The sequence below is a fragment of the Lotus japonicus genome, chromosome 1 (assembly GCF_012489685.1).
Source record: "Lotus japonicus ecotype B-129 chromosome 1, LjGifu_v1.2".
NCBI lineage: Eukaryota > Viridiplantae > Streptophyta > Magnoliopsida > Fabales > Fabaceae > Lotus > Lotus japonicus.
In genome coordinates this window covers 104,838,546-104,979,558 of record NC_080041.1, presented here as the reverse complement: position 1 = coordinate 104,979,558, position 141,013 = coordinate 104,838,546, and the positions used below count along the sequence as shown (strand labels likewise).

Genomic DNA, 141,013 nt, shown 5'->3' with positions numbered 1-141,013 from the left:
TGCCATCGACTTGCAATCGCATCCCTCCGATTTGCTGCCTTGAACTGATTGGGAAGGTTGTAGATGGAGGTTTCAAATTATTTTCTTCCTTTGCTTGCATAATATGTTATGGTTTTTTTCAATTTCATTTTACTTTACCTTTAACTTTCATTCACTCATGTTTGGCTTCAAGGTCAATTTCGTTCATCACTTGCCATGCTAATTTCAAATTCTTTTCTTCAGGTTTTTTTTTATAGATATTCCACCAAAAGAGATTCTTTGGAAGCCATGGATGGTGAGTCCATTTTATATTCTATATGGAATTTTGCAATATTTTGATTTGTTTTTTATGTTTTCTGATTCTCCTTTGTATGTGATTCTACAGGAAATATTTTATTCTATTTTAGAGTATAAATCAATTAGGATTTAGGTTGTTTATTTTTATCTTAAATTAATTAATACTCTAAAAAAAATCCGAATTTTTATCGTATTTTTATTAAATATTTTTTAAAGATTTTGTTTTGTTTTTATTGTCAATTTGTTAGATAGCCTCTCTTATGTTGTGCTATTTTATCTTGAAACCTGAATTTTAAAAGATTTTCCCTAATTATCTAAGATTTAAATAAATTATATTTTGAAAGAAGATTTACTACTACTCCTTACTAAATTTATAATGATGGCTTCGACTCCCCTCTTTGTCACGTTCCATGACTCAATTGGAGAGCTGACCGGAAAAAGTGGTGAGCATTCTCCCTTTTCCTCTTCAAATTCCTTCTTTGCATAGTTTTGTTTATGTCTAATCTTATTTTGACTCGGGTTATAGGTGATGGTTCCGCCAATCTACCTACACGTGTTGCTCCAAAATCAGTTTCTTGATATAATATTGTAGGTTGAAATGATTTTCTTGATCTAAGATATATTATGATTTGTTTTCTCAGACTATGCTAAGGAATGAAGAATGCAGGAGATTTCAAAAAAAAATTAGAGAAGAATTGTTGAAGTACATTAAAGGCTTGAGATAGAGTTTGGGAAGGAAAAGCATGTGGCTTAATGCTTTTAATTTCTGAGGTAAGAGAATGAATCCTTTTAGTTAAAAGTTCTTTATGTCTAGCATTTGATTCATAAGATTAATGTATTGGTTTGAAGCTACTTATGTGTCTGTTTTTAATTTTATTCTTTATGTGTTTTGGTTGGTTCAATTAGGCTAATTTGAATCAAATGCCTTAAAGAAACCAAGGCACTACTTGAAATAAGGTATGAGAAGCTAGAAGAAGGAAATGAGTTGTAGGCAGGAGAATAGAGAGACAGAGAGAGAGGAGGGTGATTGCACACAAAGAATGCTAATGAAGTATTTATAAAAGGTATAGCAACATTCAACTCTTGAATTAGCTTTTGTGGTTGAGTAGGTATCCCAATTTCTAATATAATATCAGAGTCTATCATATACCTATTTGTTGCGGAGACCTCTCATATATTTGGGTCACTCGTTGATGTTCATTCCACGCTCCAAATGCTAAGTACTTGACGTGAGAGGATGTGTTAGAAGTCTCACATTAACTAGAGATATTGTCAAACAAATATTTATAAAGGGTAGAAAAACCCTCAACTCTTAAGCTAAGTTTTGTGGTGAGTATAAGGTAGTGTTTGGGCCAGCTTTTTTAGAGCTTAAAAGTTACTTATAAGTCAAAGTTAAAAATAAGAGCTTTAAAATTAAAGCTAAAGTTGTTTGGTAGTTTACATATTTTTCCATTGTAATTGTAACTTTTAAGCTAAAAATTGTTTGATAAATCATCTATATTTTCTCATATACTGGTCTTAACATTTTATCAAATGGTTGGTATGCACTACATTTTCCATCTGAGTGGCCTTCTTTATACACCAAACCATCAAGCTTACATAAGAAACAAAAAGCAAACCCAGATTATCAGAGACCCTGAACGGTTATCTTAATACACCCCTAAGGATTCCTTCCCTAAATCATTAAAATTGACAACCCAACTCACTAAAAACATACTTCTAATTGTTACTGTCTGCATCTTTCCAAGCATAAACAATAATTGGTTCCCAATTGCTACCCTTTGGGATTACCTGGCACACTCTCCCAATAGAAAAAGGCTCGTGTCCAATTTGGATCTAATTTGCCATCAGCAAATACAGGATTTATTATTCTGCAGAGCAATGGCACGCCAAGGATCGACCAAACAGGGAAGGGAACAAGAACGAGATGGAAATTTTTAGAGGAAAGTTTGTGAGTGAAGAGGGAAAATAAGTTCCTTTTAAGTAAAAAGCTCCTCTCATTAACTTATTCTAATAATAACTTTTCTTTATTTTACACTATAAAAAATAAGCTCCTTAAAATTTAAGATCTTTTTTAAAATTGTGTTTGGCCCAACTTTAACTTATAAGTTACTTAAAAGTAAAAAAAAAAACTGGGCCAAACACTACCTAAGCCTCCCAATTTATGATAATGAAAATATATAACTCAAAGTAAAATACACAGCTATTCTTTCAAAAATAAAAAGTAATACACACATTATTTTAAAAACCGGTTGAATCGGGAACAATTTTTTTTATTGTGGAATCGGGAACAATTAAATGGTGTATTCATTTGCCAAAAAAAAAAGAATAGATTTTAAAACCAATAAGAACCGATCGAATCAGGTCAAATCGGTGAAAACGGGGTAAATTTAGTGATATTGAATGAGTCATGTTTCAAAAAAAATCTAAAATTAATAGTAGATATAATCTTACATTTTCTTTTTGTCATGAGATATCTTACTTACACTCAAATTTATGGATACTTTAAAGTGACTTGGCGCACAGGGGCGGAGGCAGGAATTTTAGAAGGGGGTGACTGGGATCTAAAGAAATAAAATTTGTAAGAAAATTTCAATTGTTATCAAATAAAGAATACGTAAAAAAATTAGGTATTTTGGTGATAAAAAAAATAATTTGAGTGTAAGTGATAGAAGTATTATATATGAGCATAATCAATATAAGATTAGTTTGAGTGCAAGAGATACTAACCAATGAAAGTTGGAGAGGTTGTTCTACGGTTGATTGAGTTTGTTGTCCGACTACAATGATATTTGGAATATTAATATCTATTGAAGTTGGTGAAACAAATGAAGGTTGTGCTTCTTTCATTGTCTCTCTCTTTTCTCTTAAAGAAAGAGTTAATAGTTTCCTTCCCCTTCGTTTTTCAAGCTAATAAAATAAAATAAACAATTAATTTCAAAATCTATATCATTAACACTAACAATTTCATGAAAAAACATCAAAAATAACATAATAAGAAGGAAGCAGCAGCGCAACAACAATAAAAACTCATTTGTTCAAGACTAAATATTAAAAGAGACTTTTTACAAACATTTGATATGCATAATTTTTATCACTTTTTTTTTCCAAGCAAAACACAAGCACCACAAATTTAATTTCATATAATCAAAACAATTAAAAAATAAAAAAGATAATTAAATCAATAAATTCGAGTTTGAATTCATAAAAAGCCATACATAAGAAAAATGAAGAGGAAGAGAGAAAACAAAAAGGTTCTAAATGGTGTATCAATTAAACAAATCCCTTCTCTTTGTCTTATTTGAGTTGTTTCTTCAATTAAACAAATCTAATTAGGCAATTTCTTTTTTTTTTTTCTACTCTTTGTCTTGTTTTTTCATTTTTTTTTTCTTTGCTTTTCTTCTTAATGATTTCACGGCTTCACTAATGTAATCTGTTATTTTTTTAAATTGTATAGGGTGAGTGGGTGGGTCCCATCACATGACAAGTGTTTATTAAAAAAAAAGGAAAAAAAAAAGAGGTGGTACGTGTAAAAAGAAGGTTTAAAAGTTGTTTTTTTATAAGAAGTGCCAAACATGACCTGGTCTTAAAATTTGGGGATTTGGCCATCAAATTGAATACATGTATATCTGACAGTGAATATTCAATTAGATCTGTGTTTCTCCTTTGCTCTTCTACTTGATTTGGCGATTTCTCTTTTTCTCCTTTGCTCTTCGATTTCGATGAATGTCTCTGTTTTGCTTCTACTTGTTTCGTTTTTTCCTTTGCTCCTCTGTTTTCTGGGTTGGCACGGTGGCAATTTGCTCCTCTTCTGCGCTGTAGCTGTAGAGAAATTCAGCTTCAAATTTTTTTTCTTTGATAAATTTCAAAAATTCAGGGGTGACTAAGCAGGGGGAAGTCACCCCTGTGCCTCCGCCACTGTTGGCCCACTTGGAAGGCCTAAGTACACTTTGTGGTTTTGATTTATTGTTTTGGATTGAACTCTGGTCAATTTCCCCCCTTCAAAATATGCTACTCCCTCAATTTGGATTTAATGTTTTGGATAACTCCCTCAATTTCCCCCCCTAAGAACTTTGGTCTTTTTTTCTTGGTCAAGAACTTTGGTCTTGTTGGAAACATGTAAGCTGTAGGATTTTGGGCTAGGTCCTGCATATCATTATTAGTGTTGGCCCAACTCATAATGGCCCAAACATAGGGCTCGAATACAATTCAGGCTTATATATCTTGTTTATTAACGACCAAAAAACAATCTTGTCTGTTATTCGTTGACCAAAAACAATTAATGTATGTTATTCGGATTGACGTATTAAATTAAGTTCATTCATTCAATTTGACCAAATAAAAAAAAGTTCATTCATTCAACCAAAATGATTAAGAACATCTACGTTGATGTACTCTTCCATATCTCACAAATAATAAGATTGTGTAGTGTTCATTAAAAAAATAAATGTCCAAATGGGAACATAGAATCAATAATGGTATCACACTTATTTTTTATACACTTCATTTCCACTTATTTTTATTTCTATCTTTCTCCTCTTATCATCTATCACATTTTATACTTTTCCTCTCTTACTTTTTTCTTTTCTTCCTATCTCTCTTATCCTTCACCTCTTTCCACCTCACGTTTGAGGTGTGAACAAACAATTATTCACATAGAATCCTATACTTCACAATGATGCTTCCCTCATACACAAGGCTACTTGTGAGTAATATTTGTGTGGGGAATTTGAAACGGATTCGTCGGGTGGTCAAGGGCTTGTGCTAGATGGTAGCGATGCAGATAAAGGAGAGACAGAAGATAGGTTCATCGGTTTGAAACAGAGGTTGGTGTCTGTCATACCGGATGGTAAGTTGGGTGGTATACATCAGAGTTCAGGATGACAGTGCTCAACTCTTTTCATTTTTTGGAATTGTGGAGGCTATTGGCTATCACTAGATTCATAAGCTATTTGCTCCTTTTGGGAGACTTCTTAACATCTTTGTTCAACACAATCAGAAGATCAGGAGGCGTTTCAAGTTTGGGTTCGTTCATTTTCTTTCTCAGAATTAAGGTTATTTTTCTATTAGGGTGCTTGATGGGTTGAGACTAGGTGGGTTGATTTTATTAGTAGCGGTGGCTAGGTTCCCCAGGGACGTGGCCAAAAGTCATATTTTTCGAGATTCTTGCGTTAATGGTTCTTCTCTGAAGATGGGCGAGTTCTCACAAGATAGGGTTGTGTGGTGGTTAGTCCTGCTCCCCTCCATGGTTCATGGCGGGATGTTGTAAGTGGAAGCCGACAGATCAATGTTTTTGGCTCTTGCAAAAGGAGTGGGCGGTTGATAGTTCTGCTCCGGTTTTCAACTGGGGTCCTGAGATCTCTACCACGGAGCTCTTTTCCCTAAAATCGCTTTTCAGGATCTTGGTTTTGTAGTGGAGAAGGTCGCCCTAGTTTCTGAGGTCTCTATTGGCTTGGGTACTCCTTTAAGATACTTCATGTCGTCTTTGGACAACAATTTGGGTGGAAATCTTAAGGAAGGAGTTATCACTTCTCTTCTTGTGAGTGTTGTTGTGGAGGTTTTGTGAGTAGCTAATCGTTCCATAACTCCTCTCTTGGCTCATTCATTGAGTCTTATAGGAGGAAGTAGCTCGGAGTTGGTGCTTTTGGGTGTTTATAAGTTGGCTGAGCCTCGAAGGAGAGGACGACCTAAGAATGTGATCACCAAAAGAGGTAAGAAGAAGAAGAAGAAGTTATTCGTTGAGGTTTTGTCATTGCGAAGCGGGGAATGTTATGACTAACCTTTCTATATCTTTAGACATGTCAGATCATTCGTCCCTAGTAGCAGATTTTGCTTGCTGGTATTTTACTATAGCAAAGAATGTGTGGCTACTTGTGAAAGTCGTGGGCCTTGAATATCCTAGCGGTGAGTTAGAAGCTATTTGCGGGATAGAGGGAGAACTTAAGAAGATGTTCTCTTCTTAGGGTCCTTGTGGTTTTGATCTGGGTGTTTGTTTCCTAGCTTGTTGGAGCTCTCTTTTTGTGCAGCTTTATAGGTTTTTTTTTTTTGAATCATGTGGGTGAGGTTCTTTTTTTGGGCTTTTGTTTTATGTCTTTTGAAGGTTTTCTGACCATCTTTTTTATTGGGCTTACCTCCCCTTCTTTTTCCTAAGGGCCTCTCAGATTTTTTTGACAAAATAATTATTGTACTTTAAAAATATATATTTGACATTTATTTATTTTAAAATAATGGATTTATGTATAATTAATTACATGCTTAATAATAGAGTTATATGCAATTTATATCTAATATTTTATAGAGTCATTAACTATTTTCATGTATCTTTTCTCAGTTTATTATTAATCAATATCAATATCAATATCATCAATCAATATCAATCAATCAATATCAATATCAATATCAATATCAATATATATTAAAAAAGAAGAACTTTCATAGTGACGTGTCAGCACCAGATTAATTGTTAGTGACGTGTCAGCACCAGATTAATTCTCATAAAAATTATTCCACGTGTCAATTTGTTAGAGGGTATAATTTTCAATTTGTTAGAGGGTAAAATTTTAGATTTGATTAGGATTTATGTTGTTTATTTCTTGATTTTATCTTAATTTATTTTTGATTTATTTTTAGAGTATTAATTAATTTTTATGGTATCTTTATTGAATTTTCGGATTTTTAATTAATTCAGAATTTTATGAGTTTTTATTGTGATTTACTAGATTTTGATAGTTTTTATCTATATTTATTTAGTACCTTTTAAAATTTTAGATTTGATTAGGATTTAGGTTGTTTATTTCATGATTTTTATCTTAATTTATCTTATTATTTATTTTTAGAGTATTAATTAAATTTTATGGTATTTTTATTGAATTTTCGGTTTTTTAATTAATTCAGGATTTTATGAGTTTTTATTGTGATTTTCTAGATTTTGGTAGTTTTTATATATCTTTAATTAGTACCTTCTTAAATTTTAGAATTGATTAGGAATAAATTGTATATGTAAATAATTTTATATTAAAATTAACTAAAAAAAGTCAATATATTATAAAAACTCAAGCAAAATAATACCTCATTCTTGTGAGTTCATCCACCTCCCTTGTGTCACATCCATGAGCACAGCCAGAGAAGGCCAACATGTCCATCTCATATCGAGGATGAAGAACAAGGAAAGGTCCCCTTTCCCTCAAAATCCTCACTTTCTTTCTACCGAGTTCCTCTATTTGTGGAGTAAACCACAAAGCTTCAAAATTTTCTTTACATCTCAGCTTTTGAATCTCAAGAGGTAGTCCATTCTTCGCGAGGCGAGCATCAGTTCTATTCAGGTGCATGACCTTGTGTTTAAGTAATAGAAGAAGGATCTGTGATAAACAAGAATGTGAATTAGTTGATGTTACTCAAGAAAAACAAAAAATAAATAAGTGAAAGATATATATCATGTTAACCGAATAAAGACCTGTTTTTCATAGTATATATGTAATATCAGACCAGCTAATTGGTGGCAAGTAGGATAGTCCTAATTCAACTCTTCTCTTGAGCCTAGGTGGTACTTGCTTCAAAATTCTAACCTCATATCTCAAGGAGGCAATGAATTTATCTACATAAAAAATCCTTGGAACTCACTGCCACATCAAGGAAACAGAAATGAGGATACTTCAATCAAGAAATTACGATGATAATCATAAAAGGAGATGTCACCTGAACTATAATTATCATACAGAAATAGTAATGTGCAAACCTTGGATCGGCCCATAAAGATGTCTATTCATAGGAGCGTCAATGTCGGCCACCTCACATTCCTTTCTGGCCCGAGAGTCCACTCTTTCCAACCCTGCAAAATCACGCATCATCCACAAGTTCAAAATATTCTTAAATATCTTAAGAATTTTGACTACCATATATGTTAAGAATGATTAACCAAAAAAATTCAAATCAGGAATTACATATATTACTTACTTACTAATATTAATTACATATATTACTTTTTATTAAAAATAATAATTTTTTATCATTATTCTCTAACCATATCATTATTCTCTATCCATGCATTACTTTTATATTTTTTTAAGGCCCGAAAAAATTAGAATCAAATTGGAGATTTTTATATTTATTACCATTTGACCAGAAAAATAGATTTATTACTCTTAAGAATAAACAAATATTTATTACCGTATACTGCACCAAAGTTATTAGAACCTTTAATTTCTCTATTGTACTTACAGAATTATTTTCTAGATCCTGAGTATTTTTAATTTTTTTATACATTTAATTATGATGATTTTTTAACTAAAAATAATATATATATATATATATATATATATATTTTATATTAATCTCCATGTAACAGATTGCCTAAGATGGGCTTCTTTTGTGACAACGTATTATCATTGTCATATATATAGAACTATGATTCATTATCACTTATATTATTTTTCATCTACACTTTATTTTTTTCTTTTTCAATCAATTCACTCATTAATTTTTTACGTTTCTTATTTTTTTCATATCAATCGATATCAATATATCAACATCAATATCATCCTCAATATCAATCAATATATATTAGAAAAGAACAAGGGTTATGATAGCAAATTGGTGACGTATTAACTCCTAATGCATTTTATTCCACGTGTCAAGACAAGGTTAATTAGTTAATATACTAGAATGGATCTGTCCTATTTGTGTGCCAGATATATGTTTGTTTCTCAAGGTGTAAAGGGCTTGATGAAAACAACTATTCCGTTCTACTTTTGCTTAGGTCCATTTTTGTATTCATATTTAGTTAATATACTAGAATGGTAGTCCTATTTGTGTGCAAGATATATTTTTGTTTCTCAAGGAGTAAAGGGTTTGATGCTAACAAACTCTTGATTTCATTGTTTTTTCTTTTGACAATTGGTTTCATTGTTATTATTGGGTATATTATTAGATAAATCATGATTTATATTTCTAATTCTGTCATGCAAATTTTAATTAAAAATGTCGTGAGACAATTAACAATGGAATGGATGTTTATCGAGTATTATTTGCAATGGGTTCATTAAACTTCTGTTATGTGAATGTAAATTTTGATTAGATCTTTATAAGTTTACATGTTCTTTTATAAAGTTGTAAGCAACAAGATTTTCTATTTATTTAAGAATACCATCGAATCCTGTGGAAAAACTTTGCCCTAATTATCTAAGATTTACCTAGATTACTCTTTACTAAAATTTCCAGACTTTTATTGCAGAGACAATCTTGGCTAATTTGAATATTTTAAATTAGAGAAACTTTTAACATTAAAATTTTAAAAGATTATCCCTAATTATCTTAGATTTACCTAGATTACTCCTTACTAAATTGACCTGACTTTTATTGCAGAGACAATCTTGACAAATTTAAAAATTTTAAATCTGAGAAACTTTTAACATTAAAATTTTAAAAGATTATCCCTAATTATCTAAGATTTACCGAGATTACTCCTTACTAAATTGACCTAACTTTTATTGCAGAGCCAGAGATAATCTTGGCTAATTTGATATTTTTAAATCGTTTTCATCATCTCTTCAAATTAAGTAAAGTCTCAAGCCTAATTTACTGCATATTTACAAGAATCCCCTTATTTCTTATTTTATTCTTTCTCATGATCTACAATATAAAAATAAAAGATGTTGTGCTCAATCTAGGATTTTCCAGATCTAAGATTAGTCAACCAACCTCTCAAATAGTCTCGTTGGTTCCCAGTTATTTACAAGTCCATCAAATCACAATAAAAACTCATAAAATCTGGAATTAATTAAAAATCCGAAAATTCAATAAAAATACAATAAAAATTAATTAATACTCTAAAAATAAATCAAAAATAAATTAAGATAAAATCAAGAAATAAAAAACCTAAATCTTAATGAAATCTAAAATTTAAAAATGTATTTTTTTCTTAAGGAGAAATAAGGTAAGGAAAAATCAGGGCACATGTGGCAAGTGGGGCCAAGGAGAAAGAGCTTACATGTAAAATATTACGTGAGAATTAATCTGGGAGCGACACGTCACTAACTTGGCCTGTGAGAGCGACACGTCATGCGTGAGCTCAGATTTCTGAAGAGATGTGGATTTTTTGTCTTTGTTTTTTTTCGCTACAACAACACAGTTTGCACTATTACATTCTCTATTTCCCTTACTCTATTTACTTTCTTAGTACTATGACATTTTTAACATATATGGTTGATTTGATGTCGCAGGTTCCTTATCTGAATATTCTCAGATCAAATATTAATCGGGGGGTTTCTTTCAGCTTCTGAGTTCATGACACATGCTGAATAATAAAATCTTCAGAGAACGTGCTCAACCTAGTGTTTTTTTACCCGTGCGATGCACGGGGAATACATATGTCGTATTTTATATGTAAATTAATAAGTTGATTTTTAAAAATATTATAAACAAAGATGAAATATAAGAGTCTAAAATGCGATGTAAACGATTGATTAACTAATAAAAAGATTGGTTAACGAAATCTCAAATTCTACAAAACATATAAGGGGACAGATTTATCGTATTTGATACATCAATCAATACGTTTTTTTTTTATACGTGAGTCAATACGTTGATTATTTTAAATATATTAAACAACGGATGAAATTGAAGAGTATGATACGCTGAGCATAGTGGCATAAAAGTCTTAAATTGAATCACTTGTTTGAAATTCGTGCCGTAGAATAACTAATAAACAAAGATAAAATAGAAGTTTCTGAAATGCGAAGCAAACGACTGATTAACTAATAAGAAGATTGGTTAGCGAAACCTCAAATTCACCAAAACATAAAAGGGGACGGTTTTATGGTGTCTAATAAACAGTAGCTGAGTTACTCTGCAGTGACCGCGATCATGAGCGTCAATTTCCGCTCACACATTCTCAAAAACTTCTTTGTAAACAAAATTAAAAGGAAAATTAGCTTGTACAGTGAACAAATAAAAGTGAATACATTATTTAATGAGAATAAAATAAAGGTAAATCTCCAATGGTAACAATGTTAATGTGAACCTTCTCCTCTATCATGACTTCTTGAATTGTAGAACATAATCCAAAGATTTTCAAGTCAAAAAATTACAGCAAGAAACTAATTCAAAAGGGAAAAGAGATCAGCATGAAAGTACGCCCCTTGGGAGCCATTTTTTACAGAGATAGGTAAAGCCTAAACATGTAAATGAAGACTTGACAATCTGAAGATATTAAGAGGTGTGGATCATTCATCCATATATCAATATGTAGAAAAGAAAAAAAAAAAGACTAAACAAATAGAGGCTCTTAGAGTTTCATTTATAAGCCAACCGGAACTTGATGCCACTACTGCTCTAATACCAATGCCAACAATATAAAGCTGACTGCTAATCATAAATAAATAAGAGTAAGAATGGTAACAGCTTGAAATGAAAACCAAAACATAAATTTCATTAAAACCCAACAGGGAACAAATCAAGGAAAAAATATTACTTCTCATACAAACTTTTAAGTCAAGGAAAAAATCATAATCATGATAGATTAAACATTTAATTAAACGCACTTGTCTTAACCAAAGTGCGAAAATATTACTTCCCGTACAAACTTTTAAGTTTATTTCCCTGTAATTGAACATAAATAAACAAAAACTGTTCACAAATTAAAATATTTTATAATTCTCATACTACATTTTTTCACTACCAAATGAGTGTTGCCCTCTTTACCATTAACAATCTTATAATTCCAAACAAATGAAACCATGAGATCCCAAAACTGTTCTGACATGGATAAATATATATCAGCCACCTTCAAATTCCCCACATTGCAAAAAGATTGAGATAAGATCATACATGTACAGATCACAATATAAAAAAGAGAATGAGCAGCTTCCCAACTAAATCAACCATTGTAAGTTCTCGTTATTAAAACATATATTACATGTTTAAAGATGAAGAATCCCACAATATCCATGGTCTTTGCAAGCCAGCAAATAAGTTTGAGAACTCATATCCTCTAATTCACCTGCAGTTACTTGCTTATCCACTATGGTCTTTGCAAGCCAGCAAATAATTTTGAGAACTCCTTCTATCCTCTAATTCATCTGCAGTTCCTTGCTTATTCTGTAGATGAATCATCCTCAGTTCAAATCAAGTATGACACTCTTTATCCAGCACACTTTCACAAAACCAAAAAAAAAGTCATTATAATATCTGGACAGGTCACATGTAATCAAAGAAGAAATTTTATAGATACCATGTAAGAGAGCAACTTGGAATTTTTACCCACAAAAAGTTATACAATATACACTAAAATCATTACCCCAACAGAAGCTAATCATCCTTGCATTTGCTTCTCCAACCTAGAGTACTTATCAACTATACATTCTTGCAAGACATTCAACTTTCTACTTTTTAGCTGTATATAATTTCATTTATATTATTGCTCAATATAGGCTGCAAAAGATAAGCTGCCATATGTAGCTAGAAAGGGCAATTTCTTACGTATGCAAAAATAGCCATGTAAAGAGGAGCTGTGCAGATAGAAGAAGCAAAAACAAAAGGATTTTTGTTAATTTGAATTTTTATAATGGGACTGTTTAAACAAAATTTCTTGGAAATAAGCAGCTAGAATATGAAGGGGTGCATTTTAACCGGTGCATCTGTTTGGAAATTGGAAGTAAAATGTTGTAACTGTCACATGGGGTGGAAAGAAAGTAGTGGGAATGTAAAGATTCAAAAATACCCTATCTTTTCTTTTTTACCATAAACACAATCTAGAGTTCTAATCAAATCCATTAGAATCAGCAAATCACTTTATCTAAGCTTCTACACCTCAAACTTCTTATAATATTAGTTTATAAGTGTTGTGCAGTTACTTCTATTCAGGTTGATACATATCAGTGGTATTCTTCCTCACTCCTCAGGAACACAACATCAAGATTGTAAAAAGAGAGTATATACCTTACTTGTAACACTGCCTTATAATATATGAAACCAAAATCTTCCTTAAATCTTCTATTACTATGGTCTCCATCATACATCTCCCATGGAAAAGCCCTGAAATAAAGATAACTAAAGAAATCAGAAGATTTAGCTAATAGCTACAATAAGCTTGCACTGATGATGCTTTGAGCAGGCATGCCAAACCTAGAAATGGTTAAAATATACTAAGAAAGTTCTCATTCCCAATTTCCAATGGAGATAAAAAGTGAGACACCATAGAAAGATGATAATCAAGTTGCATATATAAGAATATACTGGACATAATAAGTGTTATCAACATTGAAAGAAAAAAGAACAAATAACTATAGACAACCAAATCTTGGCCAAAAGACATGAATATAACTCCCATAATTCTAGTTCTATTAGGTAGTTCAAAAAAAATTCAATATAAACCCAAAGACACAGTAACCAACCCTATGAATGAGAAAAAGTTGTTTGAGATGATTAGATATGCACTATTCACATACTGTATTAATCTCATGTTTCTAATAAATCTCAATGTATACTGCATAATTTTATCACCTTTTTCCTTTTATGATTTTTTTCCTTTGCTGAGTGTTTCTCCTTTGCAACAGTAGCAGCATCATTCCCTTCCTGTTTATTCTTCAGTTACAGCCTACAGAATCAAAGGAAAGTAGAAAGTAGTCCCATTCTTAACATAGTTCGCCGGATCAAACACCTCCAATACAAATTTTTCTCCCCTTCCAGCACAAAATAATTGATTAAAGATTAATAAGACACTAAACTCAGATTATGCGGCTCTAATCTTAATTTTCACATGAATAATCAGAACTTCTACCTTGGTCTATTGTTTTGTTGCCATCATCCACCTTCTTCTCTTAATCTAATCCTTATTATTCAGCATGTGTCATGAACTCAGAAGTGGAAAGAAACCCCCCGATTAATATTTGATATGAGAATATTCAGATAAGGAACCTGCGACATCAAATCAACCATATATGTTAAAAATGTCATAGTACTAAGAAAGTAAATAGAGTAAGGGAAATAGAGAGTGTAATAGTGCAAACTGTGTTGTTGTAGCGAAAAAAAACAAAGACAAAAAATCCACATCTCTTCAGAAATCTGAGCTCACTTCATGAAACGATTGTAAGCATATGGGAGACGGTGCTTCTTCTCAGGTGCTGCAAAAAGAAAAATCAATTTACAAATAAGGACACACATGAATGTTGTTGGGAACTGAGAAAGAAAATCATTTGTAGAGGGTGTTCTGAGTAATGTGAACTGTAACTTAGTTTTGACTTTTGATACGATTGCAAGCATGGACTTTTATACTGAAACTGAATATTAAAATTAAAGCAAATATTTTAAAAAGGAACAGAGCTGCCACTCACAATTTTCAAGGAGGTTCTGAGTTCCCAAGCACGGGCAGAGGTTGAATCAACTCCTCCCATGTCAGGGCATTGGACCCCTTCTGCCAGTGTTCTCGGGATTCTCTATTGGTCTCATTCCTCTTGAACTTGAACCTGGTCCAGCAAAACTTATTTACCCTAGGGGAGCGGGTAGCTCGGGGCTTGGTTGGCACCTAATAGCCATTAAATCTATGATCTAGCCTCTTCTGCAACACCATAATGCTGGAACCATGTCAAAATAAGGATTGATCAAACGCTTAACATCAGCAACCCAATATCCATAGTCCAAAAAACTTGAATACTTGCTTGACCCCACCAGTCTCAATTTGAAAGCCTGAAAATAAATGCACATAAATTAAGAATCACTCTATTAAATTAAGTTGTGAATGATAAAACATGTTGTCTGATAGACAATAAACTCCAATAACCACTCTTTCAAACCAATTGAGCCCGAGAAGACAGAATATTTCTGAAGAAAGATTAAATGCATCTTTTTCATTTGCAAGAAACAATATTTCAACAGTTTACATTTTGTTATGCAACAAAACTCAACCCATATGTTAATGGTTGTGGTTAGAATAAGATAGTTTCAAACCTTCACATAGTTACTTGTGTCAAAAGTGAACCGATGATAGATTCCAGCAGGTCCCGCACATCTAAGTAGCCACTTCATCCAAATGCGAATCCATCGATCACCTTTGTCCCGCACATCTAAGTAGCCACTTCCTTCCAAATGACTATTGATTTAAATGCTGTAATCCAAAACCCAATTATCTAAGCATAAAATTAATTTCAAAAGAGAAAGCCATAAATCAAGCTCAAAATCTAATATCCGGTAAAAATTCCCAATGAACAGAGATGAATTTTTGTTCTTTTACACAGTTAACAAACGCAGGAACATTAAAAAAACAGAAAAAAGAGGAAGTGAATACCTGAGATGTCGCTGTTGCGCCATGCAGAGGATTGAGGCCGTCCATCAAAAGATGATGCACCTTCATTCAGTTGTAGATCTGTGAATTAGAATGTTGTTATATTGTGTTTAATTAATTCTGCAGCATAATGGTATTGCCCATTTAAACTGGCTCAAATATCCTCCATTAACAATTCTCACACTTTCAATTTTCACCATTTTCCCTTCAACCAAATTATGCCTTCCTTCATTGAATCATCAAATCGAATAATTAAAACAAAATCAAATGCATTCAAACACTTCTCATAATAGTGTGATAAATAACTTCAAATCAAATTGATACATATTCCAATACTTTCCAAATAATCTCAGTTATAAATCAAACTTATTTTTTAAAATTAGTGAAAATATGACAACATCCTTTTGCTCAATCTTTCGGACAGTGTCAATAGTAGTTCATGTCAAGGAACATCATGGCATCTTATAAAACTTTCAATCTACAAAATTGTCACCCCTGGTCTTCTGTTCAGGATATGTATGCACAAAGACTTGAATCTCTGGTCTAGTACTAATCAACTAACCTTTAAACTTAATATTCATTCATCTAAAATACTGAGCTTCCTTTTCTTGGACAACCTATCAGCATTTTGAAATCCATTATCTTCACTAAATTGTGCAGCTGTTCGAGCCCGCAGTTCATCCAAACTCTCACCTTCTTTTGCTCTCTCTATCACCTGAAAACAACAACGACAGTTAGTTCTCAGATATTTGTTATCTTCAGAGGCCTTCTTAACACTGAATAAGGCGAAGCTGGAACAGTATAAGGGAGTCACTAAATCCTAAATAAATGGGAACCAACGAGACTATTTGAGAGGTTGGTTGACTAATCTTAAACCCATTCTAACAAGTCCTGTGTATGGTTGCACATTTGCATGATTAATTAATAGATAGAAATAGATCCCTCCCAATTGTAAAAAAAAAAAATTGGCCATTTTAAATTGAGTAAATTACGCTACACTGCCTTAAGGTTTTAATTTCCTATATGACGCAAAACTTCAAACTTACTCAAATATTAACTCCCCCATTTTTTACTACAAAATATTGTTAAAAAATTTGTTATCTACTTGAGAAAAATTGGGTGGAATCTAATGTAATATTTAAGTAAGTTTGGAGTTTAGTGTCATATAATGAAACATCAATGTAGTGGAGTGTAATTTAGTCTTTTAAATTTTATTCTAACCATTGATTTTTAATTATATTAACCCTTATTAGAGGATCAATTTCCTCAATAGACCATCATTATCTTGAGTTTTCCATGATGTATACGGAATTTAATTATTTAAAAATGAAATAATTGTGACTTAGCTACATATCACGAATTTAATTGTATGGTGCAAGAGAGTTGCCATATGCGTGACGTACCCAGCAGCAATCTCTTGTTTTATAGTGTAATTTTTTTAAAAAAAAATGCAACTGAATATTTTAATTACAAATATCAGGGCTTACATCCAATATATCAGTCTTTAGAAAAGCAATCAAACTTGAAGAAGCATCCTCTACCCAGATGATGCTAATGGAACTAAAAGTCAACTTTGAAACGAAATCAATTTTCTTGTTAGTAGATCTCTTAACAAAAGTTCAAAAAAAAAAGATCTCCTAACAAAAGACAAAGTAAATAAATCAAAAGAAGACGCTAAAGTATGAAAGCCATATAACTCTGAATTGAAATAAGAAACTTTAGACTTAGACTTATGTCAAGCATTGAAGACGACCAATATGTCTCCGAAACCACACGGTGAAAGCCAAGATCCAAACATAGAGCCCAACATAAATATAACGTCTCTGCCAAGAGATGAGACACTGGACCATTACCAACAACCAAAGAAAGACCTTCAGAATCCCGCGCCACCAAAGCCAAACCCAACTTCACCCGATTAGACGAACAAGAACAAGCTGAATAAAGTGGAGGGTTCTTCAAGGGCCCTGGCCGACATGAGTCTCAAAAGTTAAAGAAAGATAAGGATCTTGATGCTATTGATCTATTACAAGACGAAAACACTTCAAGAAGTCCCACTTTCTTTATTCAAAAAGACTTTTCGCAAATCGCTCATCATCATAATTCGATTATCATAATAATCCAATTCTCTGACACGGCATGGAGGTTGATCAAGGGATACCGGAAAACGATAAACAAAAAGTAGCGCTTCTTCCCTCTTTCTCTCACTTTGCACCCGAGTCAATCTCTAACACACTTTCTATATCCACATTCGCCCGACCAGCTGGGGGGCGACATGCTTATCTATTGTGAAAACAGAGTCTTTATAGGCAACATATATCAAAGTTCAATTTTACGACGTCCAACGAGGGCGACACCCACCTAACATCTGCGGCCACCCTCCAAGCAGTAGAAGAAGCCCGTGACCACAAAGAAAGGGAGAATAAGAGCTGGTTTTGACACTACAAAAGCCAGACCCAAACAACATACCTACTCTTGAAGACAACCCTACTTTGGTGTTCCCAAATGGTAGAAAACCCAACAAACACCGCCTAAATGCCCCCATCATTAGCAACCCTCTCAAACAATTGCTGCATAAAATAAGCAATTGAGGAACAATGACAATCAATAGTCCACAAAGCAAAAGTTGAGAAGCAAACCAGAATTGTTGCACATGTGGACAAAACAAAAACACATGGACGTCCATCTCAGGCTCTGACATGCACAATGGGCATAACAAATCAACCTCCATTCCTCGTTAACCAAGATTTCAACGAAAATGGACCACCGCCTTGCAAAGCTTCCAAGCAACTCCTTCACCAGCAGAGTCGACTTTATAACTTTTCACAAACGAGAGTACGAGACCAAAAACCAACAGGGATAGAAGAGTCCGCCGAGGTGGAATTCGCGGGAATAAAGAGGTTGTTCACCAGAAAAACATAGTCAGTTCTGACGCTATATTGGGCATCATTATATGAAACCCAGAAAACCTCATCCTCATCCCACATATGAAAAATAGAAATAATTATGAGTATGGAAAATGTACTGTGAACATCCATCTAAGGTTTCTTGGACGTGATTAGTGGTCAAAATAGGATAAAATAGTTTAATTAAGACGAAATAAGATAAAATCATGATATACTCTTATCGTAAAAAATGGCTCATAGATTAATACCAAGAATTTGTGGCAATTTAACTACAAAAACTACATAGATTAAAAAAGTGTCGAATACAATTGTGAAGGTTTGAAACTGCCACAAATTAGACGTATATTTTACTTAATCGTAATTTGTGATCATTTCAAACTGCCACAATTATATATATTTGATTTTTTCTTTACATATACACAATTTTGGCGGTTAAAAGTTGTCGGCAAACTTATATGCTTTCAGAGTGTCAGGATACATGGATTTCGATATCATGACTATATGAATATATACACCTATGTCACAAAATAATATTTTTACACAAAAATCTCCTCATTTATTTATCTTTTCAAAATTTTAATGCAACATTAATTTTATCTTATCTTTACTAATTAACTCATAGAAGAGATAAATTAAACATATAAAACACGAAATAAGAAATCAAAAATAATTTTAATTAAAATATTGATTATATTTCTTAACTTTTCAAAAATAGTGATGGCATTATTTGACAAGTAGTTTAATTTATTAATTATTAATTATTAATATTAAATTTATTTCTCTATAATGAAGAATATATTAAAGAGAGTGTTACACTTTTTTTGTTCCTTCGGAAAACAAAGAGAGTGTTACACTGTTACTACTTAAAAATTTATAAAAAAAACAATCAAAATCCTTAAATAACAACTACTATATTACAATTTTTCGTAAAAAAAAAAACTATTCTCTCCGTTAATTTTTAGACCCATTATTAGATTTCATAAAAAATTATTAGTCTTTTTCATATATGCCCTTGTATTATTAAACCTTTCTAATTCTAAAGTTTGAATTATCACCAGTAATTGAGTCTCTTCAACACTTTCAATACATTAATTAAGGTAAATATTCTTTAAAAAAATGGGGTTGTCTAAATGACCCATGAGAAAGTTTGGGTTAAATAATCCATCATTAAATTACATTGAAGATAAGTGAGTTGAAAATAAATAAATAAATAAAATATAAAAATTCAAACTCGCTTATCTCCAATGTGATTGGATGATGAGTTATTTAACCCAAACTTTATCATGAGTTATTTAGACAACTCATTTAAGGATAAGGGTAAATGTGGAAGATTGAATAAATTTTTATAAAACCAGTACACCAATTCACCTTAATTATATGTTTTCTTAAGCGTAATTAGGTACAGAAGAAATATATTACTACAATTTTCGAATTTTAAAAAATACGATTTGACACTAACAGAAATAAAATCAAATGAATATGCAATTAATATATCCTTATCTCATTTCCAAGAAGGTGAAGTCAGAAGGCCTTATCTCTTTTGAATTAAATCATCAATGCCATCTCATTAATTATTACAACATTTGTAAAAATAAAATCAGTAGGAGTAATAAATTAGACAATTATTACACGATGACAATCGTATAAAAAAAATTAAACATACAATTAATTACGCTTCACCATTTTATCATATTCATAACTAAGCTAAAATTAATAAAACAATATAGATATTAAATTTTTGAAATATAAACAAATGTTTGTGTAAAACATTTATTGTTATTATTGGTGGTTGAAATATCATAACATAAAGTGCTTATGAAAAAAAAAATTGTTGAAAAAGACGTATCCGTTTTATTTAACATAATCTCTGAACCTGAATGACATTAATCTAGCAGCCTATTGTGTAGATACTTTGGAAAACCAAAATATCAGAACTCAAATTTGAAACGGTTTGATTCAATATTTTCCTAACCATATGCGTAATGCGTGGTCCTTCTTTTCTGGTCTTAATGCTCACCATTAATTTCACACCCTGCCAACTAACCCTTCAATTCATTCATTTACTCGTTGCCTTCCCCACTTCTCTCTCTTTCTCTCTCTCTCTCTAAAACATATACAAAGATATTGTCATCATATATAATACTACTACATATATAGACCCCTTTATTATTCAATCCCAACATTGATTTTGTTTATTCCTCAGTGGAGTGAAGGGTGTTCAGCAGCAGAGGAAGACCACAAGGTTTGGTTCTGTTCTCTTCCCTTCCTCATCCTATTCCATTTTCAATTTTCAGTAGAATTTTTTTTCGATCCTTAATCAATTCTCTCAAGCACTTCTAAAAGTTTTCAGATTTCATTGTTTTTTGAGCAGAATCAGCAAAGAAAGGGAAGATGGGTCTTGGAAGGCTTGTAGTGACACTGAAAACCAAGATAAAGTCTTTGAAACTGAAGAAACCTTACAATAAGGTGGAGAAGAGTGAGAGCATGAGAGTGGAGATTAGGAGCAGGAAGGCCAGAAAGCTTATTGAAGAGACCCTCAAAATTGCTGATTCACCCAGGTCCAAAACTTACAACTTCTGATTCTGATGCTACTTTTTGTTCAGTGCAGTTAAATTGTAAAAACACTTCAATATATTGTTATGTTATGTTCTTAATTTGTATGTACTTCAAAGTTCAATGAGATAATTAGGTTTATATGTTAACTATAAACGAAAAAAAAACCTAAGAATAAAGTTAGATAATCAAGTATATTGTTTTGCCTTAAGAATTCAAATGAACATGACGATACAAAGTGCGACGGCTCTTTTATATAAATATAATTAGGGCCTCTTACGTGATAATTAATGTGGGGGGGGGGGGGGATGGGAGATTTGTGATTGTATTTATGTAGAGGTGCAGATCTCACAATTACAATTATACGAAGGAGGGAGAATCAGCGAAACCTACAAGTGGGGCGACGGAGAAAAAACCTAGTAATGCGGTCACGAAGGATGAATCTAGACATTCTCCCTAGCAGGCGGCAAACTCAGATCAGCGTACACATAGTCAGCTCAATAGCTGGTGGCGAGATGTTCGCAGCCTAGCTAGTCAGGCAAATAATCTCTAACGGTTATTTGCTTTTCTTCAAGTCTTTTTATCAAGCACATTCATATTTGGATTAACTTTTCTTTTTTTTCGAAACAATTCTCATTCATAAAATTTATTCATGGGACTTTCTCTTAAAAATTGTTTTTTTGACTTTAAATTAAACTTGATTTCACAAAGCATTGTAAACATATTGCGAGTCTACAAATGACATTTGAAACAACTTATTTTTTTTAAGAATCAGTTCCAAAACACAAAAACTACTCACAAAGCTTTTTCCTCCTTGATTCTGATAGTAGAATCAATTATACTGACAGTTATTGTGTATTTGTAGAATTCTTGAAATTTGATCTTATTTGAGAATTGTGTGAACTGTGCAGCATGCAAAGACTTTGCATAACAAGTCAAGTCTGAATTGTTTTATGCTTAGATAAAAATGGAAGGGGAAATAAAAACAACATAGCAATTAAATTTGTTGTAGATTTTCATTCAGCCCCTATCGTTTTCAAATTTATTGTGTACTATTTAACACCAGGTCCGTTTTTTAGTGGACCGTCTAAAAGAAGAGTGCAGGGAAATGATGTCACATTAACTTTATTTTCCCTATTGGTTCAAGTTACTGAATAGAAGAAGAGTTTTATTTTCATTTTGACATTAAAATGGAGCTTAATTGGCAAAATATTCAAGCTAATACAGGAGTGAAAACAAATAAAAACATCAACAGATCAAACAGAGTTTGGATGAGTAGTACAATACTTAGCCAAACAAGAGTTTTATTTCGTACTTAAGAAAATGAATAAATGTGACATATATTTGAAACTATGTTGACTTCTCAAATTTAATGGCCAAGAACTGGCTATCAGACTATGTTAAAAGCCTCTCATTAAATTGGTAGAGGATAGAGACGAGATTTAAAATGAGAAAAGAATATCCTGTACATAAAGTATTAGATGCTTTTGCAGGTTTCTTAGTCATAAAAAACTTTTGACGTATTTTTTTATTATAAGAAGAAAATAAAAACTTTTGACGTATGATGAAGTATCAAAAAAATAAGAATTTAGTGTATAAAAATACAAGGCAGCAGAATAAAACTGGGGAGGTGCAGTTGTTTTGTCATAGAGCAATCGTATCTAGCACCAGCCACCAGGCCACCACTTCATCCTCAGAGAATGAAAATGATAAAGTTACTTAACAGCTTGCAAATAAAATTTGAAAAACCTTCAAACTTTAACATTTATACCATATTAAAGTCATTTGATCGATATTCAAAGATTTCTAATCTAGTAGATATTGTGCGAGTACCGCACCTCCGACACCGTGTTGCTATACCGTTAGGATTGCATTAGGATATCTAACACTAATAGTTCAAATATCTTACTCAAGCCAAACTGCATAGCTACACGACATAGGAGGTGCTTCTCACGTACATTATCTTTCAGTTAAAAAAGCCTTAAAAAATGAATAAATTACTAAATTGGTATAAATGATAAATTTGAAGGTCTTTCAAAATTTAATTTGCAACTTATTAAGTTATTTCCATCATTTAATAAATATCTTATTAATGGAAAGACACTTTAAATTTATGATTCTTTCATAACACAAATTATAATATGTAACTAAGATGAATATGGATTGCAAATTGTCATAAATGACATAATAAAATTGAAGATTAAAGTTCTTCCCACGACATCGCATATCACACCTAAAAATCAAAAAGAGTCACTTTCGTTCAATCAAATAATATAATACATGTATTTACGATATTTCTATCAATTAATTACATAGAATTATTCATGCTCACAAATATTAACTTCATACTTTTACAATTATACATCTTCACAATATATAATAAACATTGATTAATAATCTCAATGATATGCAACTGGTCAAAATCACATGTTTTCTTTCGGATTTGCAATTACCGATTTTTGAACAATTAGTGATTTTTTATTTTCGATAAAAAACACATGATGAGTTTAACTAAAAATTTTTTGAAACTGAGTTTAACTAAGAATTTAAGTTAATGTTAATTTTTTTCTTTCTTAAAGTATCACGTAGCCGACAACCATCAAACTATTCTTTTCAAGACTCAATGATTACATTGATTATTAATTTGATAAAGGAAGGAATAATTAACGTAAAGCTTAAATACTTAAATACTAATATATAGTGTAGTGGGTATCCACTCAATGACAGAATACGGTTGGAAGTTTATGATGTGGAAATTGGCTGCATGTGAATCATGGGGAGCTGTTTCTGATTTGGCAATTCCTTGCCCATGAACATGAACTCCACAAGTTGCACAAAGACACTTTAGAGGGGAAAATATATTGGCACCACTGTTTCCTCCAAACACAAAATCCAAATACCAAATTAATACCAACGTGGGATTTGTTTACAACACACATTTTCTGCTCCAGCTTAGTTTACCACAAATTTTACTAACAACTACTTTATATAAAAACAAGTCTGATGCTATAAACCTTCCATTATGCGTGAATTCTATGAAAGGGTTCTACTTTATAAATTTAATGTGAACAATTTTACCTTACATTATTACAAAAGGTTTATTCCACAATTCGAACATGTGATTATAAAATCATATAGCAATAACATTATCATTCCGTTGATACTCGTCTATAACAACTACTTTATACAAAAAGCAAATAGTACTGGGATAGAATCTAAGATTCATCAGAAACTTTTGTAACCATAGCCCACAACAGAGTACTTTTGAGGGAAAATCAAAATGCCAAAGTGGATCTAGATTGTGCCCTCTCTTTGAGTTTATTTTCCTCTTGGGCAAAGAGTTAGAAACAGACACCTGAAGCAAAACAATCAGCAAAGAGACAGAGAAAAAGTAACACCAAACCAAGAATCAGCAGAAAACAAACATACAACGTGTTTGGTTTCATGCATAGTGGATTGCTCTATAATCACTTATGGTAAGAAACTATAAGTTTAAACTTTTGAGTAAACGTATCTTGAATTCTAGTTAAATCATGAAACTAAAAATACATACAAAATGGGACCAAGGAAAGGATACTCATAGCTTTGTGAATGTCCCCTTGGTAAAGTGGGTGCCATGGGACCCAAACAACATGTTCTTAGTTGGAATTTGTATCATGATACAACATCTCATATGAAACAACACTGATGTAATGTGAGTCAAATGGATACCACCACAGGAATTCACAGTGCTTCCAAATTCAATTCATTGGGGTGACATACTACACACCTTGATGAGCGGTCAGATTCAAACTATTGACAAAAATATATGACAAACAAAAGCAGATACATGAATTATGAGATTCAAACAGTGAAAATCTTGTTACACCTATTTCTTGTACCTTTCCTAACTGTCCTGAACTCTAAGAAAGAAAGATTTTACTTTAATAAAGATGTTAAATTATATATTGATAGCAAAGAGTATTATATTATGTGCTTAGTAGCATTGGTCCATAGTCTATGACTATCCTGAATCTTTGCCTTTGCCTCAGAATCAGACTTGTGTTGAGGTAAAATATCATAAAGATATTTGACCGATTTGAAAGTTGCAAAACAGCAACAGGAACATTCTCATTTGTCTTAGCTCTCCCAACTGAGTTTTCCCCATACCACAACTATTTTAATTTCTTTGATATTGTCTATCCACCCTCACTCTTTGGATTGCAAAAAATGCACTTTATTATAGGTCAATATAGTAGAAAAGCCCATTTTTGTTGTTGTTAAACCACAAGGCACATGAAACATCACCAAGGCAATCATATTTAAGCGGGATGTGACTTTTATAAGTAGTAAAACTCTCTCTACCAAGTGTTTAATGCAACAACATTTGACTCAAACCCATAAAAACTAGAAGAATTTCGTATCAGTTGATCTACAAAGCATCTTTCAATAACAACAACATAAATTATAAAAGGCATAATTTAACAGAGATGTTAAAAATTGGGTTAAAAACTGGGATTTTTTTTATTAAATTCCACCCAGACCCAAGAGGGAGATGACAATAGAAGAGATTAAAGTGAGTGATATGATAGTAATGCGATAAAAAAAAGCTATGTGTGAGTATGAAAACCCAGAAATTATGCTATTCAATGAAAGTAGTGGATCGATAATCTGTTCCAGATCTCATCAAAAGCAGTTGATGTGAGGATGCATTTCTCAATTAAACATTTTTTTCCTTCTCTAGTCCACCATGCAAATTACATAAGAGGAAAAAGGGAGAGGGGTTCATGAGATGGACTCTCAGGCAGCACTAGACAAAAGCTATAACAATTCAGATTGAATGAGATGCACACTTTGAATGGCGTAGAATACACTTTTGATCATCTCCTAACAGGGTTTCCACCTCGAGCAGCATCGAATCCACCACCACCACCACTGTGAGAAGGTGGTGTAGAGGACCCATAAGGCATGTTGTTAACCGGCGGAGCATGTCCGGGTGGCCCTGCAACACCTCTGGACTGTAAATCATACCCAGCTGCTCTTGATGGATCATAAGCAGGTCCTCTCTGCAAATCATAACCCTGACCTATCTGTGGATCATAGCCCTGACCTCTCTGTGGATCATAGCCCTGACCTCTCTGTGGATCATAGCCAGTTCTTTGAGCATCATAAATTGGTCCTCTCTGTGAATCATAAGCAGGTCCTCTATAGGCATCGTAACCAGTCATCCTCTGTGGGTCATAAGCACCACTCCTCTGGGCATCATATGTAGGTCCTGTGGGTGCAACATAACCGGGTCCTCTGGGAGCATCATAACCAGCCCCTGCAGAAGCTTGACCAGGCTGAGCTCCAGCAGAAGTAGCAATATTAGTGTTGCCACCGCTACTTGCAGGAGGGAGGGGAGCACGTCCCTGTTGAATAAAATGAATGATGGAGCATTAATATTCATAGTCCACATGGAAGATAAAGCATGCAGCCCTTCTAATGACCAACCTTTAGATATCAGCCAAAAATAGGGAGTACATACAACTATACAAGAATATAATTGCCAAACAGCAGATCTATTATGTACATCTATATAACCTCCTAATAATTCCAATTTTCTCTGTACATACAAGAAATAGTTCTCGATATTGTTATAATGCAAACCACAGCAGACATAACTAGTGAGCTTATAAGATTTCAGACAGAAAAATACAAGAGAAAGAAACTTCTAATTATAATCATGGTATTATGAAGACACAAAAGACTAACCAATCACTCATAGTTTTACACTAATACAAGACAGCAAATTCTAATCAAATATGAAACCTAGTCACAATAGTTATTAAACGCATAATCCTACTTAAATAAGGTAACAAACCACAGAATTTAAAGAAATATGGAAAAAAATCTCAAGAGGTATTATGAGATATTCCAAAACCAATCCCTCTACTAAGTTTTTAATCCTGATACAAATACAGTTTTTAGAAAAAACGAAAAATAATCAAACAATATAATCTGAAAATGGCAAGGCTAGGATGATTCTTCAGGACTACGATGGGCCTAGATATTTGAGAAAGGGAGTGTTGCCGCAAGACAGTTGGAAGGGTCATAGGAGTCATGGGTCACCAGATTAGTAAGGCCAAAGGCTCAATATACCAAACAGGAGCTGTGAAAACTGAATAAGATGTCGTCACCAGAGAGAGAGAGTAAGGGCTCCAAAACTACCACAGCAAGTGATAAAGGGCATTCCTCAAGTTCTGCTAAGTGCCAAACAAGTACAGATTGGAAGAGATAGGGAGAGTGGGAACCTGGGCAAAGCAAGAACAAGCCAAGACCGTAGAAACAGAAACAGTGACTGAAAAGGTGTGTTTGCAAATAGACACGTCCAACATAGGCCAAACAGAGGGAAGACATGCAGATTCAAGGAGAGGACAACCAAGAGACTAGGGCACTGCCAATGGGCCATCAAAGAACCACCGCACATGCCTCTGGAAGGGGAGCATGGAGATGTACTGGACTGTAATCACATGCATAGATGTGTGGAATGCCAAATGGAGCTGAAATGAAACTTAGCCAGAAAACTCGCCAGTGTTGGGAAAGTGTCGGCGGCGACAGGTGTTGGAATGCGCTGGAAAGAGTATTTGGTGCTAGCAGCTGCGATTGAAGGGATTCATAGCAGATACTTTTAGTGGTGAGGACTCACCAGAGATGTCACAGCAGCATACAAAAAAAAAGGTCACTAACAAAGGTAACTTGAGATATTGACATCATAATAGTAGATCCCGAAACTTCAGGGAACTCGAGTAGTAGAGCAACGACAGGGCAGGTCATGGAGGTTAATACCATTAACCCTAATTTATACTAATGCAAGACTCCTGATCAAATATGGGAACAAATCATGATAATAACTAAACTCCTAATCCTAAATAAATAAATCTCGAAAAAGAAAGGGACACCAATTCTTTGAGATATTATAACATATTCTAACAACAACAGGTATGATAATTTTATAGACTTAAATATTATTTATCAAGGCAATCAATACTAGTGTTTCATGTCAAATCGGTACTATCATAATAGAGATTTTTGAAGATTAATGAGTAACTACCATACAGAAATAGATCCCTGTCTACCATGTTACAGAGATCAGATAAAAGTCTGACAGGTATTCTCCAGATTATAGGGAGACAAACAAACTACTGTAAGGGATTCAGTTATCAAGACAAAATTCATCAGGTCAGAGTTATCATAATCCCAGTAACACTAACATCATCTGCTTCATAGAAGAGGCAGACACTTCCTGATTACAATATGTAATCATTGTTTATATCTGCTATATTTAAGAGTAACTATTTAATAGAAATGAATATATAAGCAGGTCTAAACATGCAGCAGAAAGTTTGGAGATCAAATTTATCAAAAGATTCAGAAATTAATAGTATTAGACAATGGACTAGAATGTAGCACTCCCGCAAGAACTTTAAACCAGGAACACATGGGGGTGTCACACACCTGCGCAACAGCATAACCATCTTCATATGCATTTTGTCCCACAGGAAGACCAGAAGCCTCATTCTCATTAGTTCCAGAGGTGCCACCATATGGCCCACCTGAATTTTTTCATACCATGATCAAAGCGTGAAAAATTGAAGACTAAGGGCTCTATTACTCTAACATAGAAAACAGGTTACAAAAGGAGATACATACTACTTCTTTGATCAACATTAGCCTTGTTTGTAAGCTCTGCCCGAAGTTTCTCGACTTCCCTACTCATAGAAACATAGTTCTTCTCCATCCCCTGAAGTGACTCAAGGTGATCACTGTATAATTTTTTTTCATATTCAAAAGTGGCCCTGCATGACCAGAACAGAATATCAGGGGCACATAACATGGCAGTCTGACACTAAGCTAGAAAAGCTGTAAAGACAGAAAGAGCATAGTGCAGATATCAATGGGTCGGGCTTATGGTTTTGCTTGGGTGAATTAAGGGTGAAAATAGGTGAATTGAAATTTGAAAGCATATTGAATCTGAGGTAAGGATCAATGGGAAGTCATGGATGGGCTTGAAGGGTTACATTGGACATGGGGAATGGAAAATTCCCCTTATAACAAAGCACAGGCTCTAGCTGCCAGACTTGTTTTTGACTTTGATGACTACAGCTTGTTAAATGTCAACCGCCCTAACTTAACCAAGCCTGCCTAAAAAGGAAAGTGTAGGTAGGTGCTTATTTCTATGACCTAGTCCCGTGTCCTGCCTAGAAAATTGATAGGCAACTCCAGGGGGTTTGCCAATGAAGAGACTACCATGAATTAGAATAAAGAAGGCAATGAAATAGCCACGGAATTAAAACTATCAGAGGGCATCTTCCAAAAACTTGTTACAAAAAGTGATGAGCATTGGCCCAATTCATAATAGAGAGATTCCACCTGTGGAAGTCATGCAAGTAGATTCTGCACCCGTGACATTAGGACTTCCGGCTAAACAGTTTCTAAGATAAAATCAAGCTAAAGAAATCTACCATGTTAAAGTGGAATTTTACTGGTGTATCCAAAGGAATAGATTATGTGAAAATCAATATGCTTTGACGGAAAGAAAATGAATCGAAGAGAAAAGATGGACAGTACAATACGGTGAGCCTGGGGTTGGGGAGAATTTTGGGTTACTAGTTAAGCTAGATAAAACAGAATAAAAATGTGCAGCACAGTGCACAAGGCTCCATCATTATAGGAACAACAGTCACACAAACAAGAGAGTAAAAAAATAAAATTACGAATCAAGCCAAGGTTTCATTGCAATACGCGACGTAGATGGTTGCCATAGAATAATCTGGACATTGAAAACTAAAAAAATCACTACAACCATTAATTTAAACCGTTTATAACTTAATTTCTAGAATGAATTGAGGATAAATCTTGATCCTATAAGATCTGACCAATGTAGAGGCACCCCCACCCACACATAAAAGCTAAGGTATAAAAGGGAGAGCCTCTACTTTGAATGAGAATTACATGTATAGTGTCCAGATGATAAGTGATCCGTACACAAAAATCAAACTAGTCAGGTTGGAAAGACCATTCCACTCCTAACTCCTTAGTCCTAAAAGCCAGATTAATAAGGGGCCTGCACCAATATTACATTCACACTCCTGCATCCCAAATTCTCAGTCCCAACTACTACTAAGCACTATGTAAGCAGTCTAATCTATATCAAAGGAAAACTGGACTATGATAACACTTAAGTAACATAAACGAAACCCTAGACGAATATGCAACAACATTTTCAGAAACCAAGTTATAAATACCCAAGTTTCCATCCATTCTAGGCCCAGTGGCCCACTGCATCGAATGAGTCTCCCAGCTAAGCAAGAGGCCAGTAGTAGAAGTAGTAAAAACCATGTTAGAGGGTGGACACACTTAAAGAATAAAAATAATAAAATTATCTCTCAGCATAAATAATGGAGCTCAATAGAATTTTGGGGGGCAAAGCAATACATGAGGTACCACCCCCTGAAAGTAGCCATTTCTCTTTTCTCCCAGTCCAAACCAAATAAAGCGCCTCATGAGTTTATAACTAAGATCCCATAGAAATTCTAGCCTGTAAAAGTGGTCACAACAGGATGATAAAATAAGGGCAGCATTTATAATTTTTCGTTATCTGTGATGTGAAAGAACCTGTGTAGTTCAATAGTTCCTGATATCATTACCTGTCTTCCAAATCAGTTTACAGATATTCATCCAATCCAATAATCCCACTTTCTCCATTCTCTAATCTTCTAAGGAGCAAATTCTTGACAATATTTCACAGTATATAAATTCCACGCAAGTGATTTCCATGTTCACTTCTTTTCTTCACTACTCAATAATAGAAATCAAAGCCACACAGATGAAAATAAAGTAGGGATGTTGAATAATAGTGTATTAGTAAGAAACCGAAAAGGATTGCAGAAGGCAATGGTCCCCCTACTGTCCCTCACTACCCAGAGCCTATAGCTCAACAAGATGAAATTATCTGCCCCGGTTTATAGCTGAAAACTGATACCACCAGAAAAGTGGTTTTCCTCCCCCCACTCTACCCTAAATTCCTAATAACCGTTCAGCATAACTAACTTGTCACAACAACAAACCATTCTAAACTCCCCCCCCCCCCATTTTTTGTGTTTTTTTCTTAACAGACTTAGATTTTCCCCAATAGTGTACCTTTCTTAACATCACTAGGTCAAACAATCAACAAGGCTGTGAAGAAGAATGCATCTCAGCTTTACCTTTTTGTTCACTTCTCCAGATATACATTATCAAGTTATATCCCTCAATAAACAATGATGAACGTTATGGAATACACTCAACTAGTACTACTAGACTTCTCAGTTGCCACATCTCCATGAAATCTTGCACTCTGCCCCAAACTATGGAATCCTCTAAAACAAGCCAACAAAAATTTATCTCAAATTTAATGGGTAGACTCGTGTCACACAAAGATGGCATATCAAATTATCTATCCCAGATACTGCAAGAAAGGAAGAAATGTGTTTTCAGAACAATGACATTTAACCATAGTTAGCTGAACTGCGTTACATAAACAGATATGCAGTTCATATGCACATCATCACATTTTACATTATTATCACAAAATTTCCTTTAAGGTGAATCCGGTATGCAGTACATGCCAACACAGTATAGGGTATTCTGAACACTGTATGCGGGGTCACTAAGAGGATTTGGTAACTATGCATTACAGGTATAGCCTGTAGGTATGTAGTTCGTAACTTTCAAAATTAAAATCATAAGATTTTACTTGAGGTATATCTAGTACACAGTACGAGTTTAGTATGGGAAATTTGATAACTATGCAGCTACGGTTTTAAATCGAAGTCAGTAGGTCTTGGAAGCTTCTACAACTTCATCATGACTGTCACACTTATCACATCTGTCTGTGCTTTTCTGTAATTTCAAAGATGGCAACATAACCGCTACTACAACAACAATTTAAAACCTTGAATCTAACCCACTAAACCAAACCTAGATAGTTCTGTCATGCTGACATAAAACAGCAAATTTGCATTTAACACACCAACAAAACCTAAAATAATTGAAACACTCCCTAACACACTCTTATAATTATAATCCTATTTATTGAAATTCACCTAATTGGGAATGGAAACTAATCAAATTCACCAAATTAAAAGTGGGTCACTATAATTTGGTGAACCTCACTCAGATAGTGCTCGAGAGTGTATTGCCGGTTTAATCTCATGCAAAAGATTACCTGCAATGCTGATACTCCTGTCTGAGACCTTCAAGCTCTGAGAGGAGAGCAGGAATCTGCTGCACATCAGCATGAACCCTTTGAATCTCCTGCCTCAAATGATGCGCCTTCGCGATAAGCTCCTCCCTCGACACCATCAAACTCTGCACCTCCCTGCGCGCCTGCTGCAGCTCCATCTTCACCGGCTCGGCCGCCTGCAAGTCCGCCTCCATCTTCACAATCTTATCCTGCACAGCTCGCATCTGCTGCTCCCTCTCCGCCTTCATCCCCGCGGTGTGCGCGTGCAGCATCTGCAGCTCGTGCTGCGCAGCCGCAACATCCTGCCGCAGCGCACCGTGCGTGGCGGCAAGCCTCTGGTTCTCGGTGGCGAGGCGCTGCATCTCAACATGCTGCGATGCGAGCTTCTGCTCGAGAACCTGCGGCGGCGGAAGGAGGTCGAAGGGGCCGCCGGATAGAGGGTGGATCCCGGCGGGTCCCATCATGGAGTCCGGATGGAGGCCCTGAGGAAGCCGACGGCGCAAGTGCGGTGGTGGTGGCATGCGGCCTTTGCTCCCCATCTGAAAATGGCGGGGAAATCGCGAAATTAGGGCAGAAAATTGTGAGAATTGAGAATTGCGAAATTGATGTGATGAATGAAGAAAGAGTGGTTACCGTAGGAGATTGTGAAGTTGAATACAGTGAGGATTGAAGAGGAAATCGAAACCCTAATTGACGAAAGATGAAGGAAAGTAGGAAACAGACGCAGTCTTCTCTGCAGTGTTGCGTTGTGTTCAGCTGCAGTGCTTTCTTCTACTTGGATCAACCCAATATTTTGAGACTAAAATTGGCAAGTTCCACAATCAAAATATATTAAAAATAATATCTTATTTATATTGCATTTCTTTTGAGAGTGCTAATTCACCTAGAGTGCTAATTCACAAAATGAAATCAGAAAATGAAAACAGAAAATGTTTTCTCAGACCAAACAGGTCCTTTTATTATTTCATAATGAAAATACTAAACCCAAAAAGAAGTATTAGCATTTTATTCGTATAGATGGAAACGTTTATTTAGAATTTCACTAACTTCAGCCTGTGAGGAACAATTGAATTTATCTTGTTTTACTTTTGATATTTTTTTGGGGGCATTTCAGCCTCTATGACAGTGCTTTTAAGACATTTTTATTCATTTCAAACCTGAAGTACATGAATGAGAAAAAGATAAACTAGTGACACAGCATCAGAGATTTTGGGTTCTGCCTACTGTGAGCTAGTTTTAAAACTGGCTCACCGTGGTACAATTTTTTTATCACCGTTAGATGTAAAAAAATTAATATTAACGGTTCAGATTTTTTAAAAATAAAAAAATTCATTTAGTTAATATATATCAATTTTCTAAAACGCCCTTCTTACATATTAATTTCCTAAAACTCTGAATTCCATCATCATTCGTTTTTTTTTTAAAGAAAAAATGTCTTGGAGATGAAAGGCAAGAGAAGACGAAATCATCAAGATCTGAAATCATCAAGGAGAAGATTCTACTTTTAAAGAACCCAGGGTCAAACCATTTCAATTTCATCATCTTTGTTTCAGAGAGAGAGAGAGAGCCCACAAAGTTGGGTTTTGATCGAACAATCATCATCAAATCGAAGATATCGGAGGGTGGAGAATCGATGGATCTCGAGTTGGTTGGGCGACACGCGATGTTCTTCGACGACGACGCCATGGCAACGTTCGTCCACTCGCCGGAAGCTCTGGTTAACTGGAACTCCCTCTCCATCGATCGCTACGATGTTCGTCACCTTCTCTCTGGTCCCCTCCCTCCCTGCCTCAAGCGTCGCCCTCCTCCTCCCGAACCTGACCTCGATTCTGAACACTATCTCGACCTCCCTTCATTCTCCCCTGACCACCACCAACAACAATAACCATAAGGTAACCTAATTAATTATACCGTATACAACATTTTCTTCCATCTGAATAAGAAGGAGTGGGTCGCGCCTCTCTTCCTTTCCTCCCACGGCAGTTTCTTCGCCTCCTACAACAACTTCTCTTCCAGCGGAGCTTCCAGTTCAGGTGGTTCTTTTTTATGGCAAGGTGCAGGTCCCGGTGAGAGAGGGGAAGAGAGATCTGAGTTTTTCTTCTTCAACCTCTCTCTTCTTCAACGATGAACCCAGAAAAAAAGATTTTCATTTTTTTTTTTCGAGCAGGGAAGATGGGGGCATTTGTGTCTTTTAACCTAATAATGAATTTGGACCATTGGGCCAGTTTTGAAACTAACCCACCTTAAGCACAGCCGAGATTTTGATTGAACAATGAACCAAACACATGAATTAGAAACTTGGGATAAGCAAAGGAAAACGAATTCATAAAAGCAGCTCATGAACATTATTTTATTTGAATTTTAGACTCAAGGGCTCGATATGAAGTTGTTTAAATGACATATGATAAAGTTTGGGTTAAATAACTCATCATCCAATCACATTGGAGATAAGTGAGTTGGAAATAAATTAATAAATAAAATATAAAAATTTCAACTCACTTATCTCTAATGTGATTGGATGATGGATTATTTAATCCAAACTTTCTCATGAGTTATTTAGACAACCACATATCAAGCCCCACAATAAACACCAACAACCACCAACTTTACCGAAGCACCACCACCAATAACCCATACGTCACCATAAAAATCTCCAACCTTCCCCATAAATGAAGTAGACAAAAAAATTAACTCTTCTCGTGTTTGAGTTAGCACGAACAATACAAAGCCAAGTTGTTGTTGGCCGGTCTAGTCGGAGAAGGAAATGAAAAATAGAGATGATGAATGCCAAGTCGAATAAAGGGATAATTTAATACGGTGAACCTTTATAAAACTGTACAAAACTATAATATTACAAAACTATCATGTTTACATAGTGGTTCACGGTGAACCTTTATTTTAGACGGACCACCTTTATACTATGTTTGTTTGGGTTTATTTTAATTGAAAAGTGAAGAGTTTGATGAATTTTAAAAAGTTTTCCGTTCGTTTTGAATGGTCAAGAAAAGATAAGAAACTGGAAAATTGGATGTGGGACCCATGTTGCAGTTTTTCACGCTTAGTTTGCAAGGAAATTGAGAATACGTGATGTATAATTTTGACCTTCTGCGTAATTTCTTTTAGAACAGTCAAATAAAATTGATCAAGAAGTAAGATAGGCCCTGACTTTAAAATATTTTACAAAGACCAAAGAAAAACATGCGTATATAATTTTCCAACCTCCTATGTAATTTTCTCTAATACTCTCTAGAAGCAGTATCACTATTTTATTAGTTTAAAAAAATCACAATTTTTTTAGGAAGCAAAAAAAAAAAATTCACTAGTTTATTAGATTAGAAAAACATAAGACAGTTTTATTTATAATGCTTTACTTCAGTTTTTAATTATTTTAATTTTTTTAGAAACTATGTTAAATGTACATATATCTCTTAATAACAAAATATCAAAATAAAATAAGTAAACATATTAATGAGATATATTTTCTAAAAAATAATCATTAATATTTAAAATATGCCTTTTTTGTGAATGAGAAATAACTAAAAATATGCCTTTAATAATATTCAATACTTGGAAGAAAAATTTGACATAATATTTTCCAAAATTATAAATGATAAAAAAAATCAAATAAGAAATGTTTATTCAAGAATAAAAAGTTTAATTATTGATATTAAAATACATTTTTTTGAAAATAAAATCTTTTAAAAAAATAAAATATTCAACTAAAGGTAATTCAGTCTGACTTTCATTATAATTCTTATCATTATTTCCCTCTTAATTCAAAAATCTCTTAAAAAAAATTTGGTTACAACCTTTCTCTCTCTGGTTCACGCTCCCGTTTCATTTGCTAGGGTTGTCGCCGTGCCCCTCCCTTCGGCGCGACGGTAACCCCTCCCTTTACTTCCTTTTGTTTTTCTTCTTCTCCATGGCTGAATAACTGAGCTTCCTCTCTCCCTTATCCCGACGTCGCCTCTCCTCTCAGTTCAGTGCCTCTGTCTTTGCCCCGCCGCCACCGCCTCGCCTTGCTTTCATGGTCGTCGCCGGTGAGTTGTATGGTAGATCTGTGCTTGCCTGTTGGGCCAGATCTGCCCAGATCCTTGCCTTCCTATCTCAGTTCGGCAACCCCTTCGTTGATGGGTTTCGGTATTCTTGCGGCGTTGTGTGGTGGCGTCGGGCCCTGCTCGATTTGGAGATCTAGAGCCGTCTCTTTGGAGCTCACTTTGCCTCCGCCGGAACCTCGCCGTTCCTCGGCCTTGGATCTGTGATTGCCTGTTGAGGCCAGTTCTGGGTTTGTTCCGACGGCGTCTCCCTTTCCTGTTCGGCTTCTCCTCGTCCTCGTGTGTTCACGCCCTTCCAGTTCCCGTCGACGATGCCTCACTGTCTCTTCGGTGACCCACCTCGTTCCTGACATATATGAGGTTGTTGGTTTGCGCCCTTGTGGGTTTTCAGATCTGTTTCGGTGCTTTTGGCGCGCCGCCATGGGGTTTCCTCGTGGTTTTTGGCCTGCGGGTTACGGATGTGCTCAGTCTCCATCAGCGTCGGTGACAGAAGTGGTGTTCGAGGGGATGTGGGTGATTGTTTTGTGGCTGGTTGGCTTGAAGAGTGTGGCTTTCTTTGTGCAGTGATGGTTGTTTGCGTTTTTTCTTGCTTGAAGATGTCTTGGACTTTTGCTATATTGGTATGTCGATCAGCCTGCCTTTCGTGACATTTTGTTATGGAATGAGCTCTGGCTGTGTTTATGTTTTATTCCAAGTGATTTTTAGGCGCGACTTTGGACCTTGACTTGAGACTTGGTGGCGTGGGTGTTGGTTGATTGTTTTGCTTCTAGTTCGTTTGTTTGATTGTTTAGGATGAATCTCGTTGTTGTAGGTGTCGAGCAGCTTCATTTGACTTGTTGCTGTTTTTCGACTTTATTGGGTATTTTCTAGTGGGGTTTATTCTATGACTTTAGGGGTTTAAAGCACCTTTGCGTGCTTGCTAGCTTTAGCTAGTTAGGTTATTTTACTCATGTTGAGAGGGGTTGTTTTTCAACATTTTATATATATATATATATTATTCTCTTTTCCAAAAAAAAAGGGGAAAACAAAAAAAAATCTTAAAATTATTTCCTTCCACACATTTTTTTACTTTACACCCAAAGAGATCATTCGTTTCAGCCGTTTGATTAAGAAGAAAATGAACGAATCTGATTTAAAGTTGAAAATCACGTCTTAAATAGGAAACAGAAAAAAAACTCCCAACACCAAAAATGTTCTTCCCCCTTTTCATCTTCGCCGCGCCGGAAAGCGCTTCCTCCGCTCTCTTCCCCCGCACGATGGCACCGCCTCAGCCTCCCCTATCCGCAACAGGCTCGTGCCGTCGACCTCCGACGAGGTTCGTACACTCTGGATCGGTGATTTGCAGTGCTCGATGGACCAGAACTGTCTCTACCAATGTTTTGTTCTTACCGGCGAGGTATCACTCTGCTAACTTCTTCTTCTTCTTCTTCTTCTGCTTCCTATGATTTCAATTACCTTCAATATTGATGCATTATTGATTTCATAAGTTAGATTTGAACTTGACATTATATGGTATGGTTTGATTAAAGAAATTTGTGTGATTGAAACCCTAAACAAACATATAACAGACGCAATTTTTCATTTCATTCAAAATATTTCCTTCTATTCCAATAGACACGATTTTTCACTCTGAAATCACATATAGGTCCTCCTAAGATTGCAATGTTATAATTGTGCCCACAAATTTTCAACACTCGTTCCCAGTTCCCGCTCCACTGCATCCGGATAAGGACAAAATTCTCCACTTTCTCACTCACCCTGTGACTGTGCTGTTGCTGCTATAAAGCCACCACCAGCATTCATTTCTTCAAACCAAGCCATTCGTTTCACCATTCTTCTCTTGCTTTTGCCCTTGCTCTTCTCTTGTTCTCTCATTAACCATGTCTGCTCTTCCGCCTGTCAACTCCGCCGCCAACAACTCTGCTGGGGGGATTCCAGTTGTGGTCGATCATCAGGAAAAGGGAAAAACATGCCACCAAGTAATGAATTTTTTAAACTTCTTCAGTGAATTGACCCCCCTTTTTGTTAGGTTTTTCACATTTGTTGTTATGATTGAATGCTGTTGATAAAAATGAAAGCTTTCTTCTATTTACTCGATCTTGTAGAGTTTTATGAATGGCTTATTTTTCATATCTGGATTGTGGCTAATGCTGTTAAAAACCAAAATCCTGAAGTGGGTATCTAAAGGGAAGGTCGGAATTCTGTGAAAAATTAAAACTTTTGCAGATAGATGAACCAATTGTATTAAATTCAGGTCTGTGACGGCGATTGTGGTTGTTACATACAGATCTGAAAGTCTCAGATTGCGATCGCAACTGTAGTTGTGATCTTTTGCAATATTAATATCACGACCGCAACTGCAATTTAAAACCTTGGATGGAGTTTTAGGGTTATGGTGTTTGTGGATGGATCTCTGAATTAGATTGTTTTGTATAGTTTGTGTGTTTCTTTGCTCTTAATTTTCAAGTTCATTTTGATGATACTGTTTTGTTGTTTTTTTTCTAGTGCCGGCAAAAAATCAAGGGTGTCGCTGCTTTGTGCAAGAATCTGAAGAAGGGCAAGCCTTGTAAAATCGGATTGTGCCATTCATGCCTTTTAAACAGGTTAGACTCATGGATGTGATCATGTGAACAAGAAATAATAGATGTGTCGTGTTGTAATGATCTTAACCATGTGCGTGTGTCTTCTAATTGTATATCATTTCTTACTTGTGATTTGAAAGTTGTGTTTTATGTATTCTATTACAGTTGTGTTAAGTTTTATAATTTTCAAAATAAGTTGTTTGCCGTGTTTCACATTCGTGGTTTTCTTTCCAATATCATATTAATTTTCAGAATTATTCTATTTTGTTGAGGGTACAAAAGTAGAGAGATGCATATTTGGATGTGCTGAGGATTTTATTTTGTTGAATTAGATATGGGGAGGATGCACAACAGGTCAATAGGTTGGATGGGTGGAGTTGCCCAAAGTGCCGGGGCAAATGCAACTGTAGCCTTTGCATGTAAGTTGTGCCTGAGTTTTCAGTTTAGCATAGAGGCTTTTATTTTGCTCCATTTGTGTGTTTATTTTGAAAGGAGAGTTATTTTGTAGGCAAAATAAAGGTAAGGAGCCTACCGGTAGATTAACGAGGGAAGCCAGGACTGCTGGATTTAGGTCAGTGATGGAATATCTGGATGCTAAGGAAGCAGCGGAGTTGAACACGAACGCAAATGATGTTGCTGCTGTTTTGCCTCCAGAGGAGGTGTGTTAATTTTCTCTCCATTTAACTTCTTATCTATCAAATGGTTGTCAGAAGTTTACCTTCATGCGCTAGCTAATTAAGCTTCTCTTCATGTGTGCAATCTGAATAGATCATAACAAGAGAAAAAATGTTTTGATAACTTGAATTAACTAATCGATGATTGTTTTATGTTTTTATTTATTCTCAGATCGTGATGGAATTGCTGGAAGCTAGGGAAGCAGCGGAGTTGAACACGAATGCAAATGATGTTGCTGCTGTTTTGCCTCCAGAGAAGGTGTGTTAATTTTCTCTCCATTTAACTTCTTATCTATCGAGTGGTTATCGGAAGTTTACCTTCATGTGCTGGCTAATTAAGCTTCTCTTTATGTGTGCAATCTAAATCAATGATAACTAGAGAAAAATGTTTTGTTAACTTGAATCAAGTAATCGATGATTGTTTTATGTTTTATATTTATTCACAGATTGATGGTCTTGAGGCGGCCTTGGGTGCAAATGATTTCCCCCCCATTCCTCATCAAAATGAGGAAACAAAATGCGAAAGAGATGATAAGAATGTGTGGGATGATTTTGATTTTTCTGAAGCCGTGTCTCAAGATGAGATTTTCGCAGATTTAGAAAGGAACCAGGACACTGATTATCATATGAAAGGTGGTCCTGAGGTTTGGGGTTTAAATGATTATGTGAATCCTTCAATTCTTATTTCCGATAATTGTCATGGTACAGATGTTAAGGATGAAATATCTGAAGAAGTTCTCCTTCCGCCGGGCACTGAGTTAACGGAGGTATTGGGCATTGAGTTCCCACATGAGGATGTTGGGAATGTTGTGCAGTTCTTGGACTTCTGCAGGGTTTTTGGGAAGGTATGCATTCATGTTGATCTTCTATTAAATCCTTGCTTGATTAATTGCAATTTACTGCTACATGCAGTGGTTGGCCCATTGAATATTCACAATTGTCAAATTCATTTAGTGCAATAGGAAGTCAGACTACAAAACTGGGATAACTTGTTGCTTTTATTGATGTCATGTAACTTAAAAAGTCAATTTATCTTGTACTTGATCATTTTATTGAATGTTTGATTGTTGGGTGGATATGAATTATGATTTAGTTCTATCCAGGACAACTAAATTCTATAGTTATGATGGTGGTATTGTTGCATAAATAATCCTCGTTTTATACTTAGTGGGGCTGCATCCATTCTTTTTTGTTATATCAAGTGTTCCGACTTTTCTTCCCTGTGAAATCAGGGTCTTAACATGAAGGAAGGGGAAGCAAAGACTATTTTGCGAGAACTAGTTCGCAAACAAAACTTGCGCAGTGGAGAGAACACCCTAGCTGTTGAGTTCCAAACTAGACTTTTGACCCTGCTCCGCACCGCTGCAGGACATAAGTGAGATTATCCAATTTGCCTTTTTTATTCTTTTTTCATTTTTTTGGTGTGTTTTTTTCTTTGATTAAAGCTTGTTATCTGCATCACTTTGGTGTAGGTCTCCATCCTTAGCTACAGCAGATGGGAACTTTTCATGGTTGAAAGCTCTAGGGGATTTAGCTTTACAATCTCCTCTTCTGCTCAAGGATTTCCCCGTAGAAATGCTCAATAAAGGTCTCTCTGGGTATTGTAACTTGAGTTTGTCTGACAAGCTTAGACTCCTGACTTTCATCTGTGATGAAGTTCTTAACTCAGAGTAAGTATTTCAAACTCAGATAGAAAATGCTTTTTCTGTTTTTTTCTTCTTCTTATCTCTATTCAGCTTTTTCTTTTTTATTTCCTGCTGCTAGTTTTCATCTTGTTTAAAGTGGTTGAAACTTGCTTAATATGTTCAGGAAAGTGAGGAGTTACATTGAAAAGGAAAATTCAAAAATTGAGAAGCAGAGGAAAGAAGCCAAAGCTGAATTTGCGGCTGCGAAGGAAAAGGTAATTACAAGAAACAAGGTGGTCTGTTCTTTGCATCTGGGTTCGTTTGACTGTCATATTGTGTTCATAAAAGTGTTTTTATGTGTCACTTACAGGTGAAAAGCTTGAAACAGAAGCTGCAGGAAGAGACAGCAAAAAGAATTCATTCCAGTGGGGATCCTGGGTCATCGACAGAGCAAGATGCTGCTGTCCTGAAGTTGTTAACAACTGAAGTTGCTCAAGCTCACAGTGAAATGCTTGAGGCTAAGGAAAATATTCCTAAAAGTATGTTTTTGATGTTTATGGGTTGTTTATATGCTCCAACTTTTATTCAGTTTCATTCCTGATGTTAATATCTGCTGCACATGGCACAAACATGAGCTGGTATCTCATAATCTTCCTCGTAGACTCCAGTAATTATTTGCATGACATACTATTAATCTTCAATGCTATTAATACTTCAGATCTTTTCTCACATGATAGCATGCATTCTCTTGCTCAAAATGTTGTTAGTAAGTTGTTCAATTTCTGTTGATTTAAATTTCCTATTTTTCAAAAAAGAAAAGTGAGATTTAATTTGGTAAATTGACACACACTTAATTGGGGTAAAATAGAAAATGTGTGTATTTATGATTACTTTATGTCGTGTAAGAGTTTAATATTTCTTCTAATGTAACGGTTTGCACTTAACATTGTTCTCTTTTATAATATTGTAGGGAAAATTTCTAATGCTACGAGGATTGAGCCTCACTTTGTGGATGGTAGAAAGGTCTTTTGGAAATTGAAATGTTTTGAAGGTGAAGATACTCTTTTGCTACAAGGTAATTCTCAAAACGAATTAGACTGATTTTTTAAAATGATGCTACTATGGCTCTAGCAAGTTTTCTAAATCATGGCACAACATGCAGACATCAAAGTACAAGAAGGGGATGGTACTGCAACTGATGAAAGGTGGTTTTTTTACGGTCCTGAGAAGAAGAATGACATTGATAAGTACATTGCTTCAAGGTGAGCTTTTCTCTTTGGTTCTTGATATTGGAGTTTGAATTCTGTATAATTTGTGGAGGAACATGACATGATGATAAGTAGTTACCAAAGCGTGTTTGAAGTCTTAGTATCTGTTATTGAGAGAATGATCTCATCAGTTATATACTAAACATATCTAAAACTTTTGTTAATATTCAAGTGGAATGAAATATAAATTTTACGATAATTGAAGAGCTTTAATAGCTATTTATTAGAAAATTCGTGAAGGAAACTGCTTAGTTTCCCTTTTAGATGCGCAACCCAATTGCATATATTGCTATATATACTTTAAAACATAATCCAACAGCAATAAGTTTAAAGAGGGCCATTTAATTCAGCCATGCACATGTATGTGAGTGCAACATTTTTTTTGGGTTAAATTGGTGGTACAAGCACTTTGGTTGGGGAGGAAGGGAATAATAGGTTGCTTTGTGGAACAGGGAGTGTTTTTCAATATTACAATATTACACATACTATCAAACTTTAAATTAAAGACTCCAGGGATGTTTAATTTTCTTAAAAAAATATAAAGGTACATAACTTTAAACTCTTGAGTTCTTGACTGGCGTAGTACTTGAATTTTTTTTCATTAAACTTCTTATCTGCGAATACAGTAGTTTTGTTAGTGACATTGTAATGATATATCCTTTATGTCTGTTTATGCTCATCAAGCGCAACTGATTTAATGGATTTCTTTCTTACCTTGGTTGCAGGATAAAGAGAAATAAAGGTCGCTAGGCTCCTTACAAACTTTCGAATGGAAGCAGTGAAGCTGATATGGAGAATGATTATTAGGGAATAAAGCTGAGCTGGTTTGTAATAAGGAGTTGTAACTGAAAGTTAGCTAGCCCAGTTAGTTTCTTACTTGTCATCAGTGACATATGCTGTACCAGCTCAATTGTATATAAACTCCTCTTAGACATGCCAATTGAAAAGAATCACATTGATTTCTTGCAACCTCATTGCTTCATGTTTTTTCTTTTCTGATTTCAATTTCTTAAATGGTATCAAAGCCCCAACCAGGGTTGTGCCATCTTGTTTCCAAATTAGATCATGGGAACGGTAAATGCAAATCAATGGTTTAAGATCCAATCATTCTTTTGCACGGTAGGTGGTCTGGAATGCAAATCTGTCTTGAAACCCTTACTGCGTTCATACAAGTGAAAATCCTTCCAATGAATAGGTTAGTCCAGGTTTGTCCAGCGGAAACTGTCACCCTATGTTGGGTTCGTTGATGGTAGCTTGCCACAACCCATGGACAACTACAACCCAACCTTTGAGGTGTTGGAACAATATAATAACTTGGTCCATTCTGGATTTTTTAATTCTGCATATCCTACGGTTGCCCAAAGCATTGTGTATGGTGAGAATGCTCTCAAGTTAAAAGTTAAATTTGAAGAGGTGTGTTGTGTTGTCTCTACTAAACTCTACTTAGGCAAAGTTCATTGCCAATTGCCATTATTGAAGCATACAAGGAGTTTCTTTGGGTGAAAAATTATTGCAGGACCTTGGTGTCTTGATAAAAATTCAACTTTTCATTCTTGGTCCATATTCATTAATATGAGGTATCATTGGATATGAGATGCATTGATTGTTAGGTTAGGAATTGGCCAAGGTTCAAACATATGGTAATGATATTTTTATGATGACTAAGGCATTACTGAGATTCAAGTTTGAAACTTGTGAGATTGTCAATTTGCCGATCATCTCCACATAGTTGTGAGAGAAAATTTGTTGGGATTTTGCCTCCATTCTTACGTGGATAAATGCCAACTATATGCAAATCCACTTGTCTCACTTATTCTCAAGTGGAGAGATGGGTCAGATTAGAGGAATTGAGAGTCTACTTTGGCAAGAAAGGCAAGCAATAAAAAGGTGAGAGTAAAGAGAAGGGAAACAATTTTCGCACAAACTCAGTGCAGTTGTACGAGCTTTGTCACCACTCCTTTGTTAACCATTGATTGGATTGAAATTTGGGCACCAAGTTCGCAACATCTGATTCTTCAACCTGAACGATTGGATTGGTGAGAAGATGTTTGAGATGGAAGGAATTGGGCTATATCAGCAACAATAATTTCTCATTTTTCTGATATTCTTAGTTTTCTATTTCTAGCTTGTTGCTTTAGCTTATTCCTTTTAAATAGCTCACTCATACTTAGCTAAATGATTTTACTTGTTAAGTATATGATCATATGAATTATCTCTTTCGAAAAAAAGTACATGAATTACCTTGTAAATCTTAAATAATGTTGTTTATTCTATATTGATCGAAAATTTTAAATGGTGAAAGTTACTTTGGTTAACTAAATTAGGTAATGTGTATGAGTACAAGTATATATGTACAAAGTATGAGAACATACATTTAAGTCGCTACCCATGCAAGTACAAGGACGAGTGCGAATAATTTTTAAAAATCCAAATATAAGAGTGAGTACTATAGTACTTTACCTAAATCTTACTTGTAGTACCCTACTCAAACCCTACCCATCGGTCATTGCCCTCCCTCGAACTCGAGTCAACCCTCTCCTGAAACAAAAGTTGACTCATTGCTTCTGCTCTTTAGTTTTGGCCTTAGGCCCAATTTTAGTTTTTGACGAAGTGTTTGGCCCAGCTTTTTTATGATTTAAAAGCTCCTTAAAATAAAAAAGTTGAAAATAAGAGCTAAAATAAAAAGTAAAAAGCTGTTTGTCAAACTGTTTTTGGATTTCAATCAATTTTTAACTAATATGTGATTCCCATCTGTTATTCAACCAAGATCATGGATTAAGGAACTTGAACATGAGAAACAAATGAAAGAAAGGGGCATACTCAGGGGAGTGAGAACCAGAGTCCTGGTGTTTGGTATTGGTGTTGGTGGGTTGGGTGTGTGCTTGATCACCACTTGTATTGCTATTCTCTTTTGTCTTCTCTTCAATTCAAATATCAATATCTCTAAATCTGTTAAATTGGGGCTTTTTTTCTTTGTGTTGTTCGCAGATCCAGTGGCTTGAACGTGGATCAAATAGATCTTGATGTGGCAATATTTTTTTTGATATAGTTGATGTGGTGATAATGAAAAGACCGAATGCAGCATACTTTGATGTTTCTCATGATGATGATGATGATGAAGAATTGATGATGATGAATTGATGATGCGAGAAGAGACGAGATCAGCACGAGATTGCCCCAAAAAATAAGTAACTTATTAGAAAATAGTAACTCACATTAACCTTTAATTTTAGAGCTTTTATTAAAATTTTCTTCATAAAAAATAAGTAACTTTTAATTTAAGATCTTTTTTAAAAACTCATTTGGCCCAACTTTTACTTTTAAGGAGCTTTTAAGCTATAAAAAAGCTGGGCCAAACACTACCTAAATAAGTTTTGGACAAACTTCCAAATGCGAATAAGAAATCTATTTTGTGGAGCTTGACAAGCTAAAGAATTTGCCATTGTGTTATGATCATAGGAATATGCTTAAACATAAACTCTAGTATGCGCTCATCATCATCATCTCCTTTATCTTGAGTATAACATTCATCAACTAGTGGCTATTAGTGTCACTGTTATTATGGAGGACATCCGTAGCATTCTTGCAGTTAGAGAGCACAAACAACTTTCACATGTCATGACCTGTAATGTAATAAGTGTCAGACCCTCAACAAAAGAATGGATTAAGGTGATAGAGTGTTATCAGGAGACGCTAGGTTTCGCTTCGGAATTGGAAAAAAAAACTGCCTCTTCAAAGACTTGGCTTAATGAATAGAAAGTACATCTCTCCACCGCGAACGGCTTCGCATGAAAGGGATCCCCTTACCAAAGCAGCTAGAGAAACTGGACAGACATCGTGCCGTAAGATCATGGATGACTCCACCAACACTCACGTTATCTTGACCTTGTATCGAACTTCCACTAACATATTTTCATCCATTTCCTTCATTAAACTACCGCTCGATGTTTCCCCAAGTGCCACCATTTTCAAATATTTATTTGAGAAAGACTTAAAACATTTTTTATTTTCTTTATACTTATAATTGTTAATAATTTATAATTATTAATTATAATTGGTTAAAATGGAACCAATATGGATTATTCAATCCAAATTATTAAATTATGATGGTTGCATCATAGTGGTTATTTGGTTTTTATCACATTAAAATAAGTATTTTAAATGACAAACTTAATGAATCCAAACTCTGTTAGCCTTTTGTTTCACTCAACAGTGAATGGAAGCGTGTTTGGTAATCTTGGAGTTGCAGGATTCGGGGGTTACTTGAAGGATTATGTGGACAAGTGGCTCATTGGGTTCTTTGGTCACTTTGGCATATTGGATTATCTTCATATGGAGCTCATGGGTATTGAGAAGGGTCTTTTCCTTGCTTGGAGTAATGGTTATAGGCATGTGATTTGCCAAACTGATTCGTTGGATGCTTTTGATGAAGGAAACACATTGATTACATTTGGGATTGAGATTTTCCGAATGTGCAAGGATATAAGTGGGCGGGATACAGTATCTATACCTACGCTGACCTATGAGCTTACCCCCTGCAGCTATAAAATCAAGTATGATGATACCCCTATTTGTCTTTAAGTATGAATGGGGCATGATACCCCTTAGGGCTCATAAACACTTATTTATAAGTTAATTTGATAAGGTTATTGAAATATGCTAAAAGTATGTTATAGGTATGTATCAACGTTTATTCATAAGCGAATTTGGGAAACTTATCAAAATAAGCTCAAAACAGCTTATATCTCATAAGCTATTTACATATACTCTCAAACACTTGAATAAGTGTTTATGCTATAAAATAAATTAAAATAAGCTCATCCCAATGGGCCTAAAGCTAAGATTTATGAACAAATGAATGGGTGAACTAATTATACATGTACTTTTCCCTAACATATCGGTACAAGCATGGGAGCTTCTTGGTACCTTTGTCATATCATGTCCACCTATTAAGTACATGAATCTCCTACACATCTCAGGTCACCTACAGGTCCGCCAATTAGATGGGTGTGATGGCTGCATGAAAGGTTGTTTCTCACCCATTTGTGCTGCTTTTATGCACAATCTGCCGAAAGCCCAAGCAGAACCAGTCAAATCCTTGTGATCAAGGATTCAAATGAGCATGAGTTACACCAAATTATCAGTTTTGCACTTCATCAGCAGAGCTACAAGTTGTCTTCCATCTCATCAGGCACATGCAATTTCTCAATGGCAGCCTGTCACAATTGAATGGAAGAAGTTTAAATTGCATAAATAAGGCAACAATAACCAGAAGTTCCAACATTTTCAAGAGTAGCCAGCCCCAACAGTTAATGAAAAACTAAACTTTCACAAACCAATCAGAAAACACAAAAATAAGAAAAAATATGACTTGTAAAATAAACATTGTTGTCCAGTTTAGGCAAATTGATCCAATCACCTTAATGGCAGCAGCATCTGTTGCAGATGGTTTCAAATCCAAAGAAATACCATAATGAAGCATTGCTTTCTCATGCATGTTACGCCTTTTATAGATCCTTCCCATCAAAGCATATACACTGCATTCACGGGGAGCATACTCTTTAAGCTCCTCCAGGACTTCCAAAGCCTCGTCCAATCTTTCCAAGCTCATGAGTATATTGGCCTTCTGATACATTGGAAGAGGATTTTTCTTATCTGCCAAGATAGCCTTCTCCATTACCACCAGCGCTTCCTCGCTTCTCTGTCAAGTCATAAAAGCATATCATAATTTCAGAATTCGGGATACGAAAAAACAAAAGACACATGTAGTTCTTAGTTGTAACTTGTAGTACTATAATCAGTGCAGCACGAGATAAACCTTCAAAGCATGCAAAGCAGTTCCAAGGTATGACATTATAACGGATGAGCGAGGATTGATTTGGAAAGCCATCCGAAAATGATGTTCAGAGAACTCAAACTTCTCTTGGCGAAGATATATCATTCCAAGTCCATACCAGGCATTGTAGTGCCTTGCATCAACCCTGAGTGCACTCTGGTAGCATTTGATACCATTCTCATAATCTTCTAGCGCAACATACCTGTTAAACAGCAATGAATTAGAAGACCTTAAAAAGTTGCAAAATCCGCACGCACAAATGTATCGTAAACAAAATGACCATGTTCATACTCATGTCCACAAAGTGTGTGCGCATATGCGAATCTGGGATTTAGTTGAACAGCTCGTTGAAAATTCTTCAGTGCAGTTTCATGATCTTTCTGCAGGCTGTAACAGTTACCCATGGCACACCTGCAAGGGCATTCAACAAAAAATGATACACCAGCATAAATGATGAAAATTATAAATAGAACACCCAAGTGGAGCACTGCAGCAGAAACTGACAGAAGCTAAAAAACACTTTCAACCTTCAAGCTCTACTATGCCAAAATTACATTCATGTGATCCTCAAGTAGCAGGAAATGATGTGATGATAAGTATATTTCATGAAAAGGCTTTGAAAACAGATCGCTCAGATAAGAAAACAATGAACCCAAATGGGCCATGGAAGCTTGTATTAGGCAGAATATACCTACTGACATATCATATTTCATATATGCCTGGAATATGGTATCAGCATGAAAACTTGCATTTATTAACTCAAGCACAGCATAGTTTTTACCCAGCGCATGCATTCAGAGATTTAGCATTGGTCATTCCAGAAATGTGAAGGATAATAGCCAGTAGAGATTATTTTAAGGAAGAAAGTTTCAAGTAAAAAAACATACAATTCTTTATACTGAATAAAAAAATACGAAGTTCCGCAAAAGCATACCAAGATTGAGGAGCTAAGCGATCAGTTGATATTAGCTCCTGAGCCAGGTAGCTCAACTTCATATCCTCCTTTAGAAGCTACACCAAAGATAAATCAGTCATTTAGTGAAGCAGTAAGCATGCAGGAACATATATCAATATTTTAATCATGAAGTGAAAGCAAGAAAGTACAGAAATTATTTTGGAGTCTTTTTAGGAGTGTTTTTCAAATTTCATCATACTTAATGATTTGTTTCCACATTAATTTAATTAGGAATTTAGGATTAACATTATTAGTATAAACAGGGATCTGTGCACTGTATTTTGTAACATATCATTACACAACATATATCACTATTCTATAATATTCAAAGTTAGTTCTCACAGTTACTCTTTCTCTACCCTAAGTCCCTGTAAGTTCAACAATTTAGAGAAATATTTTTTATCATTGCCTATCCAATATTAAATACATTGCAGAAACTGATAAAATGTAATATAGACTCACATAAAGGACTGTTGAGTATACGTCCATTCCTTCCAAACTATATGGCATAATCTGACGAGCAAGACCAAAGGCTCGATCAGCCTCTAAATAATCTACTAATTCAAAATGCAATCTTCCAACCTGCTCAAATCATCAATGTATCATGACAAATAGTTAGGGATATGCACCAATCAGAATCTCAAACATCTTAACCATTCAAGAAAAACGTTGGAATATAACATCTTAAGCCTGAATATAGTATATTGCTAAATCAATACAAACCAATAATTCCTATGTACGAAAAAATAGAGGATGCAGGACAAGGAACCAAAATTACCAGGGAAAGAACCCAGCCAGTATTGTAATGCTTATGTGGAAGTTTCAGATAGGTATCCAGTGCATCCTGTTCCACCAATAAACAGATGTTAAAAGAAAGTGTGATCTAGGACAGGTATTTTTGTCATTTTAGTTTTCTCTTTTCACATCCATAATTAAAATTCAATAGACGAATATAAGTTTTTTCTCCAGAAGGAAAAGATAATACCTGGCACCTATACAAGCAGGCAAGTCTAAAACCTTCACCAAAAACTCTTAGAAGGGTCAGTATTTCTGAAGCACCAGTGATGACTTTTGAACCACTAATTACTTGTCCACCAACTTGAAAATTCACGGCTTCCTGATCATTAGATTTCACTTCCATGGAAGTAGAGGAACTAGAACTTGTCGATGTGACATTCAAACGTGAATCATCTAGAACATCATTACGAATCCCTAAGATAAAAAAAAATGAGGAATCATTAGTCAATAGCTGTTCAGAAATATTTTGTATCATTATGTTAGGAGTCTGTATTATAATAGTAGAGCTTACACTATTTGTACAAGAGCAGTTCTTCATTTAGATAATGAGAAAAAAACAATATAGGTGAGTATCTTGTAAGTTGTAAGAGATATAAAATTGTCTAGATTCTAATTTTAAGGCTTCCTGCACCTTTGTCCATGATTAATAAATATGCTTCTCTTAATCTTTTTTTTAAGGAAATAATAGCATAGAAGATATTTGTCAAAACAAGTATAAAATCATCAGCTCAAATGTATTTTTGCACATGATCAACTTAACTACCAAAGCACCAAATCAAGAGTCAAGACAATAGTCTTCATGAAGGATAAGTGGATAACATTCCCAAAAGACAAGATTACAGTAAAATAGTCTTCATGAAGGATAAGTGGATAACATTCCCAAAAGACAAGATTACAGTAAAATAGCACTATATATGAAGATTCATCACCTTCATCAACGTTTTCATTAGCCCATGACTGTCCCTTACGAACTGTCATGGTACGAAAAGCCATAGAGCTAAGCTTTGACCCTCCAAGATACTTAGAAGAGTTGCTAGTTCCATTTCCAGATACAACAGTTGCATTAGCATTTGGATTAGCACTTGCATCATTAGAGAGTCTTGGACTACGTCGAGGACCAGAATCAGAAAATAACCTACCAGAAATCTGAAACAATAAAAGTAGAAGGAACAGTGAAAACGAGAAACAATTAACATGTAATCTATAAAACTAATGCATCCAACCTTGTGTACATAAATATGCACAATTTTTTTCATAATGGAAATTACATGTAGAAGTCTACCTTATAATCATTCACGATTGAAATCACTTAATCGCACGATTATGCGATTGATGGTGCCTTGGGCGATTAAAATTACATCTGTAATAGTTTTCTGGTTTAATCGTAAGATTAATCACATAATCGCACCAGAAAGTGTTTCTTTGGTTTATTTATGCTATTTTGTATGCATATATATATGAATTTACACACCCAGACACACACACACACACACACACATATATATATAGGAAATTTGCTAAATCTTACGATTATGCGTTTACGATTAAGACCCCCATCCCGATTGAAGTAATAATACCAATTTTGACTACTATATATGCTTATAATGCATACAGTACAATTCCAACAACTATAAAAAAGTACAAAGAAACCAGAATGCATATAGCCTATAGAGAGATGAGATGTTAAGGAGATATAGCAAAGAAAGTAATTATAATATGTATGTTTGGTTTTTATCATTTCACACGTAGAGAAAAAAAAAAGCTTTCTGGCCAAAATCTATATATCTTGAACATTTTGATCATAAGGTTTTTTTCTGAAAGCAAAATAAACAAATCCAAACACACTACAATCACATAAACTAAGAACTTGGAAAAAAGAAATGAAAAGATAAATTAGGATGCCCTTTAATAAAATATGACTAGATGAAATAATCATGAAATCAACTCATGTCCCTGGTTAAAGCCCAGTTTTCTTATGATAAAAGTCACTTCATACTCAATACTTGGAGTGAAGACTGTCAGTTTACATGTTAACAACAATATGAATAAATGGGTACCAACACTGTCAAAAATAAGTATCCATTAGTTCCATGGTATGTAAGATTAAGACATTTTATCAAATCAGTCTATAAACCAACCAAGTCTTGTCCAACTAGTTGAGGTATTATACTATTATATTTTATGAAGCCTTTGAGCATTTTAAAAAGATAATTTTCAGATCAGTGTCTACAGACAGAAAATGCAAGAGAGGGTGGTGAGTCAATTTTATGATGTAAAGGAAATAGAAAACAGGAGACTTATTACAGCTATAACCCAACCTTTCGTAACTTTCCTTCATCAACAAACTTTCTTCGGGGGGCTTGAATAGTAGAGTTTACTGTTGATTTAGGAGAACTCTCTGCACCAACAGTGCTCAGATTTGAGCCATTTAGCTGCACATTCCTACACAAAGGGGGCGGAGCAACACCTGACAACTGGAAAAGAGGTGAAGAAAATAATATCAACCATTTGAGAAGAAAAATGGGCATCAAGCAAATGCCTAATAGACCAAGAAGCCTACATTAATACTATGGAATTCTAGGACATGTTTTACAAATATTTCTGAATTTAGTGACTATGACTTCATAAGTAGTTTAACTTATCCTTAATTTTTTTATAAACATTAATATATACACACAGAATATGAAGCTTGATGCAATTACCTGCGTTACCATTGGAGATGGGGTGTTATAAAATGAAATGTTAGACGGACCACTATTAATAGGTTGACCAGAAGTTCCTCCTAATATAGATGCTCCATGATGATTTAGAGGAATATCCTTTAGGCCTTGCATGAGTTTCAGTTGCCTTGGATTCACATCTTCTGATGCACTGTGTCTAGTGTCAACCAAATTACAATCCTCAGTAGATGAATGCAGCTTTGGAGTAGTTGAGCAATTTAGGTATTGCTTTTGTATACAAAGAGCAGCTGCTTCACCAAAAACTGCAGTAGCTTCTTCAGCAGCGCCTAAATATTCAGAAAATTAAACAGTGATGTCGATGAAAATAACATTGAAATATGAAACACGTTACTTTACGACATAAAAAACAGTCCCTAAATCTCAAAACTAGGTTTCTCCAATCAATTCATCAAATATGCCCAATGAGCATCAAGAATCAGGTAATATCATCTTACAGACCTAATATGCACAACTCCTCATATGCTGCCCACATTAGAGGATCCACCAATAGTGCCTGCTTAAAATGATGTATGGCACTTCTCCTTCTGTCAGTATATCTGAAAAAGAGAATATAACAGAAGATGAATTCATCAAATTTTGTGAGCTTAAATTCAATCCAGTAGTGGATTTTGAGTAAAAGTCAATCAATGTACACTTTGAAAATATTCATAAGCACGCACGCCTGTGTACGCACATATATACATGCATATCTACCATGTTGATCTTTCATGCCAAACTTTAAAAAACTTTAACACCAATAGTAATGTAGTTAAATAGTTAATATTTTTCGTATTTTTTAATACATGTACGATATATTACATTAATCTAAATATATATATATGAATAGAGTACAAAACTATTTCTGATTTATGAAACGTTCTTTGGGTGTGATCTACACGATGAGAATATTCAATCAAATGTTGGACTTTGTTGGAAAGTCCTCCAATGAAAGTTGCTCAATTGTATATCTCGTAGAGAAAAGTTAGATTATTAACAATCAACTTTGTCATAGAAAAATGAAAAAAACTTGAATATTAGCAATACAACAGACATATTAGCTTAGCTAAAATAGATGGTAATGCAACTGGTTGCAAAATTAAAGTTTCAAAGGTTTAAATCAAAACCTACTTAAAAAGTGTCATCAAAGCATGGCTTATGAATGGATAGCTAAGTATTCGTGGAACTTTGGTTAAAAACATAATTGTTTCATTATAACTATTTTCTTGTTAGAACACATTAATACTACTAGTTTATGTTTCTCTGGATCATCATATATAACTAACATTCCTTCTAGCTTCTTGAGACTTGAAATTTTTGTATATGCCACAAAAAGGTAAGAATGGGAGCATACATTTTAAATAATGTCTGCTTTAATCTTAAATGGTATGTGGGCATATAATCTGATTTTGCAAGGATCAGATCATTTCCTTTCACACGATATTAAAAGCAGATTTAAGAAATACTGATTGACAATTGAGGGTAAGACTGATAGCGATAAGCAACCTGTAAATGAGCCCTAATAGATGATGACCAGCTGCACCATTTGGGACCTGCATATTAAGAAAAGCAACAAAAAAAAGTAGTTATTCAACTACTTGTGGTAAATGCACTCAGAAAATATAAAAAAGACGACTTCAAGCAAAGCAGCAGGTAGAACCAACGTCATAAATGAAAAGTGAATTTAACAATAGCTAATTTGACTAAGAGTACAGCAGAAGCCAATCAGTTTATGAGACAAACTGTGCTAAGGCCGTCTGGAGTGGAGACTTATAAATTTTATAAATTACATTCCCAATTATGCTTTGTACCTCTGCACTAGGCTCATTGACAGGACATAATGCTGCTTCAGCTTCACTAAGAAGATCCATCTGAAAACATGATATTGCAAACAAGTACCGGGATTGAGCCATTTGTGTTCCTTCAAGCAATAAAGACAAAATGAATAACAAGAGATATACAATGCTATAAGCAATGCTATGAGATAATGAGAAACAAAGGGGGATAAAATTATATATTGAAAGGAAATTCAGGAACAGGACAGGAATGATGATATTTAAAACTAACAGAACTAGGAAAGTAACTTCAAAACTGGATGGTGCGTAAACATTAAAAGAAATTTACCCTTTAAAATATGGTACGCAGAATGCGCTTGATTACTCTGCAAGTAACAGCTAGCCAACAATTGGAGATTTGTCTGTATAGTACACATGAAAAATAATTATGAAATGATACCATGAACGGAATAAGGATATTTTTCAGCAAGTGACGTCAAATACACAGTCAAAGAAAGAACTACTCATGAACAATAAGTCCTAATTGACAAAGTTTTAGGATAAAACATATTGGTTAGGCAAGTCTCGCAGACTGACACCACAATAGGCATATTTCGGCACAAAAAATAAGAATACAAATCAATTAAAAAATGTTGGCCCTACATCTACAACACATTCGATTAACAAAGTCAAAACTTTATCCTGATATGTATAAATATAATACATTACAAGAGCCAAGACTAAATTTCATATAGCCATTTTCAATCAAATTGATGTTACTTCTTCCGATTAAAAAAATTGAGCGCAACAAAACACCCTCTATGCTAAAAAATTTGCAGAAACAGCTTCATAAGAGGGCAGTCATAACCATCAGAATCATGCCAAAATTTCTACAAAGTAGCTCCAAAGACCCAACAAAGCTTCAAAATTCAAATTACTAATACCCAACAACATTCAGTCCTTCCACAAAACTAACAAAGACCCAACAAAACTTAAAAAATTCAAATTACCAATACAAACCCAATTTAATCACACTAGAGTACTGTGAAGAAGAAGAAACAAAAAAGAAAAATTTGAAGAACCCATATAGACAACGAAGCAAAAAGAGCAAATTGAATCCAAATCTAGAAAATTCAACTACTACTACAAGAGAAACTACAAAGTGGCATAGAATCAAACAGCTGGGTGACACTCATCGATCTCGATGCGGTAAGAAAAGACGAAGTTTTGGAGGGAATTTCGCAATTCAATTTTCTGGGTATTTTTCATATGAACCAAACGGTAACGAAAAGGGATAAAAGAAGAAGAAAAAAGGGAATTGAAAAGGGGGACCTCACCTCAGTGGGGAACTCAGCGCAGAGACGGTGGCAGAGGAAGATGGCGTTGTTGTGCATGAAATGGCGGAGACTCTTGTGCACGCAATCTGTGAGAATCGCTTCCATAGCTGATGGATGATGATGATACTGGTGCTGCTGCTACTGCTTCTTCTTCGTTTCCAATTCGATTCAGAGAGAGAGAGAGGTTTTGTGTTTTGTGAATTTTTTGTTTTGAAATCAGAAAATCAAATGTAATGGGTGTGGCACGTGACTTGTCTCTTATTTCAAATTAGGTCACGTGATGGGGTGTTGATTATTGGATCTCTAGCATCTCAAAATCAAAATGTTCCGTTGGTACTTGCCATATATATAAACAATCAAAATGTGAGTTAAAAAGAGAAAAAATATTGGTTTATTTTTGTCAAGAACTCTCTAGGTAGGTAGTAGTCGTGAGGCTGATTTTTCGCCCTGCAATCAATGAACTAAGTGATGTGAGGTTGGGTAAGAAGTTTTTTCTATTCACAAGAGCTGAGAATCGAACCTTCAAGCACTTGCTTAGCTAATGTTTGTTTATAGTTTTTTAAATTGTTTTCTATTTAAAAAATTGAAAAAGGTTATATATAATTTTTAAAAACATGTTTTTTTTTCTATTTTTAATTTTCAAATTATAATTTTTTTAACCTTGTACTCATTTCATGCACCTAGTTCTTTTGTTTTTTTTCTTTCGAAACATTTTTTAAAAATTGTTTTCAATTCAGAAAACTAAACAAAAATCAAACAAGCTAACTTTTTTTCTTCATTAGTTTTTTTTATAGGCAAATGTTAGTTGTTAGTAAATTTGTACAAATTATCTGTCCACAGGGTTCGAACCCTGAACCTACACCTGCAGTTACTCATAGCTAACTTTTTTCTTCATTAGTTAAGAGATTAAGCAATTTAAATCTTTTATTGTATTTTTCATAATTTTAATTTTCTATTCCACGATTAATCAAATTTTTTGGTTACATAAAGGAAAATAAAGAACAACTACGCTATAGCATCCTGCACTAGCACGACAATTAAACCAGCGGGAGGTTGTAGCCAGAAACGCTTGGGGGAAGCATCCCGAGCACCTATCGTGCCAAAAAATCCGCTGCATAATTCTTTTCGCGAGGTATTAAGCGAAGAGTCACCCTCCAATCTCAACTAAGCACACTTCTAACGCGGCGAATAACATCACGAGCCCAGTAATGGTCAACATTAGTATTAGACCATTTGATCCAAAAGTTTATTTTATAGAATTTTCACCTTTTTCATTTTGGAGTTCAACAATTTTGGTCCCTACTTCATTTTTCATAACTTTGATCCCCTAATTTAGTGATTTTTTATTGGTCTCTTTTTTTATTCACAATTTTAGTATTCAAGTATAATATGAACTTCAAATATTTGACATTTTTTTAGGTGATCACTTTACTTATAAGGTAGCTAACTATACTTTTGTATGTACTTATTAGAATTAGAACGACAATTGTATCGTTAAATTAATATTGTGACAAACTGACAATAATCAAAAGTGTAATTGAGCCAAAGAAAAAGTAAAATAAGTGCTTCCTAAGTGGATTAGTTTTTGCTTTTTAACTGGATGTCTGTAAAAGCAAATATTTAAACTCTGAGGAACTTTTTGTCAGACAGAACTATCCTGATCATCATATATAAGCATATGTTTTGCAGTCTCCTCTATTTATCTTGTGCATGTTTTCTCCCTTCCAGGTAACCTTGTTAACTTATTGCAATGAAACCTGATTCACAATATAAAGGAAGAAAGCAGCACAGATAAATTTATTTAAGCTGAGTTTCCACTATTATTTTCAGAAAAGACTTCTTATTCAACATAAGTACAAAAGCTCAAGATTTGATTTGTTTTTTGTACCCCTAAAATCACTTGTTTTCACAGTAAGAGATTAAAAAGTTAACTTAGAAAACTCACAAAAACATAAACTGCATCACACTCCTCACTTCTAAATCAAGCAGTTCCTGCATCTAGGTCAAGGAATTTCTTTATAATTCCCATCATTTCTCCTCCAGGGAAACGCCCCAGACATCCCCTCGCAGCTGCAATTTCATTCAACTCAAAAACTGAATCACCACTATAAGATTGAGACTCTCTTCTCTCTTCGGTTTCCAAATCATGTGTCAAGTCTTCAACAGACTTAACACTTGGAATAGGAAATGGGTCTAGAGAAGTTTTGGAAACAATGGATTCACCAATTGCACCGACAAAGTCTTTCAACCGACATATCGCGAATGGAACTGGTTCAAAGCTGTGATCTCCATATTCAACTGGAGTAGAGTGGTCTCCTGTGACACAGAGTGAATACTGAAATTTTCCACTTGATTCGGCTTCCCAGAGAAGCCTTGCCAACTGCCCTATAGCAGTATCTACAGCTTCTAATGCTTTGACTTTGAGAATGCTCGCCTTGTCGTGGCCTGCATCATCGATTGCCTGCAGTACCATAGAAGGAGAAACAAAAGAGCAGCATCAGCATTCTAAGTAAAATGGCAATGATTTAATATTTTATAAGGGCGCTTGATGTAGTCAAGTGTCTTGGAATGCTGATTTTTTTGCTTGGACAAAACTTAGATACAGTTCTATACATGTTTTTACAGTTATTCAATTACCACGTGACACTTGGGTTGGAAATGGGAAGTTGAGGGAAGTTATCACATCAACAAAAATAGTACCTATAATACTGTAGGCAAGTTTTTCCTTTTTTTTTCCATTCTATTCTGGACCATGTAGCAGCACTACTAAACATAAGGTATTTTTTTGCAATTGCAAACATGCATGATATCCCTCACATCAAGCTGGAGACTCAATTACAATTTAACACCTTATAATTTCTGGGGTGAGGAAACAAAAATGATACAAAATTCTCCATCTGTGAAATGAGGTTCTAAAACAACCGAGAGAAATGCAGAAAAAGTAAAATCCAATATAACAAACCAAAACTTAAAAAAATTGACCTTTATATGAAGAAATCCAAAGTCATAGCCATCTGACCGGCCTGCTTTATGCTCATCCTCTCCAGGCACAAAAACTCTAGGGCAAGACTGCAAAGGAGCTGAGAGTGCCTTGGCTATTGCTGATGCCTTTGAAGTTAGTAAGGTTCGATAGTCTCCAGTTGCTCCATGAGCTTCTAGAATATCAATACCAAGTGATAAGCCGAGACCGGCAATTATTTTTGTTGGAGCTACCATGCATGGCAACAAACCATGTTTATTTTCAAATGGTGTAACCTGCAATATACAATTTAAATGCGATAAATGCATGAAACTAGTACATGGACACACACTAGCATTTAAAACACATTGCATTTCATTATACAAAATTTTATAGGCTTAGATAGAGGATATAACATTTAATTTTCTATTCGAATATTTACAAACATCATAGAATTTTAAAAAGCGCTGAAGTTATAGAAAGACCACTTCCGTAGCTAAACTTAAAATCTGATAGTCCCCACCTTTTGAAAGGAAATAATATTGAAATAAACAACATACCACCATGAACATGGAAATTAATAGTGTTATTTTATTTCTTATTTTTTAGATAATTGTTACATATTTGATACACTTCCTTCAAGTAGCAAAATATGTAAATGGATTAAGAAGTACCAAAGTTTGGTTTTCTTAAGCATCACTTCAATGTTTGAAAGATTAATGTGTTAACTATGATATGAACCAAAGGAACATACCTCAATTCTGATGCCACAACCTCTTAAAAGGACAATATTTGCTATGTTTTTCCCCTCTGCAACACGTTTAGCATTCACTGGATGAGAAACCAGAATTTTTGTTATTTCCTTGGATAACTCATTAATGATGGCAGCAGTGTTCTTAGCTTCAGGAGAATCATCTAAAGCTTCCGCTTTCAAAAGTAAGCGGTTGTCTTTTAATGGATCTGTTCCTGATATATTTCCACTCAACTTTGGTCCTTTAACAACCACTCCACATCTATGTTCTGTTGCATACCTATGAAAAGAGTTGCCAAAACGTATAAAGAACTGTTAATTTTACCATCCATAAATCTTGAGTTCCTGAACATTTAACATCTAGAAATCAACTTACTTGAGGGCAGAATTTAAAAATTTTGGAATGAAGAAATCTTTAAAGCAGATAAAATAGACCCCAACCATCCAAGATCCTCCAAAACTTACAATATGACTAACCCCCACCCCCCAAACTCTCTACCGAGCACAATGTTCTCAAACTATCTTTCCACAAAACAGGAGACTAAAAACACTAAAACTCAATATTACAAAGTAGTCAACTACATTAACTACATTATAGCAACCTAGGTATCTTCACCTGACTCTTACTTCATAATCAGGGAAAGATGGAAGCTTCATTCCATCCAGGGCAGCACAAAGTATGGGACCTTCTTCTTCAAAGTGTCTGTCAGCTCTCCTACTCGTGACAACTCCAGATTTCTCATCAAGAGTTGCGAAATTTGACTGTATGAGAACATTTTATCAGGTAATTAGCATGAACAATTCAGAAAGCACACTTTATGTACAGATTCTTAGACTTTCATCTATCCTAAGAATTTATAGGAGTGCACCATTATATTGCAAAAAAATAGATTACAGAGAATATAGATCAAGCGTGAATTGAATGAAGGAGTGGGAAAATAGTAATTAAATCAAAATAAATGTGCCAAAAGTGATAATCTTTAAGTACAAAATTCTGTGAGGTGATCAACAGAGAGAGATAAACATCTACAGGCAGAAATGTCAGTCAAATATGTGATCCTTTATCTTTTACTTGTTTTCCCCACAAACAGAGAGAAGTCAACATATACTAAATTGTGTATAATTAAATCCTAAAATTGAACATGGAATCCTTCAGAGCTTACAAATAATGTCACATTCTTTAATCATCAAGTCCAGGAATGAAAGGAAAGAAGACAAAACATTGACAGGATTTTCAACAGTTACTATTCTATGCTGCTAACCATGAAATATATGCTATACACATTTCTGAATTATACCAACAATTGAAGAAAATATCTAGGGTGGTTTAATCTAAAATTTGAATCGAACTAACAATCGAAGCAAACCACGACTAAACGATCTAAGAAATGGATAATTTATGTAGCATGTAAAGCCAAATTGCCCCCATCCATAATTATGCTAAACAAATGAATATAGATTTATGCACCAACCTTGAAAGCAATATCACCAGGTGACATGGCCAATCCAGCCCCCATGGATTCAAAAGCTCCTCTACCGCGATAATAAACTCTAGGATCATAACCCAACAAGGAAAGATGAGCAGTGTCACTTCCACAAGCTAAACCAACCTCAACAGGGTCCATTAGTCCATTAACTCCAGCAGATGCTATGGCATCCAAATTGGGGAGTTTTGCTGCCTGAAGAGGAGTCTTGTATCCAAGCCTCGGCAGTGACACATCACCTATCCCATCAATCAGCACAAATGCCACTCTTTTCTTTGGCACCTGTGGACTACTCATTCTGCTTTTTTTTCTTCTTCTTTTTTTCCTTTCCTATTCTCAGCAAGTTCAATCTGTTGATGCCTTCATAAATAGCACAAGTAGAATAATACCAAAACCCTGCCACCATAAAAAGCATATATAAATATACACAAAGATGTGTTATTATCTTTGATCAAATTGAGTTCACAACTTAGAAAAACACAACAAATAATATTAATTCAACACCCATGATTTTTTTAATACCCAGATAAACCCCACCCACAAAATTGAAACTTTGTTTCAGTTTTGGGTTCAGCATTGAATTTGGAAACATGGGTGTAGTCCAATTTGTTTGAAATCATGTGATGTGCAGTTGCATCGATGTAAACAACATGCAGAGAAATGAAAATGCAATTTTGTGAATTTGCAAGAATGAATAGAAGAAATGAAACCTTGACGATTGATTTGGAGAGAAGAGAGTGGCGATGACAGACACAAAGACGAAGATGATGGAGGAACAATTGAATTAACACAACTCACTCACAAGTTTCTTTTGCCTTTATTCCTTATTCCTTGGTGAGGGGAATTGAGTTTGGTGCCCCACCCCTTAGGCTTTGCACCCCACTTTATTAAATACGGAATTTAAAGTTCCGTATCAATACGGAAAATAAAATTTCGTATCTGTTTTAGTATATAATGAGTGGTTGAAAATGTGACACGCATGCTTAAATACAGTACGGAATTTTAAGTTCCGTATTCAATAGGGAGAATACGGAATTTTAAATTCCGTATTTGATAAAGTGGGGTGTCAAGCCCCATAGGTGGGGTGCCAAACCCAACTCCCCGTGGTGAGTCAGGAGAAGGATATTTTTTGGAAAGGTAAAAAATATTTATGGGTATTATTGTCATTGCCACAAAAATAATAATGTACCACCACTTCGTCCTCCATAAGCACCTAAATTTTTTCTCTTTCATCAAAAATACATGGTTTACAATTAAATTAGTTTATGAGTTTGAGTTTGTAAACGAGTTTGATTTTCGTTCATACGAGGAGAATTGATGTTTAGTTTTGGCCGTCACGTCATTTTTTCCTCGGAGGGACTAAAATTAAACTCACTTATAAACTCAGAGAAAAAATATAGTAATATAAATTAGGATTTCATTTATGGCGGCTTCTAGGTGAATTTATCAACTGACCAAAATAGCAAATATAGTATTGAAAAAGAAAATTGAGAATATCAAAAGCATAATTTTACCATTGCGGTAGTTAGTTGAGTTCATTAAACATTTAGCTTATGGTTTAATCATGTATTGCGGGATACATTAAGGAAAAAAGCATAATCCTCAAACAAAATATAGAGAGAAAGGAGAGATTCGTTACGCAAGTGCGATAATGAGCGCTAGTGCCAATGTGAAAGGCAGAGCGAGTGAGGGAGCCGAAGAAGAGAGAAGAAAAGAACTTTTTGAGAGTTGAACATGAAAGAAGATGAACTTGAAGAATGTGAGTTTTTTGTTTTTTGTTTTTTAAAGTTTTTTTGTTTTCTATAGGTGGTGGATACCTGTGATAGAAAAGTGTTTTCATTTGTTAATTAAAGGTAATATTTGGCTAAAAATTGTTACATTGCATACATTAGATAACATTTTAATAAATAGAGATTAATTTCTATGCAGTGACAGTGTAAAAAGTTTTACACAGTTATTCAATCACATTCTTCAATTTCATATTTTAAATATTATTAAATTCAAAATTAATTATGAGTTAGCAAAATAAAGGGTTGTGATTGATTAATTGCGTAAAATTTAGGTAGTGTTTGGTACCAGAACGGAACAGGACTGAACAGAACGTAACAAGACATAAATGTTATGTGCAATGTGTTTGCTAAACATAGCACATAAGAACAGGACTAAAGTTAATTACTAATATATCCTATATATCCTATATTGTTTTCAAAAACACACAAAATTAATTTTAGGGTTCATTGAAATTATCAATTCGAACTGAATAAACACCAAAGCCAAAACTAAACTAGATGAAATTAAAATGAAAGATTGCATTTGTAGCAATCATTTAGAAATTAAAATGAAAGATCGCTATAGTCTTTTTCGCAAACAAAGAAACAACCATGTATACTAGGGAAGAAACCAATTATATTTGCAGAAAGAAAAACAGAAAGTGAATCGATGGTATGCGCACAATCACAGAGAAGACTTGTGCACAGTGAGATGAGAGAGAGAGAGAGAGAGAGAGAGGGTGGTGGAGAGAGAGAGAGAGACGGAGTGTGAGGTCTGTGAGAGGGGTAGGGAATTGGGGTAGGGAACGTGAGACTAGCAGAGACAGATCACAGAGAGAAGATGATGGCAGCATTACACCATTTTACTTCTCCCACTTCCCGGATAGCATGGAGGTCTTGGATTTGTGGCCAGTTTTCCAGAAACATGGGAGGGTTTGGGATGTTTTCATCTCCTCCAAAAGGGACCAAGCAGGCAGGAGGTTCGGGTTTGTGCGGTTTTTGGACGTCAAGGACTCACGTAAACTAGAACAAGATCTGGATAACATCATGATTGGCAAGATGAAACTTCACGCCAATCTGCCAAGGTTCTCTAAACCTAAGAGGAGGATGGCTTTGCCTCATGGCCAAAACCCTGAGAGGGTGCAGGAGCCTAGGGCACCTGCCCAATGGCGAGTGCGTCAGGCGAGTCAATCGTATGCACAAGCGGTTAGTCAGAAGGGACGCGTGGAGTCAGTGCCGGCATCTGGTTCGGGTCCCCAACCAATGACTGTCAAGTCACAAAGTCTGCCCCTGCAAGCTGTGGAGGAATGGCGCGGCCCAGAAGTTCTGGATGGTGAGGAATGGATGTCCAGGAGCTTGGTGGGGGTGATCAAGGATCGTGATATGGCTACAAAACTTCGTGGTGAAGCGTTCCTTCTCCGGGGGTTTGAGACGGTGAAGGTAAGATTTCTAGGGGATGATCTAGCGCTCCTCACGGGGCCTGAAGGTGTTGATCTTTCGCAACTGTTACACGAATCTCGTGACTGGCTCGCGGAAGTCTTTGTTACCACTTACCCTTGGAGTCCACTGGTAGCACCTGATCATAGGGTTACGTGGGTGCGCTGCTTTGGTGTCCCGATCAATATGTGGACGAAGCTTTGCTTACAGGAGCTAGTAGCACCATTGGGAGAACTCATTGCTGTAGACCCCCAAACTGAGTCCTTTACATATCTAGAGTTTGCAAAGGTCCAAATTCGTACCAAGGAACCTGGGGTGTTGTCCCTTTGTAGGAAGATAAAGGTTCGTGATGCGGTGTTTTCTGTGAACATCATTGAAGATATGGGGAGCCTGGGGTTGGGAACCTGTGAGTGTTCCTGCAGTAAGTGTGACAAGGAGGTGTCAGTGGAAGGCTCTTTGAATTTGGAGGTTGATGATTCAAACTTCTCAGTCTCTGATGAGGATCACGACATGTAGGATGACTTGGCTCTTCACAATGGTGTAAGGAAGATGACGAACCCTGCTGGACAGGCGGAGGAGCCACTTTTGCCTAAGCCGCCGGCGGCGGCGGCGGATAGACATTCAGAGGCTTGTGAATCTGGGTCCAGGCACAGGGAACAACTCATTAAGAGCATTAATGGGGAGGCCGTTATTCACTTAAACGGTGGTCAAAGTATTGAAGGGGTGGTTAATGAAGATAATAACGTGAACTTAGAAAGGGGCAGCTTTTTAGGAGAAACTGATGAGGAATTTCAAAAATTAGTTTTTTCTCAAAACAGTGGGGACCACGAAGCTGAAACAGAAGTTTCTAAAAAGAATATTGAGCATAAGTTGGTTCAGTCTATAACTGAAGCCCATTTTCCACCACTTAAGCCCAAGTGTGGAAACGGGTCAGCTGAGGATCAAACCGGGTTGGGGGTGAAATCGGGTCCTGAATTGGGGTTTAGGGATTTGTTTTCAGAACAGCGTTATCGTGACTTGAGAGTCTCGCATGGCTTGGGGGAATTTTCGCCCTCCTTGCCGCTTCTTCCAGCAACAACCTCGAAGTCCAAATTGCCACCGACGGTGAACGTGAGTGGCGGCGGCAATGACCTTGGTACCTCGGCGACGGAGACCCTGAGTGGACGGCCAGCGGAAGCTTCGAAGGGTGGGTCCATGTTTTGCCAAGCGACCCAACCATGGATATCTCAGGTTAGCACAGCTTGTCTTTCTAGTAGTGCCACTGTTTCTGATGTTTGTTCCAGAAAATGTAGTAGGACAGTTTGGGTAGCTGATGAAAAATCAGAAGCTCTGGAAATTTGGAAGTTGGGTAAGGAGCTTGGGGTATCTTTCCAGGGGGATGAGAACAAATTTATCAAGAGAGTGGAGGAGCTTGAACTACGGGACATTGATGCCCAACATGGTGCGATTGCAAAAAGAGGGGAAGCTAACAGTGTCTTATGAAGATTCTTTCCTATAATGTGAGGGGGTTGGGGGGTAGTGGGAAGAGGAGGATACTTAGGGAAGTGATTGTCAAAGAGCAGATTGAGATGGTGTGCATCCAAGAAACTAAGTTATCAATGGTTGACTCAAGAATTTGCGCGCAGGTCTGGGGCGATTTTGCTTGCGAATGGAAGGCTGTTCCGGCAACAAACAGAGGAGGGGGGCTGCTGTGTATATGGAATGAAAAATCCTTTAAATTACAGCACTGTGAATTTGGAACAGGTTTCATTGGTTTGGTGGGGACTTGGGGGGATCAAGATTGTGTTGTGGTAAATGTATATTCACCATGTTCTCTTGAAGAGAAGCGGCATTTGTGGGCTGAACTTCTTACCTGGAAGCGACATAGTACAATCTCTTGTTGGTGCCTTCTTGGTGATTTTAATGCAGTTCGAGCAGTGGAGGAGAGAGTTGGGGTGACTAGTACAAACGCATATGCCCGGGAAATTGCACTTTTTAATGAGTTCATACATGATATGGAATTGTTTGATATACCTCTGCATGGTAGGAGATTCACATGGCGAAGGCCTAACGGTCAAGCCAGAAGTCGCCTAGACCGCTTCCTAGTATCTGACTCTTGGTTAGGTATCTGGCCAAACTGCTCTCAATTAGTTCTAGATAGGACTGTTTCTGATCACTGTCCAGTACTCTTGAGGCGTATTTTTCAAAATTGGGGGCCAAAGCCGTTCCGTGTTCTGAACTGCTGGTTGGAAGACACAAGATTTCCAAGACATGTTGAACAAGTATGGCCAGAATTGGTTGTCCAGGGCTGGTCAGCTGGGCACATTCTGAAGGAAAAATTGAAAGGTTTGAGGGGCAAATTAAAACAGTGGAACTGCGAGGTTTTTGGTGATCTAAGGGACAAACGGAATGCTGTTGTTCAGAAAATAAATGAATTGGACGTGAAGGAGGAGGAATTGGGTTTGTCTCCTGCTGAGGTTACTCAGAGGTCAAGTCTGTTATCAGATTTCTGGGTTGTTGTGAAGCTGCATGAATCTCTTTTGTGTCAAAAATCGCGATCTAAGTGGGTTAAGGAAGGCGATCAGAACTCTAAATTTTTTCACTCTACCATAAACTGGAGACGGAAGACAAATTCTATAGTGGGGTTACTGGTTGATGGCCACTGGGAGGAGGACCCGGCAGTGGTAAAGTCCGAAGTGAAGCGTTTCTTTGAGGATAAGTTCTCAAGCCGCCATGAGAGTAGGCCTAGGTTGGATGGGGTGCCGTTTAAATCATTGGGGTCTGCTGATAATTGCTTACTTACTGCGGCTTTTGACAAGGTTGAAATCAAGGAAGCAGTTTGGGGATGTGCTGGAGATAAAAGTCCAGGCTCGGATGGCTATAATTTCAGATTCATTCATAAGTTTTGGCACATACTTGCAGCTGATTTTGAGCAAGTGTTGACTGATTTTTGGCGAAGCGGGGTGTGGCCTAAGGGTTGCAATGCATCTTTTATTGCACTTGTACCGAAAATCGATAGCCCGCAGCAGTTAAATGACTTTAGACCCATCTCTTTAATTGGGTGTATTTATAAAGTGGTCTCCAAGCTTCTTGCAAACAGGCTCAGGCAGGTAATAGGGAAAGTTATTGATGAAAATCAGTTTGCGTTTATTGGAGGTCGGAATATGCTTGATAGCGTGGTGATTGCTGATGAAATAATCCATGAGGCGAAGCAAACGAAGAAGCCTACAATGGTGTTAAAAGTTGATTATGAGAAAGCTTATGACTCTGTAGAGTGGAGCTTTCTTTTCTATATGATGGAAAGGATGAAGTTCAGTCACGGGTGGGTAAAGTGGATATCTAGCTGTCTTGATTCTGCCTCAGTGTCTGTTTTAATAAATGGAAGCCCAACAACCGAATTTAAAATGGAAAGAGGACTTAGACAAGGTGACCCCTTAGCTCCATTCTTGTTCTTGATCGTGGCTGAAGGCCTCAATGGACTCCTCAAGCAAGCAGTCCGGCTTGGCAGATTTCAAGGATACAGAGTAGGTGATGGTCTTCTCAGAGTGCCTATCCTCCAGTTTGCAGATGATACTATTTTTCTAGGGGGAGCATCTGTTCAGAATGCAAAGGTCGTTAAATGCCTTCTGCGGTGTTTTGAGATGGTGTCAGGGCTGAAAGTGAACTTTCACAAGAGCAAGTTAGCAACAGTGGCTGTGGAAGGGGGTGTTACTAATATGTTGGCTGCTATTCTTCACTGTGCTGTGATGCCTATACCCTTTACCTACCTTGGCATACCTGTGGGGTGTAAAGCTCGTTCGTCATCTACATGGGAACCCTTGCTGCAGAAGATGCGAGCCAAGCTTTCTTCTTGGAGGCGGAGGCATATATCATTCGGTGGGAGGGTTGTCTTGATTCAAAGCGTGCTTTCTTCTCTCCCGCTGTTCTTTTTGTCCTATTTTAAAATACCAGTGGGAGTAGAAAAGGAATGTCGGAAGATTATGAGGAATTTTTTGTGGGGTGGATCGCTGGAGGAGAGAAAGATTGCATGGGTTAGTTGGGAACAAATGTGCAAACCGAAGGATTTTGGTGGACTTGGGCTGAAAAATTGGCTGCCATTTAACAGAGCCTTGTTGGGGAAGTGGTGCTGGAGATATCTATATGACTCGAATAGTCTATGGTGCCAAGTCATCAAGGAGAAATATGACAAGCCAGGTAGGGTAACTGAATCACCATGGTGGAGGGATGTACAAGTTGCTCGTGTGGACAAGTATGGTTTTAATTGGTTTGAGGCTGGACTGGAAAAGGTGGTGGGTAATGGGGACTCCACCCATTTCTGGTTGGAAGATTGGTCAGGGAAGGGGAAGCTTGATGCCCGCTTTCATCGTCTCTATAATCTGTCTCGGCAAAAATATGCTAGGATTGTTGACATGGGTGAGTGGGTGAGTGCGGGCTGGAGGTGGAATTTTAGCTGGAGGCGTAGGTTGAGTGAGAGGGAGAAGGGGTGGGTACAAAAAATGTGTGAGGAGGTTGGGGAAGTTGTATTAGTTGAGAATAGATCAGATGTATGGAGGTGGACACCAAACAGTGAGGGAATTTATACAGTTAACAGTGCTTATTTGTTTATGCAGGTTGAAGACGAAGGCGAACCAGATGCAGCATTGAAACGCTTATGGGCGGCGCCGGTCCCATCCAATGTCAAGGCTTTCGCTTGGAAACTGTTGCTTAATCGCATCCCTTGTCGGCAGCAGCTCCAAAGGCGAGGTGTTCTTGATGCTCAAGCTGATGTCTCTTGTGCTCTGTGTCATGAGGAGGTGGAAACCTCTGCCCATCTCATGTTGTCTTGTTCAAAGGTGCTTCAATTGTGGGAGGCTTGCAAGTCTTGGCTAAACAGTCCATTTGCTCCAATTCTTGGGCCTATCTCTGAGCATTTTCTGCAATTTCCTCATCATGGAAGAAATGTAACTTAACGACAAGGTGAGTATGCGGTATGGCTTGCATTGACGTGGTCTGTTTGGCTTATGCGGGATGAATTAGTGTTTGGAACAGCGGTGTTTGATTATGAATATTTGCTGGATCTTATCCAATATCGGTCTTGGAATTGGGTTCGCAATCGGATGAAGGGGGTTTGCTTCTCGCTTTTTGAATGGAAAACCAGCCCAGCTGCATGTTTGCATTCTCTCTAGCTGCTGTGGGTTTGGGTTGGTCTAGGCTTGGCTGGTTTATGTTGGAAGTTCTGGTCTAGGTTGGAAGTGTTGCAACTGTCACGTTTTGGGGGGTTGGAAGTCTGTTTTTAAAATGTTAGGTGCTGTGTATGGTACTGTTTGGAGGTGTATATTGCTGTTTGGTTTGTTGCAAGTGTTGCAAGTGTTTCCAATGTAGCTTGTTTTTAACTTTCTCTTCTTCCTCTTTGTATATGGGTTAGCACCCCTTGTGCTCATCAATATATTGCTTTGCTTATAAAAAAAAAACAGAGAAGACTTGTGCAACACAAATTGGAGTGACTGGGAAGGCTCGACGAGGAAGATCAAACTGAAGTACCGATTAGAAAAAAAATAGTAGGATAAATTAAGGGTAATTTTGTCCGTTTAAAATATTTTGATTCGTGTCCTGTTCCGTTCTCATCCGTTTCACCTTTTTTAGGGTACCAAATTGTCCCGTTCCTAGAGCCTAATGTACTGTTCTGTTCCATTTTAAAAGTATAACAAACACGGAACATAACACTTATGTCCCGTTCCGTCCCCTTCACACATGTCTACCAAACGCTACCTTAGTTACACCGTCAGTGCATAGAAATTAATTTCTTTAATAAATGTAACAAGGCAAATGTTACTGTAACCTTGAAGTGTAGAAGTGTTGGTCACCAATTCATCAGCAACATCGAATTGCTCTTTCAATAATACTTGATTTAATTAATTTCATCCTTGGGGTAGGGACCAAGTTGAAGTCATTTTGAAGGCCAGTCTAATACTAAAATGAAACATTGTAGGACCAAATTGATGTGGTGTTTATCTTTTCAAAAGACCAAATTAGTGATGATCTTGTACCTTGGTATGTAAATTCAGACATTTCAGATATGTAGCTTGGTAAGCCTCTGTCTCTGTTCACGACTGGAGTCTAAATCTTATTCACTCTTCATTGGAATTGAGCCTCACCAAATTTTCTTTGTAACAATTTACTTTGAAGTCAATTTTAAGGCATTAGCTGTTTCCATACCAGTTTTTTTGGGGAAAAGAAATGGAAGACACATTATTTCCAGCATTATATTCAGTTTAGTTTGTTTTCTTTCAGAAGATGGCAACCAGAAAAGTGTAAATGTCATCATGTCAAATAATTAAGATTACATTTTCTATGTGAATGTGGTGTATTTTTTTCCAGTGCAGGTTTAATCCATGTGTTACTCATATCATATACCTTATAACTGAAAATTCTTATGATTTAAACAACGATAAATAAATAAAAAATAAAATTTGACAGATATTGAGGTCAAAATTCTTCTCAATTCAAGAAGCTGGTATTAATACAACCAGTTGAATACATCCATCCGAAAAATAAAAATGCTAAAGGAAAGACATAGCAAATCAATGCATACAGTCCAAAAATCAAAAATAGAAAGCTGCAAATATCCACTGAGAGAGCTCTCCCCTAGATTTATTTGTTAGCCCCAACAGTGCTCTTGACAGCATCTGCAGCACCTTGTGCCTTTGCTTTCATTTGCTGGCCAGCCTAAAACACCAGAACAATTTCATTAATCACCAAAATTTCTCATGAGATTCATCATTTACATGTTTTGGTATTCTGAATTTCCTCATGAAATTCAACTTCTTCATATCTTGAGAAGAGGTTATTGATTATGCCTGAGCCTGTTCTATAAAAAGTTAGAAACTATTTGCATGTTTGGAAATTCTTCTAAAATAGATTTTAAAGCAAAAGGTTAACTCTGGAAATAAGCTTATGTGTAGTTTTTTAGTGCCAGAATTGATTTTGAGGAAAGAGAACCTAATACAAACATGTAATAATTCAACATAACCAAATTGGTCAAATGAATGGTCTAACCTCTTGGCAGGATTCCTTGGCAGATTGAGCAGCATTGCCTGCACTGCCCATCAAGTTGCTTGCCTTCTCCTAAATTATCAATAACATTATATCAAGTTAAAAGAGAATGAATATATTTAATACAGCAATACATGTAAATATGTAATTGCTAAAACTCACCTGAGCTTGCCCTGTGGCTTGGCCAGCTTGGTGGCTAAGATTCTGGGATTGGTCCATTTTTAGTTTTCCCTGTTTTGGTCTTAAAAAAGTTGAAGGTAAATAACTCTGCAAGTACTACTTTACTTAATGTGATGAATGTAACTCATAATAGTGTGTGTATATATAGTTGCTCAAGTAAATCAGCTGAGTGACACATGTAATGATTAGCACCATTTTATCTGAGATGCTTTAGTTTGGGCTTAAGACTAGGAACTTCTAAATCAGAGCTGGTTTGAAGGCTCCAGATTAGACTAACTGGAACAGATCCATCATACTAAAAATAGAAAACACCAAAGAGTCATGTCCCCTGAGATGTTTTTTAGAAAAGAAAAATAAAATAGAAGATAGAAATGTTTGGTGTATCAGACATGCCAATTAACTTCTAACAACTCTCAATAATACTGAGGTATATAGTGGATTCTATCTTGTCCCCTTTTTAAAGATATTTCATATTATTTCAAAATATACATTTCAGTGAAAAAAAACTCTATTTAATTTCATATGTTGTTATGAGAAAAGGTTCAACTAAGAAGTTGAATCAATGGTTTTCCTCCCTCAATAATTATTCTAAGTATTTATTCATTATGCATCATTTTGAGATAATTCTATGATCTATTGGTCAACAAATTTTTTTGTCAGTTGAAAAAATAGGCCACATATAAAAATATAAGGCATCTAATAGGGCAGCCAACCAGTTCTGCTCAACCTGAGATCATGTAGAGAAAAACAGGCTTTTTAGTGTTAACTATATATTATGCATTGAAAATACAAAACTAATACATTATTTGATAGTAAGGTATAAAACTTTACGTTCACAACTTCTAAAATTTCAACCTCAATATTCTGGTTGAGAGAAGTTCTACTCTACCAAGACAAAGTTATTGGGCTCTCTTGAGTCGGATCAATTAAGCCCATGTGGATGGATAATTAGTGCTAGTCACTTTATTTCTATGTACAATTATCTTTTTATATTCTAGAATATTCCTAGAAGTGAGATGATGCCCCATGTAAGGCTCTACTTATCCTAAGAAGCTATAAATTGTATTGCTTTGAGATTAATGCCATAACAAGAAAATTGGCAAAGCCTCATTTTTCTTTTTTTCTCTTAATTTAGTTTCTTTTATTTCTCTCTCTTAGGTTTTGCTTGATAGAGTTTATCTCCACCATAATCATTAATGTGAAATTAGGTCTGTGCTTGTAGCCTAGAACAGTCTTATGAGACAAAAATTAATTTTTGAGGATGTAATTAACCTTGGATTCTGAAAAGCTAGTTCTGAAAGTTTTGTGCTTGTATCTTCACTACTATTACTGCATTCTTACTATAATAGCAGCATTATGTCAATCCCTGCTTGTTTGTTAATTTCTTTTCTTTCAAAAAAAATAATACTGAGAAGACTTGCAGAGAGTGAAACATTGTTATTAATCCAGTTAGACTATTCAGGCTAGAACAAATATTGATTCCCCACAAACTTTGATGATTGGTCAAGGTGCTAGAAGAATTATGCAGCTACATATTCCTTCTCATGGAAACCAGAACAAGTTCAACAAATGCACAAGAACCTTACAAAGCAAGAAAAACTTCTGAGACCATTAAAGCACACATCTTGAATCTACTCTAAGAACAGGATCAATATGTATAAGCATAGCATATAGATTCACTTATTGTAGCTACTTTCTCCATGAAAATATACTTGAAGCACACAAAACAACCTTTAGAAGGCTTTATTATGAAATCTCTTTATTATACCAATTTCACCAGTGATTCCTTAGGAAGGTTCAAACACTGCTGCCATGTCCTTCACATGTTCCTCTTAGACTATTGGAACAGATCCATAGTACTAAAAATAGAAAAACACCTAAAGTCAAGTCCATGAGATTTTTCAAAAAGATAAAAGAAAAATGATGTTACTTATGTTTATAGTGGATTCTGTCTTGTCCCTTTTTTTTTTTAACATTTCCTCAAGTCACATGGACTTCAAAAGAATAACATAAACACATTTCAGTAAAAATAAATCTTTATTTAAGTTTAATTGCTTTTTTTTAAGAAAAAAAAGTTCAACTTATAAAGGAGTTTTCCTTCCTCTGTAAGACTAACTATTCCAAGTATTTGCTTGGTCTACATCCCTGTGAGATAACTATGTTGTTCAACCATTTGAATGATTAAGAATCCAAGTATTTGGCTATCCAAAAAAAAATCTAAGCATTTGATATAATAATAATATTTTTTTTGATAAAGATATAATAATAATATTGAAATGCACTTTCAACAAAATTCTTCGACTTTTAGTGTTAACATTTTCATATATTAAGCATTGCAAATATGGAATTTTTTTCCCCAAGTTCGATCAGCGAAATGTTTGAAGCACAAAACACAACCTTAAAATGGAAAATACTTTCTTTTTCAAGAAGAAATTATAAATTAAAATGTAGAAAGAATCATAATAATTAGTTATTAGGTTAAATAACGTACTGTGAAACCCAAAAGAGAGCAAACTAAAAACTGCAGAACATGGAAAGTAATAGGAGTAGTTATTTTATTAAAAATATTTTTTAAAAATTGCTTTATACTTATATGATGGTGTTTTTCCTTTGAGAAGCGAAATATGTAAATAGATTAAGAAGTATATATCAAAGCTTGGTTTTCTTAAGCATAGCTTCATTAATGTTTGATAGATAAATTTGAAAATTGGGATATGAACAGAAGAAATGGATCCGTACAAGTGGAGAAGAAAAATGACATTCCTTCACTCAACTCACATTCTCCTCTGTTCACTAGTCTTTTAAGTGAGAAGAAAAAACAGTGAACAGAAAGAGAAGGTGAGTGAAAATGAAAGAATGGTTTTAAGATTTTTCTGAGAGAGCTAAAACTAAAACCAAAACCAGCTTTGGATCCTCTTCTCTTCAAAGAGAACCCACACCTTGTGTATGTATAGTGATAGAGTGATGAAGAAATCTGAGAATGCATGAACCTGGCGCAATATTATTGGCTTATGAATGTGGTGAATAATACTCTCACTCATTCCTTAAGCCGATGCAGGAAAAACTGAGACAATTTAAGCATAAATCTTCAATCCACTTGACTAACAGGTTGAATACGCATAAGGTTGGCAAATAGATTCACAAAATGATTGTACAAAGAAAAGGTTACTCTGACAAGGATGAGCACCAACCCGTATTACTGAAAAAAACCTTCAACCTGTGTGATCCTTATGTGAAACTATTGAAATAATTGAGTCAATTCAAATTGAAAGCTTTCATTTTAATGCAGAGGGATCTTTGATAAATTGAATAATATAAGTCAAATAAATACAAAATAGTTGCAGTCTTCACTAACAAATTGGCATTAGACTCATTTAGAAGTCTAACCATTTCTCAAAATAGTCACAAGTTCTTGGGGAGATAAAGCCATCTGCATCTGGTGCGCATTTGATGATTCTCGGACAAACACCGCAAGGAATGGAGGCCATGGCACCAGCTTTCTTCTCCCCTCTAACGCCGCCTTTGCTTTTGTAACAGATTTTGCCTTTAGGAACAGATGCAAATTCCTCCTTTCCAGTGCTCTCCACCTCTATGATCTCATCATCCAAAACCAAGGCTCGCAAAATCTCCTCTACTTGCTGCGCTGTGACATCAACACTGAAGACCGCGTTCTTTCTGGTCCACTCCAAAACTCCATCACAAGTAGCCACTTTCTGCTTGAAAACATACTTCAAGAACACATCCTTTGCAGCGTTTATGAAATCTGTATCAAATTTCCCATCGGTATACCAATCCCCACCAGTGAGTTCCTTGGAAGGTTCAAAATCTACTGCCATGTAGTGCTTCTTTCCTCTGCTTTGGATGTTAACAACCTCCTTTACAAGATTCTTGTCTTGAAGCGACTTAATGCATTTTTTGACCATATTGTCCGACATCTTTGTTTCTCGCTTAATGTCAGCTATCCAAATCCCCATGTTTTCCTTGCTATGAATGAGTTTATAGACTACATCCTCCCCGTCTGTCAAATCTGGTCGTTTCCGTTTAAGGGAAGAAGATCCTGGTAGGCGACTCATTTCTTTCAAGAGAAAAATGCCAAGTACAATGTAAGTAATCACTCAAACGGTTATTTGAAAGCTGAAAGTAATTTACAGTTTAAACATGATAGTGAAAAAAGTAAATGAGTATAACTTGCATACAGCAAAAATACTTTAATTACACTACTATCAAGAAGAAAATGTGACAGCAATAAGAGCTATCACATAATCTTGCACTCAATACACAAAGAAGACACATAATGACCAGACCTCCAGAACTTTCATTTGCTACTAGGATTCTAGCTTAGCTTCTATTCAAGCATATTAAGTTGAAAACCTGAACACATGCAGAAGCATAGAATTGAAATGAAGCAAGCAACTGATCCTTTCCAAGTCAGATCAGAATCAATACAAGGTGTTCATTGAACAGAAAATAAAACAAGTTAGCAAGTGATGCAGGGCTTTTAGGTAAGGGATTTCATCCACACAGTGAACATAGATAAACTACACTCGCAAAATATCGAATCTACGAATCGGATACCTCTCGTACAAAGAATGTGTAACCTGACATATTGGGCTAATCTCCCATTCAAAATATCATATATGTCACTACTCTTGATAAACAAGCACAAAAGGCTGCATCTCAATTTGATAAACCCATCACCACCTAGACTCCGACACTCTCAACAATCAAAAACAGGGATACCTATGAGGCAGTAATTTCATCAAACACCTAGCGTGCGTGCATAGAAATCAAAGCAAACGCAGAGATTAAAGCATGAAATTAAGGTTAAGATGGTTTGGTTTGATTATACCTGGTTCAGTGAGAAATAAACGATGTGACGTTCGGTTCTCCGACACAATCAACTCTATTCCGGTCTCTTCTTCCTCGTTGTCGTTCTTTGATTCTTCTTTGACACAAACCACCACTGGAAACGTTCGAAGCTTCACACAATGCTCGTTTTAGACCTTATTATATTTTTAGGGGTCAAATTTATATCACTGATTTCTTGGACTGGTCCGAAAACAAAGCAAAAGCCCAATACAACATAGCTGCCTTTTTCTTTCTGATGTTAATTGTACGGTGGGTCTCTTCCAACAATAACTTTAACAATCTTGTGAGGAATTAATTTGCCTACCACGCTCTTCGATAATCTTTTCAATAATCATATATACATCTAAATTAGGGTTAATATATTTGTAGTCTTTAACATATATATCCTCATTTAAAATTGTCCTTTAAATTTTTTTATAGTTTTTCATCTCTAACAAAAAAAAAATTGTTTTCAAAAAGTTATTCTTATATCACGTAATTCTAAAGTTGATTAAAAAAAAAAACAGGTATCAGACTCTATGAATGCTGTGAAACTTGTGTATTATGTGCCTGTTGCGACTCATCTTTATGCTTCGCTAATTTGGGACATTAAGGAGCTTATGAGGAGATCTTGACATGTGCTGTTGCATCATGTTTTAAGAGAGGAGAATGGTTGTGCAGATTTCTTGACTAAGCATGACGCTCTTCAGAATGAAGCTTTCATGTTGTGGAGCAACCTTTAGAGGGTATGAGTTTGCTTTTGTTGGCTGACGCTTCGGGTGTCACATCTTTTTGATATCTTAGCCCAGAGTTTCCCGATTTTTTTTTTCTTTAAGAACAGTACCAAGAAAAGAAAAAAAAATCTTAAGTGGAATATTTTAGCTGTTTATGTTAACATTACACATCTATTTTAGTTCTTTCAAATTTTCTTTCATTAGTCATTCTCCTTTAAAAAAATTTCATTTGATGTACATGGTTTGTTGAGCTTAAGAAAATAACTTGACATATCCATCTATTAATATTTTTCTCAAATAAGCTTATAAATAATTAACCACTTGTTTTTATATGAAAATTTCAAACTAAAGATTTATATAGATAAGTCATTTAATTTCCGTACATTGACATTATAAAGAGTTTCGCACGTATATTCAGTTATATTTATCAAATATTTTTCCTACTGTAACCAAAAAAAATATTTATCAAATATTTTTTCAATTTATTTATGTTATGGAAAAATATCAAACCATAATTAAATATCTGTCTATTTTTCACACCATTAACGCATAATTACTAAACTTATAAAAAAAATCCTAAATAAATATTTATATCATAATATTTTTTGTTATAACCAATTAACCATGTCATTTTTTACTTATTCATTCATTCATGGACATTACTCCATTTTTTCTTAAAAGAAAAGGAAAATAGAAATCTTAGTCCATACGATTGTAGAACGTGGAGGCATCAAAACGGTGCGGATTTAAAACATCGTTGATCGTTCACTGTCACATCGCCTTTCTCTTTCTGCTTGTTCCACTCCATCACCATTGTTCATCTTCACCTTCACTCAGGTTCCTTTCTCTCCCAATTCCTCTCATCCCCCCTCAATTTTCTGCTAATTACATTGTTGCCTCTTCAAAATCTCACATTTTTGTTTTCCATTCCCTTTCTTTTTAGGTTATTTAACCCTATTCTGTGGTATCAAATGAAACCCACGATTTTCTTTCGCTAATTCATTTTTCTTTCTGTTTGTTTACCTGAATTAATCAAAACCCGTGTTGTTCTGTCTTTTTTAAGCATCTGATGAATTAAAAATCTGATTTTTTTTTGTCACCATTGAATATCAAGCAAAGAGGGTTAAACAACACTATTTATTTGGTGCAAGACTGCAATGCTAGGGTTTTGGAGGGTGTAGGGTCAAAAAAACCTAGGTGGGTTGGAATTTTGAACTTGGGAGTGAAATTCCTTGCCTTTATATACTTAGCACATTACAATTTACATCTCTGAACTGAAAAAAATGAATCTTTTGTATCAGTTGGGCTTTATTATGTCTTGGTGAAATGATTTTAACATGTGATGACTGATGAGCTGTGTTGTTAATTGTGGATGGCGGGTCATGGCGGAAAGCCAAAATCCCGCCATACATGACAAATAATGGGGGAATATTGTGTAATATAGCTGAAATGGCGGGATATCGGCCATGGCGGAAAGCCAAAAATCCGCCATGAGAACCCGCCATGGCGCCGCGGATATTTGATATCACTGCTGATGAGAGCTTTCTTTATTAGCATTACGTTGGTTGGTCGATTTCTGCTTGTTAAAGTTGTTTCTGGTTATCATTGAGTAGTGACTGTTCTTCATCTGCGGTATTTCTTTGTCTTTATCTATTGTTTTTCATTTCCCCTAAGGCCGAATAGGAACTTCCTAGAATCTTTATAAAAGGGGAAGTTGTTTCTGATTGATTACTTGTTTCTGATTGGCAGTAAGAATGTATAACAATGTAAGGCCGCAACTCGGGATGCCTCAATTTCAGCCGCAACCCCCGACAAGCTCGCAACCTAATGTGCTTGGGAGTGCATTTAATACCGCTGGGGCAGGACTCATTCGAGGTGGATTGGGTGCATATGGAGAAAAAATATTTGGGTCAAGCTCTGATTACGTTCAAAGTAACGTATGTTTCATTCTATCTGTTTTTTTCAATATTATAATGAATTATTCAACATAGCTAACAAACGACAGATAATATTGGATTTGTTTTTGTTTCTCTCTCTATCTCTGTATGGTTGATTTCTTTTCCCCCCTTCTCATTTCTTCATTGCGATTAAATTGTATGTTGAAAAGTGCTCATTCTGAGATGAACCTCTTTGATCTGCTGTTTTTAAGCAGTTTTGTATATATCATTGGAACTATACTTTGTTACTTATCTCTTTCTCATAATATGTTGTATTGCACAACTTAGCGTGTTAATAATATCTAGAGTTCCCATTTAATTTTTTCCTAGACAGTATAAAACGTCCGGTAATTCAATTTTAACCCTTTCATATATGGCATATACTCTCACTTCAATAAGGCTCGCAGATCAGGCCCTACTGATTTTGGAGGGAAAAACCCAATGCAGCTAGATGATTTTAGATAGATTTTGTTATCTTGCTTACCTTTACGGCTTAACCATAGATAATTAGATGCTTATAAAAAAAAAAAACCATAGATAATTAGATATTATTTCTGGGTGTGCCTTCAATTTTTTTTAATTAATATTCTCTTTTCAATGACAGATAAGTCGGTATTTCTCTGACCCACAGTATTACTTCCAAGTGAATGGCCACTATGTTAAGAACAAATTGAAGGTGGTTTTGTTCCCATTCCTGCACCGGGTAAGTAATAATGTCATTCTTCTCTGCGTTTATCTAACTGAATTTTCATTTTGTTATGCTTATTTTATTTTCTCGCTTGTACTCATCTTTTTCCTCTCTTGTTCAGGGTCATTGGACTAGAATTACTGAACCCGTGGGAGGCAGACTGTCTTATAAACCACCCATTTATGACATAAATGCACCCGACCTGTACATTCCAATGATGGCATTTGGTACCTACGTTATTCTTGCTGGCATCTCATTGGGTTTTCATGGAAAGTAAGAATATCTTAATTCTATGATATAGTATTGACCTGAGTCATATTTATTTTCCTTAAATTTAAAGTTAGCGCCGTCCTACTTGTGCTTGTTGCTTGTGCATGTCTGTATATTGTGTGTCTCTGTTCTTTGTATAACAATGTTCCCCTTTTCACGAGCATTTTTTATTTATCACAGAGTTCCATACTTTCTCGGCATGATTAGGACAACTTAAATCTACTGTTGAACAAATTTCTTGTTCATGCTAAAATATTTGTTAATAGCTATTAGCTAATGAGAATGAGCTTTGCAAGTGACTTGAGGATCTCAGAAATGTTATCTGAAATTACGATATTCAAAACTAATTCCCGCTATCTTTGATTATGAAATGGTAAAAGAATCTATAAAAAAACTATTCTCTTCACATTGCTATGCTGTGGAGTTTATTTTCTCTGTGATGAAGAGTTGATAAAACATAAATATGAAAAGGATTGTGTCTGTGTGTGGTGGCCAACTAGCGGTGGCAAAGGGAATACAAATGGTTATCTACCTTGCGACTTGTGTGATAAAAAACATGGTACTGTATTTACAGAGTTGAATAGTGCTTACTCTATTTGCAAGGAAAAAATTGCTATGTCAGGCTATAATTTATGGTTTCCCTTTTTCTTTGTCTGTGGTGTAGAGTTTTTTTTTGGCTTTTTAATTCAAGTCCAAAATTATTACTTTCTTGCGTTTACAACTAAAAAATATAGAAGAAACGTAATGATCTTTGTATATGATATAGAGATTGCTAGTTTTGTTTTCATGATTGTTATTTTGAAAATTTGTTAGCTGGTGTTGGCAAGTTACTCTTACACTGAGAATTCAGTCTGTTAATACAGTACTCTTTCATTTTCCCCTATCTCACATGCTTTATAGTTTGTCATAGTTTCTTAAACATGCTGTATTTGTGGCCAGGTTTAGCCCTGAAGCTCTAAACTGGTTATTCATCAAGGGATTGATTGGTTGGGTTATGCAAACTGCACTACTTAAAGGGACATTGGTTTTATTGGGCAGTGGGGAAGCAGCTATATTGGACATGGTATCATATGCTGGGTATGCTTTCCCTGGCCTGTGTTTGGCTGTTCTGGGAAGAATTTTAGGGGGTTACTCCTACTACATTTTGATGCCATGGACCTGCTTATGCATGGGAGTATTCTTGGTGAAAACAATGAAGAGAGTCCTTTTCGCAGAGGTCAGGAGTTATGATTCAAGCAAACACCACTATGTCTTGCTCTTTATTGCTCTGGCTCAGTTCCTATTCTTCACATGGCTCGGAAATATATAGAGTAAGCGATAGCTTTTACACTGTACTTAGAAGAACTTCTTAGTGATATTTTTCGGTCTTTAACATTGGATAATAGTAATACATGGACTTTTGCTCTTCTCTTTTTTATTTTCTGAAGATCATAGATGCATAATTACAGGCCTTCTCCTTCTCCACCTATTATTATTTTTGTTGAAAGTACCTATTACTTTTCAATATGCCTGATAGTAAATTGAAATGCCTCTATTTTCTATTCAGCTGGTTACACTTGTGATTGTGAAATCACCACAAAGTTGACATTTTTGTAGTTGTATACCGGAGTCACTCTCGATAATCCTTGTGCTGTTTGACCTATAGCATTTTGTATCTGTAGATTCTGTGCTGTATACCATTACAACGAAGAAGAAAAATCAAGTTGCAAGAGTGCCTTTAATTGTGCTCTGAGTCTAAGAACATTATCCCTTTCTATGTAAAGTTGTGATCGTAGTAGTCCAGTCCAATTACAATGTAGATAAATGCTTGGATTGACCCTACATGATTATGCGCGCATGGTGTAGTGTTACATTATTACTATGAGGCACTCTTCCATGACAATGTAATGTGTATTTGGATACAATGCAATGTGAACAAATTTCCATTTTTTTTTAAATCTGTTCACGTATTTTCTATTTTAAATATGTTAACTTATTTTCTCATTCTAACTAGTATGTATCAACAGAGTAAATCATTTGTTTCATTTTTCTTTTTAATCTTTCCTAAGTAACATGACATTTTTAAGTGACCACATAACTATTATTAATTTTTTATGTAGACCGTTCATGATTCGATCTAATGGTTGTGATTTATTATCATGTTGTCACATAACAATATAATTCTCAGATACACATCTCATATATATATATATATATATATATATAAAGCATGTTGCATATTAGTTATAGATTAATATCTGAGCAATAAAAAATAATAAACTTATTTTTTTATATTGGAAAGATAAATTATAGTACTCTCCAGGGATTTGATCATTTGATCTTCCCTTCTCATACTCATGTGTCACCTAGCTTTTACCAAAGTTTTTAGATGTTAATATATTTAATTATTATTTCATATAAAAATATTTTAATATATATATAATAAAAAAATTAAGTTTTTTATGCATATATATAATTGCTATATAAATATAAATTCATTATTTCATTATTTTAAATTAGATTGTAAAACTATTTATATTTTAAAAGAACACATCTTTTTTTGAACTCAAAAGAACACATCTTAATTAGCTTTTTTAGGGTAAATTAATATCTGAGCGAATACAGAAGTGAAAGCAAATTAAAACATCACCGGACCAAATAGAGTCCGGATGAGAAATAATATTCCTAGCCAAATGATGTGCAACTCACCCTCTTTTAAACCCATAGCAGTTATATCAAATAATTAATAAAAAACTAATTAGTTGATTATTTAATTAACGAAAATTAGTTTCAGTTTTTATTTTTAATATAATTAATACACTAATTATTTTCGCAATGTATATATAATACATCTCACAATTTTAACCTTTAATCAGTTATGTTCATATGGTAAAATATTAATTATGTTCACATGATTTGCGCATTTTAAAATTAAAAAGAATTAACTATTTCTTAAAAACACGTTGCTTTATTCAGCAATAAAAATGAAAATATCAATTAATATGTCCGGAGAAAGTAAATCTTCATGATATCAATAAAATGTACTCCCTCCGTTCCCTATTATAAGTCACATTTTTTGAAAAATTTTTGTTACAAAATATAAGTCACTTTCTAATATCTAGGAAGCATTAAATGAATTTTTCCAAGTTTACCCTCATATTTAATATGAAAGAGATGATAAACTTTAGAAGTATTAACTTGGAGAGAGAAAATAATAGGAAAGTAAATAAGGGTAATCTAGGAAAGTAAATCATTTTTTTTACAAATTTATTACTAGTAACTACTTTTCTTAATCTAAGAGAATTAGTTATTTGTGACTTATATATAGGAACGGAGGGAGTATTTCTTATGACCATAAAATGTGTGCACTTTTATTAGGAGGGTCTTGTTCCCAAGTTTTGATTTTTTTTTTACATCAAGTTTTGAATTTTAATGAAGTTTTGATTAAAAAAAATAAAATAAATATCTATATAGTAATTATATATATGCACAACACACTTGAATTTAATATATATAAAAAATAAAAAATAAAACAGATTATTTTTTTGGTACGTCGGAAATATGCATTATAGTTTATACCCTCCAGGTTGATCCCGAGATATTTTCCTCCCCAACTCATATGTCTGCCAACTCTTATCACTTGAGCTATTGTTTGGGAATTAAAAAATAGTTTTTTTTTGAAATTCAATAATTTAAATATATTTTAAGAAACTAACTTTTTTTGACGGGAAAAAATTAAAACTGAAACTAACTAGTTTATTAATTTTTAATTAAATTAGTAATATGTGACATGTGTTGCCTTTCAAAAAAAAACATGTGTTGAATGATTCAATTAAAGAAAAAAAAAACATGTGTTACATGATGAGAGAAAATAGATCTTGAAAACCATCCTAAATAGGAGTAGAATTCGTGTATCCTAGTCATGTTTGTTTGACTAAGATTCTCTCTAATTTAAACCCTCAATTATAGTTGAAAACCTAGTTAGTTATTGTTAACTCACTCCCTCAACTCAACAACGCTCTACACCACTACCTCTTCACATCTTTTTGCACTTTTAACTACAATTTCATAAGAGCAATACCAAAACTCAAAAAGAGAAGGGAAAACACAAAATTTGCTAATAAAATGGGATACAGGATAAGATCATATGACCAATTATTAAGGAAAAAAACAATAAACAACAAATGTAAAAACAGAATTTGCAAAGTGTGAAATAAGACCCTATTATCAAGGAAACAAAACAAGGGCTATATAATAAAAATAAAACACAGAAAATTAGCTTGCTGCTTGCTCATATCCTTGACATCACAGTGCCATCACATTCCACTTGACTTCTTCTCCTCCTCCTCCCATTTGATCACTGCCTCACGTTAACTCTATAAAAACCCTAATACCCACATTGGAAACGTCACATTTTACATCTAACATCTCACAATAGAGGAACGCCCTATTGAGAACCTTCAAGGGACTGGGAAACACATGTGGAAAATCAGGGGGCCATGGTGCTTATTCACGTAGCATGAAGAGGATATCTATTAGGTAATTTAGGTGACCTCGACACATATATTAATCTGTTTGAAATTTCTAGAAATTGTTTATTGCCACAGTAACGGGCAAATTAACACTACAAAAAAACGTAATTTAGTGGGGTTTTTTTTGCACTTAGCGGGGGTTTTCAACCCCCACGAGTTACTTAGTGGGGGTTTTGAAAAATCCCGAAGTTACACTCCCCACAAATTATTAGCGGGATTTTTTAGCAAACCCTGGTACCTGCATATGGATTTAGCGGGGGTTTTTAGCGGGGGTTTCAAACCTCCCTTATCCACAAGCTTTTTTTAACGGGGGTTTTCAACCTCCCTTAATTGCAAGAGATTATTTATAGTTTTAAACCTCCCTTAAACCTTCCTTGGCTACTAGAGTTTATTCTAGGGACATTTTTAACCTCATTTAATTGTTGAATACACAGTTATTGAATATTTAAATGCACATAATATGAATTAATAAAACTCTATTGCAAATAACTAATGTAATGTGATATAGTTTAAAGATTCAAATCCAAACAAACATCCATAGTGAGAAACTTAAGTTGCAATATCCAAAATACAAAACACTAAATAAAATCCATGGTGAGAAACTTAAGTTGCAATATCCAAAATACAAAACACTAAATAAAATAGCACTACATGTTGCTAGCATTGTATGATCCGCTTTCATCCGAATGTATGTTGGATGTACTTCCAATATCATTTACCTGAAATAATAAATTTAAATATTTAGTAGATGATAAAAATACTTATAAGAAGAGTGATAAAAAGAAGTACACTAATTAGCATTGCATATAAGAGAACAAGACACACTAATTAGCAATGCTTATACTTAACCTGCATAAATATGTTGTGTTCCCAGGCAACAAAGACTTGATTGTTCCACTCATTAGCTAAAGTCTTAATACACAGTTACCATTGGTCCTCTACAATATCTAAATCATAACATGCTTAATCTGTCTCTAGTTTCTACAATTGATTATGAAGAAAGATAAGCTTATTAAACATGCAGATTAGTGTTAATTTTGAGAAAAAAGAAGCATTTAAATGCCAAAAGTCACTCACTATCCTGAACAACCGCAAATTAGTGGTTGTTTGGAAATTCAGAATTGGCTCTGGACTGGACCCCACCCTGTTGTGTCAAAACAGAAGTAGAGAAAAAGATAAGGCGTCACGAGAGAGAGAGAGAGAGAGAGAGAGAGAGAGAGAGAGAGAGAGGGATAGGACATTAGATGAAAAGAAGTTAGTTTCATGCACAAAAGAGAATTTTGACAGACTTCTGATATGTATTACTAGTTGTAATTTTGACAGACTTCTCAGTGCAAATCCATTCAAACAAGCATGCCAAACTAAAATCATAAATAATGCTTAAGAATTTAAAATCACATACATGTGATTCAGGAGCAAAGAATTGAGCCATTTCTTCAGGGATCTTTCCTTCCTTCATTATCATGTAGGCCTTAAATGCATTCTCTAAATTGGTACACTTCTCTTGCCACTGCCTAGAAGAAGATGAAGTAGCACCGGATGAAGAAAAGCTCAAACTTGATAGTCGAAGTCCACTGTTCTTGAATGTATTAGTAGGAACTGCTCCCAAACCCATACATCGCACTCTCCCATGACGCTCTACCCCTAGCACTCTACCAACAGTATCAAAAGGAGAAACTTGAGACTCATCAACAGTGCTTTGTGTCAATCCCACTTCAATTTGTTCCTATAACATGGAAAATGTAAATATTTAAAACACTATCATGATAAATCTTCAATAGCATGATAATTGAAAACAACATAGTCAAACTTACCACTACACCCATTGCTGCATCATTGATAAAGGATCCATCCTTTCTTTTATGGGTTTCGATGTATAATTGTGCACGACTTGGTTGCTTCCCAGTTTTCAGGAACTAACATAGAAAAACTAAATTCAAATACAAATTAAAAAGTTTGATAAAGCGTAGAAATTTATATGTTAGTGTCATTACTATCTCATGTCTTCTTCTCGAGTTAGCTTTAGAACCACCAGTATGTGGAATCACTTGTTTGCTTCGATTTTCTTTATTTTTTCTACAAAGTTCCTGTGGAATAAACAAGAGCTATATAATGAGACTAAGCTAAATAACACTCATTAAAGTAGCAATAATTGTACTAGATAGGCACACCATCTGAAATGACCACAGACACAACTACTAACTGAACATTTTCAGTATGTGTTATTTTCAGTATGTGAAATAGACATATCATAAAATAACAAAATCTACAACAGTATCAACCCCAAACCCTCCTAGCCTGCAAATCCTCAAGATTCAAGAACAAACAGGGGGGCATTCATTTGGCCAGATAATCGAGCAATCTAGAAAAATCATAAACATCAACACAATGTAATCTACAAAAAGAAAACTGATCAGCACAATATCAAACCAAAGCAGAAATTTCCAAAGTAGTATACTATCTAGAAATATAATCAATGAATTGAACAAATGAAATCAAACCTGTGTTGATGGTTTAAGACGATATTGGATAAAACGAGCCCACTGATCTTTATCTATACCATTCGGCACATCACTTATGATTTCCTCTCTACTCAAGGCTGAATTACTCACTGGTGCCCACAAACTCTGCCTTTTTGCAGCCCATTTCTTTCCCATGCTAATTTTGCAATATCTTCTTGCAATGCCTTCTGTAGTCCTAAAAGAAAATCGGGTCTTCCAAAAAACAAGCATTTCTCAGTATGAAATTCACATTATGTATAAGTATGAAATTTAAAAGATTTTAAGTTATGTATGCATATCTCAATATGTATTTTCATTCATGATATGAAATTCACATTATGCATTATATTCTCTTATTCCCCTTACTATCTGATCTTGCATATCTCAATATGTATTTTCATTCATGATATGCTTCTAATGATATGTAATAGTGAAGCGAACAGCACAATTAAAGGACAAGTTTACTCAAACAAAATCATGATATGCTGGATTATAAAAAGCAAGAAAATATAAAAAGCACCTCATAGTCATGATATGATATTATTCTAGCATATTATTCTATCAACAATCAAGGCAAGTTATCTCTATTACATAACCTCAGAAGCATATCATTCTATCAACAATCAAGGCATTTTATTTGTTTACTAGCTGACAGTTCTTGTATGTGCAAGTTTTATCTGTCTAATTAGCTCTTCAAGGGCATTATTGACTAACCTAACATGCCTAAAAATTGATGGTTTGGCAAAAAGAAAGAACCAGATAACAATTGGCAAACACTGTTTAGAGTATCTATATTTCTTTCATTTAATTCACAAAACCATATGGATTTGTTCCCTTTTTAAGCACAAAACGACCTCATGTCATTGTATAAGCTTTTTAAGTGCACAAACTCTATGACTTTGTGTTCCCCTCCAAACCCAATTGTGTCTACTACTGATTATACATATCTACCTACACGTGGTCATTACATATATGAATAGTTTTGTTTTGATCATTACATACTGTGTTAGTGAATGACAATACAAAGTGTCCTGTGTAGACCACTTAATCTGACTTGCAAACCAGCATTTTGAAGACCAAACCAGACCCAATTTCTCAAATCAACTAATGAAAACCTAATTTAGAAATCTGAATAAGTTAATTAAGAAAAAATCGGTACCAGAGAATGCAGCATGCGACGGAGTAGAGGTTGTTGAGTCTCTGAGCGATGGATCCATGAGAAAATCGCAGAGAGAACTGCGAATGAAGAAGAAGAAACCGTTAGTCAGCTTTTGAAGCCAAGAAAAGCAAAGGTGAAAAACGAGATCAAATCGGTGGAAAACAAGGTCATACCGACGGTGGAGGAGGCTGTTGCTACGGCGGCGTGCGGTGGTAGAAATCTGTGGAGGTTGAAATCGGTGGAAATCAAGTTGCAATCGGTGGAAATCGGTGAAAAACGAGATCAATAGGTGCAAATCGGTGCAAATCGGTGCAAATCAAGTTGCAATCGCTTGAAATCGTGAGCTTCCATGGCGAACGAGACTAAGAACGAGAGAGAACGAGAACGAGAGTGAGAAGTGAGAGTTCTGAGAGTGAGAGTGCGAGAGTAAGAGGGTTAATTAATAAAAAAATTGCGGGGGTTATTAAAACCCCCCTTAACTATTAAAAATTACCCACATTTGCGGAGGTTATCAAAACCCCCGCTAAATAACCCCCCCTAAATAGCGTTTTTTTTGTAGTGTAAGTTAGTCTCATATCAAAATTTCAGTTTACACTGCTTGCCTTTTTCAAATATCTTCTTTTTAAGTGATTCATAAAATTCTATTGTTTTTAGGTTCTCCTTTGTAGATGTTGCAGCTTATGAATTCTACAGACAATATCATTTTCAATTATGAGCATGGTAATAATCCGGGTCCACAAGTTGATAATTGAGAAGATATATGACATGAAATTTTTCTTTCATTCTTTCTAAAACTAAAGTTTATTGAGAGAAAATTATTGAGACAACCTTCTCAAGCAGGCTATTACAAAGTATCACAAAACACCCAAATAGTGTCATCACTACCACACCCTTGATTTGCTAAAAATTATGCCATTACTTTTCTCTCCTTCAACATATGCCTTACCACCAATATAAATGGGCTAAATGATAATCTTAGATACAATTGATTAAAAACAATTACATTTCTTTCCAACCACAAAGACCAACAAAGAGCAAAAGGATGAGAGACCAAACACCACCAATTCCAATTATACCCGAATTATCTTTAGACGATCCTAAACGTTAAATTTCAATATACTTTCAAAAGGCGACTCCAACTACGGGCAGTCGTCCCAAGACCCCATTAACCCACCAAGATAAATGTTTAAATGATAATCCCAAATTCTATCAATACAAAGAGCATTCTGATTAAAAAAACTGTATTTCTTTCCAACCACAAAGACCAACAAAGAATACAAGGGATGAGGAGCAAGGGTTTGGCCCTTCATCCCCTGTATTCTTTGTTGTTCTTTGTGGTTGGAAAGAAATACATTTTTTTAATCAAAATGCTATATGTATTGATAGAATTTGGGATTATTATTTAAACATTTATTTTGGTGGGTTAATGGGGTCTTGGGACGACTGCCCGTAGTTGGGTGCTGCCTTTTGGAAGTATATTGAAATTTATGTTTATGGAGCGTATAATTCGGGTATAATTGGAATGGGTGGTGTTTGGTCCCTCATCCCTTTTGCTCTTTGTCGGTCTCTGTGGTTGGAAAGAAATGCAATTGTTTTTAATCAAAAGGTTATATGTATTGATAGTATCTAGGATTATCATTTAGCGCATTTATATCAATGGTTTAAGGTGTCTTGGGACCGTATTCCATAGAAAAATTTGTGGTTGGTTTAAAATGTGTTAGAGTTACTAGGCCTGTTCATGTGCGTCAGAGTATTGCATGGGTGCCACCTCTTGAGAGTATACTGAAATTTAACGTGGATGGAGAATCTAAAAGAAATCCGAGTATAAGCCAAGTTGATGGTATTTTGAGAGATTGCAATGATCATGTATTGGGACCGCTTCACCATAGGCAAACAAGATGAGGCCGCTCTCCTTGTTCCGTACTTGACTTACGAGCTCGTGTAGTACTCGTCCCTATAAGTAAGGGGCTTATGCACTCCGCTCGTTGTCTACTAAACGAGCGTTAAAGCGAGCAGAGCTTCCATTTTGTGGCATCCCCCTTGTTCCTCACCTACTCTTTCATTTTCGCTTCAGCTTCCCTGTGGGATTAATTGATTAGATACTCGAGAACCATAATCTTTACTAGGAACTTCTACGACGATAAGTGTAAAGGCATGATTAGTTCCACGAATCTCATACTTTGCGAAATCAACAGGGCATTTATGGGCTTTTGGGGAGGAAGTTAAAGCAATCTTACATGCTTTGTTGTTTTGCCATCAATTTAATTATCACAATGATATCATTGAAAGTGATACTTCGTTGGCAGTTGGTTGGACAATGAATGGTGATAAAAGACTGTTAGAATCAAGTGTTAGAGTCAAGTCTCACATCAGAGAAGTCAAGGTAAGAGGGACAGTTTATAAGGAGATGGACCCATAAACCTAATCCCTTAAGGTTTTGGGTTAAGATGTGGTGTCCAAGATCTCCTTAGTGTTTCCCCTCGGCCTTGACTCATGGGTCCTCGCCGTGACTCTCCCCAACAAGTGGTATCAGAGCCGATGGTTCGTGGGACCATGACGGCTCCTTGTGTCGAAAGTCTTCTTAGCAGTGTGGCTAGGCGGCAGGTTCCGTTGGCAGCGAACGGCGGTGCAAGGGTGGATAGCTTCCGCAAACGGGAGGACTATGAGTGATGTGGTTGAAGGACTCACACTTGAGGGGGAGATTGTTTTTTTTTTTTTGAAGTTTAAGTAATGTCTCTTCATTCATTAGCAGTAGAAACTGCAATTGGTACATCAACAGAAATCAAAATAGAGGCCCCTGAGGATCATCTTCTATCCAACAATTTTCCTGTAGGGTAAAGGCTAGGTTGGATAGAAAATCTGCCACTAAATTACAAGCCCTTTTCACATGGGAGACAGTACACAAACTAAAAGCAGAAGAAATGTATTTACATTCTCTGACAACATCACCTAAGTACGAAATACCCGGCTGATTGGTTTCCCACTATTTTACAAAAAGAAGGGAATCTGAGGGGGAGATTGTTAGAATCAAGTGTTAGAGTCAAGTCTCACATCAGAGAAGTCAAGGTAATAGGGGGAGTTTATAAGGAGATGGACCCATAAACCTAATACCTTAAGGTTTTGGGTTAAGATGTGGTGTCCAAGATCTCGTTAGTGTTTCCCCTCGGTCTTGACTCATGGGTCCTCGCCGTGACTCTCCCCAACAAAGACATTGGAAATTATTTTAGTGTTTTAATCATATAGATTTTTTAATGCCTTTGGTTTCTTGTATTTAGGGGTAAGGCGTATGTTGAAGAAGGGAACGTAATGGCAGATTTTTTTAGCAAATCAAGGGTCTGGTAGGGATGACATTATTTGGTTGTTTTGTGATACTTTGTAATAGCCTACTTGAAAACGTTGTTATCAATAATTTTCTTTTAATAAACTTTCGTTTTAGTAAGAGAAATAAAATGTCATGTCATCTTCTTCTTTAATCATAATTCTTCACAACTTTTTAGATACGGTGAGTCATTGACAGTTCTTTCCTGCAAACATCTATACCATCTGAATGCCTTAACAATTGGTTGAAAACAGACAAGGTTTGCCCTGTTTGCAGTACTGAGGTATTTGCTTCTAGGAGCAACTTATAAGAGAAATCCATAGTTCTTTGCTTCAAATTGAAGAAAATTTGTGCAAGTTGGGAGCTATTACCCCTTACTTTAGTAAGCATTGCTTTGCTACGGGATAGTCATTATGTTTCACTGTATCAAAGCTTCCACATTTTATAATGTAACTTTACCTTTTGGATTCAGCTCTCTAGATTGTGTTTTATATTTTTTTTAATGGAATGACGGGCATTATAGTGACCAGTTTTTAACAGTTATTATGGCTATTCTACTTTCTTTTTTCTTTCCTTAGCTTAGTTTAGCAAGTCTTGCTTCCTTAAACTTCATTTAATTTTCTTTTGAAAAATGGATCCATGTTTTTTTTAAGGAAAAAAAAGATAAAGTTAAAAGGGAAAAGTTGCATGTAGATCGAGGCAATGTTAGAGGGACAGGTTTAGGAGAGGTATGAGAATAAAAAGACAAATGTGTGCAAGTTTGTATTACAAATTTGTTGAAGCTACCTTATCACAGGTAGAAAAGACATTTTGCGCCATGTAGAGGGAAAGTTAGAGAGAACTAAAGACAAAGCAGTTATGCAGATGACCAGTAAATTAGGCCGATAGGATCGTAAAAGACCTATAACATTAACCGTCTATGTAAATATAACATTCTTAATTACAAGGCTACCTCCAAACTTTACTCAAGCTCATATGATTTCTTCTATATAACAACATAAATCTGAAGCCACCTCCTCTTTTTGCAATTGATGCAAGCGCTAACGTGTTTCACATATCTCATAGTATTAGAGAAACAAAAATTTGGCACGCTAACTTTAACGTGAATTGGTGAAACAAAATTATCACGTGGAGTTCATGTGTTTAGCAGAAATTAAAGTTGTAGACGTTCTTTAAGTGTGTGGTTGTTTTGCATTAGAGCCAACAGAGATGTGATTTGCTACACTGAGTTTAATGTGGATCAGAAAAACAGAATTTTCTCATGTTAACTTCAATGTTGGTCCTTGTTGAGTTTAAGGAAAATCTAAACACACACTTGCATTTAAGCACTAACTTTTAAGTTTTAACCTCCACTTGTCAATGAATGAATTATTATGGGGTTTGGTTTCACTCCTAAACAAACTAAGCTGGAGTCTAGCTGGTTTCCTTGTTGATGACAACTTGCCTAGTCATTTTCGACCACAAACAGTCAAGAACACCAACTTGCCTAGTCCTTTTCGACCACAAACAACAAACCGTACAATCTAAAAATAGAAGGTTATGTACACAAATACTGACGTGCCTTCACATGAATTTAGATGGTTGGACATGTGATCAATAATGAGTTGTCAATGAACAAGAGTTTAAGATAGTTACAATATTTTAAGGTGTATTTTTTCAAATTTTACCGAGATCGTACAGAAGAAACATATATATATATAGTAGGTTGTCTGAGCTTATAATTATATATGTAAGAGTTAATATAGTAATTTTATACTTTTTGAGTTCTACCAAAAGCTATTTATTACTTTTTCAGTTTAACTAATGTTTTTTCCCGTGCGTTACACGGAGAATATGTTTATTGTATTCGGTTTTAAGATAAAGTAACAAAACATAAGAGAATCTATCAAATTGAATGACACGTGAAATTATTTTTATGAGAATTAACCTGAGAATGACACGTGAGATTTTTTTTAGAGTATTAATGAATTTAAGATAAAAATAAACAACCTAAATCCTAATTAATTTATACTCTAAAAATAAATCTAAAATAAAATAAAATATTTCCTGAAAATAACATTAAATAAATAATAAGATAAATTAAGATAAATTCAAGAAATAAACAACCTAAATCCTAATCAAATCAAAAATTTAAAAAGGTACTAAATAAATATAGATAAAAACTATCAAAATCTAACAAATCACAATAAAAACTCATAAAATCGTGAATTAATTAAAAATCCGAAAATTCAATAAAAATTAATTAATACTCTAAAATAAATAAAAAATAAATTAAAATAAAATCAAGAAATAAACAACATAAATCTTAATCAAATCTAAAATTTAAAATGTATTTGTTTATGAGAATTAACCTGAGAATGACACGTTGATTTTTTTTTATGAGAATTACACGTCACTGAGAATTAACGTGAGAATTACACGTCACTAGATCAACCTGATAGAAGTTCTTCTTTTCTAATATATATTGATTTTGATTTTGACAGACAAAAAATATTTTTTACATCGTAATCACGTGTTTTTGAGTTTTGACACATTGATGTGTCACATTAATTAATTAAATCAAATAAAAATTTGTTTTCCCCTCATTTTTGAGATCTAATTAGTTTTTTTTAATAAAATCTAATTAGTTAACCGTATCAATAAATATTTTTAAAATAATTAAAAAATTAGAACTGAAACTAATTACAGTACTTTATTAATTTTTCCGTAAACAAAACTACTTTATTAATTTTTACTATTGAAGTATTGATTAAATAATCATTTATAATTACTAATGAAACATGTATTGAATGATGAGAGATAATAGATCATGAAGACAATATCTCAAGTACAATGTATTCGTGTATCCTAGTCATGCTGTCTCAATTAGGAATCTTTCAATTTTGCTTTTTTTTGTGGGTGACACCTAATATGCACCACTTTTAGAGTGGTGTAACTTTACACCACTTTTTTTAACCTGTTATAACAGGTCAACACATCTTTTTTTAAATAAATTTAATATATAATAAATTTTTAATGATACTTTTTTTAAAAATAAATAATGTGCTGACCTACTATAATCGGTCAAAGTAAGTTGTGTAAAATTGCACCACTCTAAAAGTGGTGCATATTAGGCGAACCCTTCTTTTTGAAGGAATCTCTCAATTTTACTTATAAAAAATGGAATCTCTCAATTTTAAACCCTAAATTACTCAGTTGGCAGTTGGCAACTCACGCTCTATACCCCTACATCTTGTCACCATTTGTACTCTTAAAAGTCTTAAAACTATCATTGCCAGTATTGTTTCATCCACACTTCTCTTTTGATTGCATCACAAAACACCAAAACTCAAAAGTAAAATAAATAGATAAAATAAAAAATAAAAAACGCAATTTTCTAATAAAACGTGAGAGCTAACCATATGACCTATTATTAAGGAAACAAAACATAACAAAAAAGCAAAAACAGAATTTGCGAACTTTAAATTATTTCTTATGAAAAATATTACTTATTTTACAAAAAAATATATATTATTGACTAATATGTCCCAAGAAAGGAAAATAATTTAATTTATATGCACTGAACTCCAATAGTATATTTGAAACTAGGCTGAAGGATTTGTGTCAATGGTACTTTTACTACACCAAAATGCGTTATTTAGCGATTGTTGGATTTGTAAATAGCGGCGGTTTAAACCGCCGCAAAAAATTTCTCGTCAGTTGTCCAACCATCACTATTTTTTGCGCCGCGAGTCACCTTAACATCATTTTTTAGCAACCGCGGAATTAACTGCCTCTATATTCTAGCGATGGTTTGAACATGTCATCCCTTCTTTAATTTTTGGATTTGGAGGATATGTGGGTTTGTTTTAATGTTGATGGAGCTCTAGAGGGGAATCTAGTGCTTGTGGGCTTTGGTAGTGTGGTTCGTAATGAGGTAGGTGGGTGGTTGGATTTTGGTGTTTGTTGATTATGTCAGAGATTTTGAAGGTTGAGCTTCTTGTTGTTCGTCATGGTCTTTCCATCTGTTGGGGTAGGGGATTTAGACAAATTGTTAAGTTTTCCGACTCTACGTACGTTGGCGATTGATTTGGGGCATGTGTGAGCGATACAAAGTTTCATTTGCGGCTATTTTGAACTCTATCCATGCTTTGCTACAAAGGCCTTGGCGTGTGACTCGGGATCATACTATGAGGGAGGAGAATTCTCCAACTAATTTTATTGCTAAGTAGGGTGTAGTTTTGATGGATGCATTAATTGTGTTCAAGTCTCCTCCAACTGAGGTTGTTTCTTTACTAGTGGTGACTGGTTAGTAATTATCAAGGTGTGCCAGTACTTAGGCCTTTTATGTTTTGTTTTTCTTTAAGCTATCATCTAAAAAAAGACTGAACACTGATAAATCTTTTTTACATTATTAGTGCGTGTTCTTTTTATCAAGGGAAAAAAATGCGACAAAGCTTGTAAGTTCTCATGATATATCAATGAAAATGTATTTCTTATGACCATAAGATGTGTATTCCTTTATTGTATATATGTGTGTTATAAACTTATAATGTAATTCAAACATAATGAAACGAATTAATTAATGTCTATGCATCTACTTAAATTTTGATTGGAATATTTATTTAATTTTTGAATATATTAATTCTATAATTTTTTTATTAAATGTATGATTTTTAAAAGTAGACTTAAGTAAATTTAATTTATAATGATTTTAAATATATTTTTTTATGTGTTAAATTGCTATCGCAATTCTAACCTGGGTGTGATAAAGGTAAAAAATCTTCATAACAGTGCGGCTCCTAACAATCAAATTCTTTACCTAAGTGCTCAAACAATAACTTTTACCACTCGACTGTCACTTATTGGGTAGTCATTCATTATATATATATATATATATATATATATATATATATATATATATATGTATTACTATGCACTTAAATATAAAATATGTCCTTGTTAATTAAATCACAATGTAATTATGATAAAAATAAAAACTGAAACTAATTAATTTATTAATTTTTTATTTAAATAATCATTTATAATTACTATGTAACATGTGTTGAAGGATGAGAGATAATAGTAGATATTGAAGACCATCTCAAATACAGTTAGGTTGTAGTCATGCATGTCTCAGTAAGAATCTCTCAATTTTAAACCACCCTTGATTATTCACTTGACAACTCATTCCCTCAACTCACCCTCTAGACCCCTACATTTTCTCAACATTCCTACTATTAACTACCATTTCACATTAAAACTAAAAAAAAACACAATTTACTAATAAAACGTGACAATGGATAAGACCATATGACCCTATTATCAAGGAAACAAAACAAATTTGCAAAGGGTAAGATAAGACCTATTATCAAGGAAACAAAACAAACACTACTAAAAAAAATAGAAAAATTAGGTTTTGTGTGGCGTCTGATGTTGGATCATATTCAGACTAAGGACAATTTGCGCAGGCGTGGAGTGACTCTAAGTCTTGATGACTCTTGTTATCCGTTTTGTCTTGAGGCTGAGGAACGTGGATTGTGGTGTACGGTTTACAGCTTGTTTGGTGTTTCAACTAAAGGTGCATTTCAATCAATTCCCTTCACTAACAAGAAATCTCAGAGATTGGGAGAACTAGTTGTGTGGGTGGCTCATGTTTGGTCTTGATTATACTGAGGAGTATTATCATATTTAGGGATGAAGACACTGGATTAAGGCAAAGACGAGAGATTTTTAAGGAGATAAATCCAGTTGCTTGATTATCAATTTTATAATTTTGGGTAGAGAGTTTGAATTGGTGAAGCCTTGCATCTTATAGGGCTTGGTCATGTTTGGTGGTTCTTTAGTCTTGGCCTCATTTGTTGGGTGTGTTTTAGTGGATGATCATTGACTATGTTATTTGCATGTTTTTGAACTTCTAGACTTTGTTCTTTTCTTTTCTTTTCTTCCTTTTTGTACTTGAGTTTAACACCCCTTGTGCCGAGGTTGAATATAATTCTTGGGCTTATCTAAAAAAAACTCACTTGACAACTCACGCTCTAGACTAGTACATCTTCTCACCATTGGTACTCTTAACACCATTGATATTCTTTGGCTTATTTAAAAAACAACCTCACTAGGGCACTATGTGTCAATGGTACTTTTTTTTTTGAAATGGTGTCAATGGTACTTTTAATCTTAATTTTTTTTATTAAGTGTATTATAATTTTTAAAAGTAGATTTAAATAAATTAAATTTCTAGTTATTACATATGTATTTTTTTGTGTGTTAAATTGCGAGAGAGAGGCTCATAACAATCAAACTCTCGACCTAAGAGTTAAACCAACCACGTTTTACCAACTGAAATCGTATTCGTTAGGTACTCATTACAATTAAAATTGAAATTCGTTAATTGTGCCCTTAAATATAAAATATATCCAAATTGAAATATATTTATTAAAAAATAATTTAATTATTTATCTATCTATTTATCTATCTATCTATAAAGGGAAAGTTTTTGCAGCCTGGAGGGCGGCTTTGTCATTCAATATTTCATTGTACACCACTTTTAAATCAAGCATGGGTATTTATGTAAAAATGCTACATATTTCCGTTAGATTGGATCAGGACCGTTGATTGCATCTGCAATGTTGTTGGCATCCATCATATGTTAATGCCTCTTCATTTTCCCCATTCATCAGTTACACTTTCTCATAAACCTCTTGGGCTTCAACAATCTTCCCACCATTCAATGAATTTAATTCATCCTCACATGGGCACTCCTAAGATCAAACAAGTTTGCATTGTCTCTTCCTCTTTCACCTTCTCAAGTTCCACTTTATCATCCACCTCTTTAGCTTCAACTATCTCCCCATAAAATGTCTTCAACAAGCTTTCCTCACATAGACACTCTCAAATCAAAGCACGCATGCAACAGAGAAACACGATTCTACCAACCCTCTGCACCACCTGTGCCAATTTTCACATCAAGGTATAACTCAATCACTTATGCTTCATTCCTTTGATTATATTCAGTTTCATATCTCAATAATCTTTTGTTTTATCTCACATCTTCCCTTCCTGTAAGAACTCTCTTTTGTCTTAACAGACAAATCCTACTTATCATCCTCTACATTACTGTAAGAACTCTCTTTTGAATACCATTTTTTTTTGCTTTTCATGTTGGCATTTTCTCTAAGAAATAGTTTCTAATTTATAATTCAGACATATTTTGCTATATATGTTAGTGCAGTTGTTGTTAACTTGACAATAATAATTTGAATTTTTTTTGCTATTGTTAACTTCATTGTATGCATCTTTATGCTACAGAATCAAAAACATGGACGGATAATTTGCTTGCAGTTCTAGAGAATGTGTATTTTCATGACCATCATCTGCCATGATTTTAGAAGTCATTGTTGATCCATCTACAGCAAGTTTGCAACGTTAGAATGTCACTCAAATCATTTTAACTCTTCTTCTCCCAATTTTCAATTTTTCACCGGTATCTTCTTCTCCCCTCAAACCACTGATGAGTTGCATTCGTCTCTTATTTTTATTTTTTTAATTCACCTACCCAAGATAGACAATCTAAGAACTTCATCACATTTTTTGTAACACATACCTCATAGGTTTACAACACTGTTTTTTTCATTATGTAATACATAATTTGGTCTCTTCATTTCTCATAAATGCATACTGTTGTGATTCTCAGATTTCTATTCTATTTGTTATGTTATGTTACAATGCCTTTAAACTTAGTTCTTTCATGGTGCCTTATGTCATAAGCTTACCTATTCTTAGTTCTTTTGCCATCTCCATTTCATTTGAAGCATACTTCTATTCGTGGCTTAATCACTTGAGGTCCACTAAATGAAAAGAATTCATCAATTGACAAAAACAATTATCACCTTTGTTACCTACCATCTGGATAAGGTTAGATAAATGGGAAAACTTGCAGAAATTTAGGCAGGTTAAAACAGTATTATGTTTTTTTATTCAACATTATTCCTCTTATCTATTTGGTGGAGACACTGGAAGAGAGCTGTACTGATTTTTTAATAGAATAGTTTTAACTTATTTTGTAATGGCTTTCAAGTAATTTGCGAATTCATAGTTTTGTGGTCAATTCATCAATAATTAGGATTTTTATTTTGTTGTTAAACTTTAATTGATTTTATGTTGAGCTTCGATTTAATTTGCAACTGAACTTGATTTTTTTTACCTTACTTTTCAAGATACTAGAGTATTTTTAATCTTCTCTACTGACATTGGTGTGTTATTTTTCGGCACTCTTAAGTATTATATGTGATAAGGATAATGGTGGTGGTTATATATGGTCGGGTGGTGTTAAAATTTTAAAAGAGGAACCTCCAATTTGCACTTTCCTGCTCACTCTTATTTGTTAACTACTTTGTGTCTTACTTGAAATTGTTTATAAGGAATATGGTTATATATAGTGGGGTGGTGTTAAAAATTGAGAATAAGAACAAGCACTTTGCACAAATGTAGTACTTCCCTTCTGAATATGTTTCATGGCCACAAAAGAGTGAAGCTTATTGACAGATTTGGAAACACAAAGATTGAGAAAGCTTTGCTGGATTGTAAGAGAACAAAATAAGAATTATACCTGGGAGCGAATGGTATGAATTCTGGAAAAATGCTGAATTTGGGAGGAGAGTATTGGCTTTTGGTGTAATGCACACGATTTTTATGTGAGGGTCATTAAGGCTCCTTGAGTTAGTGTTTGCCTAATAGAATATTCTTTGGTTTTCCTTTTGTTCTTCTGAATTTCTAATAGTTTTTTAAAGCATAATAAATGAGAATTAAAATGCTATGGAAACTGCTTTAGGGGAAACTCAAACATATTGAAACTGAAATATAAAAAATTAAAATCCTAATTTAATTTTTTATTTGAGTAAGTGAAAAATTTGTGGGATTTTTTTATAGTTTATTTATTAGAAAATTATATAGTCAAAAAATTAATATGTAATTTGAGATAATTTTGTTGATTAATTAAAAGTTAATGAGGAATCATAACAAAGAAAGAATTGAATAGTTACATGTAGTATATGATAATATATAATGCAAAGCTATTCAAAATTTCAAATTAAAAAAATGTAACGGCTGAAATTGGGCACATGTCTTTGAAAGATTACTTAAACCTCACAAAAAATAGTAATTTTTAATTAATTACTTATAAACTTTTTTTGAAAAAAAAAATTGATGAAGGAACTTCTACAATAATGGATACGTAATAAAATGCATTATTATTTCACTTTAAAATGTTGATTATCACTATATTCCAAAAATTAATTTGCATTGATTATTTATAATTCTAAAACTAAATTATAATCTTTTTTTTATTACAAGAGGAAAACAAACTAAATTCTAATGTAATTTAATTAAAATTCTAAACTAATCGGAAATAATTAATTAAATCCTTTAATTTTTATTCATTTACTATATTAAAATTAAATTACACTTAAAAATGTTCTTATTCTTGATTTCTACCGTCAAGGTTTTAATGGAATTTGAAATGAGTACACCCTTAATTGTATTAATACGTTAGGACATCAGTTTCACTCTATCTTTTTTTCACATGCCTTGAGTTTTATTCTCTATTCTCTTATAAAAGGCTGACACTTTCTATTGAGCACGATAAATGTGTGGTTAAATCATTCACTATACTGTGTTAGGAAAAAATAAAAAACAAACATTCATTAAAAAAACTTACAAATTTATGATTTCTTATATCTAAAATAAATTTATTCTTTTAATTCATAAAATATCTTTTAAGAAATAACACATTTAAAAAAAAAACACAAAAAAAAAAGATGTGATGCACGGGTAAAAAATACTAGTATAAAATAAAATAAAAAGTGACACTAATTAATTTGTTAATTTTTTATTATTTAAGTAACCATTTATAATTACTACTATATAACATGTGTTAAATGATGAGAGATAATAGATCTTGAGACCATCTCAAATACGGTTAGATATCCTACTTATGCATGTGTCACCTAGAATCTCTCAATTTTAAACTTAATTATTCACTCAGCAACTCAGGCTCTAGCCTACTACATTTTCTCACCCTTGCTGCTTTCAACTAACTACCATTTCCTCACAAAACACTAAAACTCAAAAAAATAAAAAAATCACAATTTACTAATAAATGGTGACAATGGATAAGACCATATGACCCTATTATCAAGGAAACAAAACAAAACTTTGAGTAAGATAAGACCTATTATCAAGGAAAGAAAAAAAGACTACTAAAAATAAAAAGAAGAAAAGATAGAAAAATTAGGTTTTGCTTGCTCATATCCTTGTCATCACAATGTCATTTCAATCCACTTGTCTTGACCTCCTCAAATTGTAACTCTACCCTCAAGTTTAGCCCTATAAAAATCCCCATACCCACATTGCTAACTTCACATTTTTACATCTCCAAGATCTCACAGTTTCTCAAAGGTGAAGAAGAGAGAGAAGAGGAATCACCACCACCCACCATCAAAACAAAAGAGAGGTAGAAGAAGAAGAAGAAAGAAACCATCATCCTCACCGTCCGTTCGTTCTACGTGGTGTGTGTTTAAACCGTTGATGGCCACTCGTGTGATCCCTCCAAGAATCCTGAGGAATCTCGGTTACAACACCGCCACAAAACCGTTAACCTCTCCACACCCTTCTTCTCTCTCCCCCACTCTCTCTCCTCCGCCTTGTCTCATCGACGCCGCTCCCAAACCACCGTCCTCCGCCGCAACCACCCTCCTCTCCCCCCCCGCCGACCCCGCTGAGCTCAATTTCAACGACGTTCAGAAACTCTTCTCCGCCGTACCCACCTCCAAGCTCCTCCGATCCACCGCCGTGCTTCATGCCACTGCCGTTGAGCCCATGGTGGACCTTGGCACGTGGTTCATGAGATCTAAGCTCATGCAAACCGAGGGTCTTAAGGAGGTTGCGCTCGCCGCCATTCGCGCCTCTTTCTACGGACATTTTTGCGCCGGTGAGGACGCTACCACCGCCGGGAAGAGCATCAGGGAATTGAACGAAGCTGGCCTCCGCGGCATGCTCGTGTACGGCGTTGAAGACGCCAATGACAATGATGGGTGTGACCGCAACCATAAAGGGTTCCTCCACACCGTTGATGTCAGCAGATCGCTTCCTCCTTCTTCGGTAAGCAAATTTTCATTTCAATTTCATCAGTTTTTGTTTGACTCAAATTGTTAATTACATGCTAGTAATGCTATTTGGTACCAAGAAATTGAATTGAGTATGAAAGATGTGAATATATAAGAAGAATAACAATGTCATGGTATGAAATTGTGACATTGTTGTGACCTTGAACTTGATTTGATTTGATAATTGTGCATGTCACTTTCATTCTCTGTTTCAATTTGTACCAAAGAGCATTTGAATTGCATCACCAATTTTGTGAAATTGGGATGCAAATTTTGGTGAGCATGTATAAGGACTATTTGTTGCTGTTGTTGTTGTTTTTGTCTTTTTGGTCTTTTGGCCTTTTTTTGCATGTAACAGAAGGCAAACAATGATTGCGCTGTGGGAGTGATGCAATGATTGGCATTGAGATGAGAAAAACTTACATGGATCTGGTAGTGGATGCGAAAATCACATCATTGATGAGTGCTGCAACACAAGTTTGGAGCTATGACATGGAATAAGGAGTGAAATCTAGTGCTGTTAATGTTACTACTAGGGACAAAGATTGATCATTGATATCAGCTTCAGCAACTAGAAACACCATAATTTCATTGTCAAATGTCAAAAAAATTGTGGTAAAAAGACACTACTGCACTAGTGGACCACCAAAACAATGTGGTTGCTTGTGCTTTTCTCTACCCATTTTTATGTGGAAGAGTGCTTTTGTTGTTATGTTGGGTGTGTTCTAATGGTTTCAAAATTGAATTTTTTTTGTGGTATAGGTGAGCTTTGTCATTGTGAAAATCACTGCAATATGTCCCATGAGTCTGCTAGAAAGACTCAGTGACTTGCTGAGATGGCAGCAGAAAGACCCTTCATTCAATTTGCCATGGAAGCAAGATTCTTTGCCAATTTTTGCCAAGTGCAGCCCTTTGTACCACACCCGGAAGAGACCGGAGCCCCTAACCCGTGAAGAAGAGAGTGATCTTGAGCTTGCCAATCAGAGATTCCTTGAGCTTTGCCAGAAGTGCGTGCAGGCCAATATTCCTTTGTTGGTTGATGCAGAGCACACTGCAGTTCAACCTGCTATTGATTACTTCACATACTCTTCTTCCATTGTGCACAACAAAGGAGAGAACCCCATCGTGTTTGGAACCATTCAAACATACCTGAAAGATGCCAAGGAGAGGCTGCTGCTGGCAACCGAGGCTGCTGAGAAAATGGGTGTCCCAATGGGGTTCAAATTGGTGAGGGGTGCTTATATGTCAAGTGAAAGGAGTTTGGCTTCGTCTTTGGGATATGCATCTCCAATTCATAATACCATCCAGGACACGCACAAGTGCTTTAATGACTGCTCATCTTATCTGCTTGAGAAGATTGCTAATGGCCCTGGTGGGGTTGTTCTTGCAACTCACAATGTCGAATCAGGTAGTTTACATTGCATAGACATAGGTCTAGTTTGGATGCAGGCCAAAGAGCACTTGTTCGAGCTTATCCAATAAGTGCTCTTTAATCTGTATTCAAATGCGGTAATATTGGCTAATTCATTTTCATGATGTGACGATTTATGATAAGAAAACCAATGAATTAAATTGATGGGTCTGTGTGTGACATATATTTGTATATGAAATGCTGTGTAGGGAAATTAGCTGCAGCAAAAGCACATGAGTTGGGGATTGGAAAGGTGAACCACAAGCTTGAATTTGCACAGCTACATGGAATGTCAGAGGCACTTTCCTTTGGTTTGAGCAATGCAGGGTTTCAGGTTAGCAAGTACATGCCATTTGGACCTGTAGAGACAGTTATGCCTTACCTCCTTAGAAGGGCTGAGGAGAATAGAGGGATGTTGGCTGCATCAGGCTTTGACAGGCTACTGATGAGGTAAACTCTACATTAAACCCTTAGCAATGTGGCACATGAAACATTTGGGATTTGGATTTCCAATAGTCAGTGGAATCTCGCATTCACACATTCAAACGTTTAATCATTTAATCGGATGCCTCACACTCCGAACTACTATTCTGAATAACTGAATTACTTATTAAAACTTAAATGTGAGAATCGTTCAACTAAGATCAGTTGTGTGAATGTGGGGTTTCTCTGATTGCAGGGAATCCAAATCCAAACATTTGGTTGATGTTGTTCTGACATTTTTGATGTGTTTTTTGTCTGCAGGAAGGAGTTGGGAAGAAGACTTCAAGCTGCAATCTTTTAAATTGATGAGATGAAATTATTGGGATGTAATAATGTCATGCATGTAGGTTTCAGGGTTCGCCAATTTCTGTACAAATTAGAGAATCCTGTAATTGATTTGAATTGTGCATTCAAGTTAATGAAATGTGCATTTTGTTTGGTATTACTCTACTTGCTAGCCATTGGGGGGGGGGGGGCATACTATTTATATGGTATATGGGTATTAAGTTATTCCACTTGAATTTGACATATAATGATATAAAATTAGAAAAGCGAAAGGTAACATGAAAATAGATACCAGCACATAGTGAAATACTATTTGCATGCGAGATAACCACTACTTCCACTTGAAATAGAAGAGTCCAAAAGTGTCTTTCTCCTATACAATCACTGACAATTGACAAGATTACAATTTTTTCGATTATATTTGTGATTAAGCACCATTATTGGATATAAGCCTTGTTGCCTTGTAATTTGTAAGTGGTGACAATGACATATCTTTTTTTAACACTTGGTGCACAAGGGTCAAATTCCATCACATCTTGTATTTCAATTTTCGGTACATGATAAGCAAATGGAGTTGAACAGACCAAAAGTGCTGCTTTATTTTCTAACATGGAAAGCTATCTTGCACGGGTACGGGGTACGCCGGTTAGATATTTATTTATTTAAATAAATAAATAAATAAATATATATATGTATATATTGAAATAAAATTCTTTTCCTCCAGTAACCAAAAAAAATATTAAAATAAAATGTTTTCTACCACAATATTATTAATTAAGAATATCAAATCTCCTAATGTACTATACTCGTATTTTTTGACTAATACTCATATCAAAGACCAACATGAAAGCCATTACAAAACAGTGGATTCAATGGTGGCATGATGGGAGGAAGAAGAACGTGAGCGGCTCTCTCTCTTCATTCTTCATAGCAGCCGTATATTAGAAAGAGTGAAAGGTAAATTAGGTTTTGATCTTTTGAATAAATTGAGAATAATTTTTTTAATTTTTAAAATTACATAAAAAACTAAAAAACGACATAGTTTTGAACATTTTTCATTTAAAAAATAAAATAAAATTATCCGGCGTACCCTCAATGTACCCAAAACGTATCCACGGAGTACCCAAAACGTACCCACAGCATACCCGGATTTTTTTTGTTTGACGATGTTTTTGGGTACGTACCAGTTACGTACCCACGACGTACCTGTATCGGGTACGTACCCGGTACGGGTACTCTCCCAATTTTGGCGTACCCGTGCAACATAGATGGAAAGTGACTCTGGCCGAAAAGCTTAACAATCATAATACACTCTTGTAATGCTTCGTTAATTTTTAGGACAAAATTCAAAATTAAAATCAAAGTTGCAGATTCCATCACAATCATTGCTGAGTTAAAACAAAAAAAATATCCTATTACGTAGACACTAGACAGAGAATTAGAATAATTAAACAAACAGTGTTCTTTTCCTCTGTAACCAAAAAAACAAACAGTGTTCATGCTAAGAAAAAACAGTACTCCCACTTACATACAATGAAACAAACTTGTATTTTTTTTTTGTTACAAACAAACTTGTATATTTAGATATTATTCTCTCAAATCACATTATTTTTTTATAAGCAAATAAATGCATTATTGGAAGTATAAGGGGTACTCAACCCACAATACATCAAAAAGAGTCTAGAAGGTAAATAAAAAACATGAAGCCAAACATGGAGAATGACCCCAACATAGACCTGCAACATTACATGCATAAATAAAATATCCCACCCCTTTACAGAACGCATGACAGCCCACAATATCCCAAAAAAACTAACACAATCAGCACTTGCTATACAACCAAAGCCAACCAATCAGTGAGTGTTTTGAGTAGTGGGGAACGACAGTTTGAATGGTGGTGCTCATTGATTCCGCTGTCGTGATGTAGACTTGGTGATGGTACCTGCAAGCACACTCAATAGTTCAAGTTAGTATGTGAGTAAAAAGTTGGGAAGATGATTGTAAGTGTGTACCTTGTATGCTTTTTCTTGCCTTTTATCATGAGTTTGAGGTAGGACAAAGATCGATGGGGTCGTTTGATTTGTCTTACACGATCAAGATGACTATAACATCATTGATCAATGGAGTGTTAGAGGTTTGCGTGTTATGGGGGGTCGTTTGATTTGTCTTACACGATCAAGGTGACTATAACGTCGTTGATCAATGGAGTGCTAGAGGTTCGCGTGTCGCGCTTCTTCTTATTAATGAGACAAATAAATTATGTAAGCTTTTTGATACATATAAATTATTTAAGCTAATTAAAATAATTGGTTAAAAATTTATAAACTTTCTAAAATTTACTTTTCAGGTTTCTCAAAATTCAAATTTACTCATTTAACTTTCATAATATATTTCATTTGATATATATTTTTAGTGAAAATTAAAGTCAATTAATGAGATATATAAGAAACTAAGAATGAAAGTTATAGTGAAATGATGACCATATATGTTTTAAGAGAAGTTTTATTCCAAATATACCATCCATCAAGCTATTGAATTTTTTTTGTTGGACCGTTTTTTTTGGTCAATTGGACCTTGATAACTTGAAGTCTTTATTTTCTTCACGCTTGGGCTGACACTGATTCCCTGAAAGTATTTATTTCTAAAATTGACTAGGTTGAATTATTGTTTTAAATTAAATTAAAAAATACTGAATCTTACTTTAAAAATAAACACTATCATAGTGTGTATGGAATTTTGATTTCTGGTGGATAAGGAGAACCATGATAAAATGTTGAAACATGTGATTTGATGTTGTGGTCAGAATGGAACTTGCACCAAAATTGAAGATTAGTGGTCATTAATTAACTATTAAGCGAGGAAGAAGGTGCAAAATTAATGGGATTCTTTGTGGGGATAACAATAGCAATGCAATTTGAACGTGGACAGAGAATAGAATAAAGGATTGGATTTGATTGTGTGAGAAAAGGTCAATGAACCAATTCAATTCATAGCTACATACATTATTGCTTACTTTTAGTCGATTCCTTGGCTGTGGTTGTGCCTATCAAATAGAATATTGTTGACAACAACACAAGCTCTACCTTCCACTTGTCATGTTCTTCCTATTTTGTCTCTTTTTTTCTAGTTTTTTTTTTTTTTATCAAAGTTTTTTTTTAGATTCCGTAAAATTGATAATATTTAAGTTTTGTTTAAAAAAGAGTTCTCTATTTTTTGAATAAGTTTTATTTCAAAGTGAAGCCATATGACACGAGAGAATTGTCTCAACTCTTATGAATCACATGATCAACAACGTGCCATTATATAATTTCTAGTTTGAATTACTGTAAGTCATTTTTTTTTGAATGGAAAGCAATTTTCCGCAGCGGGAATTACTGTAAGTCGAATTAGCTAAAATATAGCAAAAGTCAACCAATTGACTAGTTTTCGGTTATACTATTTTTCATGTTAGTTTGTATTGAATTGAAGTACCATTTGTACTATTTTCCGATGAACCAAAAAAAAGTACCCTTTTTACTTCTTATTCAATATATTTTGGCTTATAAAAAAAAATCCACCATTATCCTTTTTTCAGCCTATAAAAAATCCTTATTTTTTCAATTATGTATGTGTTGCACCAAATATTGGCCATATTCATAATAATTAGAAGTGGGTGAGTTAAAAGATATGTTAGCCAATGCACAAGTGGCTAGCCGTTTGTCAAGTGATGATAATTAGCTGAGCTAAAGAAACTTTGCATATGGAAAAGATTTATGGCCAATACCAATGTTTAAAAAGTCGTACTGGTCATTAAATTGATCGAGACACTGGTTCAAGATTTAAAGGTTCAATTGAGGTTGAACCGGTAATAATTACTATTTACTATACTATGTAATACTAGATATAATACATGTTTGTTGCACGAGTTTATTTACAGTATTTTATTAACATTATATAAAAATTATTATACTATAAAGAAATATTAAAAATAATTTTAATCATAATTTTTTTATAAGCAATTTTTTTGAGACAATTTAGAGTTTACTTTGTGTAAAAAAAAGACATACTCAAATTTAATAATTAACATTGAATTAGTTTTAATAATTTAATAATTCATTTATTTTTTATTTGAAAAATAATTATGTAAGTTTGAAATATTTTATATTAAATAGTAATTTTTTAATATCATCAAATAAGTTATAATAATAGCATAGTTTGTGTGCTTTTATCAACAAAAAAAGTAATTTTAAATTTTAAAATTATAATAAATCGTAACTTTAATAGCTCTTTAAAAAATTCTTAAATAACGTAAAATATTATTTTTTAAATTTAAATTTATTCACTTTTTTTTTGTAAATATTTTCCTCCTTCTCAAGTCATTTTCACTAATATATAATAGATCAAAAAATATATAATTTTTTTCAAATAATACACAAATACCTTATTGCGAAAATTTTAATCTTATAATTATTTTATCTAAATTATTTATTAACTAATTTTAATTGTTGATATTTGTTCATATCTGAAAACATTACCTAGTTTCATTTATGAGTGTCTAATTTGTTTATATAGGCAAATTTGTTTTTTTTTATCATGAATGATAGTGTGTAAGTAATATGAAAAATGAAAAGTCATGAGTTTAATTTTTTTTTTCAAAGAGATAAATAACAATTGTAAATTATTATAGATTATTCATCTTATATAATTCTAACATGAAGAATAACAATGAGAAATCCCAAGCTTCAATTCTGAGCTCAAATCCAAGTGAATAAACTCAACAAGGAGATGAACTTGAAGTATCAAAACTTGAACATCGACTCAATCCCAAAATTTGTCTTTCTGGATTTAATTGGAGATATATGAAATGCCAAAGGAGATCCAGAAAAAAAAAAATACAGAACTCTAAAGTTCAGTGGATAAGGAGACCAAAATAAAGTTTTTTTGCTTTCACACAAAAACAACAACCCCATTGTCAAATCAACCTGCATTTCTCATTTTCATGTAGAGATTCCATCAGGGCCACCCTCAAAGCCCTCACTCATCATCATCATCAATAGATACCTCAACACCTCCCCTATCTTCCAAGTCCATTCTCAACATCATCACCTAAAAACAAACCTTCTTCTACCCTTACCCCACCCTCTAAACCTTCAAACATTTAAACCATCAAATCCAAATTGAGAAGGAAGAGAAAATCCTAAGCTTTGGTTAGAGGTTAGAGCAAAGAATAGATCAAGACGGAGGATAAAGTGCCCACTTTGGTTAGAGGTAGAAGCAAAGAAGAGATCAAGAAGGAATAGGAAGTGCCCAACTTGGTTAGAAGTCGCAAAAGAGGAAAGATTTAGAAGGAAGAGAAAGTTCTAGCTTTGGATATGGGTTGAACTAGAGAATGAGACAAACAAAACCCCCAATCCTCCCCAACTCTTACACAATCATCAAACAAAAATCCAAAAATCCATCGCTAAGGGTGAACATTTTATCTGATAAAAAGCCCACATGTGCACTTTGTGTCGTGGGTTTGAAGTTATAAGGAGATTTGGAGAAGCAAGGTTGAATTAGGGTTTTATAGTATAAGGGTTTTAGAATTGGTCTCGTGGAGGACACATGTAGTGATGAAGAGGAAGATTTGAGGTGTAGATTTCTCTTTGCAGTTTAATCTGAATAACGAACTTTCTTTGAAGTTTAAACCAAAAGATGCTTACTTTGGCTTTAGATTTGACCACATTGGAGGAGGAGCTATGAAGCGGAAGCAAAGTAGATGAAGTGGAGTTGCGAAGTGGAAGCAAAGTAGAGAAAAATACTAACTTTATGTTCATTGTGGAAGTAGAAGACATCGAAGTTGGAATTTTTCTATTTATTGTTGTTGGACAAGCATAGAAGGATGAGAGTTGGGAGATTAGTTGTTGTGAAGTGAGGTTCTTCTGGATAAATTTTCTTGACTTTTCCGCGTTTAATGATGGAGAAAATGATGGAAGAATGAGATGAAGATGATGAATTTTCTCGATTTCTAATTTTAGAATAATTTTCTAAGGCTTAAACCGTTAGATTTTACACTAAATATAGATAGAAGTCCAAAGTCGCAAATAGAAGCAAACGTGAGAGATCAAAACAAGAATTTTCTAGGGGTGGCAATATAGGTTGGCGGGGCAGGCTGAGCCCAACCCGCGCGAAATGCGGGTTGGGTTGGGCTAACCCACTTTTCACGTTTGAGTTGAAAGTCTCAACCTAACCCATGATTTTGGCGAGCTAGCCCACTTTAAGTATACAATGAAAAAAATGTTGCGCAATTAGTTAAACGTAAAAAATGTTGCTTCATTTTCCTTGTGCAATAGACAAAAAGCTAAAATTGGCAATTAGCGACACTATAACACGAAGACATGGTTTCTTCATATTTTTTTGTTCCATGTAAACATTACTATTGGATTTTGATTCATCTCAAGTAGAACTAATTTCACAATTATACTAAGAATAAAAACCACAAATTCATAACCAACTCACAATTTGAAAAAATTCACAACTCATAAATGTCTTTTAAAACAACAAAAGCACAAATCAAAGTCTAACAATCTCAAAATAACATAATCTTAGTTCAGAATTTCTAAGTTCTAACATAGTCTGTATTTTGAAACATAAGATGCTTTCTTAGAAGAAGATGCATATGCTTTTTCATCATCCCACCATCATCGTCTTTCTAATCTTCATCACCATTGGGAGCGACAATATGGATTGGTGGGGCGGGCTGGAACAACCCGCTAAAATGTGAGGCGGGGTTAGCTAACCCTATCTTGATATTTGGAGTTGAAAATCTCAACCCAGCCCGCAAAAAAAGACTGACCAAACAGGCTGGCCCAGCGCATTAAGCCCATTTTACCACTCCTAAATTTTTCAAAGTTCAAGACCTCATTTCATTTGCACAATCACATCACATCAAGCGAGAGACTAAAGTCTAAAAGTGCAATTGCATGGCTTTAACAAATTGATTGTTTTACACGTAAGTAAAGATTCTATGCCAAATTTGTAGCATAAACGTGTGCTGATCGTAAATAGGAAAAAGAGAAGGGCATTATCGTCATTGAACCTTCACCTGAGCCCCTATATAAACCCACCCTCCTCTGTACTCATCCACAACCTAATCAAAACGAGTTTCCGATTCCCATTTTCACTCATAGAATTCGCTGCGATTTCTCTCTGTTCCTCCGTTTCCCAATCGCTGTACGTGCATTGCGATTCTCTGTTTTCTCTTTCAATTTCCATTTTTTTCACAATTTCAATTGCTGATCAGTTTTTTATTTATTGATTCAGATTAATTTTGATTCCAAGCCTGATCGTGATATCTGAGAACCATACATTGGTCTGCGTTTTTGCTATTTTCTATAATTGTGAGTATTCAGATTTTTATTTCAATTTTTTTTTTCAGATTCATGGTTTATATGAATATATATGATTCAATTTTTTATTTCTATTTGGTTTGCTGTGTTTTTTTTATAAATTTTTCTTTATGATTTGTGGATGGATATCATTTCATGATAATGAATCTGATGCTTTGTAAAAATTCCCTTCGGTATGAGAAATTAGACCTAGTTTTTAATCTGATTATTTGCTTGTTCTCTTGTTTTAAATTGTTTAATGTGTTTGTTTGGACCTGGAAGGAGATTTTGAGGCTTTGATTATTGACATTGATTCTAAATTTGTAGTAATTCTCTCAAATTTGATGGCCATTTCAGAATGCTCATGTTTCTTTTAATTTCTTAAACCTGTTTAAAATAGTGGATCATGCTTCTGTTTTCTGGGTACCTTTTTGTTGATGCTGTTGATTTACATACATGTCATACAATCTGGTTTTAAATTAATAGCATATCTCTGGTTCATTGTTGATTGTATCTCCATTAACTTGGTAGTGGTTAAGATGTCATGTATTCGATGAATTTAATTTCGTAATGTGGCCTTTGTGCTAAAATATATATCTGGAAATCATGGCTAATTTGTAATACCCGATTGTTATTGAGTGTTTGCTTTTTTCCTCTAGACAGGAGGTTTTGAATGAGCTAATGGAGTCTGAAGGTGGAGAGAAGAAGTCCAGTAGTAGTAAATCCTTTTTGTATGAAGCTCCTCTCGATTACATAATTGAAGACGTTCGACCACACGGTGGAATCAAGAAGTTCAGATCTGCTGCTTACTCAAACGTAAATCCCTACTTCATTTCCTCTGATGAATGGAGTCATTAACTATTTAGACTGATTGATTTTGTTTTTTAACATAATTTTTTTTTCCTTGTGCAGTGCATCCGCAAACCATCCTGAAATTTCCTTGGCTGCAACATAGTCCCATACTTTTGCATACTGCATACTGCGATATCGTCCTAGTCTCCTCTTCTCCTTTTTCCTGTCCCCTTCTTTGCTTTTCTTGTTCAGTCTCCATACAGCAAGAGTTTTTTTTCCCTTTGAGTCAATATGGCCTTGACAAGCTCAGCTATTGGTTTTGAAGGCTATGAAAAGAGGCTTGAGATATCATTTTATGAGCGTGGTGTGTTTGCTGACCCTGAAGGATTAGGCCTCCGAGAATTGTCTAGAGACCAATTGGATGAGATTCTGAACCCAGCACAGTGCACTATTGTTGGCTCTCTGTCAAATGATTATGTTGATTCTTATGTTCTTTCGGAGTCAAGCCTGTTTGTCTATCCTTACAAAGTTATCATCAAAACTTGCGGAACTACGAAATTGCTTCTGTCCATCCCTGTCATTCTTAAGCTTGCTGATTCCCTTAACATTGCTGTGAAATCTGTGAGGTACACTCGTGGAAGCTTCATTTTCCCTGAGGCACAGCCATTCCCTCACCGTAACTTCTCAGAGGAAGTTGCTGTTCTTAACAACTATTTCGGAAATCTTGGTTCTGGTGGCCAAGCTTATGTGATGGGTGACCCTGACAAGTCACAAATTTGGCACATCTATGCTGCTAGTGCAGAGCCAAAAGGCTCATCAGAAGCCGTCTATGGCCTTGAGATGTGCATGACGGGTTTGGATAAGGAAAGTGCATCTGTGTTTTTCAAAGACAACACATCTTCAGCAGCTTTGATGACAACAAACTCTGGAATCAATAAGATCCTTCCACAATCTGATATATGTGATTTTGAATTTGACCCTTGTGGTTATTCAATGAATGGAATAGAAGGAAGTGCAATATCCACCATCCATGTTACCCCAGAAGATGGTTTCAGCTACGCAAGTTTTGAAGCTGTGGGTTATGACTATGAAGACCTGTCTCTGACCGAACTTGTTGAAAGGGTTTTGGCATGCTTCCATCCAGCTGAGTTTTCTGTTGCTCTGCACATGGACATGCATGGTGAAAAACTTGACAAGTTTCCCCTGGATATTGAAGGATACTACTGTGACAAGAGGGGCACTGAAGAGCTTGGAGCTGGTGGCGCAGTTATGTTCCATAGCTTCGTTCGAGTTGATGGCTGTGCATCTCCAAAGTCTATTCTGAAATGCTGCTGGAGTGAAGATGAGAACGACGAGGAAGTGAAGGGGATATAGTTGTTGTCTTTATGTTTTGTTCTTGTTTATCTTTACTGTCAAGAGTGTTATTTACTTGAATAAATTTGGGGCTATGTTGTGAAAGTTCAGCAATATATTGTTATGTTGCTTGAATGCTTGATCGTGCTGTTTCTTTTAGTCAATTTAGGATTTGTCCCAGACAGCGATGGATGCTAGCTTGCTCTCATATGAGGGCGTTGCACCTAATAAATAAATGCACTCTATATTATAATTTTAATCTTCTAAATTGTTTTGGTTATAATAGCACTTATTTTTAATGCAGCAATTCAACTTTAGCTGCACCTTTCCGATGGAAATTAATGCAATTACATGAGTCAACTTTACATGTAATCGTATGTTGCCACATAGCCATCATGGAACATGATATCAATGATAAACAACATTGACTTGTATGTGGCTTCAGAGCTTCTGAAATGGTCCAAGGAGAGGAGTAAAGTTAGTTGTGGACTTGTGGTTGGAAATTGTTTTCGTTCTTTAAAGACTGTCAACCCTTAGGACAGGGATGCATGAACCATGTGCTCGGTTTATGCTATACGCCTATACTATAAAACTCTAATACGTCAAGGCACTTGAAGGGTTTTTAGTTTTTATGGACATCTCTACAATTGGAGCATGTTTGATTTTAATTTCAAAAACTTTCTTGTGATAGTGTATAAGTATGAAATTTTTTGAAAACTTTTATTTTAAAATACAATCATGAAATAATAAGAAAAAAATGAAGGACCATTAAGTAACATTATACCAACTAAAAAATAGAAGAGGTTGACATTGCTAAGTGCAAACCACTAGCAACTTACTCAGTAACCTTTTATACTCATATTTTTTTCACTTTCTTACTTTCTTTCCATAGGCATAAGTAGAACTGGCACACCCCTTATGGATACAACCTTTGGTCATGACCTAGGACAAAGTATGCCGAAGAATCTTCCCCATTTCTTACTTCTAAACGTTATGAACAAATCTTGAGCTCCTATCTTGAACAATTAGGAAGCAGATTTGGTCCTAATTCATCCCGAGACCCTCTTTGTTCCCAAGGTTCATGGTTTTCTCTTTCGATTCGCTTCAAGGTAACCATTGGTACTCTTTTTCTCTTGGTTATCCTATAGGAAAAGCTTACTCTTTTCTTCCGAGTTTCCTCTAGGCAACTTTTGGTCATGATGGTCATCAATCATTTAATTTTTCTTGATAACTTATTTTCATCCAATATCACGCTTCATATATTGTTTCACATTATCACTCACATATAACTTAACATTCATTTTTTTTTTATTCAGGCCGGCCGGTACAGGGACGAATGTACGTTAGAGGAAAGGGGAAATTGCTGCCACTTGATTTTCAATGTTTAATAGTGATACATTACATTATTGTAATGTTCAATATTTAGTTGTATAGATTGACCCCATGACTGTGTTTTCATTATGAATGCATTTACAATGGTATTCTATGACCATAAAATTAATGGATCTAATGACTACTATATACTAATGGACGCGCATCATCAAGATTCAGAGGCAATTTTATAAAATTAGTGAGTAAAGAAAATAACTTGTCGATATGTCATAATTCTGAAAAATAGCACATCAACTTTTTTGGGAGACCTAGTATTGTCCAAGACCTTAGATATAGGAATTATGAACAACACATGGTGGTCAACAAGTATTGAATCATCCCCTATTCCTTTGTTAGAGTTAATGGTATGATATCTATCTTGAAACTATACACTACACACATGGAAGAAGGAGTTGCTCTGAAATTTTCAATTTTGATAGCCAAGGATTGTGGATCAATGTAATGTTTTGAGAAGCTATATATATCTCAACCGAGTAGCAAACTAATAAGCATCTCAAACATATATCTTAACAACTGTTGATATCTTTATTATTCGTCACAATTTTGAATATAAGATGGAATCTGAGAAGATGAGCTACAATGCTGGAGTGACCAAGGGCCAAACTCAGGTTTCATTTTCTCTTCTCACTTATTTGTGTGAGTCCAATTTTGATAATCCTTACATATATGTTTGAGGTACAAGAACACATTTTTATACTGCTTAAAAAATAATTGTTTATGATTTTGTGTGTTCCATACAGGAAAAGGCAAGCCAGATGATGGACAAGGCTTCAGAGAATGCTCAGTCTGCTAAAAACTCCATGCAAGAGGTTCTATAGTTTTGTTCTGTTTTTTTAATTAATTGGATATGTAAATTTGTAACATGCTTGGTTCTAAGGCATGAACTAGTATCTTTGTTACACATGAATTTCTTACATAAAATTGACCCCAAACTTTTAGTGATGATTATTTTATTTTGTGTAGACTGGTCAGCAAATCAAGGCCAAGGCACAAGGAGCAGCTGATGCTGTGAAAGATGCAATGAACAAAAATTAAGGCTTAATATTGGATCATGCATTTTGCTGGATTTGGCGTGCCTTGTTGATTCAAATTTAGATATTTATGTGTCTTATAAGTTATTCTTAGGTTATATTCATAAGTTGATGTCATTTCATAGCAAATGTAATCATTTTACTCATAAATCTAGTGAAATCAAATTCTTCAGGAATAGGAGGTATCAAAATTCAATTTTGATAGGTGACAATATTGTTACAACGAAGAGCAAAGTTAAATAAAAATGAATCATGTAATATGTAATCAAACCATATTCAATATAATTAAAAGATGATCGGTTCAAGTGATAGACATCGATTTGATATCTCAAACAGTTTTTTGTGGAAGACACATGTGTTATTAAAAACAACCTAAAAAAGTAGTGATTTTGATATCCATTTCCATGTCTTCGAGGGGCGGGTGGGTCAATGTATTCTAAAATTCTGAAGAAATATATAGTATATGATTTTAACCATAAATATCCTTTATTAACGTAATCATTTTGACTTCAAGACTTCAAGTTAATTTATTTTGATTTCAATAGTATCAACTATGACTTATTGACTTTAGTGTTATAATCAGGGAGAAAAATTGGGTAAGATGTCTAAAAGTTTAGCAAAATAAATAAAATCAACAATGGTGAATTGAAAAATTTAGCGTACAAGTTTAAGAAGGGCAAATACAACAGTTCAATACTAATATTAAACAAAATATTCTCTTGAGGACTGAGGAGCGACCCCCCATTTTCAATGCATGTGGTTTTGTCCCTATGTCGTGGCTTCAATGGCACTAAGAGGAGTCAAGCAGGCAACATTGAGACCATGAGAAATAGGACAACTTCAGGTTATACCTTGACCAACAACAATAAAAAGCATACGGGAAAGAAGAGGATGGTGGTGAGAGTGGCAGAGATGGTCACCACTGAGGAGAAAGCAGTAGAGGCACAACCTCATCAACAAATACAACAAGGGGTTGAGGTAACTAGTGGTGCTAGTGGCTACATAAAAAGAAACTAGACTAGAAATGGAGAAAAACCCACTTAGTAGGGGAGTAAAACTACCTAAGCTAGAAGACAATTAATCCATTATGGGAGAAACGCCTGCCTAAACGGATGAGAAGTCTCTATAGAGGAAGGGGAGCCCCCAATGGGGATCGATCGACGACACCTTGGACGAGTGTTTGCTCTCTCTTCTATGGGTGTGCACAATAGACAATGAGGATATTAAACAAGAATTAATTTATAAGAGGCCAAGAGGCTTGAACTAAGATATTAGGTATTTGGACAAGTTAAATAAGAAGGATGTTGAAACATGTAAAGAGAAACATAATGACAACTCCTTTTAGCTCAGTTTGTTACCTCATGAGAAGATAAGATGGGGTCAAGATGAAATAAGAGGAGGTGAAGTACCATGTAATTGCTATTACAGTCTCCTTAATATTATATTTACACAACCAAATTCCTTTGAAATTTTTTTTTTTTGAAAATGAAGGATATATTAATAATAAGAAAGCCCGAGCTAGAGAAGCAAACCAGGCAAAGTACATTTACATGAAGCTGAGAAACAAAAACCCACCACCAACCCGCAAAATGACAAAAGCGTAGTCCCAAGAAAGAGCCTCATTAAAACCTTACTAGGAAAAACTCATTGAGATAGAAACCTAGCAAGGAAAAAGAGTACCACAATCTTGGGACAGCCATTTTGCATCAAGATACAATAAGAATCAGCCCCTCCAACCATGAAAAAATTCTAGGAGTTCCAGATTGTTTATCATCGCTTAACAGCAGTGACAACAACTACAGAACGTCACATGCATGGTCCAAAAACTGTAATTTTCGAAATCAGCAGCAGCAACAGCAACAACAACAACAGCACCAGCAACAGCAACAGCAACAGCAACAGCAGCAGCAGCAGCAGCAACAGCAACAACAACAGCGATAACAACAGCAACAGCAAAAGCAACATGAACAGCACCAGCAAATTTCAACAACAACAACAGAACAGCAACAGCAGCCAGCAACCACAACAAAAACAGCAGCAGCGATATTAACACCAATAGCAACAACAACTTCAAAACTTCCAATTTTAATGCATCCGTCAATCCTCCTATAGCCTGCAAACAAAAAAAGCAAGACCAAAATACCAGCACCAGCGTTACTAAACACCTGTTGACCCCTGAAAAAGCCACACCGGTTCCACGCACAAGCATCCTAGCTTTGCCAATTCATCTGCCTCTGTGTTCCCTTCTCTCAAGATATGGTTGACCCCATTACAAGACACAACCGGCATCAAGTAATCAATCAAATTCAACTCATTTGTGAGCTTCCAAGGCCGCATTTTCTCTCCTTTCACCCAACCAACAGCAAGAGTAGAATCACTCTCAATTTCCACTGAAAATACCTGAAATTGGTGGCAAAACAAAAGAGCATACAAAATGGCTAAAACCTCAGCCTCATCAGCTCGCTGAACGTCAACTCTCCTGCAAAATTTTCCTACCACCGTCCTAACACTATTCCTCAACACACCACCAATACCAGCACAGCCAGACTGAAAAGAGCCATCCACATTAAATTTTAAAAGCATACCTTGTGGTGGTTTCCAGGGCACTACAGGTCGAACTCGAACGCTACCCTCAACATCAATTTTTGTAAAGCCTCTAGCAAATTGATCCGCCCCATACGGGCACTCCTTCCACCACGCCTTTATCCAGGAAAATATCAAAAACATATGAGCCTCCAAAGCATCTTCTTGATCAAAAGGTTTGTCATTAAAGAGCACATTATTACGGGCCATCCATATCACCCAACAAATTGCGTACGGAATCAATTCCCATAACACTTTTGAAGTGCTTCTTCGTAGTGATGACCATTCTGCCAAACATGCATGAATTGAACCCGGCAATGACCAACACACGCCCTCCCTATGCAACACTGCTGCCCACACATGCCAAACCCTTGGGCAATGCAAAAAAAGATGCGCTACCGACTCGGTGACTAATAAACAGAAGACACAAGTCATTCCATCCTCCAAAGCCACCCCACGATTCACCAAATTCTCCTTTGTGGCAATCCTGTTCTTCTGAACCTGCCATAAAAACAAAGCAATTTTTGAAGGTAAAATAGGCCTTAGAAATTTTGGAACGGACCACCCATCCTCTGTGAACCACCGCGCCTCAACAACAGCACATAAAGATTTAACACTAAATAATCCCATGTTGTCGTGCTTCCATACCATACAGTCAACAGTTGCATTCTCCCCCTGCTTAGGAACCAAACTCTGAAGGTGGCACATAAGTACATCATAGTGTTGGCGCTCCCATCCCAAGAAATCACGCTGAAAAGTTATGTTCCAGAACCATTGACGGCCTACAGCTGTACCACATTCCATAATAGTTGCCCGTTTATGCGTTGCCAATGCAAATACCCGAGGGAAAACGAGCCTGAGAGGACCAGAACCTGTCCAATGATCAAGCCAAAATAATACACCTGCCCCTCTACCAACCTGACAAGCTAAACCGTCCTTGAACACGCTCCCAACCAGCCCACTATCTCGCCATACAGTGCACACATCCATTAGCGGGATTGACAATTTTTTAAGCTCCAGAGTGTCCAAATTTAATGAAATCAATTCCATGGGCAGCCCATATTTTTTACATATCACCATGCGCCATAAAGCATCTTTCTCCCTACCAAAGCGCCAAACCCATTTCAAAAGCAAGAGTTTATTTTTCCATTCGAGAAAACCGACTCCTAAACCACCATACCGTGTCCCCTTGCACAAATCCTCCCAAGCAACCCACATAACTTTGTTTTCACCTGCAGCTCCCCCCCACAAAAAGCGCCTCATGATCCTTTCAATTCTCAATATGATCCCTTTCGGAGCTCTATATATAGCCATATAATAAAGTGGAATAGCATTCAAAACTGATTTCAGAAGCACCAGACGCCCACTCAGGGATAAAAAGCGGGAACTCCATAAACTCAACTTTTCTGTTAACCTCTCCAGAACCGGATTCCAAAACGACAACCTCCTTGGATTACCTCCAAGAGGAGCCCCAAGATACATAAAAGGTAGGGAGCCTACCTTGAAATTCCACCAACTTGCTGCCTCTTGTACCGTAGATGAAAGCGCATTTACCCCATAGACCGCTGACTTGCTAAAGTTAACTTTAAGGCCTGAACAAAACAAGAAGACTTCTACCGCCAAGGCCAATTTTTGATACTGTTGCTGGTCGCAATCTGTAAAAAATAGAGAGTCATCTGCAAATTGTAAATGATTAATTCGTAGTCCCGACGCCACTTCCACCCCACAAGGGATATCACCTTCTAGCAACTGATTCAGCATACATGACATCCCATTCGCCACAATATTAAAAAGGAGAGGGGATAAAGGATCTCCCTGGCGCAAACCTTTTTGGATTGTAAAAAATTCAGAAGGAGATCCATTAACCAAGACCGCCAAAGAAGCTGTTGAAACACAACTTTGCATCCATCGAATCCATCTTCCCCCAAAACCCATCTCATGAAGAAGCTCCAGCAAGAAACCTCATTCAACACTATCATAGGCCTTCGCAAAATCAATTTTGAATAGCAAACCTCCTTCTGGCCTTGAGCTCATGGAATGAACAATTTCACTAGCAATCAAAGAACAATCTGCAATCTGACGGCCTGCGGTGAAAGCAAACTGATTCTGACTCAGCAAACCAGGAAGAACCAGACTCAGGCGAACAGACAACACCTTAGCCAACAATTTATACACGCTTAATTTCTTCTTGCTGACCACCTTTGGGTATTAATGCAATAAAGGTAGAATTCAATCCCTTTACGATGCGACCTGAATGATAAAAATCATTGAAAAAATTAAGCAAATCATCCTTCACTAAATTCCAAAATTTTAAAAAAAAATCCATACTGAAACCATCCGGTCCTGGTGCTCGATTCCCATCAAAGTTTTTCACTACTTCCCAAATTTCATCAATAGTAAAAGCTGCTTCCAATAATTGATTTTCCGCTGTGGTCACTTTTCTGAGGTTCACGTTCTGAAGCCAAGGCCTAGGCACTTCTGATGTACGGAAAAAATTCTGAAAGTGATCCTGCATAGCCTGCTTAATCTCTAATGGCGTCGTTAGGAGCCTACCTTCATATTTAAGCTGAGTGATATTTTTCTTCACTGTGCGTACCTTGCAAACACGATGAAAATATTTTGTGTTCCTATCCCCCTCCTTCAACCAGCGCACCCTTGACTTCTGACGCCAAATTCTCTCCTCCTCCCTATACGCCCTCCATAAAGCCTCAAGGATATCCCTCCTTTCCTTCGTCAATGCCTCCGTTCCCCCCTGGTTTTCTAGCGCTTCCATCACCCCCTGCAATCTATGTTCTAATGAAACAATTTTCTCAACTCCCCAGGCCCCTCTCCCCTTGCGCCACTCTCGTATTTTCCCCCTCAACCCTTTTAGTTTTTGCTGTAAAACATACCCTGACCACCCTTGATAAACTGCAGAGTGCCACCAAGCCTCAACCAACTCATTAAAACCAGCTTCATCCGCCCAATGATTGAAATAATAAAAAGGTTTAGGACCGGCATCAAGCAGGCCAAACAACAAGCCCACTGCCCTATGATCAGAAACATTCCAGTCAAAAACATTTTGAGAAATATTAGAGAAAGATAAGAGAACCTCATCAGATACCAGCCAGCGATCCAAACGACTCCACAAACCATCGTTTCGACTTGAATACCAAGTGTACTCTCCATTAGCTAGAGGCAAATCAGCTAAATTAGTAACCTGGACAAACTGCTGGAACGCCTCATCACCGGCATCCAACACTCCGCCTGAAGAACGTTCCGACCCCAACAAAACTGCATTAAAATCACCACCAAGAAACACCAATCCATCATGATTCAGAATATGTGTTTTCAGAGCCTCAAAACATAGCCTGCGCTCCGCTAGAGAATGAGGACCATAAACATTCCCAACTAAAACGGGCTGCTCAATATTTGATATCATCACTGTCAAGAAAATAAACCATACATCTGACACTACTGACAAAACACGGATGGAGCTCTCCCGCCACAAGCACATAAGACCACCCGCTGACCCAACAGAATGGACCTCAGCATGACTCATACGCAAGGCTTGCGTCCAAGTCTCCACAATATGCTGACGCTGATCATTTAATTTTGTTTCCTGAAGCAACAGAAGTTCTGGTTTCACATGCAAAACTGCTTTTTTCACAGCCTCCCTTTTCGTTGATTCTCCTAAGCCCCGAACATTCCAAGTAATCCAAGGCCCTGACATACTAATTGAGATGGGGATGGTTTTCACGAATCTGAGCTTCTAATCCTCTCAGCATCAAAGCTTCTGACCCTCTTGGTTTGAGTCCCAATTCTTTCCCTAGCAGCCAAGCTCTTTGCGCGCGAGTCGACACACCATCTTCACCTGCTACAGGCTCTAAAAACTCCTCAGGCAAGGGATGGGGTTTATTTTTGCTTCCCCTTGGACGCCCCCGCTGAGAACTTCTCTGTGAGGAATTTGTATTCGGGGAAATCACAGCTACTGCCGACTCTGGTTCGCCGGAATCCACGTACGTAAAGGGAGGATCGTTTGTTGAAGCTGTATGATTTGGAACGTTCTCACTCAGAATTGGAAATTGCTGCCTGACAATTTGGTTTGGAGTTGTATGTACGAATACATCAATTTCTTTCTTTTCCTGAGACGCTAAAGTGGGTGAAAATAATTGATTCTGCTTTAATCCGTGAGGCAAACATGGTTTTAGCCCTTTAGCTTGAACTTGAACTTGAAACGGGGCCCACTTTTAGCCCTTTGAAATTTAAAAATAAGACACAAGGTTAATTATGATTGTAAATAGCGAAATAAAGATGTGCAAGAAACAATCCCCACACCTACAAAATTTGACATATGACAATTAGATTTTTTTTTGAAGGAGGGGCGTATTTGCGACGGAAACAAATCCGTCATGAAACCCGCGATGAAATCAAATCTGTCACTGGATCTTGCGACGGACGTATATTCCATACAAGGTCCTTGTCAGCACGCTTGTGATGGAATAATAACCGTCACAAAATCCTTGTTAGCGTATTTGTCATGGATGTGTATCCGTCACTAAAAGCAAGTTCGAACTATTTGAATACTTGTGTCCAAAATTCCACGAATTGATTTCCCATTTCCATAAAGGATAAAATTTAGAACTTTAAGTTCGAGATTATCCCATTCCTTGAACAGATCTTGGGGAAAAAATTTTACTAAATTGATACTGTCCGCTATATCATATAGAATTACAGATCGAACTAAAACAAAATATTTTTTCTTGGTAGTTGTAATCCATTGAATATATCTCCAGTTTGTCTTTTTTTTTTTTTTTACCATTTCAGGTGGTATCAAGATGGTACTGTGTTGAGATATCTTATCTATCTCTCCCGGAAAATGGATATCTCCAGAGAAAAGATTTTTAATTCAATTTTGTTTTTGTTTTTTTCTACTCGAACTAATCCGCCTACTTGACTTTTTTATTTAAAGTGATTGGTGTATTTACTCCAATGATACTATTGTTTCGGACCACTCTGCGATGGAATAAATCCATCACTCTTTTTGCGACATAGGTATTTTAATGTAATGTGATGTGATCGGAATAAAAAGATAGAAAGAAAAAAAGAATGTCTCAAGGTGTATGCACTGTTTGGTGATACAGATATCATTACCACATTTTAAATCAATTTTTTTCACCTAAAATATTTTGGATGAGATGAAACTCTCTTCATTTCAACATCAAGACACATCACCAGCTTCATTGAAGACTGGAGGGGAATTATTGCATTTGAATCATGTAATATGAATCATTAAATCAACAAATAGGGAGTACATAAAATGTCTATAATTTTTTTTCCTATTATAGTATATATGGATTTTTTTTCACAAGAAGGATTTTATCCATACATCAAACAAAACCACCAACCTGAAAATAGTAATGCTTTCTCCTCCGCAGTTCTCCTGGTCAACCGGTTAAGATGCCTCTCCTGAAAAGTAGCATAATCCAAGAACCACTAAAAGTAAATGTTAGGATTCCACATGTCCCCCTGAACATGTGGTAGCTAAAAGCTTGAGCAAAGCAATTCTTGGTGAAACTTGCATATAAATATCAACATAGCGAAGGCAAATTAATCTTCATCTCAAACTTGAACTATTACTCTTGATATTATACACATTCATTTCCTTACAATTTCAAAAAGATGGACTCCCAGAAGATGAGCTATAATGCTGGACAGGCCAAGGGCCAAGCTGAGGTTTTCCCATTACTCTTCTTCTATCATACTTAGTCTTTTGGGTTTGCTTAATCTTATATGATAGCCCATATATGTTCTTCATGAGTTGCATATATGCAACCTACTTAACAATTACATGAAATTAGACTATATTTGAATATCTGTTCTTTGTAGTACAAATGAATGTTATCAGCACTTGAAGATAAAAAGTGAACGACATTCTACCTAGGCTGTGTTTGTGTTATAGTGGAATTTCATTGGAAGAAATGAATGTCCAACATTCTTTCCACGTTTTTGTTCTTGGAAAGCCAAATTAATTGTTGCCCAAACATAGACTTAAGGATTAAGATGAAAATTTATTCATGTTGTATTTAACTGCTATCCATTCCAAGCACACATTTACACTTTTTTTTTGTGTGTTACAGGAAAAGACTAGCAACTTGATGGATATGGCTAGCAATGCTGCTCAGTCTGCCAAAGAAACTGTGCAAGGGGTAAGGTTTTTTAATTTATCTTGAATGCTTTGTTTATTATCGTGGGAATTTTGTCAAATGCATGCGAATTTCATGCATGTTTGATTATGGACTAGTAGCATGTTTTGAAATTCATCTACAATTGATTCTAAAGACAAAATCAATTATGGGAAAAAATATTTCTGAGTCCCAAAATTGGTTTTGAGAAAAAATAAGCTTATCCAAACATGTTATAGGTCTAAGTTTCCTTGATTTTTTTTGTATGTAGGCTGGTCAACAGATCAAGGCATCAGCACAGGGAGCTGCTGATGCTGTGAAGAATGCAACAGGCATGAATAACAACAGCAAGTGAATTAATTAAAGATGGAGGGATCCTGATCATCCAGTTTCACTCAGTTTTTGTTTTCTATTTTTGTTTCTTCTTTTTTGGGAGAGCATTATGTATAAAAAGGTGCTCTAATTTGGGTTTGTTTTTGTTTGGTGCTCCTTTATAAGGAGTCTTGTGAATAAGTCTTAATTGTTTCAGAGAGAACTCTATGATGTAGTTCTCGCTTTGTTCATTAATAAATATATTATATTTTAGAATAATTTAAAACTTTTTTAGATTTTACTGAAGGATAAAACTTTTTAAACAGAACTTAATCAAAGATGTCCTGAATTATTTCAATCCTTAATCATGCAGCAGGAAGGTCTTTAAACCATTCTTAACCAGCAATTGTCTATAGTACTCATAGTTGAACAAACTAAGATGACAAACCGCCAAACAAACAAACAACAATAACAAAAGTCTTATCCCACTAAGTGAGGTCGGCTATATGGATCACACGTACTATGCCATTGAGCTCGGTCAAAAAATAGATTTGGATATTATTGGTAATGAAGTCATTTTTTTACAATACCTTTTGATGTTTTTGTTTTGCCACATTCTTAAACAGTTAATAACCAATCCAACTGCAATCATGTACTTTTATTTAGGTAATGGGATGGTTATAATTGTTAAGAAAAATTCTCTGTTTAGAAATTCGCATGTCTAGTTTAAGCAGAGATTCATGCTTAATTATTGTACTTTCTGCATTGAAGGATGAGGATGAGCTTCAATGCAGAAAGGACAATATTTAAGCATGTATTTAAGCTTCAAACAAAGGAGATGCTTTAGTTAGAACTTAGATCCACAACATGCCTCCATTTTGTTGAGTAGGTTTTAGTTTTCATTGTGGTCTTGGAATCCTTTTAATCTTGTGAATCAATGTGATCTTCTTCAAAGCATGATAGTTGAAAGATTACAGGTGGATTTGTCTCCGTGTTTGTAGGTAGGATAAGCCTGTTTTTGAGAATCATCTCACTGATTATGATTATGAAAAAAACGGGCGTCAGGTGGGTGAGGACTGAGGACGCTTACCCAAACATACACTACTACAATCACCTACCTTAGATAAGCCTCTATTGAATAGGGAGGGGGCATTAAAATGGTTAAGATGTTTTTAGTGCATGTTTGTTTACAAGATGTCTTAATAACAAAGTAATAGAAAGTCCTTTTATGATAAAGCAAGCCAATTTTTTCTTCAACTAGAGAACCCATTTCACTGCCAATGACAACTAAACTTTATTCATTGTTATTTTCTTTTCATTTGGGGTCTTGGTAGATAAAACTCATGCTACTATTAGAAGATGTGTATCCTCCATCCACAGAAAGATTGTGTCCTGTTATGAAGCCAGATTCATCACTAGCCAAAAACAAAGCAGCATGTGCTACATCTTCAATTGCTGCACCTCTCCCCTTAAGCAAACTTGCCTTATTCCCAATATACTCACTCAATTTCTCAGGAGTAATATCAACTTTATTAAAAGTCCTATAAGCACTTATAAGCATTTCAGAGGGAACCCCATGTGGGGAAATGCAGTTAACCCTAATCAAGTGCACTCCCAATTCACAAGCAGCACTTCTCATCACTCCAGCCATGGCTGCTTTTGACATGGTATAGGAATGTGAAGCAAAACCACCCATGGTTGCAGCTGCACTTGAAGTGCAAATGATGGAACCTCCTTTTTGAGCTTTGATCATTGCTCTTGCAGCATGTTTTATTCCATGGATTGTTCCATAGAGGTTGATGGAGAGAACACGGTTTACTCGGTTCATGTCAAGGGTTGAAATGCTTCTTCCTTCATTGTCTGGAATTCCAGCATTGTTGAACATGATGTCTATGTGGCCTTTCCACGAAACTGCAAGGTTTATAGCTGACTCTACATCAGATTCCTTTGATACATCACAATGGATGTAACGGCCGCCGATTGATTCGGCCACAGACGCGCCAAGATCATCAAGAACATCAGCAATCACAACATGTGCTCCATTTTCTGCAAAGAGTTTTGCTGTGGCTGCACCTATTCCTCTTGCACCACCAGTTATCACTGCCACTTTTTCTTCTAGCCTTAACAATTGATGAAAAGTAAAAAGGTTATTGAATTACACAAGTAATCTTACCATTCAGTTGAAATTTATTTTACATATTAAATGATTAACACGTTTGGTTTCACCTTTGAACATAGAAAAATCTACTCAGAAGCTAATAATCAGCTTCTTTCATTAGTGTCAATTATGAAACTCAAAAGCTACTCACATAAACTTCTCTCTAGAATTGATTCTGGCTTCAAAGTCAATTGTAGAAAAGGTTTCAAAACATGACTTCAACTCTTAACCAGTAGTGTTTCTAGAGCTGTAGAGCATTTCACTGTGAAACAATGCAATTTCTTTTACATTACATTTCTTGTGATTAGCATGTTTGATTTCACGATTTGCACATAATACAAGACATGTTCACTCAGAGTCAGAACCTAAGACTTGTGATTTTTCACCAGAAATGATTCTATAGCATTTCAGTTTGGAATCAAAGATGCTAGATATGAGTTTACAGGAAAATTAGACTAATTAACAAGATTATTAGGTGCTAACCTTTTTGCAGATGACTTTTGTGTTTCGGTATTCAGAGTCATTTGTGCCTCCATTTCATTCCTGCAATGTGTTCTTTTGGTTCTAATATTCAGCAAGTAGATGGATATTATATAATTAATCAATTGTTTGATGACTGAATCAAAAGCAGGTGCTTAAAGAATGCATTGTTCTTTATGTGAACATGCTTTTCGTACCTTAGAACTACTTCTAAGTTTCAGTTTCATTATAATTAGTCCGTGCTCCTAGTTCATCCAATTTCTTCCAAAACTCATTTATCCGGGAAAAATAAATAAAGCTTTTGATTGAATCCTAATATAATACTAGACCTAGACCCGCGTGATGCGCGGTTGGCTCATACACTTTTTTAACAATTGTTAATGGATATATTTTTACTATTTACTCACCCCCAATATTACCTTTATTTAAATGAGGTTGGATTGTATAAACAGAAAAATCACCTATTCTTTAAGGAAAAAAATGACGAAGTATAAATTGATGTACAAAATCATACAAATGAAGAAATAGAGTTGTTCAAGTAATGCGGCTTGTAGCAAATCTAAGAATGAAATAACTGAATAATTTGGATAACAGGCCTATTAGAAAGAATGTAGCTTAATTTAATATAGCAAGCTACTAACTTTTTCATCCACATCAAGCATGAAACCAAAAAAATATGAACCTTTATTTAATAAAAATTATCACATGACTGCAGTTTTTCCAATGATACTCAGCATGAAGGGATGAAATGACGAAGAAGGGTTATCGAGATTAGAATAAAGTTTGGGCAGAACAGAATCTAAAAATCCAAGTATTTCAGCATTCCCAAGTGTGATGAAGGAAGTATAATTTAAAGATAAGATTATGGAAAGACATATGTTGGTGAAGGGGAAATCTTGAAGTCCAGCAAACCACAATGACCTGTAGCAGCAATTGTTTAATCATTTCATTTCTATAAATTAAATAATGGTGTCCTCCATATAACAAGTATTCCCTTGGTGGTTCTGAACTCAATGCCACCATTTGAGTTGTTGTAGATATGAACATGCTCCACAAGATTATTTGATATGCTCCACGAGATTATTTGATATTGAGAAGAGGCTTGGTAGGTTCTTTGATCAGCCTCTCTTGATGGATTTCACTTATTTTCTCGAAATCATTCTCAGTCAAAGAGCAACCAAAGATTGCAAGTTTCGTTGCATCCTCTCCTTGTCATAGCTCTTCGTCACAAAAGTTAACATGTTTATATATCCATCAAAGACAAATCTGTGAAATGATTGGAGATTAAATTTCTGAACAATAGTTAAGTTAAAAGACAAGCTTCAGAGAGAAAAAAGAAGAAGTCAGAGCTAAATTACTATTCACTAATATTGCTACTTTGAAATTAATATATGGTGATACACCATCAAAAATTTAATATATAGTAGATAGATACTTGGGCTATAGTCTTGCCATGAGTATCCAATTCTTTTTGGATGTCATTATCCATCGCTAAATTAGCTCCCCTACTGACACCCATCCTTAGGGGTGAGAAAGCAATTATGCCAAATTGCCAATACAAGGCCTTTTCCTTGCAAAAATCTCTAAGTTTCACTTGTTGCCAACCAAGGTCAACTTCCACCTGTTTGGATTAAAATCAATGATTAATAGGTAAAGTGTTAAACTAACTTATGAGCTTATATCAATTACTTGATCGATTACAGGTGAGATGGTAGCAAAGCAGAACAATTTATCAAGCTTCTTGATAGAGAGGTTGTTGACTCCAATGGCCTTGGTGAGGCCAAGTCTCTGGCTTTCCTCCATTGATGATCACACTCCCTGCATGCCAAATTCCATAATCTCTAATACTTCAATAGGATATTTGACTGCTCCTTGTTTAGTAGCAAAGGGCCAGTGGATCAAAAAGAGGTCTAGGTATTCTAGTTGAAGTGTCCTGCATGGACGAATAAAGAGTTTTAACATAAATATGGCTAAACCAGCTCAAGAAGTTGGCACGATCATTCCAATTAATAAATTAAAATTAACTCAGTTGTGACTTGTGATAATCACCTTAGATATTTCTGCAGAGCAGGAACAATGAGTTCAGGATGGTTGTCAATAACCCACACTTTGGAAGTAACAAAGAGGCCATCTTTGGATGCAATTAGTCAATGTTGATGTTCTTCTGCTATAGCTGCTCCTACAGACTGCTCCACTGCATATGCTGCAGCAGCATCAAAATGCTTAAAACCCTGCTTGACGGCCTCAAGAACTACATCTTATGTACTAATCATATTGGCTGCTTCCGGTGCAGTGCTGAGGCCCATCACCAGTATCCTCTGCTACCCGGTGGAGGATTGGAGAACTACTTTAGGCACCGTGGTGGTGGCCATTTATTTTGCAAACTGAAAGTGAAGCTATTAGAAAAAATGAAGAGATAAAGAGAAACTGCTTGTATTAAGATAAAAATACAGATCAAGTAAAAAAAATAATTCAATTAATGTTGCATCTTGTTCTTGCCAATTGGGTACAAGTAAATGTATGGCTTGCTCAATAGCATAAAAAGTGAACCAAAATATAAATCCTGAAAAAAGATCAAATAGGGAGAGAAAAGATGATGCAAACACAGTCAGTGATTTACTGTCAAGGGAAGCATACATATTTTCTGTAAATAGCTAGCACCAATATTTACCTCGTGTTAAAAGTAATATCTACCTGAACTTTCTCCATGCAATCAATCATTGGTCTTGGATTTTCCTCCATCTATTATGCTTCTTCTTGAAAATCTATCTATCCTCTTCCACATTTTCTGAAGAATAAAAGAGATAAATTTGATAATTAACTTGTCAACTATATTAGTGAAACTGCTTGAGATAATGCATTCAAATATGAAATATGCCACATAATTAGAGTGTCTCAATCGTAGAAATGGATCAGACACTCTCACTTGGTACTGATTGCAACTGTTGGTTGTTGGATAGGCCGATGCAAACAGGTTGCGAAATATATGGTTCACAAAATATAAACGGTTTTACTTAAAAATGAAAATGAGACAAGCTAGGATCCATGTATCCATCTTTAAGCTATGCTATGGAGTACTACGAAATCTGCAACTTTTCTATAAACCAACGATGGTGAACTGTTTCAATCATAACATGAGAATATTAACCATCAAAGCAGTTAATGCATGTTCTCAAACAGAAAGTGGGAAATATGTCTTCACAGTTCATAGAGAGCATTGGATGTGTTATCATATCACGGAGGTACAAAAGACCAAAATACAAATTGAACGAAAAGGGGAAAGGGAGAAGATTTACATTTGTCTCTATTCAGCCGAGCTAAAGAGAATGAAAGAGAGAATGAGAGCTGCAATCTCTGGAGAGAGCACGGTCTGGAAAGAGTAAGGACTGCAGTTGTGAAAGCGATTTGGCTGGAGGAAGAAGTGGCTAGTTGTGTCTGTGTCTTCAATGTTATTTTCAATTCCTTAAAAAAAAATTATGCTTCCATCAAGTAAGTGAAACAACAATATCATGAATTGTTTTATTTATTTGATGGAATTCTCGCCCATAGTGATTTTATTCGACTCACGCAACGTTGATTTTAGTGGAGGATATTCTAAAAAAAGGTTTATTTGATAGAAAATAACATAAGAAAAGAGAGAAATAGGCTCATTCCATTCTTATATAGTGTGTAGAAAACAATATTTATAGAAGTACAAAAGTGTTATTTTTTGTAAGTGAAGCTTGGATCAAAAGCTCAAAGGGAAACCTGAATATAAATACAACAAAGCTAATTTGATTTAATTTACAAAAAAAAAATGAATTACAAACAACCGGATTTGACTTCTTTTACAATTTCAGATTGAAGTATTGTATATAGAGAAAACTCTGATTCAATACTAGCGCTACCATGATATAAATATTCTAATTCTTAAGCAGAATTGACTCTCGTGCGTAATACTTAAGACGTGAAAAGAGCTAACATACAAATTCCCTACTCAATACAATACACACCTTGAAAAACCATTTTCCTACTTTTGTCACCAAAAATTATTTTCTTCAAAGGTTTATCATGGACAATAGAAGGCACCCTTCCTAATTCCCATAGGCCCAAACCATAGACCCAAATTTCCAATCACCAAACAAAAAAACAGAGCAAAATCCCAATCCCTGTAAAACGGAAACCCTAGTTTCTATTCACTTCCATTTCCCTTTCTTCCTCACTCAAAGAAAAAAGCTTGGTTTTTTCAAATCTCAATCACTCAATCTCTTCGTTCTTCACAGCAATGAGACATCAATGGCGTCTCCTCCACCTTCTTCTCCGCGCTCACAACCGCACTCCCAACCACACTCGCCACCTCCACCAACTCCGCACCCTCTCTTCCCTCCCTCACCGTCCCACCCCCAATTTCACATTCCCTGCAAACCCTAGCCTCCGCCACTTCTCCTCCGACCCCGTTCTCGAACAACCCGATCCCGATCACGCCATCATCGCCGACTTGTTCTCCAAGCCCGCCGCCGATCCCTCCGTCGTCAAGAGCCAGCTCGATTCGAATCGCGTCTCGATCAACCACGATGCGGTTATTGCCGAATTGTTGAAGCTCAAATCGAGCCCTGAAGTTGCTCAGAGATTCTTCCGGTGGGTCCTCGAGACTCACCCTGAGATGCTGAGCTCCAAATCGTATAATGCGATGTTGCGCGCTTTGGGTGCCAATGGTTTGGTTGATGAGTTTTGGGAAATGGTCAGTGTGATGAAGAGAAAGGGTTACGGTGTTTCGAGGGGTGTTAAAGAGAGGGCTTTGGAGTGTTTTGAGAAGAATGGGTTGGAGGGTGATGTTGTGAGGTTGAAGGCTTTGTTTGATAAGAACAACTGTAATTCGGTTGAGAAGGATTGTGCTAGAGTGTGTAGGATAGTGAGGAATAATGTGTGGGGTGATGATGTTGAGAGGGAAATTAAGGACTTGAATGTTGGGTTTTCGAGTGAAGTGGTTAAGCTGGTTTTGGAGAGTTTAGGTTCTGAGCCGAGTAAGGCGTTGATATTTTTCAGGTGGGTGGAGGAGAGTGGGTTGTGTAAGCATGATGGATGCACGTATAATGCGATGGCGAGGGTGATAGGAAGGGAGGACACGATTGATCGGTTTTGGAAGCTTGTTGGTGACATGAGGGGTGCTGGGTTTGAGATGGAGATTGAGACCTTTGTTAAGGTGTTGGGGCGGTTTTGTAAGAGGAGGATGATAAAGGATGCTGTTGAGCTTTATGAATTCGCTATGGCTGGTGCGGATAAGCCTACGCCGCAGTGCTGCACCTTTCTGTTGAAGAAGGTTGTTACTTGTAAGGAGTTGGATATGGATTTGTTTTCAAGGGTTGTGAAGGTTTTTAGTGGAAGTGGGAATGCGATACCCAATTCCATGGTGGATGCGGTCCTGAAGTCTCTTACCAGTGTTGGCAGGATTGGAGAGTGGAATAAGGTTTTGAAAGAAATGGAAGATTGTGGGTATGTTGCTAGTGCTAATTGGCAGAGTGAAATTGCATTTCGACTTGGTGCTGTGGGTGAAAAGGAACAAGCTAATGAGTTTGTGAATAGGATTGAAGCAGCTGGGTCTGATTCAGATCAGGAGATTTGGGATTCTTTAGTTGTTGGGCACTGCGTAGCTGGTAACCTTGATAAAGCTTTGGATTCGTTTAAAGAGATGGTTAAGAAAGAGGGGATCTCATATGCAGGCGCTTTTGATTCGTTAATAAGTTCATATTGCAATATGAATAGGGCAATAGATGCATACAAGATTCTTTGTGAATTGGTGAAGGAAAAGGAGTTAAAGCCCAGGCATGATACCTACAAGTTGCTGGTATCTAAGTTATTGGCTCAGGGAGGATTCACAGATGCTCTAAATGTTTTTGGTTTAATGAAAACCCATGGGTTCCCTCCTTTTATTGATCCATTCATTAGACACATATCAAAGCGTGGAAGTGGTGATGATGCTGTTCAGTTTCTCAGTGCCATGACTTATAAGAAGTTTCCATCTACATCTGTGTACCTCAGAATGTTCGAGGCCTTCTTCAAGAAGAGAAGGCCTGAGGAAGCACAGAACTTCCTCTCCAAATGTCCACGCTACATCCGTAACCACGCAGATGTTTTGAATCTCTTTTGTTCCATGAACTCTAAAGAAGCTTCTTCTTCTTCTGGTATGTTGGCTGCTTAAGTTTTCAGAATATATCTCATGTTGTACTCTTCAGAAGAATGTGCAATTGCATATGTTGAGAATTTTTTGTGAGAACTTATTCTTTATCCTTGATCTAAATGATTTGATCTAATAAGTTGAATCTACCTTTGAATAAAGCCAAAGAATACAAACATGCAATTTGTTGTTCACACCACATGTACTTTGCTAATACAAAACGTGTACTGTTATATGTCAAAACTTGCACAAATGCCTTCAGTTTATTATGCAAACTTCATTTCTCTTGGACTAGACAAATTTCGGACGGATACTAAAAGTGTGTTTGTATATGCGATGTCTCTGTGATTTGGATTATGTGTCACCACAAATCTAAATACTGAATGCATGTTTCGATGTGTGTTGGGCACACACACTCGGATGCACATGCACGTTAGTGGAGAAGCTTCATATTGTAGCTTATGGATTAATTTGATTGAGGTCTAAACTGAATTTCAAATGTACAACCAAACATGCACTTGGTTATTCAATACGTTCTTGTTGAATTTTGTTAGTTTTTAATATGCTTGGTTTACTGTGTTTCTTGAGCATTTTACATGGATAGTTGGATACATGAGACCCCTAACAGTTTAAGAATTGTTTGAACCAAGACAGTTGATTTTATATTTGTGTTTTTTTTAGGATTTGAACCCAGGACTTGAGAAATTTTAATCCATCAAGTACCATTTAGGCTATCCATACCAGTATATTTTTGTGTTTTTACTTTATAGTAAGAGACGTTAGCCTTTTTATTATCTAATTAAGATTTTTTTTGGTCAAATAATCTAATTAAGATTGAAGAACCTTACTTTGATTACTTTTAACTGGATTTCTTTTGGCGTCAATATTTCAATTCTGAATCACTGTGCCGCTATCTGCAAAAGTTCTATATTGTCAAACGTAGGTTTGAAAACAAGTGAAGAAGTAAAAAGAGTAAAAAAAAAGTTTCTCTTTAATATGGATCGGCCACTAGGATGTATATGATGGGGTTTGGGCTTGTTTTGTTTAGTTGTTCTTCCGTGAGTGTTATTTTAGCCTCTGGAATTTGAATCATTAACTCATTAAGAAGAGTTATTTTTATTTGATGTAAGTGTCGTTTGGCGTTCTTTAATCATATCATCTTTGAAAAATAAAGGAAGTTTTAACTTAGTTTACACTTTCAATTAAGGTTTTTTAGTCTAGTTTTATTCAGTTACTTCTAAAAACGCTTTCTACATATCAAGTTGTATCGTAATATATTATCTTTCTATTCATAGTCATATCTTCAAATAAAAAGGAATACAAATTGCTTCAAATTGAGGAAAATTTTAATGTATTTAATATATTTATTAGTGGTATGAATAACACTGCTATATGATTTTTGTATGGTTCTAATTTTTAATTTGTACTTTAGTATACCCGACCTTATTTCCACCTAAAACTAATTTCAACTAAATTTGGTGATGTGGAAGCAGTAATATCAGTTTTTGTCAAAGGTAACACACTAGTGACACCTGTGCCTATGGATGTGTATAATCGAACAGATCACTCACCACACCTCCACCCTAATCTCTCAACGTGGTGATAGGCGGTAGCTCGTATTAACGATTACAATGTCAATATATACATACGCAAGCATTACTAATTTTTTAACTCACTATTTTTTCGGCTCTCTGCTCTCTCACTAATTTGAGTGTCGAAGTGTTTTCCCAAGTATCTCTCCCGCAGTATCAACTCAGTTCCATTGTGGCGGAAGAACCTTCCAAGGCCACACACCACTACTGAAGACAGACGAAGAGACACTCTCAATCTCGATTCATGAAGAACTCTTATAAATTATCACTTAACACACATTTTGTTAATTGAAAAGTATCTATTACTATACTTTTTATTAACACATTTTTACTTACTGGAACATTGAACAAACATGATGCTTTAACTCTTAAAATACTATCACGAGTGTTAAAAAATGAGGAGCTTCAAGTAAACTTGGTGAGATTTTTCACAAACATATGTAATGCATTTTCAGGGTTAAGTAAGATTTTCATTGGATTATTATGTGGTGGTTGGAATATTTTCTGACCATGTCAATGGTCTCTCCATGCAAAATCTGCGACCCCTGTTACACTCCGTCCTGCGCCCCTGTTTCACTCTGGTTCAAAAAAATTGACCCCTTTGTTTGTCTCTATACAATTCACAAGGTGTCTCTGTCTCTCTCTAAGCACACACATAAGGTGTGTGTGGGTTCTCAGTGAAGAGAAGAGGATCCAAAGCTTGTTTTGGCTCTCCCGAAAAATCTCTATAAATAGAGAGTGACCCTCCAAGACCTAACCACTCTTCGATTCACTCCCTTTTCTTCTTCCTTGAAACGATAAGCTCTCCCTCCCTTATGGACATTTGTTGTTGAGTGCCCAATCCTAATTTTCGTAGCTATTCTATCCGTGGTCGGATGATTTCAACTTATAATAAAAGTTGAAAAAAAGGTAAAGATCGAGTTGAAAATTTATCAAATTGTGAATGTAACATTTTCATCAAATAATGTATTAGCCTACAAAGTTTTCTAACCTCTATTCACGCATAATATTAGATTAGCTTAGAACTTAGACTTAGCTTATGTTGGTTAGAGAAGTAGAATTCTGTTAAGGTGGTTAGAGAGGTGTTTATTCTTTTTATTTTTTTTTTGACATAAGAGAGGTGTTTATTCAGTTTGAGATATAAATTAAATAGTGATATCTATCACTAACTAACTTAACAACTCATCTATAATTGAATAACCACTCCTCTACCCATCTTAACTGAATAACCACTTCTCTAACCAACTTAAGCTAAGGATAAGTCCTAAGCTAATCTCAATACATAATATAAAAAAATGGTTATCACTAAAATCGAATTTTATTGAAAGTCCACTATAAACCTAAGTAAGAGTAGTAAGACTTTCTTAGTAGTAATTGGAATATCTTAATACACCATACATTTTATCTTTTTTTTTTAACTTCTCAGAGGACTTGACTCTTTGATGTTTTCTTATTTTAGTATGATGTTTCTGTTCCAATTAGTCTAATTTTGAGCCTTCAAACCAGCTCTGATTTTCAAGTTCCTAGTCCTAAGCCCAAACTAAAGCATATCAGATAAAATGGTGCAAAACATTACATGTGTCACTCATTTGATTTACTTGAGCAACTACATATAAACTCACACTATTATGAGTTACTTTCATCACATCAAGAAAACTAGTACTTGTTGAGTTAGTTATTACCTTCAACTTTTTCAAGACCAAAACAGGGAAAACTAAAAATGGACCAATCCCAGAATCTTAGCCACCAAGCTGGCCAAGCCACAGGGCAAGCTCAGGTGAGTTTTAAAAATTACATGTATTGGACATATCCATATATGCCCCTTCAACTTTTCACATATCATTCTAAATTATAATGCAGGAGAAGGCAAGCAATATGATGGGCAATGCTCGCAATGCTGCTCAATCTGCCCAACAATCCTGCCAAGAGGTTAGACAATTGATTTGACTAGTTTAGCTATGTTGACCATCAGTTTCTCTTTAATTTCTCAAAATCAATTCTGGCTCTTAGAAACTACTCACAAAAACTCTCCACCATAATTTATTTTTGCTTAGAAATATATTTTGAAAGATTTTCCAAACATGCAATTAGTTTATTTCTAACTTTTTTTAGAACAAGTTCATGCATAATCAATAACCTCTTCACAAGATTATGAAGAAGTGGAATTTAATCAAGAAATTCAGAATACCAAAACATGTACATGGTAATTTTTATTAGCAGTTTTGGTGGTTGATGAAATTGATTTGGTTTTGTAGGCGGGCCAGCAAATGAAAGCAAAGGCACAAGGTGCTGCAGATGCTGTCAAGAGCGCTATTGGGGCTAACAAATGAAACTAGGGGAGAGCTCTCTCAGTGGATATTTGCAGCTTTCTATTTTTTATTTTTGGACTTTATGCATTGATTTGCTATGTATTCAACTGGTTGTATTAATACCAGCTACTTGAATTAAGAGGAGTTTTATCTCAGTATCTGTCAAAATATATTTATTTATTGTTGTTGTTTAAATCATAAGTAGAATTTTCATGATAAGATATATGATATGAATGACACATCAATCGAACTTGCAATCACAATAAAAAAATATTTTATCTTGATATCTGTCAAAATATATTTATTTATTGTTGTTGTTTAAATCATAAGTAGAACTTTCATAGTAAGATATATGATATGAATGACACATCAATCGAACCTGCAATCATAATAAAAAAATATTTTATCTTGATATCTGTCAAAATATATTTATTTATTGTTGTTGTTTAAATCATAAGTAGAACTTTCATAGTAAGATATATGATATGAATGACACATCAATCGAACCTGCAATCATAATAAAAAAACACTATCCACATTGAAAATATAATTTATGAAGCATGAACCCCTTAAGTTATCACCTCAACATTTTTTAAGCTCTATTCTATAGATAGGAAAGCAAAATCTTAGAATTCCTATAATTTGATGAAGTGTTTTTCATCTTTCTTCTCTTGAACCATTCTTACCTAATAGTTGAAGGCATTTTATGGTTTTGTAGCAACTTTCACTGCACAAAATTGCGTGATATAGCCGTGGTATAAATTGCCGTGAAAAAACTTTTCGTCGGTAATGCAACAACCACTATTTCTTGCGCCTCGACTCCCCCTAACGTCCTTTTAAGCAATCCCTAGTAGAACCGCTGCTATATTTTAGCGGCGATTAAACCGCCGCAAAGAAACAGTTCAAACTTAGCGTCAATTGTAACCGGCGCAAGTTAATGAATAATTTAATCATATACTCTTTTGGGGGCTTAAACCGCAGCTTGTTCTTGGATTTCTCTCCGCTCGTAGCGGCAGTTTGTATCATCACAAAATATGAGTCTAGTTTTTGTTGCAGTTTTAAGCCGCCCTTGTTGTTCCCCAATATAGAAAACTACAATTTTACTAATCATTTGAAATTCCAAAATTTATATCCATCGGTTCCAAAATTTATATATACTCCATCGGAGTAGCAGAGGAATGGGTTCAACTAGTTTCATTAATGTATGCATGAAGCCATGGGTTGGACACTAAATGGATATGTGACCAAACCAACCATTATAATTTTTTTATTCTTTTAAGTTTTTATTTTTATCTTACGCATAAAGTAATGATGTAAAAAAAGTGAGTCTCATTTTCTTTGGAAAAGGAATAAAAGGAAAACCCTAAACAAGTGAAGAATTTCATGATGCTTCGTATTGCTGCAGCTACTTCACCAACAGAAACATTGCTCAATATGGTTGCTGCATGCTTCTTGGGCGGACCCACGTGTAGGCTATAGCCACACCAGATTTTTTGAGTTTTTTCTTAATATCGTATATAGCGGCGGTTCGAGATCCGCAACTAAAACTTTCATGTTAATGTATGGCGACGGTCGAAGCGCCGCCATAGCTTAATAAGTAAAATATCAAAATTCACGCTGAACATTAAATTAGAACGCGGTTTTCTTTCTTTCTTTCTTCCGTTGCTGCTTTTCGGCATTCATCAACTTAAAGCCCTTTTCCCCAAAAAATGAAAACCCACCAATCTTCACCTTCCTAAATTTCTCATCGCATGGAGAACCATGATCACCACATCAATCAACCACACTTCAAGAGGAAATTCAATTGATTCATTGTCTCTCAGGTAAATCAACTTCGTAATTCACCTTACTACGCTACACACAATTCATGTTGGATGAACTTTTCCTATTTCTATTTTTTTTTAATTTTTAATTTTCAAAGATTTCTTTTGGTTTATGAACTTGTTGCACGCGTTGAGTTGGATCAATTTCTTGTGTGAGAATTTTTGCTTGTGAACTCAGATCTGAGTTCTTTGATGAAACCATGTTGGGTTTGGAGCTACCTCCGTGCGTTTTTGCTGATGAGTTTTCCTGTTTTGATCTGCAAATTTTGGAATGTTAAATTAGCAGCATTGTAATGTTTTCCCCTAAAAAAGAAAAATTTGTTATTTTTACTGCACAAATTAGTCTTAACTTTTCATGGTTGAATAAACTTTTGTGTTTTTCATGTGAGATTATAGCTACTTCTTGCTTGCTACCTAATATAATTTTTACTTTGTATTTTAGTCTATAATTTCTTTTATGTTTAGCCACACCGATATATAATGTCTGAATCCGCCCTTGATGCTTCATCTTGCTCCGGCTGATTTACAACGGAAGTGTTGCTCCTGCTGGCTATTGCTTCATCTTGCTCTTTGCTTGTTGATCTTTTACTCAACTTTGAGGTTTCAAATGTCAAAGTATATGTTTGATATTATTATGTGTTTCACAATATTAACAATGAAAATATGTTGATGCAAATTATTTATTCTTTGCATATTTCATCTTTATTTGGAATATAAGAGTACTTATGCGTCCCTAATTTTTTTGTTATGAAGAGATTTCTTATTAGTTTTGT

The 141,013-nt window shown here is 35.2% G+C and overlaps 17 protein-coding genes, 1 long non-coding RNA gene and 1 pseudogene across 24 annotated transcripts; 9 read left to right on the top strand and 10 right to left on the bottom strand.

Moving 5' to 3' along the window:
• Positions 1-12,043: 12,043 nt before the first annotated feature.
• LOC130728717 (uncharacterized) lies at positions 12,044-16,428 on the bottom strand. Of its 3 annotated transcripts, none has more exons than XR_009015744.1 (9): positions 16,113-16,428; positions 15,554-15,631; positions 15,217-15,373; positions 14,604-14,955; positions 14,345-14,393; positions 14,051-14,187; positions 13,774-13,952; positions 13,210-13,305; positions 12,044-12,424 (listed from the first exon to the last, which is right to left on the bottom strand). It is a non-coding gene; the product is annotated as an uncharacterized LOC130728717 (long non-coding RNA). The 3 variants fall into 3 exon arrangements; XR_009015743.1 differs by having other exon boundaries at positions 13,774-13,867; XR_009015745.1 differs by having other exon boundaries at positions 13,215-13,305; positions 13,774-13,867.
• Positions 16,429-25,602: 9,174 nt separating this feature from the next.
• Positions 25,603-33,066, bottom strand: LOC130728716 (protein FLX-like 2). The gene is made up of 5 exons (XM_057580267.1): positions 32,885-33,066; positions 32,234-32,790; positions 28,678-28,823; positions 28,483-28,580; positions 25,603-26,396 (listed from the first exon to the last, which is right to left on the bottom strand). The coding sequence occupies exons 2-5, from the start codon at positions 32,788-32,790 to the stop codon at positions 25,866-25,868; spliced, it is 1,332 nt and encodes a 443-aa protein (XP_057436250.1). The 5' UTR covers positions 32,885-33,066; the 3' UTR covers positions 25,603-25,865.
• A 3,212-nt stretch (positions 33,067-36,278) lies between these two features.
• Positions 36,279-43,424, top strand: LOC130717003 (uncharacterized). Its single transcript, XM_057567088.1, has 17 exons — positions 36,279-36,391; positions 36,531-36,815; positions 36,871-36,926; positions 37,467-37,702; positions 38,812-38,909; positions 39,221-39,307; positions 39,397-39,547; positions 39,735-39,821; positions 40,009-40,195; positions 40,271-40,407; positions 40,795-40,937; positions 41,035-41,232; positions 41,372-41,462; positions 41,558-41,726; positions 42,158-42,262; positions 42,350-42,449; positions 43,181-43,424. The coding sequence occupies exons 1-17, from the start codon at positions 36,279-36,281 to the stop codon at positions 43,203-43,205; spliced, it is 2,268 nt and encodes a 755-aa protein (XP_057423071.1). The 3' UTR covers positions 43,206-43,424.
• Positions 43,425-47,132: 3,708 nt separating this feature from the next.
• LOC130728715 (cell division cycle protein 27 homolog B) lies at positions 47,133-56,098 on the bottom strand. 2 transcript variants are annotated; one of them, XM_057580265.1, is made up of 16 exons: positions 55,874-56,098; positions 54,886-54,958; positions 54,573-54,682; positions 54,268-54,314; positions 53,224-53,321; positions 52,747-53,051; positions 52,363-52,518; positions 50,974-51,190; positions 50,232-50,458; positions 50,025-50,090; positions 49,709-49,828; positions 49,226-49,302; positions 48,583-48,702; positions 48,274-48,493; positions 47,875-48,156; positions 47,133-47,671 (listed from the first exon to the last, which is right to left on the bottom strand). In XM_057580265.1, exons 1-16 carry the CDS (start codon positions 55,976-55,978, stop codon positions 47,621-47,623), a joined length of 2,274 nt encoding a protein of 757 aa, XP_057436248.1. In that variant the 5' UTR covers positions 55,979-56,098; the 3' UTR covers positions 47,133-47,620. The 2 variants fall into 2 exon arrangements, with proteins under 2 accessions (XP_057436248.1, XP_057436249.1); XM_057580266.1 differs by having other exon boundaries at positions 54,573-54,632; positions 55,874-55,917.
• A 1,545-nt stretch (positions 56,099-57,643) lies between these two features.
• Positions 57,644-61,935, bottom strand: LOC130728714 (uncharacterized). The gene is made up of 6 exons (XM_057580264.1): positions 61,778-61,935; positions 61,056-61,463; positions 60,200-60,345; positions 59,587-59,863; positions 58,856-59,128; positions 57,644-58,334 (listed from the first exon to the last, which is right to left on the bottom strand). Exons 2-6 carry the CDS (start codon positions 61,362-61,364, stop codon positions 57,855-57,857), a joined length of 1,485 nt encoding a protein of 494 aa, XP_057436247.1. The 5' UTR covers positions 61,365-61,463; positions 61,778-61,935; the 3' UTR covers positions 57,644-57,854.
• A 1,789-nt stretch (positions 61,936-63,724) lies between these two features.
• On the top strand, positions 63,725-64,789 carry LOC130716997 (uncharacterized). Its single transcript, XM_057567080.1, has one exon. It carries the CDS (start codon positions 63,725-63,727, stop codon positions 64,787-64,789), a length of 1,065 nt encoding a protein of 354 aa, XP_057423063.1.
• Positions 64,790-70,733: 5,944 nt separating this feature from the next.
• Positions 70,734-71,575, bottom strand: LOC130732375 (stress-induced protein KIN2-like). Its single transcript, XM_057584434.1, has 3 exons — positions 71,447-71,575; positions 71,288-71,356; positions 70,734-70,957 (listed from the first exon to the last, which is right to left on the bottom strand). Exons 1-3 carry the CDS (start codon positions 71,501-71,503, stop codon positions 70,883-70,885), a joined length of 201 nt encoding a protein of 66 aa, XP_057440417.1. The 5' UTR covers positions 71,504-71,575; the 3' UTR covers positions 70,734-70,882.
• A 3,005-nt stretch (positions 71,576-74,580) lies between these two features.
• Positions 74,581-76,477, bottom strand: LOC130728713 (probable DNA-directed RNA polymerase III subunit rpc6). Its single transcript, XM_057580263.1, has 2 exons — positions 76,314-76,477; positions 74,581-75,539 (listed from the first exon to the last, which is right to left on the bottom strand). The coding sequence occupies exon 2, from the start codon at positions 75,535-75,537 to the stop codon at positions 74,839-74,841; it is 699 nt and encodes a 232-aa protein (XP_057436246.1). The 5' UTR covers positions 75,538-75,539; positions 76,314-76,477; the 3' UTR covers positions 74,581-74,838.
• Positions 76,478-77,733: 1,256 nt separating this feature from the next.
• On the top strand, positions 77,734-81,878 carry LOC130728712 (uncharacterized). 3 transcript variants are annotated; one of them, XM_057580261.1, is made up of 6 exons: positions 77,734-77,883; positions 78,796-78,983; positions 79,588-79,686; positions 79,793-79,944; positions 80,881-81,251; positions 81,603-81,878. In XM_057580261.1, exons 2-5 carry the CDS (start codon positions 78,801-78,803, stop codon positions 81,248-81,250), a joined length of 804 nt encoding a protein of 267 aa, XP_057436244.1. In that variant the 5' UTR covers positions 77,734-77,883; positions 78,796-78,800; the 3' UTR covers position 81,251; positions 81,603-81,878. The 3 variants fall into 3 exon arrangements, with proteins under 3 accessions (XP_057436244.1, XP_057436245.1, XP_057436243.1); XM_057580262.1 differs by having other exon boundaries at positions 81,488-81,878; XM_057580260.1 differs by lacking the exon at positions 81,603-81,878 and having other exon boundaries at positions 80,881-81,358.
• Positions 81,879-85,099: 3,221 nt separating this feature from the next.
• Positions 85,100-87,109, bottom strand: LOC130716947 (uncharacterized). Its single transcript, XM_057567012.1, has 4 exons — positions 86,954-87,109; positions 86,267-86,368; positions 85,855-86,178; positions 85,100-85,171 (listed from the first exon to the last, which is right to left on the bottom strand). The coding sequence occupies exons 1-4, from the start codon at positions 87,107-87,109 to the stop codon at positions 85,100-85,102; spliced, it is 654 nt and encodes a 217-aa protein (XP_057422995.1).
• Positions 87,110-101,816: 14,707 nt separating this feature from the next.
• On the top strand, positions 101,817-104,911 carry LOC130728711 (proline dehydrogenase 2, mitochondrial-like). The gene is made up of 4 exons (XM_057580259.1): positions 101,817-102,567; positions 103,335-103,980; positions 104,193-104,433; positions 104,728-104,911. The coding sequence occupies exons 1-4, from the start codon at positions 101,995-101,997 to the stop codon at positions 104,765-104,767; spliced, it is 1,500 nt and encodes a 499-aa protein (XP_057436242.1). The 5' UTR covers positions 101,817-101,994; the 3' UTR covers positions 104,768-104,911.
• Positions 104,912-111,806: 6,895 nt separating this feature from the next.
• Positions 111,807-114,501, top strand: LOC130728708 (S-adenosylmethionine decarboxylase proenzyme-like). 2 transcript variants are annotated; one of them, XM_057580256.1, is made up of 4 exons: positions 111,807-111,942; positions 112,033-112,109; positions 112,761-112,913; positions 113,010-114,501. In XM_057580256.1, exon 4 carries the CDS (start codon positions 113,181-113,183, stop codon positions 114,261-114,263), a length of 1,083 nt encoding a protein of 360 aa, XP_057436239.1. In that variant the 5' UTR covers positions 111,807-111,942; positions 112,033-112,109; positions 112,761-112,913; positions 113,010-113,180; the 3' UTR covers positions 114,264-114,501. The 2 variants fall into 2 exon arrangements, with proteins under 2 accessions (XP_057436239.1, XP_057436238.1); XM_057580255.1 differs by having other exon boundaries at positions 112,757-112,913.
• Positions 114,502-114,631: 130 nt separating this feature from the next.
• Positions 114,632-116,960, top strand: LOC130728710 (late embryogenesis abundant protein 1-like). Its single transcript, XM_057580258.1, has 3 exons — positions 114,632-116,242; positions 116,375-116,443; positions 116,598-116,960. Exons 1-3 carry the CDS (start codon positions 116,189-116,191, stop codon positions 116,667-116,669), a joined length of 195 nt encoding a protein of 64 aa, XP_057436241.1. The 5' UTR covers positions 114,632-116,188; the 3' UTR covers positions 116,670-116,960.
• A 4,250-nt stretch (positions 116,961-121,210) lies between these two features.
• LOC130716896 (uncharacterized) lies at positions 121,211-122,960 on the bottom strand. Its single transcript, XM_057566936.1, has 3 exons — positions 121,583-122,960; positions 121,491-121,498; positions 121,211-121,447 (listed from the first exon to the last, which is right to left on the bottom strand). Exons 1-3 carry the CDS (start codon positions 122,958-122,960, stop codon positions 121,211-121,213), a joined length of 1,623 nt encoding a protein of 540 aa, XP_057422919.1.
• Positions 122,961-124,808: 1,848 nt separating this feature from the next.
• LOC130728709 (stress-induced protein KIN2-like) lies at positions 124,809-126,010 on the top strand. Its single transcript, XM_057580257.1, has 3 exons — positions 124,809-124,963; positions 125,368-125,436; positions 125,684-126,010. The coding sequence occupies exons 1-3, from the start codon at positions 124,910-124,912 to the stop codon at positions 125,765-125,767; spliced, it is 207 nt and encodes a 68-aa protein (XP_057436240.1). The 5' UTR covers positions 124,809-124,909; the 3' UTR covers positions 125,768-126,010.
• Positions 126,011-126,779: 769 nt separating this feature from the next.
• LOC130716888 (short-chain dehydrogenase reductase ATA1) lies at positions 126,780-128,418 on the bottom strand. The gene is made up of 2 exons (XM_057566925.1): positions 128,366-128,418; positions 126,780-127,844 (listed from the first exon to the last, which is right to left on the bottom strand). The coding sequence occupies exons 1-2, from the start codon at positions 128,416-128,418 to the stop codon at positions 127,040-127,042; spliced, it is 858 nt and encodes a 285-aa protein (XP_057422908.1). The 3' UTR covers positions 126,780-127,039.
• A 769-nt stretch (positions 128,419-129,187) lies between these two features.
• LOC130732373 (NAD(P)H-dependent 6'-deoxychalcone synthase-like) lies at positions 129,188-130,734 on the bottom strand (annotated as a pseudogene).
• Positions 130,735-132,532: 1,798 nt separating this feature from the next.
• On the top strand, positions 132,533-135,179 carry LOC130728707 (pentatricopeptide repeat-containing protein At3g02490, mitochondrial-like). The gene has a single exon (XM_057580254.1). It carries the CDS (start codon positions 132,627-132,629, stop codon positions 134,538-134,540), a length of 1,914 nt encoding a protein of 637 aa, XP_057436237.1. The 5' UTR covers positions 132,533-132,626; the 3' UTR covers positions 134,541-135,179.
• A 2,580-nt stretch (positions 135,180-137,759) lies between these two features.
• On the top strand, positions 137,760-138,645 carry LOC130732372 (stress-induced protein KIN2-like). The gene is made up of 3 exons (XM_057584433.1): positions 137,760-137,885; positions 137,969-138,037; positions 138,364-138,645. Exons 1-3 carry the CDS (start codon positions 137,829-137,831, stop codon positions 138,436-138,438), a joined length of 201 nt encoding a protein of 66 aa, XP_057440416.1. The 5' UTR covers positions 137,760-137,828; the 3' UTR covers positions 138,439-138,645.
• Positions 138,646-141,013: the final 2,368 nt, after the last annotated feature.

Bases quoted from the DNA above. Each gene is read 5' to 3' on its own strand.
- LOC130728709 (XM_057580257.1), top strand. From the start codon at position 124,910: ATGGACTCCCAGAAGATGAGCTATAATGCTGGACAGGCCAAGGGCCAA. The intron at 124,964-125,367 runs GTTTTCCCATTA...TGTGTGTTACAG, and splicing joins AGGCCAAGGGCCAAGCTGAG to GAAAAGACTAGCAACTTGAT. The intron at 125,437-125,683 runs GTAAGGTTTTTT...TTTTGTATGTAG, and splicing joins CCAAAGAAACTGTGCAAGGG to GCTGGTCAACAGATCAAGGC.
- LOC130732372 (XM_057584433.1), top strand. From the start codon at position 137,829: ATGGACCAATCCCAGAATCTTAGCCACCAAGCTGGCCAAGCCACAGGG. The intron at 137,886-137,968 runs GTGAGTTTTAAA...ATTATAATGCAG, and splicing joins AAGCCACAGGGCAAGCTCAG to GAGAAGGCAAGCAATATGAT. The intron at 138,038-138,363 runs GTTAGACAATTG...TTGGTTTTGTAG, and splicing joins CCCAACAATCCTGCCAAGAG to GCGGGCCAGCAAATGAAAGC.
- LOC130728711 (XM_057580259.1), top strand. From the start codon at position 101,995: ATGGCCACTCGTGTGATCCCTCCAAGAATCCTGAGGAATCTCGGTTAC. The intron at 102,568-103,334 runs GTAAGCAAATTT...TTTGTGGTATAG, and splicing joins GATCGCTTCCTCCTTCTTCG to GTGAGCTTTGTCATTGTGAA. The intron at 104,434-104,727 runs GTAAACTCTACA...TTTTGTCTGCAG, and splicing joins TTTGACAGGCTACTGATGAG to GAAGGAGTTGGGAAGAAGAC.
- LOC130728707 (XM_057580254.1), top strand. From the start codon at position 132,627: ATGAGACATCAATGGCGTCTCCTCCACCTTCTTCTCCGCGCTCACAAC.
- LOC130716896 (XM_057566936.1), bottom strand. From the start codon at position 122,960: ATGTCAGGGCCTTGGATTACTTGGAATGTTCGGGGCTTAGGAGAATCA.
- LOC130717003 (XM_057567088.1), top strand. From the start codon at position 36,279: ATGGTCGTCGCCGGTGAGTTGTATGGTAGATCTGTGCTTGCCTGTTGG. The intron at 39,822-40,008 runs GTGTGTTAATTT...ATTTATTCACAG, and splicing joins CTGTTTTGCCTCCAGAGAAG to ATTGATGGTCTTGAGGCGGC. The intron at 41,727-42,157 runs GTATGTTTTTGA...ATAATATTGTAG, and splicing joins TAAGGAAAATATTCCTAAAA to GGAAAATTTCTAATGCTACG.
- LOC130732375 (XM_057584434.1), bottom strand. From the start codon at position 71,503: ATGGACCAATCCCAGAATCTTAGCCACCAAGCTGGCCAAGCCACAGGG. The intron at 71,357-71,446 runs GTGAGTTTTAGC...TTGATAATTTAG, and splicing joins AAGCCACAGGGCAAGCTCAG to GAGAAGGCAAGCAACTTGAT. The intron at 70,958-71,287 runs GTTAGACCATTC...CTGGTGTTTTAG, and splicing joins CCAAGGAATCCTGCCAAGAG to GCTGGCCAGCAAATGAAAGC.
- LOC130728708 (XM_057580256.1), top strand. From the start codon at position 113,181: ATGGCCTTGACAAGCTCAGCTATTGGTTTTGAAGGCTATGAAAAGAGG.
- LOC130728710 (XM_057580258.1), top strand. From the start codon at position 116,189: ATGGAATCTGAGAAGATGAGCTACAATGCTGGAGTGACCAAGGGCCAA. The intron at 116,243-116,374 runs GTTTCATTTTCT...TGTTCCATACAG, and splicing joins TGACCAAGGGCCAAACTCAG to GAAAAGGCAAGCCAGATGAT. The intron at 116,444-116,597 runs GTTCTATAGTTT...TATTTTGTGTAG, and splicing joins CTAAAAACTCCATGCAAGAG to ACTGGTCAGCAAATCAAGGC.
- LOC130716997 (XM_057567080.1), top strand. From the start codon at position 63,725: ATGGAGGTCTTGGATTTGTGGCCAGTTTTCCAGAAACATGGGAGGGTT.
- LOC130728715 (XM_057580265.1), bottom strand. From the start codon at position 55,978: ATGGAAGCGATTCTCACAGATTGCGTGCACAAGAGTCTCCGCCATTTC. The intron at 54,959-55,873 runs GTGAGGTCCCCC...TGTACTATACAG, and splicing joins GCGCTGAGTTCCCCACTGAG to ACAAATCTCCAATTGTTGGC. The intron at 53,052-53,223 runs GTCTGTAAGATG...CTGAATATTTAG, and splicing joins TGAGGAGTTGTGCATATTAG to GCGCTGCTGAAGAAGCTACT.
- LOC130728716 (XM_057580267.1), bottom strand. From the start codon at position 32,790: ATGGGGAGCAAAGGCCGCATGCCACCACCACCGCACTTGCGCCGTCGG. The intron at 28,824-32,233 runs GTAATCTTTTGC...CTGGTCATGCAG, and splicing joins CAGGAGTATCAGCATTGCAG to GGCCACTTTTGAATATGAAA. The intron at 28,581-28,677 runs GTATGTATCTCC...GAAAAAATTCAG, and splicing joins TAATGTTGATCAAAGAAGTA to GTGGGCCATATGGTGGCACC.
- LOC130728714 (XM_057580264.1), bottom strand. From the start codon at position 61,364: ATGAGTAGTCCACAGGTGCCAAAGAAAAGAGTGGCATTTGTGCTGATT. The intron at 60,346-61,055 runs GTTGGTGCATAA...GTTCTCATACAG, and splicing joins CTGGTGATATTGCTTTCAAG to TCAAATTTCGCAACTCTTGA. The intron at 59,129-59,586 runs GTATGTTCCTTT...TGTATATTGCAG, and splicing joins GTTGTGGCATCAGAATTGAG to GTTACACCATTTGAAAATAA.
- LOC130728712 (XM_057580261.1), top strand. From the start codon at position 78,801: ATGTATAACAATGTAAGGCCGCAACTCGGGATGCCTCAATTTCAGCCG. The intron at 78,984-79,587 runs GTATGTTTCATT...TTTCAATGACAG, and splicing joins CTGATTACGTTCAAAGTAAC to ATAAGTCGGTATTTCTCTGA. The intron at 79,687-79,792 runs GTAAGTAATAAT...TCTCTTGTTCAG, and splicing joins TGTTCCCATTCCTGCACCGG to GGTCATTGGACTAGAATTAC.
- LOC130716888 (XM_057566925.1), bottom strand. From the start codon at position 128,418: ATGGAGGCACAAATGACTCTGAATACCGAAACACAAAAGTCATCTGCA. The intron at 127,845-128,365 runs GTTAGCACCTAA...TCAATTGTTAAG, and splicing joins CAAAAGTCATCTGCAAAAAG to GCTAGAAGAAAAAGTGGCAG.
- LOC130716947 (XM_057567012.1), bottom strand. From the start codon at position 87,109: ATGGGAAAGAAATGGGCTGCAAAAAGGCAGAGTTTGTGGGCACCAGTG. The intron at 86,369-86,953 runs GTTTGATTTCAT...TTTCTATGTTAG, and splicing joins GTCTTAAACCATCAACACAG to TTCCTGAAAACTGGGAAGCA. The intron at 85,172-85,854 runs GTATGTGATTTT...TTATTATTTCAG, and splicing joins TCTTTGCTCCTGAATCACAT to GTAAATGATATTGGAAGTAC.
- LOC130728713 (XM_057580263.1), bottom strand. From the start codon at position 75,537: ATGAGTCGCCTACCAGGATCTTCTTCCCTTAAACGGAAACGACCAGAT.